At 53.7% G+C, this 141,763-nt stretch overlaps 2 protein-coding genes across 5 annotated transcripts; one reads left to right on the plus strand and one right to left on the minus strand.

The window, feature by feature from the left end:
• The first annotated feature begins 21,049 nt into the window (after positions 1 to 21,049).
• Positions 21,050 to 26,897, plus strand: PRF1 (perforin 1). 3 transcript variants are annotated; one of them, XM_060642519.3, is made up of 3 exons: positions 21,050 to 21,593; positions 23,112 to 23,687; positions 24,556 to 26,897. In XM_060642519.3, exons 1-3 carry the CDS (start codon positions 21,583 to 21,585, stop codon positions 25,682 to 25,684), a joined length of 1,716 nt encoding a protein of 571 aa, XP_060498502.1. In that variant the 5' UTR covers positions 21,050 to 21,582; the 3' UTR covers positions 25,685 to 26,897. The 3 variants fall into 3 exon arrangements, with proteins under 3 accessions (XP_060498502.1, XP_060498503.1, XP_078290458.1); XM_060642520.3 differs by lacking the exon at positions 21,050 to 21,593 and adding an exon at positions 21,643 to 21,793; XM_078434332.2 differs by lacking the exon at positions 21,050 to 21,593 and adding an exon at positions 21,822 to 22,122.
• An 18,700-nt stretch (positions 26,898 to 45,597) lies between these two features.
• On the minus strand, positions 45,598 to 118,511 carry PALD1 (phosphatase domain containing paladin 1). 2 transcript variants are annotated; one of them, XM_081790535.1, is made up of 20 exons: positions 118,407 to 118,511; positions 81,923 to 82,136; positions 79,224 to 79,326; positions 77,800 to 77,979; positions 76,468 to 76,632; positions 75,609 to 75,769; positions 75,302 to 75,377; positions 74,396 to 74,547; positions 73,944 to 74,043; positions 73,643 to 73,747; positions 71,273 to 71,368; positions 70,705 to 70,833; positions 70,088 to 70,204; positions 69,855 to 70,010; positions 69,362 to 69,544; positions 68,102 to 68,242; positions 67,793 to 67,864; positions 65,653 to 65,793; positions 47,977 to 48,132; positions 45,598 to 46,095 (listed from the first exon to the last, which is right to left on the minus strand). In XM_081790535.1, exons 2-20 carry the CDS (start codon positions 82,105 to 82,107, stop codon positions 45,943 to 45,945), a joined length of 2,571 nt encoding a protein of 856 aa, XP_081646661.1. In that variant the 5' UTR covers positions 82,108 to 82,136; positions 118,407 to 118,511; the 3' UTR covers positions 45,598 to 45,942. The 2 variants fall into 2 exon arrangements, with proteins under 2 accessions (XP_081646661.1, XP_081646660.1); XM_081790534.1 differs by lacking the exon at positions 118,407 to 118,511 and adding an exon at positions 117,997 to 118,303.
• Positions 118,512 to 141,763: the final 23,252 nt, after the last annotated feature.

The following is a 141,763-nucleotide window of genomic DNA, read 5'->3' on the forward strand; positions in this document are numbered from 1 at the left end:
CCTTGCGGTCACCATTAGTCACTCATCCGCCACAGGCACTTCTGTTCTTTTTATAACTCCAGGCAGTTGGGGCCCTACACCTGCCCCACATTTATGCTCCACAGGCTTCCGAGATCTGCTTTTTGGCAAGACCTCCAGGTCAATTAGCCGAGTCAGTGCTGAGAAGTTGGGAGGTTTGTGGGGTGGGAACCGGGTCAGAAATCCCTCCCGGACACCAAAGAGCTACTTAGGGCCAGTGGAGTTGAGCCTGGTCACGGAGACCAGGAAGACCAGGTCACGGAGAAAGCAAAATGCACAGAGAATTAAAGCACACGGTGAAGATCCAAATCCGGAATGAGCTATAAAAGGGCTGCAGATTGCACGTTACAAGCTGTGTGCTTTCCCGAGTCCCCTCCAGCTGGCCGGCCGGGAGGAAGCTTCCTCCCACTTGGCCGCGACTGACCTCCACCGAATGTTCCAAATAGGTCCACATACGTCTCCCGGCCCCGTGGCCCAGAGAGCAGGGCAGCTGGGAGATGAGCCCTCCCTGGAGGCAGCCACACCCAGTGACCTCACTGCTCCCTACTGAGCTGTGAGCACCAGGAGGAGGCGGAAGGCCCTGGGGAGTGGCTTCTAGAAGGAGCACCTCTATCCAAGGACAAATGGCCCAGAAAGCCAAACACAGGCCACAGCTTAGCTCTGGGGCCACATGGGTTTACAGTCACCTGAAGAAATGTCAGTAGCCGCTGCCCATCCTGTGTTTGGGTGTCAAGCTGCCCTGTAGGGGTCTGGGCTCGACTGGAAATGCCCAGAGTGGTCAGCTGTCAGCTTTGGGGACTCCTTGGCCGTGCCTCCTCCCGCCTGCCCTGAGCAATAGCCGAAGTGACATTCAGGCACCTTGTTTCCCTTCTACCTCCAGCCCCGTTGCCTCAGTAACAGGAAGGATGGTGAGGGACCGTTACTCCTCAACCCTCCACCACCACTTGGGCGGCAGCATCCCTGGGGTCTTCTATCCCCCATGGGGCCCTTGTTCTTCTCTCTTCCAGAAAGCCATGTCTCTGGAGCACCCACCCTCACAACGGCAACTATAAAGAGCTGTAAAGGTCTGAGATGTTACCCTCCTTGGAGGCTAATCCACTTTTCCAGAGGAAGATGCTAACTGCCTGGGTCAGAGACCAAGGACTTTGTTGTTCATGGCGCAGCGGGCAGCGTGAGCTTCCTGTTCCCTCACCCCCAAGTCCCGCGGGGCCAAGCCGGAGGCGGGCCCTGGTGGGTGCTGTGACCACAATGGGTTTGTGCCACAGCTGAGGAGCCTTGAGTCTAGGCAATGCCAGTCTTCTAAAGGGGCTGCTAGCAAACAGGCAAGAAGAAAGGCAAGATCATTATCTTCCGGGGCCATTTGTTATGCAAAAGTCCTCAAAAATATAGCCCAGAACCAAAGCTATTCAGGAGACAGACGGGGACCCATTGGAATCATCTCCCAGCAGATACTGTGGAGGTGACGTAAGCCTCTGAGCTGAGCAGAAAATGGGCATCTGTCTCCATAAGTGCAAGGGCAGTGGGGAGCTACGTCCTTTCTTACCTTTGGCCCGAGCCCTGCCTTGGACTAGATCATTGGGAAGCAGGGTCTGAGACAATCCAGGTGCAGGCTGGTGGGGGAGCCAGGTACCTGAGGCCCAAGAGAGGACAGGAGGCCGCAAAAGGGGCAGGCACTTCCAGAACCACATCAAACTGATAAGGGGGGTCCTGAGAGTCCAGCCTCTGACTTAGATGACCTGTTTGTGTCCACCCCCAAAGGACCCCCACCCTTGGGACTCCTTTCCCTGCTCGATGCACATTACTTCCCCGATCCCAGCCAAAGAGAAGTCGTCGGGAGAATCCAGATCTCATCCAGCTAGTAGGAACCTGAGGGCTCCACAAAGTTAGCCCAGAGGGTAGGGCCTTGGGCCCTGGAATAAGACTGGCCCAGGTTCATGCCCAGTGCTGATGCAGACCAACCGCCTTGGTGACCTGGTGTAAGTCACGTCACCTGTCAAGTGCCTCGCTTTCCTTCTATGCAAAAGAATAAAGGTACCTACTCACGAGGGCTCTTGTAGAGATTAATCCAACCATCCACGGGAAGTGCTAAGCTATCACCCAGTGGCAGCACCGTGAATGGTGACCACTGATGTCCCAGCGACTGCTCTGGTGGTGACGGACCGTGCAAGGTGACACTGCCAGAGAACATAAGCTCTGGTATTCCAACCCAGGTTGCCCGACCTCCTTCCCAGGACGCCCATTCCAACTGGATCTGCCCTCTCCACCCACCCCGCCCCCTTCTTTCCGCCACTTCTCTCCAACCTCGGCAGCCTGGCACCCTCCACCTTAGGCTGTAGCTACCTTGCCAAGGGGATTCCACACGCCGTCCGTGGTTTGTCCCTGTTGAATGCAGAATCCAGAAGGGCTTCAGGAAAGTAGGTGACGCTGGCTTGCCACTTACCAGCTCTGTGACGTGCGGAACGTTTCTTAACCCCCTTGAGCCTCAGTTTCCCCATCCATAAAATAGGAAAACCGCAGAGCTGGCTTATGGGACTGCGGTGAGGATTCCTAGATGCTTGGCAGAGTGCCTGGCACGTGGTGAGGACTCAACAGATGTCAGCTGTTACTCTGACTGCATTTAGCGTTATTATTCTGAATGAAGATTGTAAAAGACACACCCAGATCTGGGGGGTTTGGTAGGTTCTGTGCTCCAGAAGTAAGGAACTGAGAAGCCAGCAGATGAGCTTGTGGGGAGGCAGGAAAGCTCTCTGCACACCGTATAAACATGTGCGGGTGAGAGGGTGCTGGCCATCAGAAAGGCCTGGAAGCAAAGCAAGGACACAGTGCCGCAGAGGGGTAAGGACATGGCGGCCGCCAGCTGCGCTCAGCCCTCTGGGGTCCCCCAGCAGCACGAGAAAGGGGGTGAAGATGACCACAGCCATCTGTCGGAGGTCCCAAGGTCCCGTGGGTGCTGGGGCCACAGTGGGGCCAGAGCCAGGTGACTCTGCAGCGTCCAGAGGGCCTCGGACCTACTTCTCACGGATCGGACTAAGCACTGGCTGGGTGCATGGCTGGGGTAACCAGCTCATCCTGGTTTGCCCAGGCTTCTCCGATTTGGGCACGGACAGGCCCTGCCCTGGGCACACTGGAATGGTTGGTCCTGTACTTGTGACCCACTGGCTTCAGAATGGTGCCTATTCCCTTCCTGAGGGCCCCCGAGTGCCCTCAGCGGAGCCGTCCTCAGCCCCAGCCAAGCTCCACTGCTCCATCTTTCCCAAAGAAGTGGCCCCGGGATTTGACTGATAGCATCCACAATGATTGGCAGGTCAGGCTGGACGTGGCCCGGGGTCCAGGGGTCAACGTGACTGTAGCTGGGGCTTTAATCCCCCAAAGTCTACTATATGTACCTCCCCTCACTGTCAGCTCCCTTGCCCCAGTGAGCCCGTACCCTCTAGAGGCATGGACGATGGTTGGACAGGGGTGGGAGAGATGGGGAGGTCTGATCCGGGACGCTGGCCGCAGGTTTAGAAAGGGGGTGGGGGGCTATCTAAGAAGAAGTTGGGTGAATACGCTAGGCAGTTCCTAGCAGTTAATGGGGAAGAGGCTAGGAGGAGGAGGAGGGGCAAATAAGGATGATCCCACTGGTTCTTCCCGAAGCATCGCCTGAAATGGAGAAGGGAAGTTTGGAAGGGAAAGGGAAGAGCTGGTTTGGAACGAGGTGAGTTTGAAGTTTCTGGGACTCAACCAAGGGAGCCCACACCTGGCGTGCAGTGAGCACCCAGGCCTGGCGTTCCTGGGAGACAAAAGATCTGAGAATCGTCAGCCTCTGGGTACACAAGCTGGTGAGCTGACTGCGGGGGGCGAGCGCAGTCCAAAGAGAGGCTTGAGGGTGGAATTAAAGCAAGACTGACTCCTGGTAGCTGAAGGTCTTGTCCTCTGAGAGTTTTCTGATTCCTGGGCAATTCACTAACTGTCTTACTGGGACGGGATTGATTTTCAACCCCATTTATTTATCTGTTTGCTTTTACGTTTATTTATTTTTGAGAGAGAGAAAGTGCAAGCGAGAGGCAGAGAGAAAGGGAAACAAAGAATCCAAAGCAGGCTCTAAAGCACCGTCAGCGGGGAGCTCAAACTCGAAAACCGAATTGAACCTTCAGGTCCTGACCTGAGCTTAACCAACTGAGCCACCCAGGCACCCCCCTCAACCCCTTTTATATATAACTCTCCAGCCAACTGTGTGCCAGGGACTTAATTCCCATCCTTGAAACATATTCTTCCAGTGGGATTCTGGATCCTTCTGCAAAGGACAATTCTAGTGACTTCCCTTCCTCTCCAAGGTGGATGAATATGCAAATTTCATCTCCACCATGACCCTCCATAAACCCTGTGGTTTGGGGCTTTTTGCTCTTATCTTTTCACTTTGGGGATGAAAATTTTCAAATATATACGAAAGCAAAGAGGATAATAAACTTTCATGCACCCATAAACCAACTTTAATAATTGACTTGTAGCTAACCTCCTTCATTTATACATTCCCCACTCCCCTATACACACACACACTCCATCCGTACTGGATTATATTGAAGCAAATCATAAATAGTTCGGTATGTCTCGAAAATATAAGATCTCTTTACTTTTTTTAAGTGTATTTATTTTTTGAGAGAATGAGAGAGAGAGAGAGAGAGAGAGAGAGAATGAGCTGAGAAGGAGCAGAGAGAGAGGGAGAGAGAATTCCAAGCAGGCTCCGTGCTGTCAGCACAGAACCCAATGTGGGGCTTGAACTCACAGACCTGAGATCATAACCTGAGCCAAGATCAACAGTCAGATGCCTTACCGACTGAGCCACCCAGGCACCCCATAAGATCTCTTTAAAGAAAGTAAGCTTCTTTATTGAAGTGTAACATATATACTGAAAAGTGCTCAAGAAATACAAAAAAATATATACACCTAACTCATGTAGCTACTTCCCAGAACAAGAAATAAAGCATCATGAGCTCCCTAGAAGCCCCTCCATGTAGTCTCCCCATCCCTAATCCTTCACAAAATGACCACCATTTCGACCCTTGTCACCATAGATTAGTGTTCCCTATTTTGAACTTCATATACATGGGATCATACAGTTTATATTCTGTTGTGTCTGGTTTCCTTCACTCAATATTTTACATAATTGTTTCCTGTATTGGTTATGTGCTAATTTTTGTTGCTGTGTAGAATTTCACTGCATGCATACACGACCATTTATTCCCCCATCTTATTATAAATGGACATTTGAGTGGTTTCCATTTGGGCTGTTATAAATAGCACTGCTATGATCATTCTTATGCACAGTATCTGTTGGCCATAGCAATCATTTCTGGGGGTTCTACACCCAGGATCGGGATTGCCTGATCATAGGATACACATATGTTCATTTTTAAAAAGATACTGCTAAATAGGGGCACCTGGGTGGCTCAGTCGGTTAAGCCTCCGACTTCAGCTCAGGTCATGATCTCATGATTCGTGGGTTCGAGCCCCGCATCGGACTCTGTGCTAGCAGCTCAGAGTCTGGACCCTGCTTTGGATTCTGACTCCGTCTCTCTCTGTCCCTCCCCCACTCACTCTGTGTCTGTCCCTATCTCTCAAAAATAAATAAAATGTTAAAAAAAAATTTAAAGATACTACTAAATAGTTGTCTGAATGATTTGACCTTGGGTTGTCTGCATTTTTCTTACAGATTTGTGGGAGTTTATTTATATCCTGGATTTTAATCCTTTGTTGGACATTTCTATTAAAAATGATTTCTCCTGCTCTGTGGCTTAGTCTCCTCACTCTTCATATCTTTTCATGAACAAAAGTTCTTTATTTTCATAAAATCTAATTTATCCATTTTTCCTTTAGTAATCCCTTTTGAAATCCTACTTAATAAATCTTTACCTCACCAAGGTCTTAAAGATAATCTCGTCTGTTATCTTTTAGAAGCTTTATTAATTTTTTCATTTGGTTCTATATCCATCCAGAATTTTTCTCTACCCAAGGTATAGTAAGGTTCAACATGCATGTTTTTCCTATATGGATATCCACATTTCATATACTATTTATTGAAGAGAACATTCTTTCATTGCATTTCAGTGGCACATTTCTTGGGAATCTGGTAACCATATATGGGTGTCTGTTTCTGGACCCTATTCTGTCCATTGGTCTAGTTTTCCATATGCATGCCAACACCATACTGACTCAATTACTACAGCTTTACAATAAGACTTTATATTTGATGGTAAAAGTTCTCCATGCCGGCTTTGTTTTGCATCTATGTATTCTTGACCATCCTTGGCCTTTCGCATTTCCATATAAATTTTAATATTTTTGGGGGGCGCCTGGGTGGCTCAGTCAGTGAAGCATCCGACTTCGGCTCAGGTCATGATCTCACGGTCCGTGAGTTCGAGCCCCGCATCGGGCTCTGGGCTGACAGCTCAGAGCCCGGAGCCTGTTTCCGATTCTGTGTCTCCCTCTCTCTCTGACCCTCCCCCGTTCATGCTCTGTCTCTCTCTGTCTCAAAAATAAATAAACGTTAAAAAAATTATAAAAAAAAAAAGAACAAATTTTAATATTTTTTGAGGGGGGAGGGGCAGGGAGAGAGAGAATCTTAAGCAGATTCCACATCCAGTGAGGAGCCTGACCAGGACTCCATCTCACGACCGTGAGATCATGACCTGAGCAGAAATCAAGAGCTGGATGCCTAACCGACTGAGCCACCTACATGCCCCTCCGTATAATTTTTAGCATTGGCCTATACATTTTCATATTAAAACAGGCTTTTGTAGAATTGCATTATATCTATGGATCAAAGTGGGGAGCGATGACTTTTCTACAATCTTGACTCTTCCAATTCATAAACGTGGTATATTATTTATCTCCAATGCACTATTACATTATCGGTCTCAGTACTGTTTTGTAGGTTTTTGTATAGCAATCATTCTTTGTTAAAATTTTTTCTAGGGGGCGCCTGGGTGGCGCAGTCCGTTAAGCGTCCGACTTCAGCCAGGTCACGATCTCGCGGTCCGTGAGTTCGAGCCCCGCGTCAGGCTCTGGGCTGATGGCTCGGAGCCTGGAGCCTGTTTCCGATTCTGTGTCTCCCTCTCTCTCTGCCCCTCCCCCGTTCATGCTCTGTCTCTCTCTGTCCCAAAAATAAATAAAAAACGTTGAAAAAAAAATTTTTTTTTTTAAATTTTTTCTAGGAATTTGACGTATTATGATGTTATGATAAATTGAATCATTCTGTAAAGTCTATTTTATCATCTGAGGTGCCTGGGCGGCTCAGTCAGTTAAGCATCTGACTTCGGCTCAGGTCATGGTCTCACAGCTCGTGGGTTTGAGCCCCGCGTCCCTGTGTCGGGCTCTGTGCTGACAGCTCAGATCCTGAAGCCTGCTTCATATTCTGTGTCTCCCCCTCTCTCTGCCCCTCCCCTGCTCGCACTCTGTCTCTCTCTCCTTCAAAAATAAATAAACATTTAAAAAAATTTTTTATTTTATAATCACTGCTGATACATTGACTTGGGATCCAGGGACATTGCTAATTTATTGTTAATTCAATGGTTTATTATTAGATTCTTTTCATATGTCATCTTCAAAAAGTTGTATTTCTTTCTTTCCAATCATTATGTCTTTATTTCTCTTTCTTGCTTAATGTACCGACTACAACCTCCAATATAATGTTGAATAAACTTGGTGACAGGAAGTACACTTGTCTTGTTCTCATTTTCCAAGGAAAAGCTTTTACAATATCACCACTGAGTATGATGTTAGCTGTAGTTCTCATCTATTCTTAGAGTATTAAGAGTTTTTATCACGAATGGGTGTTAGAATTGTATCAAATCCTTTCCATGTATCTGAAAAGGGTCTAGCATCCAGAATATATAAACAACTTTTACAACTCAGCAATAAGAAAAATAACTTACTCTTAAAATGGGCAAAGTATTTGAATAGACATTTCTCCAAAGAAGATACACACAGTGACCAACAGATGCATGAAAAGATGTTCAACATTGTTAGTCCTTAGGAAAATGCAAATCAGAGGCACGATGAGATGCTCCTTCCTGTGCACTGGGATGGTATAATCCAAACGACAAATAACCACAAGTGTTAGCTAGGTCGCAGAGAAATTGGAATCCTCATACACTACCAGTGGGAACGTAACATAGTACCCAGTGCGGCTACTTCGGAAAACGGTTTGACGATTCTTCAAAAAAGGTGAACTTAGAGTTAACCTATGACCCAGCAATTCCACACCTATGCATTTATCCAAGAGAAATGGAAACATAGGTCCCGGCAAAAACTGGTACAGGAATGCTGATGGTGCCATTGTTCGTAACAATCAAAAAGTGGAAACAATCCATCAACAGATAATTAAATAAACAAAATGTGGCATAACCAGACAATGGAATAGAATATTTTTAGACACAAAGAATAAAGCGTTGTTAAATGCTACAACATGGACAAACTTTGAAAGCCTTATGCTGAAAGAATGCACCCGAACACACAAGACCTCATATACTTGTCATCTGATTCCCTTTACATGTCCAGAATAGGTAAAGCCATAGAGAGAGAAAGTAGATTGGGGACAGGCACATGGAGGGGAAGAGAAAATGGGGAGTGACTGCTAATGGATATGAGATTTCTTTTTGGGGTAATGAAAATGTTCTGACACTAGACGGTGGTGATGGTCGCACAATATTGTGCATGTACTAAACTTTACACTTTAAAAGAATGACTTCTATAGTATGTATCTCTTTTTTTTTTATTTTTATTTTTTTACATTTATTTATTTTTGAGAGACAGAGAGAGACAGCATGAGCAGGGGAGGGGCAGACAGAGAGGGAGACACAGAATCAGAAGCAGGCTCCAGGCTCTGAGCTGTCAGCACAGAGCCTGACCTGGGGCTCGAACTCACAAACTGTGAGATTATGACCTGAGCCAAAGTTGTACGCTTAACCGACTGAGCCACCCAGGCATCCTTATAATCCAAATCTTCTTAAAAATCTCTCAGGAAGGCATCACAATGGAGACAATGACCCTGAATAAATCAGTTGATTTCTATATAAAGACAATGTTTTATACAACAACAACAAAGGAAATTGTATTTCTTTAGCACATGGATGCAGTGTACTATACAGGTCAGTGGGGGCAAGCCTATCAATTGTGTTGTTCAAATCTTCTATATCACTACTGATTTTATTGTTGTCTACTTAGTTACAGAGAGAGGGAGGTTAAAGTTGTTCACCTGATTGTGTGTCTACTCTGTCCCACTGCTTGAGTTTTCTTCTTTAGGTTCTCTTTTACATGGATGTTGGATCTTCTCTGTCTTCCATACCTATCACTTTCTCTCATATCTTTTCTTTTTCACTCTCCAGTTTATTTATATTTCTTTTTAATTTCCTTCCTTTTCATCTATTTCTCTTATGGTATTATTTGTGTTATTTGTTCACTCTTGTATTCGTTCTATATTTTTTTTCATTTTTGAAATGGTTTTTCTTTGTAGAAAAAAAAAACCATTTTTTCTTAACTCTATGTAAGCTCTTTTCAAGTCTTCCTTTTGTCCAATCTTCTCATTTATACATTTTTATGATCCTGAGCTATGCTTTAGTTTCATAGTTTCAGTCATTTTAAAAAATTCTTTTAGCTCATTTTCAAATATTTAATTAAAATTTGCATCTGTATTGTGGGCAAGTCTTTCTAGAGAACTTCATGGTCTGATAGCCTGTTATGCTCATTAGTCTCTTTTCTTATAAGACACCTGAATGGAACTGGATTCCTTCTCTGCAATCTTATTCTATTGCCCATGTTTTTTTAATTTTTTTTTTAATGTTTATTCACCTTTTGAGAGACAGAGTGAGAGCAGGGGAGGGGCAGAGAGAAAGGGAGACACAGAATCCAAAGCAGTCTCCAGACTCCAAGCTGTCAGCACAGAGCCTGAGGCGGGGCTGGAACTTGTGAACCCCGAGATCATGACCTGAGCCGAAGTCAGTTGCTTAACCGACTGAGCCACCCAGGCACCCTTCGATTGCCCATGTTTGAGACAGGCTTCCCTGTACTCCTGAGTGGGATGAGTAGGTGAAGATTTCTTGGCCAAGATTCACGACTCTAGGGCTCCATCTTCTGTTGTACTGAAAAATGTTTTTGAAATTAGCTTCAGAGAAGTTTAAGAGCTGCTTCCTCTGTTACTCTCCCCCACTATGTGTGTGTGTGTGTGTGTGTGTGTGTGTGTGTGTGTGTGTGATGCGTGCATTCACAGAAGCCAGGATCCCCTACTTTATCTTTATGTGGATCTTCTCTCTACTTGGCTCCTCATTGTTCTGTTACTTACTTCTGGCCATTTCCCCTCAGTGTAGGGCTTTGTCCTAGTTTGGCTGCTGAGCTTCACCATTTCATGGGGAGATGTCACGTGCTCTTGGAAGGATTAATTTACATCATAATTACAAAGCATTTCCCAAGGTGTCTGGCAGATAGTATTACACATGGGATACTTATGATGCTTATTAATGCCTACCCCCTTTTACCATACATACTAGTCCTATCCGTAAACATAAGCTATTTCCTTGATGTGAGTCTCTCTTTCTTGCCTCCGTACCTCTGCGCCTGCTACTCCTTTCCCTGAAAAACCTCTGCACAGTCTCTGCCGCTCGCTGATCCTTTAAGAGCATCCTATTCTGGTTATATCAGTGGGTTAACTGGACCCAACCAACACCCTGGACCACCGCAGCTCCCCATTTTTAAGCCATACATCCCAAACCTCCTCTGAGATTTTACCCCAGTGGCATAACTTTTATTTAGATTTTTTTATTCTATGCCAAGCCCTTTACATATATTACCTCTTAATCTCCACAACAAAACTCTGATTAAAGGCCCAGTTGGGTAGATACAATTATTGGCCTTCTTTTACATAGATGGACACTGAGGTGGAAAGAGACTAGATACTTATCCCAAGGTTGATTGTTGGTTGTGATAAAGCAGGAATTTTGACCAGGCAGTCTGGTCGAGTTTGAACGTGGTGCTACATCTCTGGATTGTAGTCTCCATCAAGGATGGAGCCCTGGCTTGCATGCCTTTGTAACTCTCTCTGTGATCATCAGTTCTTAGCAGTACCCGGCACAGAGTAAGGGTTCAGCAAAGACTTCCTCGATGAACTACAATAGATGGGTGTGCATAAGACGTTGTGTGGGTTAAATGCACGGGGCTGTGGGATTTTAGGAAGAAACTTTTCTAGCTGAAAGGCAAATGGAAAAGTCTCAGACACTGCTCAATTCCTTCCAAAGAGTCATTAGTCAGACTCTTACTCAGAACTTCTTTTTTTTTTTTTTCCATTCAGGTTTGAGCTCAGTGAGATGTTTATGTTTTCACAAGCCCTTGGCCACTAATAACTCATCGCAAAACTCCCAGACATGGCCAGGCCCAGCCCTCAGAACATTCACAAAACCCACACCAATTTTCTAAAGCTCTATAATCTGAGGCCACCGCTCTCACAGAGAAATCCCAGACCTACTGTTCTTTAATAGAAATATCAGAAAATTGAAAGGTCACTGATGAGTTAGAAATCCAATTTTTCCAGACATTGGAATTTCACTTGGATGTGGATTTACTAGGCAGCTGTATGTGTGCTGGGCTCTTAAGAAAGCACTGGCCTTGAGCCAGAAAACCAGGGCTTGGTCCCTGCTCTGCCACTTGTTGGCTGAGTAATGTTGGGCAAGTACCTCTCCTTGCTGGTTCTCTGTTTTTTCACTAAAAAATTAATCACGGATAACAACGTTCTGCTTATGTCACACCATTGTCAGGCATAGATGAAATAATGTATGTGAAGTTCTTTGCTATAGGCTGTGCTATACAAAATCAAGAGGGTAAGCCAGGGGAGCCAGTTGGGAAGGGTGGGCAGCCATCTTTCAACAGGCATCATGGGACCATTGAAGCAGATGAGCGGGCCAAGAAGGCAGTCTGGTGAAGAGTGAAGAATAGAGCAGAGGAAGAAAAGGAGATGAGGACTATGTAGTCTAAAAGAGAAAGAACAGGGGCACCCGGGTGGCTCAGTCGGTTGAGCGTCCGACTTCAGCTCAGGTCATGATCTCATGGTCTGTGAGTTCAAGCCCCATGTCGGGCTCTGTGCCGACAGCTCGGAGCCTGGAACCTGTTACGGATTCTGTGTCTCCCTGTCTCTCTGACCCTCCCCCATTCATGCTCCGTCTCGTTCTGTCTCAAAAAAATAATAAACGTAAATAAATAAATAAATAAGAAAGAACAGACCGAGTGAGGAGGCTGCTGTCTTTCCAGTTTCCGTAAGTACCAGCCTTCTGGGAGATTTCTATAGTAGGCCATCCTTATAGCAGCCCTCATTATCTTCATCCATTTAAAAAAAGCAAGAGACTCGAGTTCTACTACTCATTTCCATGATAAGTACGTTAGCAATCTAGATTCCTGTCTTATTAATCAATAGACATTAATATGGTGGGATAAACAGCAAACCAAGGGTAATTACCAATGCCCTCTTAGTATGCGTCAATCTCATATAAAAATGTTGTCGGTACGTAGCCACCCAAAACCTGGTCACAGCCATCATCCACCATGGATTTAGACTTCTTTCTTAAAGCAGGAAAAAATTTCCCCTTCACCTAATGATGGGTGAGTTAACTGCGGTTGCTACACTTAACAGTCTTTTGAGTCTTTTGGAATGAAAGAGAATAGAATGGATTAGTCTAGCACATAGTAGGCAATCAACCAACATTTATTTCATTGAATGCTTGCTGAATGGAATATTTATTGAATCAATAATACAGAAGAGTTATTCCTAAAACCTACACGGCTGCAAAAACACCCAGAAAGGCTGAGTTGAATATCATGACATGTATCACAAAGCATGGATGAAACTGAAGATAAGTAAGAGAAAGCCCAAGGGGCCAAAAACCAAAGAAGTGACTAGAGAAAAGACCAGGCAGATCAACCGTGGATGCCCTGAGACATGTGCTGATCCAGGAAAAGCAGATCCCAAGTTACAATGACCACAGGCATCAAAGGCAATGATATCTTGGGGGGGAGGGGGGCGCGGAATGGAAGCTGAGATCATCCCACATAGAATTAAAATACATTCTCCGTGAGCTAATAATGTCAATGAAAGTGTACACTAGAAAAAGGATCTATTTGCTAGGAAAAGGAATCAAGAAAGACACTTGTTTTGAGCAAAAGGACAGAGTCTCTCCTAAAGCATGATAACCACAGACCTACCTTCCCTACACGTGTGGTTCAAATTTATACCACCGGTAGGGGGAAATATGCCAGGTCAACAAATAAACATAAATAGAAGGGTAGTACACTGACAGATGCCTCACAAAAGCAAGTGCAAGCCTGCTTCGAGACACTATTCTTCACCCAGGCAGGATTCCCACAGAGAAGTTGCAGCCAAGCATGATCACGGTCTAAAGTGCAGGTGAAATACCCGGGAATACAAGTCACCAAGAGGGGAGATTCCACTGACGTAACAAGATAAAAAATCGGATGCACCAAAGTCTTTGTGTATTGGCAAGCCTAGATGTAAAAGTTCAAACAAGTATGCTTGAATGCTTTAAAAGTTTTTCAAGAATAAAGGAGTGGCTGGGTGGCTCAGTCGGTTAAGTGTCCGACTTCGGCTGAGGTCACGATCTCGTGGTTTGTGGGTTCGAGTCCCGTGGCGGGCTCTGTGCTGACAACTCAGAGCCTGGAGCCTGTCTCCCTCTCTCTGTGTGTCTCCCTCTCTCGCTGCCCCTTTCCCATTTGTGCTCTGTCTCTCAAAAAATAAATAAACATTAAAAAGATTTACAAAATGTTTTTTAAATAAATTATAAAAGAAAGAAAACTTTTTAAAGAACATAATCACAGAATGTGGAACAGAATGAAAACATAATCACAAATTTGGAACAGAATGAAACAGAGATCTTATAAAGAAAAAGTAAATCACTGATGGGGCACCTGGGTGGCTCAGTCAGTTAAGCGGCCCACTTCGGTTCAGGTCACGATCTCGTGGTTTGTGAGTTCGAGCCCCGCGTCAGGCTCTGTGCTGACAGCTCAGAGCCTGGAGCCTGTCTCCCTCTCTCTGTGTGTCTCCCTCTCTCTCTGCCCCTCTCCTGCTCGTGTTCTGTTTCTCTCTCTCTCAAAAAAATAAATAAAACATTAAAAAAAATACATCACTGAAAGTAAAAATTAATGGAAGAAAAATCTGGAAGACCACACGTTCTGAAGGTAAGACTGAGAGAAAAGCCACTCGTGCATTGCTGATAGAGTGAATACTGGTGCCAACCCTATGGACAATGTTCGTGTGTGTGAACATATATATACACTTCCAGATAACAAAATGAAATACACATTATGTTCTCATCCAGCAAATGAATGGGTTATTCAATTGCAACATTGTTTGTAAGAGCAAAAGACTATAAATAACTCAGATGTCTGTCAATGGGAGGCTGGTCAAACAAATTATGTTTCATCTATATAATGAAATACTGTGCAACCATTTTAAAAGATAAAAGAATGAGGAGGGGCACCTGGCACTCGGTCAGAAGAGCATGCAACTCTTGATCGTGGGGTCGTGAGTTTGAGACCCACATTGGGTGAAGACATTGCTAAAAAAGAAATAAGCTTAAAAAAATAAAATTAAGGGTGCCTGGGTGGCTCAGTCGGTTGAGTGGCTCTTAGTTTTGGCTCAGATCATGATCCCAGGGTTCATGGGTTCAAGTCCCATGTCGGGCTCTGTGCTGACAGTGTGGCGCCTGCTTGGGATTCTCGGTCTCTCTGCCTCTCTCTCTGCCCCTCCCCCTGCTCTCTCTCTCTCTCTCCCTCTCTCCCAAAAATAAATATATGCTCAAAAATTTTTTTTAATTAAATTTAATTAAATTAAAAATAAATAAAAGAATGAGGAAGCTCTCTAATGCAAATAAGGAAAGATCTCCAAAGTATACGATTTTAAAACAACATAATGGCACAAAGCAAGATGTATAATATGCTTCCTTTGATGTGAGGAAGGAAGAAAATAAGACATTCATACTAGTATTTATTTATATTTGTGTTGGGAAGAAAACTCTGAGAAGACACCAAAGAAACCAAGAAAGAAATAGGAAGAGGAGAAAAGGTTGTAGCTGTGGAGGTAGGCTGGAATGGGGCAGCAGTGAGATTTTTCAACGACAGATGTGAAACCTCAGATTCAAGAAGAACAAATCCCAAACAGCTTCAATTAGAAAGAAATTCCTATTGAGATACAGACTTTGCGGTAAAATTTCAGAAAATCAAAAACAAAAATATCTTTGAACCAGTTCCTCCTCCGCCACACCCCCCCCCCCCCAAATAAATTCTCTGTACAGGAATAACAGTTACACAACAGCAACAATGAAAGCCAGGAGCAGCGAAGTGATGTCAAAGCGTTGAGAGGTGTCAACCGGCAGGGACTTCAAAGGGCCAACTTGCTAAAATTATGATTCATAACAAAGAGCAGAATAGAGATGTTTCAGGCACACGGAAACTGAGAGCATGGGCTGCCAGAGGCAGCCACCGAAGGCGCTTCTTGTGGGTTTACTTTAAGAAAAAGAAACTTATCTTCAAGGGAAATTCGGAGCTGAGCAAATAACAGGCAAAGAAATTGATCAGCGTGTGAGTAAATGTAAACAAATGTTGACTGTATCACGCAAGAGTACCCACGACTAAGCCGGTGCAGGAAAAGTAACACTGAGCAAAAATACCAGACAAAAATAACCCTGAGAAGGAGAAAAGGTGATTTTAGTAAATAGCATTCTTTTTTTTTGGGGGGGGGGGGGTTATTTCTGAAAGAGAGAGAGAAACAGAGTGCAAGCAGGGGAGGAGCAAAGAGAGAGGGGAGACACAGAATCTGAAGCAGGCTCCAGGCTCTGAGCTGTCAGCACACAGCCCGACTTGGCGCTCGAACTTATGAGCCATGAGATCACGACCAGAGCCAAAGTCAGATGCTTCGCTGCCTGAGCCACCCAGGTGCCCCTAGTTAACAACGTTCTAAGATCCTGAAATCCCTAGAAAGAAAAACAGGAAACTTAAGACCTTGCTAGGAATGCGTGTTAGCATTTTTTAGGGGCAACCACGAGAGAATCAGAAAGGCTCTAAGAGTAAACCACTAGAGAGAAAAGAATGTAACTTTTTAAAAGTTCAGTCAGCCTCAAAGAAGGCAGGAAAAGAGGGGAGAGAGCATGGAAAGGCAGGACAGCGAACAAACATAACGGTGATAGAAACAAACTCATGGAACAGTAATTATAAATGGACTTAATGCAGAATTACACTGCCAGTTACTCAGACTGGATGACATCACAAAAGCCAACTAATTATGTTTAACAGAGACCCAGCTAAAACACGAAAACAAAAGGAATTTAAGAGTAAGATAGAAGATATGCACGTGAGTACTAATCAAAAGAAGGTTGTCATACTTAAAAATTGTTAAGATGGTAAATTTCACGTTATGTGTATTTTACCAAAACTAAAACTAATTATACTAAAAAAAAAAAAAAAAAGTTGGGGTAGCTCTGTTAACATCAGACAAAACTGATATCCCAGGGAAAAGCATAATTTGGGATTTAAAAAGTTTAAAGGGTTTAATTCACCAGGAAGACAAAGCGATACTAAGCTTGTTTGATAAGATAGCCTCAAAACATGGAAAGCCAAAGTTGACAGAACTCTCGCTGCAGGGTGAAATCTACAGGTCTTTCTTGAACAATCTATCTGTCTTCACAATGGGATATTTTAACCTGATCCTCCCAGTAATTAATATATGAAGAGACCATAGATTTGAACATAGTACCCTGCGTCAAAAAATCAGCAAACAGGTATTTTTCTCAAGTATGCAGGAACATTTACGAAAAACGGTTATTAAACCACGGAGAAAATCTCAGCCAGCATCAAAGAATGGCTGTCATACAGACAGACATGTCCGGCTACAGTGCAACTGTATCAGAAATCACTACTCAAGTGATAGTACTTAAAACCCCATTTTCTTGGGGCTCCTGGGTGGTTCAGTCGGTCGAGCATCCGACTTTGGCTCAGGTCATGATCTCGCGGTCTGTGAGTTCGAGCCCCACATCAGGCTCTGTGCTGACAACTCAGAGCCCGGAGCCTGCTTCAGATTCTGTGTCTCCCTCTCTCTGCCCCTCCCCTGCTTATGCTTTCTCCCTCAAAAATAAATAAGCATTTAAAAAAAAAAACCATTTTCGTGAAAATGTAGAGAGCATACTTTTATTTTTTTATTTTTATTTTTTTATTTTTATTTATTTATTTTATTTATTTTTTTAATATATGAAATTTATTGTCAAATTGGTTTCCATACAACACCCAGTGCTCATCCCAAAAGGTGCCCTCCTCAATACCCATCACCCACCCTGCCCTCCCTCCCACCCCCCATCAACCCTCAGTTTGTTCTCAGTTTTTAACAGTCTCTTAGAGCATACTTTTAAATAACTTACAAGGTAAAGAAAAATCATAAGGAAATTTGGAAAATATTAAGAAAACAGGCAATAATGAAAATACTTCCCACCAAAACTATCAAGAGGCAGTATAAAAGATTTTGGGGGAAATGTAGTGCCTTAAGTATTTACATTAAAAAAGAAAAAGAAAAGAAAATTAAGCTAAGGATTCAATTGAAGAAGTTAGTAAAAGAATAATAGAAGGAGCCCAAAGAATACTGGGAAAAGGAGGGAAATGAAAAGGTAAGAATGAAACTGATCGAATGGGAAATAATGATACAATAGAGAGGATCAATGAAGCCAAGGGCAAGTTCTTTGAAAAAATTAATAAAAAATAGAAAAACTTTTAGCAAGACTCATCTAAAAACAGAGAGAGAGAAACAATGATTAAAAAAAAAATTGTGATCAAATAGGGGGCATGACTACTGATTCAGAAAGACATTTTTTCTAGGAGTGTGAGAGACAACTATAAATAATGTCATGGCCACAATGGTGAAATTTCAGACAGATGGGACATTTTCCTAGAAAAATGTAACTTGCCAAAACTGATATCAGAAAAAAAAAAAAAAAAAGCCAGAAAACTCAAACAGAGCTATAACTGCTGAAGATACGGACTCAGTATTAAAAATCTGCCCAAGTACAAAAATTGGGTGCCAATCTCTGGAGACTCTTCCACAGAATGGAAGCAGAGGAAAGACCCCTCCGGTCGTTTCGTGAGGCTGAGGGGAAAACCGACATAACCATAGCAACACATCAGGCTGGTGAGGAAGAAGAACCCAGGAAGAAGAGGAAACCGAGAATAATCACAGGAGGAAAAGAATGCCACTGGGACTGCATTTGGTATCTTTAAAACAGGCACGATAATTACAGTATAAACACTGGTGTTGTCGAAGGACCTCTCTGATTATGGTTCATATGCACAGAGCATGGAGTAGGTAGAGTTTATGTAAGTGGACACAGTCAGGGTCAGGAGCTTCCTCGTGCATTCTGTGTAGACTATCCATGGAGCTTTTCTGTCAAAGGTAAATATTTTGTAGCCCTAGGAAAATGTACCCCCAAATCATACCAACACGCAAAAGAATGAAGCTGGACACTTTTCCAAACACAAAAATAAATTCTAAGTGGATCATAGACCTAAATGTAAGAGTTAAAACTGTAAGACTCTTAGGAGACAGTATAGGAGTGTATCTCCATGACCTTGGGTTAGGCAAAGACTTCTTAGGTATGACATTGAAAATATAAGCAACAAAAGGACAAACAGAAATGTTGGACTTCGTTAAAGTTAGAAAGATTTGTGCTTCCAAGGACACTCTGAAGGGAGTGAATAGAAAATGTTTGCAAATCATATATCTGAAAAGGGTCTCAAATCCAAAATATATGAAGAACTATTAGAAATCAACAACAAAAAGACAAATAACCCAATTCAAATAATATACATATACACATATACATATATATGTATTATTCACATACAACTCAAGCATTTAAAGTGTACAGGTCAGGGGCCCCTGGGTGGCTCAGTCGGTTGAGCATCCGACTCTTGGTTTCGGCTTAGGTCGTGATCTCACGGTTTTGTGAGTTCAAGCCCCGCGTCGGGCTCTGAGCTGACAGCGTGAAGCCTGCTTGGGATTCTCTCTCTCTCCCTCTCTCTCTGCCCTTCCCTTACTTGCGCCGCCTCTGTCTCTCTCAAAATAAATAAATAAGCTGCCAAAAAGAATAAATGAAATGTACAACTCAGTGGTTTTGAGCTCAAAACCATTGGGGGGCTCAATCCCATGGGTCTGGGATCATGACCTGAGCTGAAATCAAGAGTTGGACGCTCAACCGACTGAGCCAGCCAGGTGCCCCATGAATTACATTTTTTAATATAAACCGTATAGATGGAGTCTGGCAATTGAACAAACTGTGCTCTTATTAAGACTTAGGCATCAGACGCAAAAGTGTGTTTAGTCCCTTTTTATTCTAAGCGTCGTCTGGAGAGAACAACTGCCGTCCGTCACAGAGGCCCAAACGGTCACGGTAGACCTCCACGACATCCTTGCTCTTTGATGGACCGACCCCACCAGGAACTCGTGGAGAGTAGCGACTTCACATGCCACTCGAGAGGTGCTAAATGCACATTGTGTCATCAAGAATCTAAGGATTCTTAGAAATCCCAGAGTCCTGGGGCGCCTGGGTGGCTCAGTCGGTTAAGCGTCCGACTTCAGCTCAGGTCACTATCTCGCGGTCCGTGAGTTCGAGCCCCGCGTCGGGCTCTGGGCTGATGGCTCGGAGCCTGCTTCCGATTCTGTGTCTCCCTCTCTCTCTGCCCCTCCCCCGTTCATGCTCTGTCTCTCTCTGTCTCAAAAATAAAATAAACGTTAAAAAAAAAAATTAAAAAAAAAAAAAAGAAATCCCAGAGTCCTCCCATTGATTTTGTAGATGAGCAAACTAACCTGGAAAGGGGTTAAAACTACCGGCAAGAGTCACGCGGCAAGTTTCCCGCGAAGCGGAGACTAGAATCTGTTCCCTCTACCTCACTGTCTCTTCCTACAGGACTAAACTCACAGCCTCAGCAGCCTGACCCCCTTTTTTTTTTTTAGTTATTTGCATGTTATTTTTATGTGAAGATGACAGCAGCAATAACATGGGGGCATTCAACAGATATGTTTTGAACCAGACTAGATTCGAAATACTTTTTCATTTCTTATGTTCCCGATGGATCGTGTCCCGATCCGTTCCTTAGAGGCTGACACATAATTTTATTCATGCGATAGTATCGGTATTATTCAACATGGAGGGCCTTTTCCCCCCGTGTTTAAATTTAATTTCGCTCTGAATATCTGATTTTGAGAAGGGTCAATCTGTTTTAATCATGATTCCCGTTACATTTATAAAAACGGCGTACATTTCTCTGAATACCACTCCAGAAATATTAATTCACAATAGCACTTACCGGATAACAGTCTCTGAAAAGTTCCAAAGATCGTAATATATGTCTTCATGCTGTCATGCAAACAACTACCTGGCTCCTGTTTATGCCCTTGTTCTGAAACAGGCGCCGAGAGAAGGGGGTCAGGAGGCCGCGATTTCTGGAGGGGGGCACGGAGGGGAGGAGATGGGGCCGAGTTCCGAGAAGGCAGCGTGAGCCGCTGTTCCCGTAAAAGCAAGGCATTCGGTGGGGGGGGGGGGGGGGGGGTACAACAAACTCAAGGGATGAACCCCACGGTGTCACACGTGGTCTGGGGCCTGCGGCTATCTGTTCCTGTCACGTACACGGTTGGAAGATGAACTCTTGAGAACAGTCCCCCACTTACCCAGCTGTCTTCACCTCAGACCAGTGTGATTTTGGCCCCCAGAAGTTGCCCTGTGAGTCACTCGACCCATGGAAACCTCACCCCACCCTGACTTCAGGTAGGACAAAGGATGAAGAAGACCTCAAGCCTCTGGCCCCACCCACATCTCCCTCCCCCTCGGCCCACCCCCCACCCTGTGGCTGCGACCTCAGGCCAAGGCTGGGGAGGGGCTGGGGACCCGTGTGGCCACCAGTTCGCCTCACAAAAGGGGGGAACAGGAAACCGTCTCCTGGAGTAGTGTTTGGGGTTCAGAGCCGGGGGCCGGGCTAGAACTCAGGTGTGGCTAGGAAGTGGGCCAGGGGGGTTATTTAGCGCCCCCTGTTTGGGGAGGAGGGAATGGTCACCCTTGCTCAGGGCCAGGCACGGTTCTAAGAACTTCACCCATAGTAACCCCCTGTTGTTCACAACCCGTAGGGTCTGCGTTCCAAGGATCTCCCTTTCTAGCTGAGGCACAGAGAGGCCAAAGTAGCTTGCCAGGCCACACAGCGAGAGCATAACTGAGCTGGCCCAGGCCCAGGCCGTGGGCTCCTAAGCCTCGGCGGCGAGCTCCTCCCCTGTACCGCCCCTTACGTGTCTTATGTGATGCCGTAGATCAGAAGCGGGGGAATGGGCCCTGCCGGCCTGCTCAGCAACCCAGAGCTGAAGCTCAAAGTCCTTGTGTTAGTGCCACACCAAGCCTCGCCTGTTTGCCCAGGCCCCCCACGGCCCGGGCAGCTCAACTTGTTGGATGAGACACTGGCCGTCGCGGCTTCATTTCCTGAGGGTTGTCAGAAAGGCCGGATGAGGAGATGAGCACAAGGTGGGTGCTGATGGGAGGGGAGAGCAGAGGGGACCCGTGACCACAGCTGGAGGGGCGGGGCAGGAAGCAGAAGTGATGTGAGCGGTGGCTTGGGTGATGAGCTGTGTGGTGAGCCTCCCCGGGGGCTGACACCACCATTTCAGGAGCCTCTCGTCGGGGAGACAGTGTCCGTGGGGGAGCGTCTCAACACAGGACTCCAGGTAGGGAGGAAGGCGGGTGGCAGGGAGGCTGGGAGCCCCCGGATGGGGATGGAGAGGCGCGGGAGTGAGGCCACTCTGTCTGGGGAGGAGCCTGATGGAGCAGGAAGTGCCGGGACCCACGAGACTGTGCTCTGTCACTGACTCGCCGAGCGTCCTCACGCCCACTCTGGGCCTCAGTTTCCTCATATAGGAAACGGAGAGGTTACAAGGCATCGTCCGTAAGGCCCCGTCCAATGCTGACGGGGAGAGCCGCTCAGAAAGCTGAAAAGAGGCTCCCTGGGAGAGAATACGAGGAGGACGGGGATGGAGATGGAGCTCCGTGGATTAAGGTTATGAACCGTACTGGCCTCCTAAGTGGGATGGCCCGACGGCCTTTGAAAGATTGCCCTTCTCCCATTTATCTCTCTGGGGCCGGAACCCCACCACCCCAGTGACTCCTGTGGGTGAGTCCCCATGTTTCAGAGGAGCTGGGGTCCCTGGCAGGTGCTGGAAGGGACAGGCCTCTGAGGCATCCAGTTTGGATAGGGGTAGGGCCTGGAGACCCCAGATTACAAACAGGTCCACGTGAGGCTCCCGAGCCACCTCAAAACAGGGAAGAAGCTTCTAGCTGACGGTTGTCCGATAGGAGGCAACACATAGGTAGCTCACATACAGTGCCTGAGTGCCACAGGGCAAGGCGATGCCAAAGGAGGTGTGGACGCCAGGAGATCTGGAGAGGGGACTTGCCGGGCCTCCCCACACGGGATGCGAGGGCACAGGCACATCCGAATTCAGGCTGCCGCTCTCCCATGAAGCTCGAGAGTGGACCGCAAAGGGAAGGTGGGGAGAATAAGGGCAGTGCGTTTTTTCTTATCCAATCCCATTAAGGGCCTCGTGGGAGAGAGACAGACAGACAGACAGAGAGTGGGAGAGGTGGGGCGGGAAAAACATGCTTGTTCTGGGGCCCACATGACACTTCTCCAGAATCCGGGCTTCTTTAGGGTCCCAGGTCCCTCCCCAAGTTTGCTATATCTACTCTCTGTCCCCTCCTCTGTGTGCAGAGCCCCGTCCCCACAAGCAGCATCTGTGGTCCTGGGGACAAAGCCATCAATCTGGATCCCCCGTTAGGCCTTAAATAATGAAATCCTAGCAAGGGGCTCCTCCCGGCTGTGTGACCTCAGGCGCGTCACTTCCCATCCTGGCCCCATCCGTACACGTGGGGGATGGGCCAGGTCTGCAAAGGTCATCGCGGCTCGGACACTCAGTCACTTCGGAGATAGCGCGTTCCCTCTCCATCCCATACGGCCTGACAGTTCACCCTCCGTACCTCTGCCCACAGCTTCCTGAGGCCCAGACGCCCCCGTCTCCGCAGCTCCATGGGTGCCTGTGTGCTCCTCCCGGGCCTCCTCCTCCTGCTGCTGCCCCCCCCCGCCCCAGCCCCCTGCCACACGGCCGCCCGTTCCGAGTGCCGCCGCAACCGTCCGTTTGTGCCCGGCTCAATGCTGGCTGGGGAGGGCGTGGACGTGACCAGCCTCAGGCGCTCGGGCTCCTTCCCGGTGGACACCGAGAGCTTCCTGCGGCCCGACGGCACCTGCACTCTCTGCCACAACGTCCTGAAGGGGGGCGCCCTTCAGCGCCTCCCTCTGGCACTGACTGACTGGCGCGCCCAGGGCTCAGGCTGCCAGCGCCAAGTGGTCAGGGCCAAGGCCAGTTCCACCGAGGGCGTGGCCAGGGAAGCAGCCAGCAACATCCGCAACGACTGGCGGGTGGGGCTGGACGTGTCTCCCAAACCCAGCGCCAACGTGCATGTGACCATGGCTGGCTCGCACTCCCACATGGCCAACTTCGCGGCCCAGAAGACCTTCCACGACCAGTACAGCTTCAGCACTGACTTGGTGGAATGTCGCTTCTACAGGTGAGAGCCGCGGGGGGTGGGGGCTGGGGGGTGGTGAGAAGGGGCTTGGGAAAAGGTGTGGGAAACTCAGAGTGGTCTGGGAGCCCTGGAATGGTGGCGGGGGGAACTCGGCAGGGGAACCTGCACACTGGCTGGTACGGTGCCCTCGGGCCTCCTCCCCGGTGACCCTGAACAGGAAGAGCCCCGGGAGAGAACAGGCGGAGAAGAAGCAAGCAAGGCCCTGCTAAGACACCCAACACGGTGCCATTCAGATCTACTGAGTCCCCTCTGTCCTGTGGGCAGGAGACCTGGCAGGAGACTCCCCACCGCCGGGCCTCATTCGCACGTTCAGCCACAATTCGTGGCTGTCATGTGTCGGGCTCTGTGCTGGGAATTCGGGCCACGGCACCAAACGACAGCGGTCACAACCCCAGCCCTCCGGGACGTAGGTCCCACACCCCAGAAATGCATGGTCTCCGTGGAGGCCCCGAGCCAACCACCCTCGTTCCTCTCACAGTGAGACAGAGCAGTCAGGCACCCAATGCAGGGGACAGATGGACAAAGGCCACAGGACTAGTTTCCAAAGCTAGAGGGTCATCATCGGTGCAGCATCGTCACTTTTATAACCAGAAAATAAAAAGGAAAGAAGAAAACCTTATTTTGGAAAGGACACGCAGAAATACCTGTACAGCATACCTAGGTTACCAAGGGACAACAGACAGGATGGGCTTCCCCGCCAGCTCACTGGTTCGGAGCTCGGGCTTGGAGCCAGGCCGCCTGGGTTCCAGCTCTCTTTCTACCAGTTCCACGTGACCTTGGGCAACCTTGAGGGATGGGCGAGGGAGAAACTAACCACCGCTGGCCATCTGATGTTTCTCTCTCCCTTTAGCTCTCACCTGGTACACTCTCCCCCACTCCACCCCAATTTCCAGAGGGTCGTCAGAGACCTGCCCCCCGACTTCAACACCTCCACCGAGGCCGACTACCTCCGGCTCATCTCCAACTACGGCACCCACTTCATCCGGTCCATGGAGCTGGGCGGCCGGATCTCGGCCCTCACCGCCCTGCGCACCTGTGAGCTGGCCCTGGACGGGCTCGGGGCCAAAGAGGTGGAGGACTGCCTGGCCGTCGAGGCCCAGGTCAGCATAAGTGGCCATGCCAGCTCTTCATCGGAATTCAAGGCCTGCGAGGAGAAGAAGAAGCACCACAAGATAACCACCTCCTTCCACCAGGCCTATCGGGAGCGCTTTTCCGAAATAGTTGGTGGCCACCACACCTCCGTAAGTGACCTGCTGTTTGGGGACCAGGCCGGGCCCGAGCAGTTCTCCGCCTGGGTGGCCTCGCTGCTGGACAGACCCAGCCTGGTGGACTACACCCTGGAGCCTCTGCATGTGCTCCTGGAGAGCCAGGACCCGCGGCGGGAGGCCCTGCGACAGGCCGTGAGCAAGTACGTGATGGACAGGGCCCGCTGGAAGGACTGTAGCAGGCCTTGCCCCCTGGGGCAGAAGAAGAGCCCCCACAACCCCTGCCAGTGTGTCTGCCACGGCTCAGCGGTCACCAACCAGGACTGCTGTCCCCGGCAGAGGGGCCTGGCCCACTTGGAGGTCATGAACTTCCAGGCGTCAGGCCTGTGGGGAGACTCTTTCACTAGGACGGACGCCTACCTGAAGGTCTTCTTTGGAGGCCAGGAGCTGAGAGTGAGCACAGTGTGGAACGATAACAACCCCAAGTGGATGACGCGGCTGGACTTCGGGGACGTGATCCTGTCCACGGGGGGGCCCCTGAGGGTGCAGGTCTGGGACCAAGACCACGGCTGGGACGATGACCTCCTCGGCACCTGTGACCAGAACCCACAGTCTGGCTTGCACGAGGTGAAGTGTGGCCTGTCCCACGGTCGCCTGAGATTCTCCTACCATGCCAAGTGCTTGCCTCACCTGAAGGGGGCCACCTGCCTGGAGTATGCCCCCCACGGTCTTCTGGGGGAGCTTCCCGGAAACCGGAGTGGGCCGGTGTGGTGAGAAGAGCCAGCCTTGAGAGGACACGTGGGCCTGGCCTGAAGGGGTTCTCACAGAGGGAGCCAGAACCGATGCTCATATACCCATTAGATGGAAAACTGAGGCTTACTTCCCCCCCAGCTTTCCTCCCCCCCAGTGAAGTGGCTGAATTCACAGGCCAGCCCTGAGACTGCTGTCCAAACTGCCTTAGCCTCCTGATTTTCTCGAGCCCTGGAAATGAGCCGGGGCCAGGCCACCGCTTAGGCCAAGAGCTGGCTAGGAGACTCTTCCTCCCAGGCTACGTGGTATCATTGCACGGCTTCCTTTCGCAGCCCTTGCTGGCGGCCGAGTCCTTCATCGAGTCGGGTCTGACCCTGCCCGCCCCAGCTGCTCTCCTTGGTCTGTCATCTTTACGCACCAAACTTTGCCCCTCCGGCAAATCAAGGGCCGTCTGGACCTGCCTTATGCGCGCACAGCCTGACAGAGGACTAAGAAACATGACGTGACTGACATTGACCACGACGGTGACGGTTGTGGCAGAGGGGAGGATGGGGCCCGAACGTGGCCCTGGAGACCAACTTCCACATCAGCAATCCGCTAGGACAGGCGGCTCGCCCTGGGGCAGGTTTCTACTTTGGTTGGAAATGGGGGGGGGAACCCCAAAGAGTTTGCTTCCCTCATAACTCTTAATTCAAGAAACAGCAGCACAAGCTCAGTGATCAGAGGCAACAGACACTCAGGTCCCGGCCAGGAGGCATCAGGAAATGGCGAGGACCAGGTTGAGCTGAACAGCAAATGCTTTATCTAGAGGGGGCCGGAGGCTATGTGCCCGCCAAGCATCCCTGTGCAGGAACATGAGTCCGGGGCTGGCAGGTCCTCCAGTTTCTGAAAGCAACCAGAAACCCCAACTTCACTTCTTTGATTGTTGGCAATGCATCTCCCTTTGTAAAAAGAAACCCAGGGGCGCCCGCGTGGCTCAGTCGGTGGAGCGTCCGACTTCGGCTCAGGTCATGATCTCGCGGTCCGTGAGTTCGGGCCCCGCGTCGGGCTCTGCGCCGACAGCTCGGAGCCTGGAGCCTGCTTCGGGTTCTGTGTCTCCCTCTCTCTCTGCTCCTCCCCCCGCTCATGCTCTGTCTCTCTCTCTCTGTCTGTCTCCTTCAAAAATAAAGAAGCAATAAAAATAAAAATAAACCTACAGGGCCAAACATGGCCCAAGCCAAAGAGAACGTGTGTGCGGGCCATGATTGACCCAGAGCCGTCGGTTTGAAAACTGTAATTTCAACAGAACCCATTTGAAAGGCGGAGGGCTTTCTCTCGCCTGTCGCACAGTTCGAGGGGAGAAGGCGGTGGTTCCAACAAGGTGGTGGCCGAGGCTTCCTGGCCTTGGCGTCCGGTAAGCCCCAGAGTCTCCGGTTGCACCGTCGAATGAAGTGATCTTTGTCTCGGGCGCCTGGGACACAGGCCTTATAGAACACGGGCCCTCGGGGGTGGGTGGCAAGATCCCTGCCTCCCAGAATTAGCAGGATTTGGCTGTGCGGGGCGGCCGTCAGAGGGGCTCAGATTTGCTGGCACGGCCTCCTGACTGTCTTTGAAACTCCCTACAAATGAAGCCCTTTGAGGTTTGGGTGGACCTGTACTCTCAAAAGCTCAGCAGTGATATCACTCTCACCCTGGATCCCCGAGTAGGGCAGGAGGGACTGGCTGGCTCTGAAAGCCTGGTGGAAGCCAACATTTTTACACCTTTCCGTTCACAGCCACACACACAAACAAGAGCACCAGAAAAACCTTGAAACGTCATGCTGGCTGCTGCACTAATTGAAAATAAACACGGGTGTGGGCCGTACCCCTTGGGGAGAGCCGGGGCAGGGCAGGCCCGGCCCAGGGGACAGCCCCAACCAAAGAGGGGAGACTTGTTTACGTGCCCACATGATCACTGACCTCCAGCAATCCCTTTGTTCCCTGGGCCTGGGTTTCCCCAAAAGGACACTCTTCATTTGACTCCCATCTTAGGATGCTTTGGCAGGGGGCCACGAGCCTTTCTAGAAGGTCGGTGCCACATAAAGGGTACTGAGCGGTTATCTTGCTAACCCTCCTGGTTTTGCACATAGGGAAGCTGAGACCCAGAGGGAGGGACGGAACCGTGGTTACGGAAGTTCCTGGCAGAGCCAGGGCTCTGGGTCCCAGGCACGCACAGCTTTGGAGAGACTGGTGAAAAGGTGTGGGATGACCAAGGACGAGGAACGGCCCGATGTTGTTGAGGGGCGGCTCTGGCACCCTCAGCCCTAATTCAAGACCCAGTATGACATTGTTCACCTCTATCCCCACGCAGACAATGGGAGACTGTCACACCTGAGGCCACTTGTTCGTTCCGGAGATTCTGTGCCGTGCCAGAAAGCTTCCATTTGTCCTTCTGAGGGTCTGTCCCCACGCTGTCACCCTGCTCTGGCCCGGGACGCCGATCTGTCTGCACCGTCTGTCAGTGGGCAGGAGATGCGGGCACGGAGAGTGCGTTTGCTCCCCTCCCCCGAGAGGTGGCCATGGGCTAGCCGGGTCACTACTCCTCCCCAGGAGGCCTCTGCCTGTCCCCCTCTTTCCGGGCTCCAGCAACCGCACCCTCTCTCATCCTTCAGACCCCCACCGGACTAATCCTGAGTTGTCACACTAGGCTTGTGCTTCTCCACAGCTCCCCACACCTTTGTAAACGGGCCCTTTATGAACAGACCTTCCGGAAATTATTATAATTTGAATTTGCCATCGGCTTCTGCTATGGTCTAAATGTTTGTGTCCCCTCAAAGTTCATATGCTGAAATCATAGTCCCTGAGGTGATTTGGGGGGGGGGGGGGCTTTGGGAGGGAACATGAGTGGAAATAGAGCCCCTACCAAAGAGGCCCCAAGATCCCAGGCCCTTCTACCTTCTGAGGGCACATGAGAACGTGCTGTCTACAAACAGAAAACGGGCCCAACCGAATCCACCAGCACCTTGAGCTGAGACTTCCAGACTCCGGAACCATGAGACGTAGATTTCTCCTGTTTGTAAGCCACCCGGTCTGTGGGATTTGATCGCAGAGAAGCGAGCCACTCCCACTCCCTGCGGCTGAAAATGCCTGACTCTTGCTTCCCCATCGTCCTCTGCAGCTAGGAAAGGACACATGACGGGACTTGTGGGATGCACCCGCCCCCCCGTGTGGGGTCCTGGCAGAAGCAGAAGTGAGCCTAGGATTTGCAACCAGGTGATTTATGTGACAGGCAATCTCAGGAAGCCTGGCCCGGGTAGGGGGGAGGGGAGGGGAGGGCGGCCCACATTCAGCAAGTGGCCAATGAACATACACCTCAGGGTCATCCCAGCTCGGGGTGGAGGGAGGTGGACATCAGGACACCACCTCCCATCGGTCATTGGTTAGAGCTAAATTCCTTTTCTACTAATTTCACCCAGACCCAGCATCTCTTTTTGGCCAATAAAAACCCTGGTTGATGACACGGCATCCTGTCTTCTCCCCTGGCTACTCCAACCACCCCCCCCATCCCCTTTCCCAGCCTCCCGCCCGCCCCATTCTGCTGGCCCAGCCTTAGAAGCACTGCTCAATTGTCCCCAGCACCTCCCTCCCCCTTCCCAAGGGCATGGAGCACCGAAGGGCTGGGACCGTCCACAGGCCCCATCATTTCACGGATGGTTATAGACAGGGTTACGGAGCACCGTCTGGAAATCGGGTCCCGTCCACCAGCCACGCACAGCGTCTGGCCTCTTCTGGCCTGTCTGATGGGGGAGACAGATGTGGACATGAAGGACGGTAGGGGGAGCAGGCTGGCATCCAGCTGGGGGGGGGGCTCAGCTGCATTGCTTTTCTCTCATGCCCCCTCTTAGGCCCCGGCGATCTCTCCTAAGACCTGAGGCTGGCGCTGAGCACGGCCCAGTTTTTGCTTGTTTTTTTGTGTTTTTTTTTTTAAATGATTCCTTTACAGCACTTCATCTCCCTGCAGACACCTGCGTGGTCCCTGAGGTGTGGCCCTGCTGCCCTGGAGGCTGAGTCAGGGTCTGGCGTGTGTGAGCCCACGGGGACCTGCTGGAGAACAGGCAGTGGGGAGGGGGGGGGAGGGGGGAGGGGGGGAGGGGAGGGTGGCGGGGAGGGCCCTGGGCGAGGTGCAGGGCCCTTGCAGTTCTGAGAGGCTGCACATCCTCTCCCCAGTGTTGATCCCGCCACGTCTGCCACCAAGACCGGGCATTTCCTCACGCTGACCTTTGTCCCCTGGTGCTCATCACCACAGCCTCTCCGGGACAGCAACATCTCCTGGATGTGTCTTCCTGCAGCCTCTTCACTGATCGCTGGGCTCCTATCCGCTCCTCGGGGCCAACCCCCCCCCCCCCCACCACAGCCGCCCTGGAGCGGGCACCCAGCCCACGTTCCCGTGGCCCACGGCTCTGCCGGAGGGCCTGTGTGGGGCCCACTGCACCTGCCCCCTGGAGAAGCCAGAGGTGCTCGGGGCCCGTGTCCAAGCACCACCCGTCCCAGAACAGCCTTCACCCAACAGCCGATGGGAAGCAGGTAGTGTATAAATGGTCCAGCTCCCTCGCGGCCGGTCGGGGGGACATGTTCTATGCCGACTCCCAGGGTTCCCCAGCAGGGTTAAGCTGCCATGGCCACAGCGGCGACTTGCCTCACCACCTACACTTTCTCGGCTGGCCTCCTTCCCGGTCTCAATTCCTCCTTCTCCTACTGGGTATTTTCTGGAATCGCCTCTCCATATAAACTACCTGCCTGGGAATCCCTGTCTCAAGGTGTGCCTCTGGAGAAACCAGCTGAGACACACATCTGATTACATCATCGCTTTGCTTAAAACTCTTCATGGGGGACCTGGGTGGCTCAGTCGGTTGAGCGTCCGTCCGGCTCTTGGGCTCGGCTCAGGTCATGATCTCACAGGTCTGTGAGTTCGAGCCCCACATCGGGCTTTGTGCTGATGGTGCAGAGCCTGCTTGGGATTCCGTCTCCCTCTCTCTCTGTCCCTCCCCTGCTCTCGCTCTCTCCCTCTCCCTCGAAAATAAATAAATAAACTTAAAAAAATCTAAAAAGAAAATATCTTTAAAACTCTTCACTCGCTCCTTGTGGGGCCCAGACTTGCTAACAAGTCCCACATGCTGACCTCGCTCTCAACTCTGCCCTCACCCTGTATCACTGAGCTTACTGCTTCCTCTGCTGGCCATGCTCTCTCTAGCCCTTCCTACATGCTGCCTCCTCTTTCTGGAACTCGTCTCTACCCTAGGTCCTTCTCAGCCTTCAGGGCTCAGTTTCAAAGGTAGTTTCTGGTACATCTGGAGGGCTCAGTTGGTTAAGCATACAACTTTGGCTCAGGTCAGGATCTCACGGTTCGTGAGTTTGAGCCCGCCATCGAGCTCCACAGTGACGGTGCAGCTCTGCCCCTTCCATGCTTTCTCTCTCAAAAATAAATTAACTAAAAAAAAAAAAAAAAAAAAGGTAGTTTCCTCCAGGAAGCCTTCCCTGGCTTCCAGGTCTAGGTCACGGCCCACTGTAAGGGCAAGGGCCATTTCTATCTTAGTCACCGTTGAATCAACCCGTCCGGCACCTGGCATAAGTTTGATGTCTGGAAAATACTGGATGGATGATCAGCGGCATAAGTGAACGAATAAGCAAATGAAACCCGCCAGTCTTCCGGCCTGTGCTTGAACTCTCCCAGAGGCAGGAGGCTCATCACCTCTAGAGGTAGCTGCTCTATACTGTGAGCCGTCACATGACACATGTATCACCTCCAGTCCTAGTAGCGGATCAGGGTTTCTGGGTGTCTAAAGCCTCTGTCCGCGGCTCGGTCGGGCAGAAGGACCAACCCCTAGGCTGCCTCCAGTGCCGGCAGTGGCTGCCCTCACCCTTCCCTCTGTGAGGCTGCCACGAGAGGACCACACGCCGCCCTGTGGCCCAGCCGCCCCCTCTCTGATAGTGACAACACAAACGAGAGCCTGGAAGTAAGTTGATGGGTAGTCCTTCCCTGTACGCACCCAGGCCTCTCACTTCTCAGCGGCCCCAGGCACACCTGAGCCGGCTCCGGCCGGGCAGTTCTTTCTCCGGGCACAGCTGGTGCCCACTCGGCCGAGGCAGGTTGTGACCCCAGAAGGGCAGGCCCGCCCCTTTAACCTGCTCATGGGATCCCTCTCCACGCCCCCCCTGCCACCCTGCTGCCTGATGAGGCCTTTTCCAGCCGAGGTTGCCACAGCCACACACAGGCAGGGGCCAGACTGGGCACCTGCCTGGCTTGGCACCATTCGGGATTGGGAGAGTGGGCCTGGTGAGCTGAGAGTCTCACGGGGTGGGTGGGATTAGCGTCACACACAAAGAGAGATCAACCCCCATTACGGACAGGACCCCCGAGAGCAGCCAAGCCAGGCCACAAAATGAAGTGATCTCAGCCACGTATTGACCCCAGGCTAGCCAGAAACCTCTCACATGAACCTTGAATTTGAGCCGAGCCTGAGCCCCAACCTCAATCCCTTCTCTGTAGTACACCGTGATCCTACAAACCGCCCCCCTCCAGATCCCGGGGCCCCCGGCTGTATAACAGGGGCCAGAACACTGATTTCTGCACCACTTTCCAGATTGGATGGAGGCGGGGGGGGGGGGGGCGCTGGCCCCGGCCCTTGGAGGGCATGGCCGGGTGGGCCCAACACCCCGAATGCCCCTGGGCACACCCCTTGAGCACCACCTTCCCCATGCTTGGAAGAAGCCCTGCCTGGCTTGCCTTCCTCTTTCCAGAGACCCAGCCGGCCAGCCCCAGAACGGCTGCTATTATTTTGCGGGCTGGACTGGAATCTGTTTACTGCGGGGCTCCCACTGCACATCTGGGCTCACAGTTAATCTGCACAACAGCTGGTTCCCAGCTTCCTCTTAAAAGGGCAGTGACGTCAGCTCGCTGGCAGGACACCGGCTTTGCCCCTGGGAAGCCCAAACTCCCCGTGGGACTCAACCATCCCGCAACGAGCCTGACCTCCCCTCTCCTCCCCGAGATCATCTTTGTCCCCCTTTCGTCCCGTCCACATTCGCAGGAATCAGCACCTCTAGGACTGGGGACCTTTGCCCAAGGTCCCGCCTCTCACTGGCAGAGAAGGTGACCCAGCAGGGGCATCGTGGCCATCCACGCCTATGCTTCTCCCACAGCAATGGGGGGGGGGGGGGGGGGGACTTCATGTGATTTTGTTTTGTAGAGCCATCTTCCAGGATGGGGTAACTGAGACCTCCCTGCCTTTCCTTGCCTCTTCACTTCCGTTCTTTTTCCCTCACCAACACCACAAGTGAAACGCTAATAAGTAACGTTCTTGAGCACTTACCGTGGGGTTTTAAGGAGCAGACACATATTAGTGAGTTAATCTGTCCAGCAACCCGTGAGGTGGACGCACGTATCCCCATTTTAGAAACGACGGATCCCAGAGAGCCCAGGGCCTTCCCCTCACCCTGTTCCGCACCTGCTCCACTGGCGCCATGGTCTGACTCCCGAAAGGTCGAGAGTGTGTTCGGAACAGTCTTAACAAGCATCTTCAGGCGTCAGAGGGGCCGAAGAGGACCCACTTTCGGGGGCTGCTCTCAGGGGACGCACCTCTGTATGCCACTCGCTTGTTTAAAATGTCATAAAATAGGGGCGCCTGGGTGGCTCAGTCGGTTCAGCGTCCGACTTCAGCTCAGGTCCCGATCTTGCGGTCCGTGGGTTCGAGCCCCGCGTCGGGCTCTGGGCTGATGGCTCAGAGCCTGGAGCCTGCTTCCGATTCTGTGTCTCCCTCTCTCTCTGCCCCTCCCCCGTTCATGCTCTGTCTCTCTCTGTCCCAAAAATAAATAAACATTAAAAAAAATTTTTAAAAAAGTCATAAAATATATATAGCATCATATTCATCACTTTTTCTTAATGTTTATTTTTGAGAAGAGAGAGCGTGAATGGGAGAGAGGCAGAAAGAGAGGGGGCACAGGGAATCCAAAGCAGCCTCCAGTGCTCAGAGCAGAGAGCCCGATGACAGGGCTCGAACCCATGAACCATGAAATCGTGACCTGAGCCAAAGCTGAACGCTCAACCAACTGAGCCACCCAGGCTCTCCATGATATCTGTCACTTTAGCCATTTGTAAGTGCACCGTTCAGTGGCGTTAACCCGCAACACCCGCGTTAACCTTACACCCGCAACGTCGTGTGAGCCTCCCCTCGACTTATGCTTGGACCTTTTTCATCATCTCCAACAGAAACTCTGTACCCATCAAACCATAACTCCCCCTCCTCCAGCCTCCTGTAACGCCTACCCTATCCCGTGTCTCCAATCTGCCTACTTTAGGAACCTCACATGAATGGGATCGTACTATGTCTGACTTCTGTGTCTGGCTTCTGTCGCTAAGCAGAATGTGCCCAGGACCCGTCCACCTTAGAGCGCGTGTCAGGACTTCATTCCTTTTATGGCCGGATAATATTCCATAGTACTATGCATCACGTTGTTCATCCAGTCTTCTGTCCCTGGGCACTTGGGTCGTTTCCACTATCGCGAATAACGCTGCTACGAATATGAATATCGGGGCACAAGTATCTGTTTTGAGTCCCTGCTTTCGCTACTTTTGATACGTGCGGAGGAGCAGAAATGCCGGGTCACGTGGTTGTTCCACGTGTAACTTTTTGACAACCCACCAGACTATTTCCACAGCCTGCCACTAGCCCCTCAGCTAGCCTCTGCCTTGACCTTGCTGTGTTCAAACCAGAACTCGAACACAGATCCAGCTCGGCTGGCCAGCCCAGGGGAGGCCATCCTTACATTCATGGCAGGGCCATGGCAACCCCAAGCATTCCCGGGTGCCAAGAGCCCAGCCCTGCCCGCCACTCCGCCTTCCCCCTGCAGAGCGCTGGGCCCCGCCTGGCAGGGGCAGGGGCACAAAGCTGAACGGGCGGGCACCTGTTCCTGGGCTGCGGGATTCTCTTGCCTAGCCTGCTAAGTCTGTCTTATCCCAACAGGCTCCAGAGCCCTATCACAGGCGGGGGGCATATCGCAGGTGCTCAATAAACACTGGTGAGTGAATGAATGAATGTTGATGTCTATTTCTGCCCCTAAAGGACTATGAGCCAGGGGCAGGCGAGGGAGCAAGGCTCCTGACAAAGCAGGCAAGGAATGCTGAGGCTGGGCTGTGGGGAGCTGTGAGTTCCTCTATCCTCACCTTCTGGGGCTCCCCCTGGAGACAGACAGCCCCCCACCAATGCCCCACGGAGGCATGGGGAGCCGATGTATTTGGAGAAAGGGACTTCCCGCCAGAGCCAGCCAAGGTGCCTCTGGCCTCAGGCATAGGTGCCTAAGAGGCACCAGCTCATAATAAACGTCAAGGTGGGGATGGCATTCCGGGGGGGGGGGGGGGGTTGCTTTTGCCTTTATCTGCCATTTCTTAGGTGCCTGCTATGGGACAGGCCCTGTGCAAATATGTATTGTTTCATTTCACTTTCCCAAGAGCCCCACTTCACAGATGAGGAGACTGAGGCTAAGGAAGGTGTTATGACTTGTCCAGTGTTCCTCGTTGTCCAGTGCCGGGAAAGGTGGGATTCGAACCAGGGACTGTGCTGCCAATGGTCCAGAGTACACGTCCTGCTCCTGCCCCCAGCACCCCCGCCCAGTCTGTCTTCCCTCGGCATCGACCCCTCGGCTACAGCAGACCCAAAGTCGTGCCCACCGCCCTGAATTTCTCCTTTCCTTCCAGCCAGAGCAGAGGGCTCATCGGGGGTTCCCCTCTCCCTCCGGCTCCTCACTCCCTCTGCCCTGGTCCACCTGGCAATGCTAGGTTCTCAGCCTACCCTGGCCGCCCCCTCTGCTCTCCTTGGCATTTGGGAATGATTCCCACAGGCTGCGTATGGCTCTCCGGGGGCTAGAACGAGGGGCATACGTGGTTCCCCTCCCTGGGGCACTCACCGAGCCATACCCTCAGCTCCCTTGGCCGTCCTCTGGAGCAGAAGAGGGTAAGGAAGGCTGGATTGGGAATTCTAGGGAGACTGAAGGAAAAGCAGGGAGCGTGCATGGGCCGAGCCTCTCTCTGAGTGGGGGCATCGTCCTGGGCATGTTGACCCCACTCTCTTCCTTCCCATAGGCTGTCCCTCCCCCTCCCAGGAGACTCCCTGCCTCGCTGGAGGCAGCTCAAGGGAGGGGACCCCGGGGGGACAGGACTCCAGCCTGGCAAGAGCCCCCCCCCCCTTCCCACCCCTGACAGAGCAAGCTGGGCAGAGGAGAAGCAGAAAAGCCTGTGTTTAACTGGAGCCGGCAATCTAAACATCAACATCTGTTCGTGATTTCAAAAACAAAACAAAAATACGGTCTGCAGAACCAGTTCCCAGGGCAGATGAGATGGCAGGGAATTCCATCACTTTGTTAAGAACCCAAACTGCTTTCAAGTCCTTTGGAAACCATTTAAACTGTACAGATGTGCTTATGAAGCAAACTGTGCAAATTAGCTTATAAACTATGAGCGAGTCCTGTGACTCTTGCCTGGTACGCAAAGCAGGTGCTGCAGGGGCCCCAGCCAGGTCATACAGTAGCTTATTCTCAACTATCATTGTAGCAGATCTGAAAATAATATTAGGGATTTCCTTGCGAAGGCTCAGTGATATAGACATTCCGGTCGTTTCTTCCCTAATTATGTCTCCCTCGACTGTTTCTAAAAAGTATTTGTTTATTGTCTTTGTCGTATCAACAAAACTGGGCAAAAGGGCCCTTCTTCGTACCATGGGGGTTGAACAGCATTGCCGAAGCCCTCCCAGAACAGACGCGTGGGTGGGCTGCTCCGTCGTTACTTGTTAAGTGACCTTGAGCGACCAGCTTCTCCTCCAAGTGCCCGGGTACCCGGACACGCTAGCAGCTAAATCAGGGTTTCAGATCACATGCGTGCTTCCGTGGGACCTAATGCGGGAGCACCTGCAGACACACTGGGTGCAGCAGCATCGCAAAGGGGTCCCGCTCATGCGCCGATGCCTGTCCTGCCTCCGATTGTGCAGACAGTTGGGGAATCCTGCCAAGATTCCCCCAGCTCGGAGAGGGCATCAAGGGTCAGGGGAGCATTATCTCCATTTAGAGAACGGGAAACTGAGGTTGGAACAGTTGAAGCAATTTGTCAGGCACGTATCAGCTGCCCAACAGTACCTGTTGGCTCAGGAATCACTCCTGGAGACATAAGGACCCAGGTCTACCGCTCACTGCTCTCAGGAGACCCGCTCCTGGTGGGGGAGCCAACTTTCCTTCTCAGCGAACCTTCCCTGGAAAAATCTCTGTATGAAGCCAGGTCCTCCTGCCTGTCCTCAGCCAAGGAGAGAAGGGGCCTGGGGAGGGGGCGGAGAGAACACCAGCCAGTGCACTGACGCTGACCTGATGGCATCCAAGGCGGGAGGGACGAGGGCCTGTCTGGAATGCAGTAGGCAACCAGGAGGGAGTGGGGTCCTCGTGCATGGCCCCCACATACGCGCTCTCATGGCCTCCACGGCCCCCTTCCCCCACCAAGGTGTCCCTTCCAAAGGGGTTGGGGACAGCAAGTTGTTCCAGCCGCTCAGGGCCTCTCCCAAACCCCTTGAGGGAAAATTGAGCCCAACGGACAAGCATGTGCCCTCCCTTTGTGAAACTCATAAACACACCCGTGTTCATCCCCACCTGGAAAGCCCAGGAAACACCACCCGGGAACCCCAGGAAACACCACCCGGGAACCCCACAGGGCGCATGCCCCGCCAGCTCCAGCAGGTGCCTTTCGGGAGAACTGTCTGCAGCTTCCAGGACACAGGCTGTAAGCAGCTGCCTCTCTGTGCAGAAGGTGCAGAGGGAGCTTTCCAAAGGCAGAGCCACACTGCCACTTTCCGTCAAGGACAAAAGAGCACAACAAGGGACCAGGAGGATGGTGTGTTACAGCCCCTTTATCTACTTCAAGGCCTGTCACTACCCCCCTCCCAAGAATTCGTCCTTGATTTGGTTGGGGGGGGGGGTGGTTAAAATGTCCTTTTATGATATGGGAGTGTTGTGATAGTGGTTAGTTCCTTTTTAATGGGCTTACTTTGCAGAATTTTACATCCTCATATTCTTTTGAGAATTCTATATGCCTCCGAGGTAAGAAAAAAAGTTGGGGAACCACTGGAGAGAACACAAAATGGAGCCCCCTCCCACTTTTTGGGTTTCACCGTTTTTGTGGTTGAGAGCCTGATGTCACCTCTGGATCCTCTCCCAAGAAAACGGTATAAACACACTTTTACACACAGCTTCAAGCCTCTGAAGCCCTGGAACTCTCCGTGAAGAAAGCAGGAAGGCTCCTTAAGCGAGGGTCTGGATAGGCACCCACAGACTCAGGGAGGTTCTTAGGAAAGGCAGTTTCTTTGGGTCTCCAGGCTCTGGGTTAGTGATTGGCATCAATCTATAGAAATTTTTTTTTTAAACGTTTATTTATTTTTGAGACAGAGAGAGACAGAGCATGAACGGGGGAGGGGCAGAGAGAGAGGGAGACACAGAATCGGAAGCAGGCTCCAGGCTCTGAGCCATCAGCCCAGAGCCCGAAGCGGGGCTTGAACTCACAGACCGCGAGATCGTGACCTGAGCTGAAGTCGGACGCTTAACTGACTGAGCCACCCAGGCGCCCCGATTGGCATCAATCTAAATGCTCTGGTGGATCTAGAAAGGAAGGGGAAAGAAAGAGCACCGGGCAGGGAGTCGGTGTGCTGGCTCTGCCCTTGACCCCCTGCGTCACCTTGGCCGAGGGATTGCCCTTCAAGTCTCAGATCTCCCAACTGCTCAGTGAAGAGGTCAGCTGAGGGGAAGTGCAAGGTCCCTCAGGGACCATATTCCAGAAGTGAAGGAGTTTCTAGTAGGGAGTTCCAATAGCAAGAAAATATTACTTCCTTGGGCTGTCCTGGAGCTACCAGAGGGGTGAAGTCCACGCGGGGCTTGGAAGAAAGCTGTGCTGGTTATTTTCTGTTCCTCTCTCCCCCCCGGCTCCCCATCTCTGGAGGCTGACCCCACAGACCATGTGGCTGGGACCTTTGCCAGTCAAAGGGATGCACTGACAGGTGAGCAGATGGGAGAAGAGAGAAGTTGGGCCTTTACCCCACCCCCACCGGCCCTGTGCTCAGTGGAGTTGCTCTAGCCGTGGTTGCTCCCCCCCCCCACCAACTCAGCTCCTGTTGGATGGTCCCCAGGGCCCCCTGAGGATGTCTGTAGCAGGTTCGGGTGTTGCTGCGCTGCCCCTCGCCCCACTCAGGTCCAGGGCCGGTCACCACGTGCCCCCGCGTAGTTCCTGGGTGCCTCCCCACTCCTAGCTGGCCCCCTTAACCCTGCCCACATCCCTGTGTATGGTCCCTGCATTCAATCCTCATCACAATCCAAGCTAAGGCCGCCATTCATTCTCCGCCCGGGCCCTAAATGCCACAGCGTCAGGCACGTGGTATATACTATTTGCAATTAAATATTAAAATTAAAGATACGCCCCGATTTCCCTTTATCCAAAGTCCTTAAATATCATAAAAAGTGTATCTCCTGGAAAATTCTATGCCAGTGCTAGGGTAAGAAGAGGTCAGAAATTGCTCTGCATCCCTGAAAGACAGAAGGCCGATGGGATGGGAAGGGATGGGATGGGATGGGATGGGATGGGATGGGCAGGGGAGATGGCAGCCGGAACCTGGGCAAGATACAAGGTGCCTAAATCTGACTGCACCATAACGTACAGCTTCCCTGTGACAAAGTACCCTCTAAAATGGCTACAAGCCCCGGGGAGCCTGGGTGGCTCAGTGGGTTGAGCATCCGACTCTTGATTTTGGCTCAGGTCACGATCCCAGGGTGGTGGGATCGAGCCCCACGTCGGGCTGTGTGCTGAGTGTGGAGCCTGCTTAAGATACTCTCTCTCTCCCCCCTGCCCCTCTCCCCCACTCACGTTCTCTCTCTCTCTCTCTCTCAAATAAAAAATACTACAAATAAAAGAGGTAGAAAGCTACATTTTTAAAAATTTCAAAAATGAAATAATTGCAAGCCCAGACCGACTGGGTAAAAGGACTGGTTGTACATCTATCTACCTATCTATCCAGGAGTTAAACAGATTATATTAAACATTTATGCATATTTTTTCATATTAATTTAAGAAAGACAACCTAGTATAAAAATAAACACATAAGAGAATAAACCCAAAGGGCCGATAAACATGTGAAAAGATGTTCCGTCTCAATAGTAATTGAAAAAGTCGTTTTAAGATAAAAAATAAGACTGTTTTTTTTTCCTTATCCAATCGGCAAAAGTTAAAAAAGGTCGGTGACCTCAAATGTCAGAGTGGAAAGGGGGAAGCGGGTGCCGTCATGAACCGTTGGGTGTTTAATTCAGCCCAGAAGATGGCCTCATTTAGTTCAAAGACAGAGTGACAGTTACTTTGAGATAGCATAGACATGCTGTCACCTAGGCCTTGTGCATGGGTGATGTGAGCAGAGGGTAGGAAGAGGAAAGAATAAGCTAAGGGGGGTACGAGATGACACTTAAAAGGCCCATGTCTCAGAAAATCTGTCACCATGACTCACAGGAAATAAGCCTTCTTGTGGGTGTTGAGGGGAACCTCTTGAAAGTACGTGGGGGTTTGAACAGCATAAAGTCCGAGAACCACAAGACGTTAAGGGAGGGCTTTCAAAGAAATCATTCTGTCCCCCTCAACCCTTCCACCACCCAACCGAAGAGAGCTAGGGCACCCTTCCAGAAGGATTCCAATCACTGACAATGTCAAAGGGGATGCCAGTACCAAAGAGGATTCTGGTATTGCTGGCTCCAACACCCACCTGTGAAATAAGCAAGGGCCTGGAATCAGATGCCCTCTGGCCTCCGTATCCCGATCCATAAAATGCGGGTCATAACACCACCTTGTGGTATTGTTGGAGCGCTGAATGGGATGATGACCGTCAACAAAGCCAACTACAATGCCTGACAAAGTAAGTACTCTCATACATAACAGAATAAGATAAGCAAAGGTTATTGATCTGAGAACGGACTGGCTGCAGTGCAGACGGAGGCCACAGCAGAATGGAGAGGACGTTCCCTCTAAGGGAACGTGTGTGTCTGATGATATTTGAAAGCTAGAAATAATGCAGCATATATGGGAAATGAAGGGTCACCATCTTTACAAACCAGGAAGAAAAAGACCAACACCGCAAAGGAAAAGTCAGCGAAAGACACGGACCATTCGGAAAAGAGAACGTAAGTGTCCAATATCCATGAGCTACAGTTCAAGCGTACTATCAATTTAAAAGGAATAGAAAATTAAACCAGTATGAGATGCTGTATTTTGAGCTACCAAACTGGCGAGAACTTTTAAAAAATGCAACGGGAAGTGCTGACGAGAGCAGGAACAGTAGGCTCGTCACCTGCTCCTTGGGAATGCAGGTAGGACATTTCCAGGGGGCACACTGGAGGGGGCGTATCCAAAAACTTTGAAATGGGCAGCCCTCTTATTTAGAAAATAACCAGAAGTTTGCCCCGCCCTATGCAGATTTAGGGGTACCAACTTCTTTCTCCTGCACCCCTCTACCCTCAAAGACTGAGCCATGATTTCCCGGCCCCCGTCAACAGGACCCGTGGCTCCTCACGTGAGACGGGAGAGCAGTACAAGAGACAGACAACGGAGTCCGGCTGGAAATGGAACAGATGAAGTTGGAGACAGGCAGTCATTTCTCCAGAGCCAAGAGAAAGCTGACCGTCACCAGAAAGAGGGGACAAAGCAGTTGCTCTCGCGGAGGGGGGAGCGCCAAGACAAAAGTGAGGGTGCGTCATCAGGTCCTCAGAGTGACAGACGCCAAGAAGGGATGAGATGTAGGAGAGATTTATTGGGGAACTCCCCTGTGAAGGATAAAGGGGGAGGGGAAGAAGGCAGGGAGGGCCTTCGGATGGGCCCACGATGCGGGTCTGACAGTTGTGAAAGGAGAGCGGGAAGGAAGGGCCCCACACGGCCGTGTGGCCTGAGGTGCTCTTGGGCCGAGCATCGGGAAGGAAGAGCCCTGGGAAGGCTGCCAGTTGGAGAAGCACCACAATGGGCAGAAGGTGCCCAGCTCTAGAGGCCCCTGGAGCTTCCTGACACAACCCTGCTTGGTCCCGGGCCACCCAAAGGCAGGGAAACTTTCTGGAAGCCGGGTGGTCTGCCCTAATCCAAGTGAGCAAACGTACAGAAACGCTGGCCACTAGCTCAGCCAGGGATCCCCCACGGCTGGCCTCGTCCAGGACACCCCCACGTCAGCCCTTCCCAAGGCCTCTCCCTGGCCTGCACCCACCACCCCTCCCACCAGGCTGCCCCACACCCACTCTGGTCATTTAGAAGTCAGCATGGCTTTCCCAGAGAACAGCTGCATGGGACACCGAGGAGTGCCTTTGTCCCCTCATCCCGGCTCCTCTAGGAGGGAAGGAGACCCGGACGGAGAGCTGGAGGCTGCCACCGGCCCCTGACTCCCTGGCATTACCTGCCTCCTGGCTCCAGCGTCCCTGACTTTTAAGGAGCCTCCTGTGTCCACATCACTTCTTTGGTGGCATCTCAGCCGGGCTCTTTTGTTCCGGGTCTCGCACCCTACATTAACTTTGATCTTACCCTCCAAATAAGCATTTTAATCCCATTCACAGTTGAGGAAATGGAGACTCAGAGACACAAGGTGATCCACAATCCAACTGCCAGGGTATGGATGCCCAAACCGCTCCTGCCGCCTGAGCAGAGAAAGGGGTGTGTCGCATGGTATTCGGGGGCCAAAGAGGCGGGGAATGCCACAGCCAGGGACAGTGCAGCCAGGAGAAAGGCCCAACCAGCATGGGCCGCTCTAGGGACACGGGTGTCTTCTAGAGCCAGAGGGTGGGAGAGGGAGTGGGGGCTGGGGGAACAAAGATACTGCTCGAATTTTCACAACTAGCAGCTGATCATGCTTTATCTAGGTGAGTAAAAAATGAACCGCCTTGGGGCGCCTGGGTGGCTCAGTCGGTTAAGCATCAGACTCTCGACCTCAGCTCAGGTCATCACCTCACGGTTTGTGAGATCGAGCCCCACGTCGGGCTCTGTGCTGACAACACAAAGCCTGCTTGGGATTCACTCTCTTCCTGTCTCTCTGCCCCTCCCTCGCTCGTGCTCTTTCCTTCTCTCTCAAAAATACACATTGAAAAGAAAAAAAGGCAAACGGCCTTTTGTGAGGTAAAACCATCATAAAGATACGACAGTGCTGATTCTGCAGAAGCAGCTGGGGGTCCCCTACTGGACACGGCAGGGAAGACCTGTCAGCAACTTCTGGGCGGGCACTCCATTTTTCCAGTTCATCCTAAACTGGTTCTTGGGATGAGGAGGGAAACCAAAGGCCCTCTGGGGGCCCCTCTTGCACAGAATATGGCCCATTCCTAGTGTCTGGTCAAGGCCGGGAGGGTAAACAGGGTCAGGAGGAGCTCAGATCACTGGTGCCGTGGGGTCCTGGGATGAGGCGACTTGACTCCAGGCATAGTATGCCCCCAGGCTCCACGACCTCGGTTGTTTCCTCATTCTAGAAGCTCTGTCAGAAGAGAGCGGTGGAAGTCCGGGCCCCAGGCTGGACTCTGACCTTGTACTCCACCTCACAGCTCCTGTCTACCAGCACCCCGTGCCACACCCGTTCTCGCCATACCCAGTGCACATGACTCGTTCACTCTCTTCCCTGAAATGCCACAGGCTCCGGAAGGCGGGCTGTCCCTGTCTACACACACCAACTCGTACCTGTCGAATCACCGCCCACAGCCCACTTTCAGGTATCTCCAAATTACACACCCACCCTTACGTATGGAAGCCCGCGTGTGCTCATCGGCCCCCACAGGTACACCCCCAAGCCGGGGAGGGTCCCACCTAAGGCCGTCTGGTCTGGGCACAGGGACAAACCGGTGTGGCAGGCCCCCGGAAGCCTTTGGGAAAGAACACAGTGCAAGGGTGCGGGAGCCAGGCCCTCAGGGGGCAGTGGGAGGACAGGGTACCCGGGGAGACACTCCTGTGAACACCATCCACTCCTGCGTATCCCCCCACCCAGACCCTCGTACCCCAGGCAAAGAAGCGCCCCTCCCACACCAGGCGCGTGCGCGCGCGCGCACACACACACACACACACACACACACACACACACACTGGTGTGCATGTCTCCACACTCGCGTTCAGAAGCCACATGGGGCATCCTTGGACTCTGCTGTGCGGGGAGGTAACCCCAGGAGGCCTTCCCTCCCAGACTGGGAAGATCACCTACTCCAGCACATGGGGCTCTGGGTTCCATCCTGACCACCCCCCAGCTGACCTCAGAACTAGAACCCAGAGGTCTTTCATTCCCCTAACCCTGGGAGAGCGTGGGGAGAAAGCCTGGGGTCTGCTCTCTGCCTCACTCTCCTCACTGCCTCTTCACACGTTAATCAATGCAATTGTGTCTGAGCATTTGGGGGCCTGAAGGGGCCAAGGAAAGCCTGCGGGGGTGAGAGGAGGGAGTAGAGGCTGAGGTCCACCCTCCATCATAACCCTTGAGATTCCATTTTGCTCCGTGTCTCTGAACACAACAGTCCTTCACATCTGAGTATGAATTAGCCTATTATGCTGCTGGACAGCCCTGGGCATCCTGAGTGAGACGGTAACGCATGAAGGACGTGAAGGAAGGAGAGGGATGTCAGGAAAAACTTACCTTCTCCAAGAATTGGGAGCACTAAGGGCTGGTGCTTTCAACTCACCTTGCCCACCCACCGCAGCTGTTACCACGTCTGTAACATCTGCCCCACACTACAGACATCAGCAGGCGGGGCACATTTCACATTTAGCCATTTTTTTAATGCTCAAAAGCTCTGTACAAAAAAAAAAAAAAAAAAAAAAAAAGTCACAAATGAGTCCTCACAACACCCCTGTGAGGTAGGTAGGCAAGTATTATTCTCCCATTTTACAAACGGGGAAACTGAGGCAGAGAGGCGCAGTGACCGGCCAGTGGTCCCAGCACAGCTGAAAGTCAGGGTCAACCGTGAAAACACAAAGGATCCCTCTCGGTTCAGCCCGAGCTCTGACCCCTCCTCTAGACCTTGTCTGCAAAGAAATCCAAACTCTCCAATATATGCAAAAATCAACAAACCCGACAGATCTGAAAAGGGAGGGAATGGACATACAGTAGTTTCGCAGATCTCAGCCAAGACGGCCCAGTTCCTTCCAATGCTAGGGAGATGGGAACAGAGACACATCCGCCTGTTTTTCCACAGAAGCGCACGCACCCGACCAGGGAGGGCCGCGTAGGCAGCCTTCAGGCCGGCCGGCCCCTGGGCTTCAGTGGAGAGCGGTCCCCAGAGGAAGAGCCAGACTCAACTCCACAGGGCCGCGCCCTCCCGCCCCTCCCAAGCGGCCTTCCCACTGTCGGGACAGGGCTGCTCCCGAGGCCTCCTGCTCACCGGCCCCTTCTGTTCCCTCTGGAGGGAAGCTCGGGGGGGTCCTCAGCTCGGATGGCCTGCAACCCAGGTGAGCCCTCACACCCTCCTTAGCCCTCTTCACCATTCCCTCAGGGTCACCCAGCAGTCCTCGGGGCTCCTCCTGCAGCAGATGGGGACTGGAGCCATCTAGGCCGCCAGGGCAGGGAAGAAGTACAGAAGGACCCACTGCTGGGAGCTTGGCTTCCTCAGCCCTTCCCGCCCTGGCGCCCGGGAAACGGAGCAGGCCTCTTCCCGGGGCCGCATCCACCTTCTAGAAGCTCTTTCCTCCCGAGAGGACCCCTCCCTTCCAGCTCCTTGGAGACCCTCACAGTCCTGCCATCCCCAGGAGAGGGACAAGGGGAAGGAAGGAGAAGGGGCACGAGAGGCCAGGGAACTGGGTGAGGCTGCCATTGAAGTGACCAGTCCACCAGAGCCCTGTCCGCTCCCCGGGGAGCCGGGGGCCCCAGGGCAGTGCTCAGGCAGCAAAAGGGGAGAAGCCGAGCAGGAGGGCAGCAAGAGAAAGCAAGAGAAGGAACCGGACTCTGCGCCTGAGGCTGTCAGGACCGCTCGGAAGCGGGAGAGGAAAGCGCATGCGTGCAAGTGGAGCGTGGCTTCGTTTGGTGGCTACTTGGGGACTGAGCTCCTTGGAAGCCATCTTCGGTCTGCAAGGCACACGCCGGGCCCGTGCGCCTGTGGTTTACAAGTATACCTGTGCACTAACTGTCCTATCAAAACCTCTTCTTAAAAAAGGGTCCCAACCCCACTCCAGTCTCTGCGGGAAGCTGGGGAATGGGTTCCTCAGGACGGCTCCCAGTGAGGAGCACCTGGAGCGCCCCTGTGGGAGGGGGCACACAGGGGCGGGGGAGCACCTCCTACAGGAAGTCTCCAGCAGCGGCGGGCTCAAGGCCGTGGCTCCGCTCCTGCCACCGGCAGCGCAGCCCGGAGAAGGGCTGGTCCTGCACGCTCTCCAGCTCGGGGAAGCCCAGCTGATTGAGGATCTCATAGACTCCGGCCTTTGATGCCACCTGGGGAAGACAGCAGAGATGGGGGCGGAGTTCCCAGGGAGACGGGTCACCCTGCCCGCCCCCCCCCCCCCCCACATCACCACACCTTCCTCCCTGCACTCGGCTCAGCGACCCGAGCAAGTTTGTGTTTTGACCGCCAATGGCCGCTCTGAGTTTCAGTTCCCTTATAACGGGGACAACAGGCTCCACCTCCCAGGACCATGATGGAAGGCTACAGAGCACAGAGCACCCAGCAGATAAGAAGGAAATGGACAGCCGCACAGGAAGCCAAGTGCCCCTGTGCCTGTGCCGCCCTGATGTTCCCACTGAGATGCTCGGGGGCACAGAAGGCAGCGGGGAGACAGGAGCCAGCGACAGCCCTGTGGCTGTGTGTTCGGGCTGTGAACCAGGCAGCTCCACCGCAGGCCTCAGTGCAGGAGGGCGGGCTGGGGGCTCCCTGCCAGCAGCCCAGGGCCCGGCACTAGACTCAACCCACTCATCAACCAGCCCCCTTCTCTCTCCACCATCCTTGGAGATGGGGAGGATTCAGGCTCCACTCAGACCAACGGTCCCCAGGCAACCCTCCCCCCGCCACCCTCCACTCATCCCCACGATGGAGGGACTGAGGGCCCCAGAGGCTGGAGCCCACACTCTGGACTGGACCAGTTCTCTCCTTCCTTGATACGCCCCCAACATGAGCCACCTAGGTTCAGCTGGGGAGGGGATCAAGTTCCTGCCCAGCCCCTGGTTCCCCCAATTTCTACTCTCCAAGCAGAGCCCAAGCAGAGGTGTCTGAAGTCCCCCACTACCTCCATCCATCCCACCCAGGGGTCCAAAGAGGAAGCCGAGCCCAGTCCTGCTCAGGAGGATGGCCCTGACGTGGACTTGGTGTGATCCACCCCCCATCAGGGCTCCTGACTCAACACGCATCTGCCCAAGGACCGCCCTGAAGGCTTGCCTTCAGCCCAACACCCAGCACCCAGCAGCCACTGCCATGGTCCCTCTGCCTCTGTTCCCACAGCTCTGACCTCACCCGCGCTCCTACCTAAGCCCCCGTGCCCTTCCTATGCCCACTCTGGCGGGGTCACCAGCTCCCACTCTCCGCCCCGCCTGCCCCAGGGGAGCTAACTCCAGCCTCGAGTCCGGATTAGAACCGTCAGGACAGGCCGGCAAGGTCAGGAGAGACCGGCGTCCGGGCGGAGGGGTAATTACAGGCTGCTCTGCCCAGCGGGGGGAGGAGGCCTCTCTCCTGACCTAGAGGTGCCAAGGCAGCAGCTCTGCCCCCAAAACCAGCCAAGCCGGAGGAAGAACTAGAAGAACCGGGAGGCCAAGAAGAGAGAGGGACGGCGGAGACGGAACGAGAGGGCAGTGTGTCAGGCCAGACACGGTGGGCTTTGCAGCGAACCGACTGGCCCTAGTGCTGACCGTGAACGCGGTACTTACTCTGTGCTCAGTATCCTCCTCCGTACAATGGGAGAGTAAGAGTGGCCACGTAAGGCAGCCCCGCTTACCCAGGGCCCAGAAGGTGGCACCGGGTATGTCTCACGGACTCCCCCCACCCACAACATCCCGAGGTGGCACAGACAATAACAAGATGCATCTTACTGCTGAGGACTGCTGGTTAGAGGGCTCAGCTTGTCCGAGGTCACAGCTGGAAGGTGGCAGGGGCCACGCCACCATCTTGCCCCTCGCAGGGCACAGGTGAGGGGCGAACGCAACAATGGGCATGGAGCACCGGGGAATGTCAGCCTCGGGGACGCACCGAGGGCCCCCACACGCCTGCTCGCCCTCCTCCTCCTCCTCCTCCTCTGGCACTCACTCATCCAGCTTTTCCCGACTGCCCGCCGAGTACGGGTGCCTGAGGGGTGGCCTCAGCCCCACGCCCACCCCCCCGTGTCTCACCTCCCGCATCCAGGCGCTGAAGGGCCTCTGCCAGGAGTCGGCCTTCTCCAGGTGGAGGTAGGCGTTGAGGAGCACCAGGTAAACGTAGCGCTCCAGGTACTGTAGGCTCCGAAGCTGCAGCCTCCGGGCCTCCGGCTCCGATTTGGCCGCTTTGGCCTGGAAGACGGCACGGGGTGGGAGTCAGACACACCACACGCTCACACCCCGGCTGCCCTCGGCACCAGCACCAGGACAGGAGGAAGGGATTCAGACAGCAAGGCCAAGGGCACGGCCCCGGTTACAGGAGAGGCCAACAGATGGCAAGGCTAAGCCGTCAGGGCTCCGACTGCGGATGCAGCACGGCCTCACCCACCCCCCCACACCTCCACACCCCCGTGGCCCAGGCTCCATGGCCTCCAGCTGCTCACGGGCAGGTGAGTGTATCGCTGTCTGGGAGGGGGACCCCCCTCTTGGCCTCTGACCCCAACCGGTCCCTCGCTGACTTCCTCGCCCATTCCTCAAGTGGCTCAGGATCAGGGGCAGAAGGGAGTCAATATAGCCCTCGGCCCTGGCCCGACCCTCCGGCAAGGCTGGGACAGATCCCAGAAAGGCCACCAGGGCCGGGGATCAACAAGAGATCCGGTGGCTGAGGGAAGAAAGAGCTGTGTGTGCACTGGGTGGAGGGACATCAGTCTGTTTAACGAGCCACCTTGGGCAGCTTCTAGGAGAACAGCACCAGGTGACATGCTGGGGAGAGAAAGGACAGCCACATGGTTAAAGATAGGCTTCCCAGAGAGCGTGGGATTTGGCTGGGCTGTGTGGGTGGAGAGAGCGAGCAGCCTGTGGGGCGGTGCAGAGGTGAGGCCGGTGCCCGGCAGGTGGGGACTGGAAGGGGCTGGCCTGGCTGGAACGAGGGTGTGAGGGGACAGGAAGGGGAGCTGGACTGGCAGCCAAGTGTGGAAGCCTACCCTCTACTCCAGCCCAGTTCCCACCCTGGCATGCAGATGCCTGGGGCCCCAGCCCAGACCGATCAGATGGGAGCCTGCGGGCCTACACATCAGGGTTCCAAGAAGCTCCCCGGGTGATTCTCTGTGGCCAGGGTATAGCACCATGGCTTTAGCATGGGGGGAGCCGCTGAAGGTTTGGGGGTAGGAGTGACCTATTAACAGAAGACTCACAGGAGGCTAATGCTTAGGAGGAAGGGGACTTAAATGGGGTCCTCTTGAGGCTTTCTTGGCATGGACATCGGTGGGCACCCCAAGACATACAGAGTCAGCTCCCCCGCTGGACAGTGTCCCTGCCACCAAGTCTGAGTTGTTCCTCTGACCTGCCACAGACACGCAGCCCAGCCTGGAGGCTGAGCCCCGGAGAGGGAACACGACATCTCATCTCACCCCCGCCCCTTCTCACCCCACACCCTCCAGGGCCCAGAGCAGCTCTCTGTGCTCCAGGAAGAAGATGTAGTTCAGAGGCTGTTCCCTCGGGTGCCGGAAACATCTGCGGGAGGGGGCACAGCCAGTCCAGGGCCTCCGGGAACCAGGAAGGGCGGCCTCCCAACAGCCGGGCCATGGCTGAAAGCCTTCTCGCGGGGACACAGCTCAGCCCAGTGTGTCTCCTCCGGGCCGCCGCAGGAAGGCCCCAGACATGACATGACCTACAGCCCCAAGAACCAGGAGCTGGAGGGGGACCGTTTGCAGGGCCTGAGCTCCCCTAGCCCCCATTTCTGCCTCAGGTAACAGCCTTCCCGGGATGGAGCCAGTGGTTACGGAAACTTGCACAGCCAGCCCACCCACACCATCCAGAGGGAGCTCTGGGTCCCCAGGGATGGGGCAGGAGTGGAGGGTGGGCAGTGGATGGGGCCCCAGAGCAGGGAGGGCCCACGACCACTGCTCTGACTCCCTGGGAGACATGATGGGGCTCTGGTCCCAGTTCTGCCATTTCACCTGTCAGCCCCCATGATTCTGGAGGTGGGATAGCTCCAGCACATAAGGTGCCCCTGTAAACCATGAAGAGCCAAGGTCATCTGTGGAGCAGGAGAGAGCGCTACAACAGGAAGAGGAAGCGTGCGTAGGCCCTGCCTGCAGTGACACTCACAGTCTGGGTGGGGGGCAGAGGACACCTGCAGAGTACCCAGAGCAACCGGGTCAGGGGACCAAGGCAGGGCAGGGGGCTGGACCAGGACGGGCACCAAAAATGTGCCCGGGTGGCTCAGTCGGTTAGGGTCCAACTTTAGCTCAGGTCATTATCTCAGTTTATAAGTTTGAGCCTCGCATCAGGCTCACTGCTGACATCTCAGAGTCTGGAGCCTGCTTCAGATCGTCTGTCCCACTCTCTCTCTCCACCCCTCCCCCACTCACTCTGTCCCTCTCAAAATAAATAAATACACTTAAAAAAAAAAAGGTGGTGATATTAGAGGTGGGTTAGGAAAAAGCAGGGCAGGAAGGTGCCCTGAGAGGGGGAGGAAAGGGGTCAGAGAGTGAGGTGTGTCCAAGGGAGACTGACAGGGGAGGGGGCAACAGGGGAGGCTGGGGCCCAGAATAGGGTGTGGAAGCCACTCCAGGCCCTGACCCTATGGACAAAGGGGCCACTGAAGGCTTCTGGCGGATGTGAGGGTGGAAATGGCCCCATGGCTGCTGCAGGAAGATGAATGGAGCAGAGAAAGACAGGTGCCTTGTTTTAAGGACCAACCAACCAGGGGCTCAAAAAAGTGCAGTTTTGCTTAGCAATTAGGAAGCGGAGGGGCCCCTGGACGGCTCAGTCGGTTAAGCGTCCGTCTTCAGCTCAGGTCTGATCTCACCGTTCATGAGTTCGAGCCCCACGTCGGGCTCTGTGCTGACAGCTCGGAGCCTGGAGCCTGCTTCGGATCCTGTGTCTCCCTCTCTCTCTGCCCCTCCCCCACCCGTGCTCTGTGTCTCTCTTTCAAAAATAAACATTAAAAAAAAAAAAAGAAATTAGGAAGTGGACAAAAAATTAAAAGAAGTTTCTACCTAGATACAAAGTATGGCCAATACACCACCATCTGCCGACCCCTAAGTGGTTACTCCGGGCACTCATCACCCCATCCCTTCCCAGTCTCCATCCCTGGAGCCTACTCGACATTTTCTTAGAAAGGAGAGGAAGTCACCTCCAGATCCACCAGGCAAGAACCATTTTAAACTACTTTCAGCTAGAGAGCTCTAACGACACATCCTACAGGCATGAGAAGCCCTCAGCTCTGGGTTGGCCCACGGGTTGGCCCGGGGCACAGCCACACAAGCCCTATCCTCTCCAAGCCCCCCGCTCCCATGGGGACAGAGGCCTGCTGCTCCCAGAGACACCAGAGGGGGCTGAGTCTGAGGAATATTCAGGGTGGAGAGGTTGAGTGTCCTTCTGAGCCCTACTGGTAAGTAGGGTAGAATTATCTCTAAATTCGGACCACAAGTAAAGGTGACACTGACACCCCGCCCCCCCCCCAAGAGGTGCCATGGGCTATTCCTGCATGATCGCAGGCTATGATTTGGGACAATGACCCATCTTCCCACCAAGGCCCTGGTTTCCTTAAAATCACCCCATGTTGGCACCGTCTGGGGAGGAGGATAGGCCAGCCACCTCCTGTCGATAAAAATAGTGGCGCCATTTTTAAATGGCCCGGCCGGCCAGGCTGTCATTAGCTGTGGTGGAGCTGGACAAGGCTTCCTCATCCACTGGGCCTGAGCCCTAAAATAGAAGAGGCCTTGGAAAGGTGGCCGGGGTGCTGGGCATTTCAGCTCTCTCCAGCCTGAGGTCGGCCAGCCTCAGCGTGGGCCCAGCGTGGCAGGCAGTGGTTCTCCTGAAGCTCTGCTCTTTGCTGGGCCACATGGAAGAGGCCCACGGAGGCCGGGCTGATGTGCCTCCCCAGGTGTGTCTGGGGCCAACTGCACACCACATGCCAGGCTGAGCACATCACACCCAGAACTCACTGTTAGATCCTAACTTGCCCTCCTAGCAACCCCGTGAAGGAAGAGGGACGTCCCATTTTGCAGATGAGGCCGGGCCAGGCTAAGTAACTGCCCGACGCCAGAGTTCCCGTCTGGGACAGGAATTGCAAACGCCCAGCTCAGCTCTCTGACCACCCTGGGCCCTTTCGCCACAGTCGAGCTCAACCACACCCTGTCTCACTCTTGCCTCTCTACCTTTACCCCCCGGCCTTGCTCCTGCCTGGAAAGCCCTTCTCCTCCACCAGGCCTGGCCCTGCTCCACTCGTCCCTTCAGGCCCTGGCCGAGCCCTGGCTCTCCTGAAGCCTGCTCTGAGTGCTCCAGCCCCTTCTCGGCCTCCTCTGCTCCCCAAGGAATGATCGGTCTGGAAGACAAGCCTGGGGGCAGGCACCGGACTCTAAGCAGGCTCCCACCTTCCCTCCTCCCCACCACCCTGAATGTCAGTGTCAGGGCTCAGACTAGGCGCGAAGCAGGCACGGGGTTGGTGGGTGAGCACACTTCCAGTGCCATCTGGAATCGGGATTCCAGGCAGGACACTGGGGACCCCACATGTGCACCTCCACCCTCGGGAATCCGGACTCTGCCATGCTACCCCTGCTTGTGGGCTCCAGGGGGATATCGGTCTGGCTTCTCAAACTCACAGAGCATGTCCCAGGCGAACCTCCTGAGGTCTCCCCAAATCTGCCCGCCCGTGTGTCTACCCGTCTTAACGCTCATCCTTCCTGCTGCTCAGCCCAAAGCCTGGCATTTCTCCCTACCTTCGCCCTTTCTCGGCCCTACATCCAGCTAGTCAGGGCATCTCATTGACTCCACTTCAAACACTCCCAGATGAAGCTCACCTCTTACCACCTCAAGTCAAGCACCTGTCTGGCCTCCCTGGCCACCCTCCCTCCCACTTCTGAGACCTATTCTCAACACAGTGCCAGAGTGATCCCGCTAGAATCTTAAGTCGGCTCCTCTGCTCAACCCACTGCACAGGCCCCCACTGGCACTCAGTGGAGAAACCAACGTCTGTGTGATCGTCCCTGTGATCCCAGACCAGGCCCCATCCAGCCTTCCCCCTGCCCACGTAGCCGCTGACCTCCTCTCCTGCCCCTCCCTGCTCCTCCTCCTTGCCCCTCAAACACACCAGGAAGCCCCCACCTCAGGGCCTTTGCACTTGCCATATCCCTCTGTCTGGATGTCAACATGGCTCTCCCATTTACCCCCTCCGATCTTTGTGCAAATGCCACCTTTCTCATCAAGCCCTTTCCTAACCCAGATCGGATGTTAAAACTGCAACCCCCTACGCCCACAGACATATCGCTACCCGACACAATGTGACTTTGACTCATATGCTGTTCCTCACGTGTCTCCCTCAGAGAGCGTGTGTCCCCCGAGGGTAGGAGCGTCCCCGTTCTGAGGTATGCCCAGGACTAGCACAGTGCCTGGCACTTGGAAGGTATGCGGTAAACGTCTGCCAAGTCAGTGACTAACGGGTCTATCTTCCATTTTTATTAAGCCCTAAATCACAGACTGCCTGGGGTTACCTAGATCAACCCCTCTGCTTTCCGGAAGGGGAGATCAAGGTCAAAGAGGTGAACTGACATGCCAGGGTCACCTGGAGAGCTGGGCACAGCATAGGCTGCCGGGCAAACGAAGCCCAAAAAGAGAAACAAGGGGAACAAGTGGGGCCAGGCTCAGGGCCTGAGTCAATCCGGACCAGACAACACCCCTGTTACTGGAGTATCCCTGCTGCCGTTTCCCCGACCCACTCAGTTGGAACGAGCATGGCCCCGTGGCCTCTGCTGTCCAGGTGAAGCAGGGTTCTAGGCTGGGCAGGGAACAGACAGCCCTCAAAGTTGGTTCGTCTCCGCAGGGCAAGGTCCCAAAGCTCTGACCCCATCATTCTCAAAGTTCGACACACCGCCCACTCCTTGTCGGACATTGGCCCTCAAGCAATCGGTGCCAGCTGCTTCCAGGGGCTTTCTACGAGTCCCTGCAAACTGTCCTCAGGCCTGTCCTGGGGCGTCAAGCACGCAGAAGCTTTCTGTAACTCCCGAGAAGGGAGAGAACGGCCCTCGGCCCATAGACAAGGAACCGGTTTTCCAAAGAACACCTCCTGTTCGGTACTTTCAGAGCAGGAAGGGACTAAACCTGGCACCGTGGGCTTCTCTGTGTGTCATTCATTCACCAAAGGTTGTTCACCCCTAGCCGGGCTCTGCACTTCAGTGCCAAGCATGGTCCCCGCCCTCAGGAGCCCACTGTCCTGCACATAACCTAGTGGGCTGGCCAGGTGTCCCAGCCCCACTGCCCACCACCCCCGGCACACCCGCTCCCACCTCACCTAATACCCCGGCTGGTGCTCACCACCACCCTTCAAGGCAGGTAGGGGAAGCAATAGTGACCCCAGGTGACAGATGGCACAGGAGAGGCCCAGGCAGGCCAAAGCAATGTGGCAAAGGTCGTGCAGGGAGCTGCTGGCAGAGCCCAGGCTAGAACTCAGGGCTTCCGACCCACACCCAGGGCTCCTCAGGTCGCTAGAGAAGACTGCCCTCTCCTGGCAGACCAGCAGTGTGGACAAAGAACGAGAAGGCATAAGGAAGGCAGGGCCGAGTTTTCCTGTTTCATCGTACAAGGACTTACTCAACCTCCCGCCCATCTATCTGCTCACTAGACTGGCGTCTCCAGAGCCCGAGGTGGGCCAGGCAGGGCCTGCGGTCAGAGTTTCAGAGCCGAGACCCTGCACGGCAGAAAAGAGACAAGCAGCAGAAAGAGGCGGCCCCAGTGACAACCACGACCCTACCAACGACAGCCGTGCGCACGGAGGCAGCGTCTCGTGCACGCGGAGTGGGCGCGGCCGAGGCGTGCACCCCTCCCAAACCACTGAGAGTTCCAAGCCTCGGGTGCGCACTTAGAAACAAGCCTGGCACACGGCTCCGGCTCCGTGGATGCCTGCTGCTGCATAAACCAGGAAACGCCCCTGCAGGGTGCAAATTTTTCCAGCTCAGCCACACGGCGAGGAGGAAGGGAAAGCGAGAGAGGTCTCAGCTACTGAGAACGCGTGCCCTACACACGTGCACGCATGTGCACACGCACGCGGCACACACACACACACACCCTCTCCCCGTTCTGGCAGCCGCTGGATGACCCACTGGCTCAATTTTGGGCTGAGTGTGAAAGAGCCTTAGGAGGCAACCCTTTCCCTCCATCGTATTTTACGTGACAGCACACGGCATTCCAGGGTGGCTCCGATCGCATGGCCCTGGCCCCGGAGACACATTACCTACTGGAACGAGGTCTCCAGGGAACAGCTTTGGCCAAGCCAGAGTCTTGGAGAGACTGAGAGAGACCCCACCTGGGGCTCAGAGCCAAAACTGTCTCACTCTATATTTTTCGTAAGATAATAACCTTCGACTTTGGGGACACTGAGCTCAATCTCTGACCTCGTGGCAACTCTGCACCAACCCGGGCCGGTGCATGCAGTAGGGCCTGGGGACGTCCTTGCCGACCCCTCCTTCTTCCACCACAATAAAACTGCCTCCTGGGTCATGGTCATCCAGAAGGAAAGGAACACAGGCAGAGGAGTTGGGAGATAGGTTCTGGTCCTGCCTCAAGCTGGTCACAGTGTCATTAGGCCTCAGTGCCTTCCTCGGTAAAATGGGCCTCGTAAATCCCACTGTCATCTCCTTACCAGCGGCTCTGAGGACCAAAGGAGACAAAAAAGTAAGTTCTGAGAAAACTCGAAAAGCACTGCTCAAAGTTAAAGCACTACAGTCTTTATAAAATAAATCTCAACTTGAGACCAAAGGACATTTTCTTTCTCTTTGTGGGGCTTTTATCTCAGCTTTTCTTCAAACTCTTTCTGAAGGGACAGAAGGGAGACACATTAGACTGTGTTAAATACAGAACACTAAGAATTAACGTCACCAGCCAAGGCTAAGGAAAAGGCCCCCTGGCATTAATGATTCTAGCAGGACTTCCTCCAGGAGCCCTGACCTTGGTTTCTGTCACAAATATTTTCCCTTTCCAGGCCCAGCAGGAAACAACTAATTCACCAGATGCTGTCACCACTGTGGGCTGGTGGCCATCTTGGATTCTCTCAGCCTGGGGCCCAGCCTTCTCACCTCTATCGAAACCTCAAGGAGTGGCTTAGTTCAAAGAGTTTTCTCTTTTTTTCCTTTCGACGTGGTTTTCTAAATGCCCTGAGCATTCTGGCCCCCTCACACGCGTAGGACTGATCAGGCCCTGACCCACTGTCACTGACGCTCTAGAGAATGGGGGGAGGCATCACTGAGCTGCAACCCACAGAGGCCAGGCAGCCCGAGTCGGGCCCAGGCAGAGAGGGCGGCCCAGACTGTTAGTACACCAGGGAAGGCCTGTCTCCATGGAAAATGTGTATGCAGCTTTGGTCCCACCCCCCCACCCCACTCCTATACCTGTGACCCGAGGCTGGGATATGCTCCTACCCTCCGGCCTTCTGAGGCTGGGAATACAAGGGCAAGTTTCTAGTTGTTCTTTTCCCCCACAGCAGGGCTTGAGGTGGGAGGGAGGTGTGACTGCCTCCAACTTGGGAAGCCGTGTGGCACCCGGAGTGGACGTGACCTGAGAGTCGGTCTGGGGCCTCTCTCTCCTCCTGCCACCCACCAGCTGTGGGTTCTTGGGCAAGCCCAGTGCCTCCCTTCCTCAGATACAAAATAGAGGCACTGTTACGGTCTGCCCTTCATCAGGCACAGGTACAGAGTAAGGACTGAGCCAGGAGCACCCCCGCTGCTGGGGGCGCCTCCCACGCAGGTTCCCAGTGGGGACACATGGGGGCTGGGTCCCCTGGCCTCCAGCACTGGCCTCTAACAACTCCCAGCCTCCCCCCAGGAGCCCCTCCATCTTTCTTCTCCCGGCCCACCCAGGTCACCTAGACCCTCATCACCGACTGCGGGTCTATCCGACTCTGGAGGGACCTTAGGGCTCACCAACCCCAACAGCCTTCCCCTTGGCTTTAGAGAAGCTCCTCCCAAACCTCCTTTGAACAGGAGCAAATCAAGTGAAAACCCAAGCTCAGGGCCTGCCTTCCTGCCTCCCCTGCACCCCGGCCAAGTATCTTTCCATAAGTACTGCAGTTAATTCATGGAGAGGGAACGAGAGAGCCAGCATATCCCTATTTTGCAAACCCTCAATGAAGTAAAGAGCGCAGGGGACGAGCAGCTGCAGCTGCCAGGTCACAGAAGAGACCACAGGGCCTTCTGAGCCCACGTGGCGGCACACAGCACCCCTGTGACTCTGCTGGCCGAAACCAAGCCAAATCTGATCGAGCCTCTGGCTCTACCCGGGGACAGGGAGCACAGGAGCTGCAACATGACATGGCCCAGCTAAACCTGGGGGTGCAACGAGCAGGGTCCAGACTGGGGGATGCCCGGTGAGCAAGCCCGTTACCTCAGCAGACACACTTCAGGGGAAGAAGAGCGGGCAGAGCGGTTCTAGATTCCACGGGCCACATCGGCCACATGTGAGCTGTGGCACTTGTATGGATCCTGATCCAAGGCCAACAGACTCTGTGGGACCAGGTGAGAACATCTAAACGCTCACCAGGTATTAGATCGTAAGAAACTACTGTCATTTTAAGTATGATAATGACCTTTTTTTAAAAGACCCCACCCCACTGGGGCGCCTGGGTGGCTCAGTCAGTTGAGCGGCTGACTTCGGCTCAGGTCATGATCTCACAGTTCGTGAGTTCGAGCCCCGCGTCAGGCTCTGCGCTGACAGCTTGGAGCCTGAAGCCTGCTTCGGATTCTGTGTCTCCCTCTCTGTTCCTCCCCTGCTCACACTCTGTCTCTCTCTCTCTCTCAAAAATAAATAAAGATTAAAAAAAATAGAAAAAAAATCAAAGATCCCTCCCCCCCTTAAGGTACCTGCTGAAATACTGGCAGAGGAAGTAACAGGAGGTCTGGGACTTGTTTCAAAATAATCTGGGGGGGTGGGGCAGGGAGAGGGCTGGGGGGGGAAACCTTAGGTGAACTAAGACTAGCCCTGATTGGTAATTCCTGAAGCTGGGAGGTGGGCACTCAAGGGTTCATGAAATCACTCTCCCAGTTTTGAAATTTTCTGTTTGAAATTCTCCAAAATAATTAAAAGAAAAATAAGGTCTGACCTTCCAACTCTGTCACCAATCTTACTTACTTCTAAGCATCAGCCTACAGAAATTATCTGCACCGATTAAAGAGCAACACGCACTACAACATTCAATGTGGCATCACCCACCCAGAGCACAACGGGGGGCGATGTGACAGTCTACCTCTACGGGGATGGCAGGTGACACTGGGTGCTTCCACTCTACAGACTCTGTGAACATGAAATATGATGATGATGTAAGACTCTTCAGCAAACAAGATAAAGTGTCCATGAGCTGAAACTATGGTCTAACATTGTCTTTATAATAACAAGCTACAAACAGCCCTCCTGCCTGCTGTGTTTATTTTAAAAAAATTTTTTTAATGTTTTTATTTATTTTTGAGAGAGAGACAGAGCATGAGCAGGGGAGGGGCAGAGACAGGGGGAGACAGAATCTGAAGCGGGCTCCAGGCTCTGAGCTGTCAGCACAGAGCCTGACGCGGGGCTCGAACTCACGGAGTGTGAGATCATGACCTGCGCTGAAGTCGGACATTCAACCGACTGAGCCACCCAGGCGCCCCAGTGCCTGCTGTGTTTAAATAAGCAGCCAGGTACTTGGGGCGCCTGGGTGGCTGAGCGCCTGGGTGGCTCAGTCGGTTAAGTGTCTGACTTCGGCTCAGGTCATGATCTCACGGTTCGTGGCCCTTGTCTGGCTGTGTGCTGACGGATCAGAGCCTGGAACCCGCTTCGGATTCTGTGTCTCCCTCTCTCTCTACCCCTCCCCCGCTCATTCTCTCTCTCTCTCTCTCTCTCTCTCTCTCTCTCTCTCAAAACTAAATAAACACTAAAAATAAATTTAAATAAACAGCCAGGTACCAAGGGTGAGATGCACCTGCCCATTTCTAGAGGAGTCAGTCCACGGGAGGGAAAGGGTAGAGGAAGCAGCTGCCTTTCTGGAGCCTCAAGTAGTGAGGCCTGCAGCCCACCAGGGACAACAGGGACCGAGACCCTCAGGTGAAGGGTGACGTGGTCAGGGGAGGGGCTTGGGGCTAGGAGTGAGAATCTTTGTGTCTTATCCCCGCTCTGCTACCAACTCACAGGGGACCCTAGACAACCCACTCTCTAGCTCATCTGCAAACAGAGGAGACAGACGCTCTGTAAGTCCTTTAGCACTACAATCTGAGGGTCTCTATGGGGACTTGGAAGCTCCAGGAACATCACAGGATGCTCCGGCCCTGCAGGGGTCCTCAGAGCCCCCCCATTAGCTGAACGCTTCCTGTGCCCAGCCAAGCCCTGCCAGGAAGCAGTACTGACGCAGCCTGGCAGGTGGGGACGCAGGCGGTCAGAGAGGCTGTCGGAACCCAGGCCCCTCCCATTCCCACATCCACATTCCTTCTGCCAGTCAGCCCAGAACAATCTAACCCACTTCCTTAATGAACTCCATTCCAGAGTCCACATGCGCACACACGCGCACACACGCATGCACTGAGCGGGCCAGAGGCCCCTTCTAATCTGGAGGCAGGAGCAGCTCAGGCCAGCCTGACCTCAGGCAGGACGCGTGCTCTGGGTCCGGCCAGGTCAAGCGCAGGGTGACCTTGAAGGAGGTGTTCTGCCTTTCTGACTAAAGGACATAGAGGCCCGGTTGCCAAAAGCTGTGATTCCCAAATCGGGGTCCATAACGGGTTTCATGAGTCCACAGGAATTTAGAAATGCAAACCTGCTCAAGGAATGTTCTCCACTCTGAGATAAAGTCCATTCTACTTTTCTGGTACTAAAACATCCTTTCTTTTATGAAATGCCAACCACATTTGATGGTTAGTTAGGTTTTTAAACTTTTTGTTTCTTTCTTTCCTTCCTTCCTTTTCTTGAAAATGGATACGTTTCACAAGGTTATACTCTGGCAACCTTAGAAAGGTCCTTCCCTTTTTTTTTTTTTTTTTTAAATTTTTTTTTTTTTCAACGTTTTTTATTTATTTTTGGGACAGAGAGAGACAGAGCATGAACGGGGGAGGGGCAGAGAGAGAGGGAGACACAGAATCGGAAACAGGCTCCAGGCTCCGAGCCATCAGCCCAGAGCCTGACGCGGGGCTCGAACTCACGGACCGCGAGATCGTGACCTGGCTGAAGTCGGACGCTTAACCGACTGCGCCACCCAGGCGCCCCGGTCCTTCCCTTTTTAAAACTGGCCTGTGAAATCCCCACCACTGGGATTAAGGTTGCTTTTAGCTCTTCCTGCAGTTCTGGGACCTCTAAGGTTAGTGTCCTTATAAAAAAAAGGTACCAGAAGGCCCATGCCTTTCTCTCTCCCTCCCTGCTATCTGTCCACATACAGGCACCAGGGAAAGGCCATAAGGGGACACGATGAGAAGGCGGCCATATGCATGCAGGATGAGAGCACTCACTAGAAACCAAATCGGTCAGAACCTTCATCCTGGGCTTTCCAGCATTCACATCGTGAGAAAATAAGTTTCTGTTGCTTAGGCCATGTGGTCTGTGGTATTTTGTTGTGGCCGCCCGAGCTGACTAATGCTCTTATGATGGCCTCTCTCTGGTCTAAGCGTCAATCTCCTCTGCAAAAGTGAGACAGTGACATTCCATGAGGCCAGCAGCACCCTAATGCCAAACCAAACAAAGACATCAAAGGAAAAAGAAAACTACGAACCAGTATCTCTTACAAATCTGACGCAAAAATCTTCAACAAACCAAATCTAGCAACATAAAAAGATACACATCATGACCAAGTCGGATTTATCCCAGGAATGCAAGGCTGGTTTAACATCCAAAATCCAATTAAAGTAATATACCATGTCAATAGAATAAAGAGCAAAAACCATATAATCATCTCAACAGACATGGAAAAGGCATCTGATAATATTAAAACGCCTCCTCATGAAAAAAAAAAAAAAAACCCTGATAAACTGAGAATGGAAGGGAACTTTCTCAAGATGACAAGAATATCTACGAAAAGGTCATAGCTAACATCATACTTATGTGAAAGGCTGCAAGCTTGCCCCCTAAGACCAAGAACAGGACAGGGATGTCTGCTCTAGCTACTTTTATTTAACATTCTACTGGAGGACCTACCAGGGCAATTGAGCAAGAAAATTAAATAAAAGCCATCCAAATTACAAAGGAAGATGTAGGGGTGCCTGGGTGGCTCAGTCGGTTGAGCGTCCCACTCTTGATGTCAGCTCAGGTCACGATCTCATTGTTCGTGGGTTCAAACCCCAAGTCGGGCTCCAGGCTGACAGCACAGAGCCTACTTGGGATTCTCTTTCTCCCTCGCTCTCTGCCCCTCCCCTATGCTCATGTTCTCTCTCTCTCTCTCTCTCTCTCTCTCTCTCTCTTAAAATAAACTTTATTTTTTACTATTATTATTTTTTTACATTTATTTATTTTTGAGAGAGAGAGAGAGCATGAGCAGGAGAGGGGCAGAGAAAGAAGGAGACACAGAATCCAAAGCAGGCTTCAGGCTCTGAGCTGTCAGCACAAAGCCTGATGGGGGGCTCGAGCCCACAAACTGTGAGATCATGACCTGAGCCGAAATCAGACACTCAACCGACTAAGCCACCCAAGTGCCCCAATAAATAAACTTTAAAACAAGAAAGGAAGTAAAACTATCTCTATTTGTAGATGGCATGATCTTATAAATAGAAAATTCTAAGAATTCACTAAAAAAGTATTAAAACTAATGAATTAGGTTAGCAAGGTTGTAAGATCAATCAATATACGAATATCAGGGCGCCTGGGTGGCTCAGTCGGTTAGGCATCTGACTCTTGATTTTGGTTCAGGTAATGATCTCAGGGCTTGTGGGATCGAGCCCCATGTTGGGCTCTGTGCTGACAGCATGGAGCCTACTTGGGATTCTCTCTCCCCCTGTCCATCCCCCACTCGTACTCTCTGTCTCTCAAAATAAATAAACATTTAAAAAATAATACTAAAAAATATATATGCAAATATCAACTGTATTTCTATATAATAACAATGAACAAACTAAAAATGAAATTGAGAAATCAATTCTACAATAGAACAAAAGCAATAAACTACTTATGAATAAAACTTAACATAAGAAGTATAAAACTTACAGTCTGGAAACTATAACACATCACGTAAAAAAGTAAAGAAGACCTAAATAAATGGAAAGACATCCCATGTTCATGAAGCAAAAGAGTATTGTTAAGATGGCAATACTTCCCAAAGTCACCTACATGTTCAACGCAATCCCCATCAAAATCTCAGCTGTAATCCTAAAATTCGAAATGCAAAGGACCAAGAATAGCCAAAAAAAAAAAAAAAAAAAATCTGAAAAAGAAATTCAGAGTTGGAGAACCCATTTCCTAATTTCAAAATTCACTGCAATACTATGGTAATTAAGACAGGGTTGTGCTGGCACAGAACAGACAAATGGATCAATGGAATAGGACTGAAAGTTCAGAAATAAGCCCCCACATTTTCAAAAGTCAGTGGATTTCTTTAGGGGTGTCAAAGCCATTCAGTGGGGAAAGGATTGTCTTTTCTTTTTTTTTTTTTTTTTTTTTTTTTTTTTTATTTATTTTTGGGACAGAGAGAGACAGAGCATGAACGGGGGAGGGGCAGAGAGAGAAGGAGACACAGAATCGGAAAGAGGCTCCAGGCTCCGAGCCATCAGCCCAGAGCCTGACGCGGGGCTCGAACTCACGGACCGCGAGATCGTGACCTGGCTGAAGTCGGACGCTTAACCGACTGCGCCACCCAGGCGCCCCAAGGATTGTCTTTTCAACACACGTACGAGGACAACTGGATTATCTACATGCAAAAGAATGAAACTGGACCCCTATCTCATGCCATATATAAAAATCAACTCAGGAGGGATCAAAGACTAAATGTAAGAGTTATAACTATACAACTCTTAGAAGAAACTATTTGCCTCTTAGAAGCAAATCCTCATGATTAGACATGACACCAAAAGCACATAGCAACAACGGAAGAATAGATGAGTCAAAATGTAAAATTTCCATGCATCAAAGGACACCATCAAGAAAGTGAAGACAGACTAAAGAATTTTAATCGCAGCCACGGGAGAAAAATTTTGCAAATCATATACCTGATAAGAGACTGGTATCTGGGGGCGCCTGGGTGGCTCAGTCGGTTAAGCGTCCGACTTCAGCTCAGGTCACGATCTCGCGGTCCGTGAGTTCGAGCCCCGCGTCAGGCTCTGGGCTGATGGCTCAGAGCCTGGAGCCTGCTTCCAATTCTGTGTCTCCCTCTCACTCTGCCCCTCCCCCGTTCATGCTCTGTCTCTCTCTGTCCCAAAAATAAATAAACGTTAAAAAAAAAATTAAAAAAAAAAGAGACTGGTATCTGTAATAAATAAAGACCTCCTGCAAGTCAACAATAAAGACAAAAAAAAAAAGTTTAAATGGGCAAAGGATCTGAGGAGACAGTTCTCTAAGGAAGACAGATAAATGGGGGCGCCTGGGTGGCTCACTCAGTTAAGCATCTGACTTCAGCTCAGGTCATGATCTCACGGCTCGTGGGTTCGAGCCCCGCACCCGGCTCCCTGCTGTCAGTGCCAAGCCCGCTTCAGACCCTTCGGCTCCCTCTCTCTCTGCCCTCCCCGCCACTCATGCTCTGTCTCTCAATCTCTCTCTAAAATAAACATTAAACAATTTTTTTTAAAAAAATGAAGAGAGACAAATGGATAATACGTTCATGAAAAGATGCTCAACGTTATTAGTCATAAAGGAAATGTAAACCAAAACCATCATGAAATACCACTTCACACCAGAAGGCAGGCTACAAATGAAAACGATAATCACCACCACCACCACAATTAGCCAGATGTGGAGAAACGCCTCACCGCCTCCCCGCCCTCCTGACCAGGAGAATTAGCGTCATCTGAGAGTTTGCCAGACATCCAGACCTACGAAATAGGAAACTCAGCACGGGAGCTCAGCGGCATGCGTTTTAAACAGGCCCTCCCGGTAATCCTGAAACTCACTAAAGTTGGGGACTTCTGCCTAGACTATGTGGTTCTCAACCTTGACTACGCATTGCAAGCATCTAGGGAACTTACAAAAAAGGACCCACTCCCTGGCCCCCCAAGCACACCTACTAAATCAGGCTCTCTAGGGATGCAACTCAGGCATGGGAAGGTTTTAAAGCTCCCATGTGAAACTATGTGCAGCAGGGATGAAAAAGACGAGATGAAGACCTGCTCTTCAGGCCCTTTGAGTTTGGCCCAGGCCCAGCTCACTATGGCCACCTGGTGGCCATACTGGGGAATGACTCTATATCTTCCTTCTGCTCCGACCCACCGCTTCTCACTACGACTAACCCCACCACCAGGAAGCCCTGCATGGGATTCAGGGATCCTCATCCTCCCCCAGGGGAGGTCAGCAGCATCCTGGCCTCTGGAATGGGGGCGGGTGAGCCTGGTTACCAAACGGTAATGTCAAGTCCTATGACTGGGCCAGGAGGGCTGTATATGACAGAGCCCTGCAGACAACTAATTGAAAGGCACATTTTTTTCTAAATAGGCTGAAATCCTGGATTTTTCATAAAATTTGTACTTTCATGGAGACTTTTTATTTTTTTGAGAGAGAGAGAGAGCGTGCACACACATGCATGCACAAAGGAGGGGCAAGAGAGGGGATGAGGGAGAAAGGGAGGGAGGGAGAGAGAGGGAGAGGGAGAGGGAGAGGGAGAGGGAGAGGGAGAGGGAGAGAGAGAGAGAGAGAGAGAGAGAGAGAATCCTTAAGCAGGCTCCATGTCCAGTGGGGAGCCCCACTGGGGGCTTGATCTCATGACTGTGAGATCATGACCGGACCCAAAATCAAAAGTCAGACACTTAACTGAACTGACCTGCCCAGGCACCCCAACCTTTTAATTTTTTTTTTTTAAATTTTCAACGTTTATTCATTTTTGAGAGGCAGAGAGAGACAAAGCATGAGTGAGGGAGGGGCAGAGAGAGAGGGAGACACAGAATCCAAAGCAGACACCAGGCTCTGAGCCGTCAGCACAGAGACCGATGCGGGGCTGGAACTCACGAATCGTAAGATCGTGACCTGAGGCAAAGTCAGACGCTCAACCGACTGAGCCACCCAGGAGCCCCAACCCTTTAATTCTTATAACTTAAAGAGTTATTCAAACAGAATTTTTAACTGAGCAGGTCAATCTGGGGCCAGCCCCGGGCAGCACAGACATACACGGGTCCTGGGTGGGCAGCCGGGCAGCATCAGCTGCTAAAACACTGAACGGCTTCACTGCAGGTGGTTACATGGCCACCTGCCAAGACCTTGGAGTGGCCCCATCTACCAACCTGACTCTTGCCCGAGACCCTTGGTGCCCCTCATAACCCAGGAACGGAAGGGTTAACACCCAGTACCACAGGGGTCTAGGACAGGGTGTTTGCTCTGACCGGCCACACCGTGACTGGTCCCAGGGCTGCAGCAGCGGTTACTCTGAATATCGCTGGTGCTGGACATCAAGCACTCCAAAGTCAAGCCAGGATGAGTTGGGGCAGGGTGTGTTTCCATTTCACAGATCACTTGCAGAAGGCGAAGAAGTAACTAAGAACTGAGGGGGGTCCCCCAGGATCCCTAGCCACCTCACACCCAGTCAAACACAACCCGGGCCGTGCACATGGGGAAGGACACCTGGGTCCGGGCGAGGCTCACCTGGCGGTAGGTGCAGATGATGATTTCCCGCAGGTGGTAGTGCATGGGCGTCATGGTCTCACTGACTGTGTCCAGGGCTGCATCTACCTCCTTCTTCACCTGGTGCCCAGCGGGCAGCAGCTGCACCACCTTCATCACCACCTGGGGCCAGAGGAGCACCGAGAAAACCAAGGAGGGTAGGTGGGGCCCCCAGCCCCAGGCTCACCCCACACTAAGGGCCACCTCAAGGCCCATTTCCAAGAAACAGTGCTGGGAAAACTGGATATTCACATGCAAGTTTAACTCAAAACGGATCAAAGAGCTAAACAAAGAGCTAAAACCATGAGACTCTTAGAAGAAAATACAGACGAAAGCTTCATGATGTTGCATTGGGCAATGATTTGTTAGATATGACATCAGAAGCAAAAGCAACAAAAGCAAGGACACTATCAACGGTGTCAAAGGGCAACCAACAGAAGCAAAGGAAATATTTACAAATCACGTATCGGATAAGGGATTGATATCCAGAATATGTTTAAAAATTCCCATAATGCAACAACAAAACAAACCAAATCAAAAATGGGCAAAGCACCTGAACAGGCACTTCTCCATAGAAGACACGCAGGTGGCCCATAAGCACATGGAAAGATGCTCAGCATCCCTCATCATTAGGGAAACACAACTCAAAACCACAGTGAGATGCCACCTCACACCCACTAGGATGGCTGCTATCAGAACAAAAAACAACAGGTGTTGGGGAAACGAAAACCCTGGTGCTTTGCTGGTGGAAGTGTAACATGGTGCCACTGCCATGGAACACAGTACGGAAGTTGTTCAAAAATTAAGCGGGCTGCCATATGATCCAGCAATTCTACTTCTAAAAGTGCAAGCAGATATTTGAATGGGTATTTGTACTCCCCTGTTTAGAGCAGCATCATTCACAACAGCCACAAGGTGAAAATAACCTGTGTCGACCGACAGATAAATTGATAAACAGAATGTGGTCTGTATATACAACAGAATGCTACCCAGTCTTAAAAAAGAGTGAAATTCTAATAGACACTCAACACGACGGAACCTCAAGAACGCCATGCTGTGCTAAGTGAAATAAACCAAACACAAAAGGAGAAATTCTCTATGATCCTACTTATCTGAGGTACCTAGAACAGTCAAATCCATAGAGACAGAAAGTAGAACAGTGGTCACCAGGGGCTGAGGGGAGGGAGGAATGGGGAGTTACTGTTTTGTGAGGACGGTCAGTTTTCAATGAAGAAAGAGTCCTGGAGGCGGATGATGGTAATGGTTGCACAACAATGCAAAGGTACTCGATGGTTGCACGACAATGCAAATGTACGCTTTAAGGCTGGTTAAAATGGTAAATTACATCGTACGTATATTTTACCACAATTAAAAAAACACAAAAATCTAAGAATCAGCAAATCAGCGAGGGGAAGGAAAAGAGGAGTTTCCGGAGAGGGAACAGCATATGCAAAGGCCAAGAAGCTGAGGGAGCTTGACAAGTTTGAGGCCAGGGTGACAGGGCAGCAGGGACAGCAAGGCAAGAGCAATGTGAGGAGGCCAGCCAACCAGGCGGGAGCCGACCACAGCACCAACGCCAGAGAGCCCCATGCCAGCTCTGAGCTCCACGTTCCCCGTCTGTAGGGCAGGGACACAGCCGCCTACTTGCAGGGTGTCTGAATTGATGACACGTGGCAAGCGTACAATACAGGGCTGACTAAATTAGAAATGTTAGTGGCTATGGATTCAGTGCCCTGGACTGAAACGGGGGTGGGGCAGGACAGGCCCTGACCCCGAATCAAGGTCACCAGCCACAGCTGGGTCCCAAGTGCCTGTCAGGCAGCGTCGGTGTCACCCAGACGAGATGGTGGCCAGGGGCCTCCCCCAGGGCGGAGCAGCCCAGCGGCAGGGCCAGGCTAGACCGACCCCGCTCTTCTCCAATCGCCATTGGCCAGGGCCCAGAGCCAAGGGGACCTGTGCTTTGGTTTGCTCACTGTGAAATGGGAGCAGGGGAGCACGAAGATGATGAGGTGGAAGAAGGTGACGTCATGAAGAGGAGCTCTGAGGATCCCCTGACTGCCAGTGAGACGTGCCCTCTCCCCTCGCCCAGGTGTCCCCCGGGGGCCCCTTGGGGCATGCTCACCTCAAACTCGCCCTTGGTGAACTTGGCATCGGGCACACTCACAAGCTCCTCCTCGCCCACCTCGGGGAAGCCCTGAGGGAGGACAGCTGCTAGTATAGGGAGCACCTATGTCCAGGCCACACCCTCCCGCTGCGGGGAGCCCCTTGCCGGGGGCGCTGCCAGCCCCATGTGCCCTCTACCCAAGACTGATGGGAGAGGCTCCAGGACCGCGCCAGGCCCCGTCTCTGCCCCCCACACCCTCCTGCCGCAGCCAGCGTCCCCGGACCGAGCCCCACCCTGCCCCATCCACACGTGACAGGCCACACATACTTGGATGTGCCAGAAGGCGAGCACAGCCACCACCATGGCGGTCGTGGTCCGGCCCTGGCCGCTGAGGCAGCTGAACACGAAGCCGGTGCCTGCGTCCTTGGCGAGGGCAGCCCGCAGGGCCTCGAGCAGTCGGTCGAAATCCTGGGTGGGGAGACCAGGGGCTAAGTCGGCAAGTGCTCGAGGCCACAGGCTCCCAACCATGGCCCACCCCCCCCAAATGGCAAATGCCAGCAGCTGTCCTGGGATACCCCATGCCAGGTTCTGGGTCAGGCTCACAACCTGTGTGCTCACCACTCAACTCACCACGTGCACGTAAATGGCCACACCCCTGTGTACCGTCACCCCTACCCCAGGCGCCAGGACCAGACATACGAGCAGACACACACAGACACACTGCCAGGACACAAAACGTGTATGCCACTCCCATGAGCTGTGTTCCCAGGCCCTGGCCCTGTTGCCTCCCTGGGAAGGGCCCAACCCGCGACCCCCGGGTCTGACCCCGAGGGGCAGGGGTCTGACCTCAGCAGAGCACTGCAGCACATGTCCACCAGGCGGCGACAAACTACGGGCCACCAGACCCACAGGGGCAGGGAATCCGAGCCCCAGCCATCACCTACTACAGGGTACACATCAGAAGTCCCCACACACCCCCGGCACAGAACACACTCCGCACGGACACATCACCAAACACCCAACACATCGCACAGCGACCCACATGCCGGAAGTGGCGGGCACACCCCCCCCCAGATGCATCCCCCGTACCTTAAAGACACAAACCACACAGACACCTGCAAAGACACAACCCTACAGAGACCACGCCCACACAGCCCTGGTCATACACCAGCACTCCGCAGCTCCCTCTTCCACAAACCCCGTACCCACACGACAACACACGGTTCCCCAAAGGCACGTTCTCCACGCATCCCCCGGTAAAGACCAGAAGAACGTCGCAGATTCCACACAAACACACCCACCACACACATACACACACTCCACAGTGACACCCACACCCGCTCCAAACACGCCTCCCCAACAGACGCACATTCGCCACAAACACCTGCAACACATAATAAGCACACACGCACATACAAGCACATGCAGACGCGAAGCTGTGAATAAACCACCTGGGCCAAATCTGAAGGCTGAACGAGCTCCCAGGCCCCCAGGAGAGCTGTGCCCACAGCCGAGGCCCGGGCCGGAGGGGAGGCGGGAGAGGGCCTCCTCTGCCCCACAGAGGCCCGGCCTGCGCAGCCCCCTCACCTCCTCGCAGGGGGCGCAGAAGTCTGGCACGGGGATGCGGTGGTAAGTGAGGCCGGGGTAGGCCCCACGGTGCTGGGCGAAGACCTCCCGTGTGGTGAGGCACGTCTGGAACCTGCGGGTCGGTGGCCCCCCCGTGCCTGGGAGAGCTGTACTCAGGTGGGCCTTCAGCTGGATCTCCAGGTGCTAGGGGAGGGTGGGACAGAGGGTCAGGCCACTGAGGCAGCCTCCAGGCCACCCCGGAAGGCCAAAGCCTGCCATGGCCAGGACCAGTCCCGGCTTTGGGGAGCAGCCCTGCCCTGAGCCTCAGGGGTGAGAGCCAGACCCAGAGGCGGGGAGACATGGCCGAAATGGGAGTCCTAAATCAGCCCCTCCCTGAGTCTGCTCCTCCTGGGGCCTCAGTTTCTCCATCTTACAAGAGGAGCACGGAACCTTCTGAAGACCCTGCCGGGGGAGGGTCCGAGGTAGGGCTGTGCAGAAGGCAGGACGGCCTCACCTCAAGCTGGTCAGGGGCCATGGGGGGCCCAGGCCACCGCAGGCTGTGGGTGTGCCCGTCACACTCCAACACGGCCTCCTCCCTCAGGTTGACCCACACGACATGCTTCAGCTTCCGCTTGGCATCGGTCAGGTAGGCCAGGATACTCCCCAGGGCCTGGGGGGACAGGAGGGCCGTCAGTGAAAGGGCTCCACCCTCTCCCCCGAGCCCCCTGGGGCCCCTGGGATGCTCACCTTGGCGCTGGGCTGGGCTGTGCCATAGATAGGCATGCGGGGCACCCGCCGGAAGTTGGCCACGTCCATCTCTCTGACGGTGCTGAGTGCGTCTGGGGAGATGAGGTCGTCCGCCCCCTGTGGGGAGAGCAGCAAGCCTGTGACCGCAGCAGCTGCCTTGAGACTCAGGGCCTGGCCCAAGGCGGGCAGAGGCGGGCCGGGAGCAGCACTTTACGGTTTACAAAGCACTTTTGCACACTTGGAACTTCGTCACCACCCTGGCAAGGAGCAGAGCGATACTGCCCACCCTCCAGATGAGGAAGGTGAGGCTCAAAGATGAGAGGCCGGTGGCAAAGACATCAGAACCAGGTTTCCTGACTCCCTGTCCCGAGCACCTGGGTTTGCGGAGGAGGAGAGGGTACCACAGCAATGGCCAAAGCGGCAGATGCTTCTTGGGGCCTGAGATCAACCCACGTCGCCCATAGGAGGACTCTGCCACCCCAAAGGCCATCACCCCTTTGCCTCCTGTGAAGGGGACCAATGTGTAACCAACCCAACCCCTCAGGAATGGAGGGCGCACTGGCCCCGTGGCCAGCCCACACCCATTTCTACGTCCCCAGACAGCCGGCCACACTCACCAGAGAGCCCTTAGTGAGGAGGTCCCCAGGGACGACAGGCCCCGCTGAGCTCAGGGTCACAGGCAGGCGGTACAGCTCAGGATGGGCACAGAGCCAGCGGCTGAAACTGAGGGCAAAGGCCAGCGGGTACTGCAGCCCAAGGCGGAGAGAGATGGGAGTTCAGGGGCACGAGGCCACCCCAAACTCTCCCAGCCTGCCCTGTGGTGGGGGAGCCCTCAAGAGACATCCATCATGGTCCAGGGCAGGGGAGAGAGGCTGGAGAGAGACGACCAGGAGGTCCAAAGCAAGATCCTTCCAGGCTCTGATACCCTGCCTAAGGGTACAGAGACGAACCCAGGGCAGAGAGAGGTGGGCCCGCTCTTTGCCTGACCTGCTCTAGGACCACCACTCGATCTGGTCTCTCCTTGCCTCCCCACACCCACCTTCCTCTGCGACCAGCGCACACGTCCCCATGCTCCTCCCCCGCTCCATCAGGGTCCTTGGCGACCCCATGCCAGTCACCGTGGTGGAGAGGCCTGGAGGGACCCCAGGAGAAGGGGTTGTGGGTCCACTCATTCCCCAGCCCCACCTGCTCATGGAGATAGTAGTTAAACAGGATCAGGTAGAAGTATCGCTCCAGGCTCTGCAGCGCCCTCTGCCGGACACCATGCTGGCTGCTGCTTCCCTGAGAGGAGGTGATGGGGAAGAAGGGCCGGTGGTAAAGAGGGGGCTCCTGGGGCTACCCCGTTCCCATCCCCAGAAGGGCAGACGCTAAGCCTCTGAAATCCCCAGGACACAATCTCCCCTCCCTTTATGACACAGCTCTGCCAGGCTGGAAGTTCTTCCAAGCGTCTAACCCTATCCCACTTGCTGGGATTCATCTGTGGCCCCGGGAAAGCCACTGGTGACTCCACCAGGACTACAGCTATCGGAGCAGGGAGCCTCCCCCACAGGTTCTGCGCCCAGAAATAGGCTGGGATCCACTCCCCTTTGCACCAAGGCCACCCCCCCTGCAGGGGCCGTGCACGATCGTGTTGAAGAAACAAGTAGATAAAAACACCCTTCTGTAACCCAGAGGCCCTCCCTTAACAACTGTGACCTTCCCCACAAGAAAACAGAAAGACCCTCACAACAGTGCTCCAAGGGGGCCATTATCATTATCCTTACTTGACAGAGGTTCTGAGAAATGAAGTGACTTGCTCAGTCACACAGCTGTTGGCAGGGAGAGCTGGGTCCCCAAACAAATGTCCTAAGCCCAGCCCAGCATGCTCTGGGTAGGGAGCTGTCAGAGAGAATCCCAGGTCCCTCTCTTCACCCTCCAATCTCAGGGTTCTCCTGCTGGGTCAGTACCACCTTCTGGAGGGCAAGCGAGATTCATAGAGGCCCGAAAGGTCATGCCCTTGGATTACATTTAATCCCATCTTTGGGAATCTAGGCCAGAGGTCGGCAAACTTCTATTTCTATAAAAGGCCAGTAAATATTCTAGGGTCTCTCTTCCAGCTGTGCCACAGATGGTCCTGAAATGAACGGGCAAGACCATGTTCCAATAAAACGTATTTAACAGGGGCGCCTGGCTGGCTCAGTCGGTTGGTCGTCTGACTCTTGATTTCGGCTGAGGTCATGCTCCCAGGGTTGTGGGATCGAGCCCCATGTTCGGCTCCACACTGAGCGTGGAGCCTGCTTGAGAGTCTCTCTTTCCCTCTACCCCTCCCCTGCTTGTGCTCCCTCATGCTCTCTCGAAAAAAATACACAACAAAATAAAACTTATCTACAAAATCAAGCTGGCAGGTTGCATTTGGCCTATGGGTCTTCATTTGCCAACCTGTGATCTAGACTAAGGGAGAAAAACCTAAATACAGAAGAGCTTCATTTTCATGAAGTTATCTTGATGCAAAAGAATTTGCACTGATGAGCAACTCAACTGTCTCACAGGAGGGGCCGATTAGTAAACCATGGCAGGTGACATGCCAGGGACATCTGCTCTGTGCCAGGCTCCCTGCTAAGTGCTTCATGGCTCTTACTTTGGTGGGTCCTCACAACAATCCTACGGGGTGGCTATGATTACTGGCCCCATTTTACGAGTGGGGAAACTGAGGCACAGAGCAGTTAAGCAGGTTGCCCACGCCCACACACCTGTAGGTGGCACGGCCGGGACCAGAACCCAGGTGGTCAGGCCACAGCCCGTGCCCTTGCTCCCCCCCACCAGGCCAACAATGGTTGAGCCACCCAGTGGGCTTAAGTGACACAGCCAGCAAAGATCTCGAGGACAATGAGCAGGGATGCATGAGAGAGTGAAGTGATAGGCCATGAGCAGGACGCAAACCGTCCCCCGGGCCCCCACACAAGATCATCACAAAGCACATGGAAGGAAGCCAGCCCCAAAGCCGCACAGGGATGATGGGTGCCTCTTTTCCTTCTCTCATTTCTCAATTTTCTGTACTATACTATTGCTTTTAAGAGATACGTTTTTTTAAGTGTTAAGGAACAGTCTCTGCAGGCCTTAGATTCCTTCCACGCGCTGTGCGCAAACACTGTCACGACAACCCCCTCTCCCCAGAGCGTAGGGACAGGGCCACAGAGACAGCCCAGGGCCCATCGCTCTTCCAGAAGCAGCGCCCTGGACCAAACCCTGGCCTCCCCAAAAACACAGCAAGGGACCGATTTGCAGGGGGAGCCATGAGCAGTCTGGGAAGTCTCTGGGCCCAAGAGGCCCCAGGCACCCCCGCCAGCAGCCGCTTCCTCCATCCTGTTTATTCTGCAGCGAGGAGACCTGGCCAGGGAAAGTAAACTTCCACTCTTCCTTGTCCGTCCTTCCTGCAGGCCCAGCTCCTCTATCAACACCTCTCCTCTCCGGGAGAAGAAGCAACCAGGAAAAGTCCGTCGGCAAGAAACCAGTCAATAGTCCTACCAAAATGAGGCTGCAGGACTCAGGCAAAAGCAGACCCTCTCTGTGCCTCACCTGGGCTGGGCCGGCCGGCCGGACACTTTCCAGCTTCCTCTGGTTTTCCAAGATGGCCTCCTTCAGGTTATGCATCTCTGCACAGGCGGTGATGGCTCTGTCCACCTGGCGCCCCGACCCGGGCAGAGAGGAGGGGAGGGCAGCAGGGAGGGAGCGGGGCGGGGGAGATGGCGGAGACAGACGGGAAGAAAAAGGGAAAGAAGGTTTGCCTAGAAGGGGGAGGTGTCAGGGGAGGAAGAGAGCCCAGCAGGGGAGCAGTGAAGGCCCCTCCACCGGCCCGGCCGCCAGCCCCCTCACTCACCTCGTCCACCATCTTCCTGCCCTGAGGCACCATGTGGAGAAAGCTCTGGATCACCTGGAGCTGCTCCATGGGCAGTGGCTTGGTCTGCAGGGGGACAGCCCTGACAAGGAAGGGGTCAGTAGCACGGTCAGTGCTCCCAAAGGCTTCGACTCCTGTCCTCCTCTTGACACGCTTCCATTCACGTGGCCGCTGAGGGGCACCGGGCTACAGGCTCCAAGTCTTCCTCCCCATTCAGGTTGAAGGAAGCAAGGGGCATTTTCCCTACTGGGGAAACTGAGGCCCAGAGAGGTCAAGCGACTTTTTTCACGTGACTCAGCAAGTCTGCGGCAACCCAGGAAACGAACCCCACACGCCCCATCTCCAGCTCTGGCCCCGGGTTCCTGACGTGTCCCCAGCATTCTGGCAGCCCGCCCCCTCCTCCACTCATCCCTGCAGCCCCTTGGGACACTCACTCCGGCCTCGAGGCAGCCCGGCTGTGGTGAAACAGGATGAGGGTACCCAGGGTCATTCCCAGGTTGGTCCTGCCCACGCCTGTCTGGCAGCTGAAGAGGAGAGCAGGGGGAGGCCCGTGGGCATCTCGGAGCGGCAGCAGGCTGGGGGTCTCCTGGGAAAGACCATGACCGTCAGCAACAGGGGGACCTGAAAACCCCTTCTGCTGGGGCCCAAGTCAGGGGAGGGGGTCGTGACATCAGCCCACCCCTGCCCCACAGTCTTGGGCAAGGGGGGCCCAGAGAGGCAGGTGGCTCAGCCTCTTTTACTAAACTTCAAAGTCCGATCTGTTCCCACCTGCCCCCGGGGAGCGCGGCCCTGCCTCCTTCCCTGGCCCCGGGGGAGCCCCACGAACTGGTCCTGGAAGTGAGACCGCCCAGGGGGCCAGACCTGTATCTAACAACCCCCCACCCCACGAGATACAAATTAAATAAGGTGGCCTCCCGAAAGGGCTGGAGAAGAAACACCACCAGTACTCAGGGAACACCAGCTCAGGAGCCTACAGATAAGAATTTTTTAGCTCCAGTAACTTGATGTCTAGAGAGGTCAGGTGATTCGTCCAAGCTCACACAGCAAGTTAGCAGCTGAGCCTGCCCAGAGCCCCATCCCTCAGACCATCAATGCTTGGCTGGCCTTAGAGAATATACACTCCCACACATACCCCACACAGAGATACACACACACACACACACACACACACACACACACTCGACCTCCTACACAACACAGAAGGGAGCCTTCCTCTGAGGAAACCCAGAGGCCACACTCGCCCTGAGCATCTCCATGGAGACAGGGCCTAGACACAGACCTGCTCTCCAGGGACCTGTCCCTACTCCGTGCTCCCATCACCCCCTCCTGCGCTGACTTACCCGAAGGACGCTCACAAAGGCATCAAACTGGGCTTCCAGGGGGGCCCCTTGCTCTGGCAGGGGCAGGCGGTGGTACCTGCCAGGTGAGGGGGAGAAACCCATCAGGCAGGCTACCCACCCTGGGCATCCCCCCGCCCCCCACATTCTTGTGGGAGAGAGAGGTGTAGGGAATTCCGCCCAACCTGCAGACGGTGAAACTGAGGCCACAGCTGGAGAGCACGGCCAGAGAACACCCATGCCCAGCACACCGGCCTCCCGTGTGGCCCCAAGTCAGCTGGTGACCCCAGGCGGGACCGGCCCTCAGTACCTGTAGGTGGGCTGCAGGAAGAGAGGCCGCTTGAACACCTCCTCGGTCACGTGCACATCGTCCTCACCCCGGATGGCCACAGCATGGGGCTCCCCCAGCAGATCCTCAATATTGTGGTACACGTGGTACGTGTTCTCACTCAGCTGGGCAAAGTCATGGATCTAGATGGAGGAGTGGGGGCCAGAGGGCCATGACTGACCTCCAGGCCCCTCCCGGCCTTCCTGGCCGAGCCGTAGAGTGAGGAGACCGCATGGAGGCCCCGGATCGGCTGCTCCTCCCCCGGCGGGAACTAGCTGGCCACAGGTGCTCTGTGCTCTGGGAGTCCTGACGGGATGGGGGTGGCCAGTGGCCTGAGGGCGGCCACTCCACGAAGGTGACGCAGCCCCCACCGGGGCCAGGGAGGAAGTGCCCTTCCCAGTGGGCCGCAGGAATCAGCTAAGCCATCACACCGAAGGACAGGGGGCACGCAGTCAGCTGGGCGCTAGAGGACACAAGGCCTCACAGGGCGACAGGGGACAACCAGGTTCCGGCCCATCTGGGGCACCGTGACCGCAGAGAGGAGACACTCACCCGGGCCTCACAGCTCACAGAGGGCTGAACCTCAGCGTTGGCACTCCTCGGCTAAATGAGGGTGCTGAGTGTGGAGGAGGTGTGCGGGGCGGGAAAGGGGCCCAGGCAAACAGAGCCGGGAACAGCCAGCCCTTCCTCTGGCTTCCCGTGAGCTGGCCCTGCAGACAGCTGCTCGCCCAAGCAACGGAGAAAGTGGGGGACAGCAAAGCTGGGCTGGGGGCCAGCGTCGCAGCTCAGCTGCCTGCGGCCTACCGGCGGGGAGGGCCTCCTCCGAGCCACTGACCCTCACCTCCTTCCGGATGGCCAGCTCCAGGCTCTCTGCCTGGATGCCAGGTCCAAGGCCCTGCAGGTTCTCACGAAGATTCTGCTTGTCTCGAGGTGTGTAGGGCACGAAGTCCTCACCAGCACGAAGGAACAGCACGGGCTCCTCCCGCACGCAGAAGATGACGCACTCCTGCCAGGAGCCGAAGGAGGAAGGAAGCCGTCGCCACTACCCGGCACGGACACCCGACCCGCTGCCTTACCCCTGTGCCTTTGTGCAGGCTGTGCCCCCCTCCTCAAGCGCCTGTCACCCCACCCTCTCCCTGCGACATGAATCCCACCCCCCCCCCCCCCCCGCCCCAAGCAAAGCTCAGTCCAAAGGCCACCTGCTCCCGACGCCTCTCCCTCTCCTCGGGGCCAACAGCCCTTTGTCCGAAGCCATGGTGTTAATTCCTGCTTCATGCTAGCATTATCAGTGCGTATGTCTCCCTTCATGGCTACAGGTTCCTTACAAGCGAACGGTATCCTGGTCATTTCCACTTCCCCCCAGCTCCTGGCGCAAAGCCCTGGATAAGCCAAGGGCTCGGTACACACCAGGCGAAAAAAATGGATGTCTCCCCGTCCCCCGTGCAGTCATTCACTGAACACCTGACAGGCGGAGGGAGGTAAGCGGCCAGACCCTTCCCCGTGGGCCTTGCCATTGAGCTGGGAAGACGCGAGCTGCACGGGGCTCACACCCCACCCCACTCTGGCTCACTCAAGGACTCTCCAGCTATCCCAGGTCAAATCAGACTCGGGCTGCCCACGCTGAGCCTGAAATCACAGCGGACCCGCAGCCTCTGTCCTGCAGACACTCAAAACCCCACCTCGGCATCAGGCAGGAAAGAGGAATCATTAAAAGCTGCCATTTCGAGTCCAGATGTCTAGTTCGGGTCTTGGGGACACCACTCATAAGCTGTGTCATTTATCCTCTCTGGGCCTCGGTTTTCTCCTCCGTGAAATGGGAGCAACCACCCCACCTTCATAGGGCTGACGTGTGTGTGACTCTTGTTATGACCTGGACCCTATTGTCACCCTGTCACCCTCTCACTTCTCCAAGGTTCTCAAAGTGGGGTGTGTAAGGGCCTTCTGACCTCAGGGCTCCCGTGTCCACACATTACAGGGCAATAAATATTCACCCAGAATTTCCCAACCATGCTGCTCACGGTGATCATCATGGCATTCAAGGCCTGGCAGAGCCTGGTCTGGGTCACCAGCCACCATCATGTGGCCGGGCCCCTCCAGAACCTCTGAAGTTGCAAAGGAGTCCCTTTGCCAGACTTGGGGGGCTAGACCCTGCCTGGGAAGCAGTCATACTTACCTTGTGTCCATCCTCCTGGAGTTTCTGGAGGACCCGCCTGAATCCGGAGAGGGTGGGTTGCCCCATGCCGAACACGGTGAGCCCACCCCGCACCTGCCGGAAGTTGGGGGCCCCACAGCTCTGCACGGTGCCCAGAACATCCATCTTCTCAACAACATCCCGCACCAGGAAGTAGCGACCCTGGCAGGGGGAGAGACACGAGGGGTCACTCAGATGGCTCAGGGACATCTTCTACAGCCCTGTCCCAGGCCCCAGAGGATGAAGAGCAGAGAGATGGGGCAGGGGACATGGTCTTCAAGTTGTCTGCAGACTTCCGGAAAAGACAAACAAAATATGTGACCATCTGTGATCCCAGGAAGGGTCTCATCTAGCATGGGAAAGGGAAAGACAGCTCCTCCTGATGGAGAATCAGAGAAGGCTTCATGTAGGAGGCAGCATCGAAGCCAGGCCTTGAGGAAAGCAAGCAGGGAGAGGCACTCTTGCGGCAGGAAACGGAGTCTGACTCTAGGGTGGGGCCCGAAGCTCTCCAGGAGGAAGGCCTATGTCTCCCTCAGCCAGTGGAAGGGCATGGAGAAGGGGCCCAAGCAGGGAGTCACAGCTGGGGCCCCAGGAATCAGCGAGAGGAAGACTAAACTAGCTCCTTCCTAAGGTCCTGAAGTTCTGAGGCTGCCCAGGTCTCTCCCCTCCCCAGCTGGAGTGAATGGATGCAATGACTGCTGAGTAGAAGGTGGGGAGGGCAAGAGAAGCCAGGACGGTTCGTTCCTGGGCACAAATGAACTCTGGCATCACCTGTCCAGGCCCCTGCCTTCAGTATGACCCACAGGACATTGCCTGACCGATCAGAAACGGAACCAGTTCTTCCAAATGCCAGAAAATCCCAGCTACTCTTTCAACAAATATAGCTTAATCGGCATGATTACTCATTCACTATTTATTGAGCACCTACATTGCTAGAACCAAGTACCGTTCTGGGGCTGGGGGCTACAGCAGTAAACCAGAAAAATGAAAAGTCGTCTGTCCTTGGGGACCTCGCTTTCTAGGGGATATTTGAGGGGGAAAAATAGCTAAGCAATAGAAGTTCTGGAGCTTCGAGAACGGGATGGAGATCCCCAGGCCGAGGGGAGCAGTCTGAGGCCCGGTACCGATTCTTCCGGCTGCTCCGAGGGAGGGGTGCGGGCAGGCGAGGGCCAGGCAGGGACCTGGCAGAAGAGAAGAGCAGTGACCCCAGACACCAGAGGGTGAGAGGAAGTGGGTGAGGACTCCGGAGGGTGGGGTAAGGACATGAAGCAGAGAAGGGGCCGGGGTCGGTGGGAGGTGGGGGGGTGGGGTGGGGGGAAAGGAGGAGTGAGGGAACCTGTGAGGAAGGAGGACAGGATGGGGGTGGGGAAGGCCGCCGGGGGAGGGAAGGGCAGGGCTGACCTCACCTGCACCAGGTAGTGCTCAGGGGTGGCCTCTGAGAGCCGGCCCAGCGTGTAATGGGCCTTGAGTAGCTCGTCATGGATCTGGAACTCCTCCCTGCAGTTGTACCTGCCAGGGCAGAATGGAGCCCAAGTCAGAAAACCTTCACGATCAGGGTACCCTCCACCCTCACCAGACCCCTCAACAAGGCCACCCCTGTAGCCCAGGCAGCTACAAGTTTGTGGCAGAGGCGGCCTGGTGTCGCCTGTACAGAAGCCTGGAACTGTGATTGGCCATCTGGCCGAGGACTACATTTCCCAGCGTCCCTTGCAGCTAGGCTGGTCATGTGATTTAGTTTTGGCCAATGGGATATGAGAAGTGCTGGGGGCAACTTCTGGGTCACTCCCTTAAAGGGAAGGTGGGTGCCTCTACGTTCTCTCCTCCCAGCTAGCGTCCAGAAGAGATGGTGAGAAGCAGATACTGATGGTGGCGGGGCACCGAGAGAGGAGAAGCCTAGCTGATCACAAAGTGGCCATTCCAGCCTGGCGCACCTCCCGGACTCTGGTGCAGAGAGAAAGGCCTTGTTTAAGGTCTCCAATTCGAGGGTTACTTGGGGCCCCCACCGTCTCTGAGAACAAGCCCGCAGCGCGGTGAGGTGGCTCAGGACTCTGGCTTTGGGGTTCCGTGACCCGGGCACGAACCCAACTCCACCGCTCGGCCATTTCTTGGCTTTGGAGTTCCTCACTCTCTCTCTGTGGCTCCGTTTCCAGTAATTCTCACCTCCTAGGGCTGCTGTGAGAATTCAGTGCACTGCTGTGTGGGAAGTGCTCAGCCAAGGGCCTTGGGCACAGTAAGCGCCTATTGATACAATAATTCTTACTAGTAGCCCCGCTACCTCCGCACAGGGCCATTTCAAACAAAACCCAGGGGTACAAAACCAGATTTCTGCAGATGCTAAGCCAGGGCGGGTCTGTGCCCTCAAGACACAACACGCTTCCGTGCTGATTATGACAGTGAGACGGCCTCCCGGCACTCGGGCCCCGGCGTCTGCTCTCTACGAAGGAACTGCACCTAGGAAAGGCAGGGCGGAGGAATGATTGGGGCAGGGGAGCACTCGACGAGAAGTCAAGAGACCGGGGATCCTGCTCCCAGCTCTGCCTCGTCTCACCGCGTGCTGGGCAAATCCTCTACCCCCAGAAGCTCGGTTTGGGGTATTTAGATCCAGTTTTCACATCTGATCGGAAACGTGTTAGATCAGGAGCCGGCAAACCTTCTGTATCGAGAACTGGGTAGTAAATAATTTTGGCTTGTGAGCCACACAGTGTCCGTTGCAACAACTCAGCTCTGCTCCTGAAGCGTTAAGCATCCACAGATAGTAAATAAATGAATAGGAATGGCAGTGTTCCAATAAAACTTTATTCACAAAAACGGATGCTAGGTGCGATTTGGCCCCCAGGACACAGTTCACCAGCCCCTGTACTGGATGATCTCTAAGGTCCCTTGCACCCAAACACACTACAACCCGAGGGATGCTGTGCTCACACTGGCTCCAGGAGGCATGCATAGTCCCACTGTGGCAGATTTGTACAGCAGGCCCGTGACCTTCCTGAGCTATACCACTTGGTTAAATATTTTGTACGTCAAAACCCACATAATCTGATAAGAAAAATGAGACCCAGAGAGGGAACATGCTTTGCCCCAGGGCACAGAGCAAGGCCCAGGATGTGTGTCTCCTATACCGCCCCTCAGGGGCCAAACCTAGATGTGTCACCTCTGATAGAATACACGTCGAGTCTCTTGTATGTAACATCTCTTCTTTTCCCCTGATCATGAGCACAGCAATGGATTATGACAATCTTCCTGTCAGGCCCCAAAGCCAGCAGGCCGGATTTATCATTCCCACCCCTCGGGTTTCCTTACACAGAAAGTCCCATCTGCTGGGTCTCTGCCCAGCTTCTGTGTGTGGAACACAATTCACTCTCAGCTCATCATGTCCTACTTCCTGCATCCTGGAGGGGCCCAGAGGCAGAGTCCATGTAAGATAAGGCTTCCTGACTCACCAGGAGACAGACCCAATGCCTCTTCTGCCCCCGGGCCTCTGGTTCACAGCACCCCCTCCTTCAGTGACCCCACAGGGCAGGCAGGGTTGCAGAGCCCCCTTCTTGGCCCTCTTCCTCTGGATGCATGCAGTGTATCCAGAGGTCTCAAAATGTAGTGCCGGAACAAACCCTCAGCCTCTTCCGGGACTGTGCCTGAAGGACCTAATTAAGAGAGTTGACCAACAGCTCCCAGCCTTTCAAGCCATAGCCCTTTAACCACCCGGTATTAACCTCAGTTTTGAACCGTAATTACGAGCTGCGGAAAAATAAAAGCCTAAATTCTATGCGTCTAAGTACATAAACTCCCTTTGAAAATGTTCAGCCACAAATTATTTTCAAAAGGGTGTCCCCCCTTTTGAAAGGGTGTCCCCACCCCACCCCCACAGCCATTCCTCCCTCGCCATGCTTCTAAGCCTGTGGACAGGAGAAGTAACACGAGCTAAGAGACACTCGACAGAGACCCGCCCAGCCACTCGCTTGCCGTGTGACTCCAGACCGACTGCGCAACCTCTGGGTCTCAGTGTCTTCATCTGTGAGGGCAGTTTGTAGACTAGGTGTTACATGCCACCACCCCTCCAGGCATGTCTTCTGGGGACACGGCCACTCTCCCCCGCCCCGCCACTCACGTGATCACGACGGGGGCCACTTTGTTGGGGATGATGGACTTGGCTTTACTGTTGTGCAAGCCTGTGGTCTGGAAGGAGTGGACACTGGGTGAGTGCTGACCGTCCATCGGGCCACCGCCCTGGAGGCCCTCGAGGGGGGCACCCGCCGAAACCGTCTGCTGGGCTGTGCTGGCCGTTGTACCCATAGTCTGCTGGCAGCCTCAGGCCCCAACACCTGTGGGATGAGAGGGCACGTGGTGGAGGAAGGGGTGGGGAAATCCACAGCAGGAGGGGACCTGGCCCACCTGTACCTCCCCTGCGTAGACGCCAAGTCTGAGGCCCAGCGAGGGCCAGCTCTCCCTGTAGCTGGAGACGGAGGGCAGGTGTGCTGCCTTCCACGCGTTTGCCGAGTGCCTACTATGTGCCTGGCCCTCTGCTGCTGCTTTGGGAGGGTGACGGACATAAAAAGATAAACACACGGCCCCTGACCCCTTATAGTTACACTCCTCTGGTAAAAACATGACTGTTAGGAAGGGGATAACCCTCCACACCAGGTCAGGACCTAGGGCTCTGAGTGACTGGGCCAGGCCCTCCAGACACGGGTAAGTGGGAAGACTGGTGGGGGGGGGGGGGGAGGGAGGTGGGGGCAGCAGGTACAGAGGGAAGTCAGGCTTGGATTTGAAGGGTGTGGATGGGAACAGGGTGCAGGAGGACACTCTAGGCATGAATATCACAGAATGAGGCTGGGGACATCCGGACAACATGAGCTTTCAGCAGATCAAGGGTTTAGTGAGAGCACCAGGCCCTTGAACTTGACATCACGGTCATCAATACCACCATCAACGGCCAAGGCTTCGGCCCTGCATGAGGCAGGCTGGACACCTGCTAGATGCAGTGATTCCCCTGGTGGGGCTCTCTCCCAGAGAAATACTGAAGGACGTATGCAAAAACCAGGCTTCGAAGATGGGTCGCTCCCAGAAGTGTTGGTTACGATGGCAAAAGACACAGGAAACAACCTCCAGCCAACAACAGGGGCTTTGTTGGGTAAAGTACGGGACATCTCTAAGGCGGAAGGCTAAATGGCCACTAAAAACATCATCATGATGGCTTTGGAAAGACATCTAGGAAACAGGGCTGCAAGGCAAGGACCGGCTGCCATCCCATTTTAATTCATGAAAGCGTATCAGCAGAAGAATCTGGGAGATACCCATCAAGATGTTATTTGGAGTTATCACCAAGTGATGCAATTATGGCTAATTTGTGTCTTCTTTTGTTTTTTTCTCCTCCAAACACTGGGTAATAAAGTTAAGGCCCATTTAACACAAGTGAGAGAATGGCTGGGGAAGCGGCTGGGGACCAGTGAGGGGCTGCTAGAGGGCGTGAGAGGGCCTGGCCCCGGTCGGAGAGCCACAGTGCTGCTGGACAGGCAAGGGGCCGGGAATTCTACGTGGCCCGAAGGGAAGGCGTGGGAGACAGGCTCGCAGAGCTCCGAGGGTCCAGCAGCCCTTGGCCCTGGTGGACCTGATGGTCTAGGATCAGGACAGGAGGGTGCAACCCCCCCCGCCCGCCGTCTCAAAACCGGGAGTAGCACCTCAGGAAGGGGATGGCGGAGTCAGGGGTCAGCGGGTCAGTCTGGAGGCTGAACTCACTGTGCCTTCTCTCCCCCCGGCCCTGGGGGAGTACTCAGGCTGCCCCTCCCCAGAGCCACCTAGACAGAATGACTAGACTCATCCACCCCTCCTCCAACCCTCCCAAACCACCACCTGTCACTGTCCCTGTCCCTCTCCTGTCGGGAAAGGGTTGCTTCTCTCCCTCCGGCCCAGCCTTGTCATCCTTGAAAACTCCCAGCAGCCATGTGACAGCCTTGTTAACACGCACACCTTGTGTTCATGAGAGTCCCATCATACAGGGTCCAATTTTTCCCTCCCTCCCTGTCTCTGTCTCCTTCCCTGCCCCCCCCTTCCCCCTCCCCGCTGTCAAAAATGGAGGGGATGAGCCTCTGTTCCTAAACAGAAACACAGGCTGCTCAGATTGCACGAGTGGGCCCCAGAGCCAGAAACTTCTCTCCACTTCACCTGCTGTGGCAGGCCCCCAACACAGCTCACCCAAGTTCCCCAGACCCCGCCGGGCAGTCCGGGCCAAGGAGGCACAGATAGGAACAGCCTCCTCCAACAACAACATGGGCAGCTGTCCCAAACGAGGGCACGGGCGACAGGACACGGGAAGGGCCTACAGGAGGCCGCAGCTGATCACAGCTGCCCGGCCACGGCCAGGCCCGGCTCCCTTCGTGCTGAGCTGTGGCTGACCCCCCCCACCCCTCCTACCCTGCGCCACTCCCACGGCTCCAGCCCCAGCCACCCCTGTTTTTCACGGGCTCCACGGACAACGCCAGGCCCCAGCTGGGGCCCTAGAAGACATATGTGCACAGCTGTAGGGTCCGAGGTGGAGGAAGGACAATATCCTTTGAAAGTTGACCTGCTTCCAAACAGTCTAGAGGAGGGTGAAGCCCCGGGATCCCCAGGCTTCCCGCTCTACGCTCTCCCCCTGAAACCTCCCCACCCTGCCTGGAGTGCGGCTTGTTAGCTAGCACAGGGGCCTCATCCTACTGGCCACGTGCTGAGGGGCCCCGGGCAACTTCCCCACGTCCCCATCTGTAAAATGACAGTGAGGGACAGGATGGCCCCAAAGGCTCTTCCAGATTCACGTGGATCTGGCTCCCAAGACCGGCAATCCCGGTGGTCCCATCCCTACTGTGGCGGTGAGCACAGGGGGAGGGTGAGTTGCTGGGGTCCCGGGTGCTCAAACCTCTGCTTGGGGGGAGAATGGGGAAGGTGGGGTGGGTGAGGGAGACTGAAAGAAGTGGTCCATGAGCCTGGATGGTTTCTTAAGAATTCCACTAGCCCAGCACTTCCTTCGATCGACATGAAGGCCGTCCCCACCGTGCTGCAGAGCCCAGGACACGGGAGCCAAAGAGCTCACAGACAGGTTGCATCACACGGCCACCCAGGTGTCCCCAAATTTTATTTTTTAAAGACACATCAGTGGGGCACCTGAGTGGCTCAGTCGGTTAACCGTCCGACTCTTGGTTTCAGCTCAGGTCATGATCCCAGGGTCGTGGGATCAAGCCCTGTGTCAGGTTCCACGCTCAGAGATTCTCTCTCTCCCTCTGCCTTTGCCCCTCTGGTGCTTTCTCACTCTCTCTCTAAAAAAGTAAATAAATAAAATTTAATCTAGGGGCGCCTGGGTGGCTCAGTCGGTTAAGCGTCCGACTTCAGCTCAGGTCACGATCTCGCGGTCTGCGAGTTCGAGCCCTGCGTCAGGCTCTGGGCTGATGGCTCAGAGCCTGGAGCTTGCTTCCGATTCTGTGTGTCCCTCTCTCTCTGCCCCTCCCCCGTTCATGCTGTGTCTCTCTCTGTCTCAAAAATAAATAAACGTTAAAAAAATTAAAAAAAAAAATTTAATCTTAATGTACCTACTAGGTGATCTAGTTAATACAATAACAACCAGCAACCTGTATTATTACATCACTAATTTGTTTTTTTGTATTTTGATAGCTCTCTGAATGCAACTTACTTCCCTCTGTCATCCCATATATTTTGTGCACTTGAAAACAGTCTGAAAAGGGGGTCCGTGAGTTTTTGCCAGATTGCTAGGGATTCTTGGAGAAAGAAAGAAAGAAAGAAAGAAAGAAAGAAAGAAAGAAAGAAAGAGGGAGGGAGGGAGGGAGGGAGGGAGGGAGGGAGGGAGGAAGGAAGGAAGGAAGGAAGGAAGGAAGGAAGGAAGAGGGAGGAAGGGGAAGAAAGGAAGAAAACCCTAATTTGAGGGAAGAGTATTTCCCACCAAACCCAGGAACTCTTTCACCTTCTCCTTTACTCCTGTTTGTTAACATATCGAAGCATCGACGAAGAACCAACCACCCAACAACCCTGTAAGGTCCAGCCTCACTGTCCATTTTCAAAGGAGGATGGCTGACCCTTGGTGAGCGGTGGCGTTGGGAAGGGCTCCTCATTGCTTTGCCTCCCTGCCTCTTCACAGCTCACCCTGAGAGCAAGAGCTTGCCCACACTGTCCCCTCCCTCCCTCCTGGATCTGTACGACCCCCACTCATCCACTCCATGCTCTGCCAGAGCACCCCAGACACAGCCTACCCAGAGAGGTGGAGGGATGCATGGTTTCCCACGGAGGGAGTGAGGACTCTGGGACCCACTGCTCCCACAGAAGCCCTCAGCCGCCAGCTAAAGAAGCCACGGAAACATCTGGACTACAGCTATCACGGCGTTTGAGAAAGTCCCCCACACAGACATGCACCCTCCGGCCTCCACACCCAGTCATTCTCGAGAAAAAAGAAACAATGTCCGGAACCCTTGGCAGAGAGGTGACCTTGTTTCCCCAGGAAAAATTCAACTTTAGGAGCTGGAATATGAGCTCTGGCTCGTCAACTACCCGCCTGATGCTACAGCATAAGTGCCCAGCCTGCGGAGTGATGAGCTTCTCGTCAATGGTGGTATTCAAGCCAAGGGGGTGCTGCAGATGACCACTCTGGATCCTGGAGTAGGGAGGACAGGCGAGAGGTTCAAGAGCGGATTCCCAAGGCCACAGCCTGAAACACCCTGTGAGTCCAAGTCTGTTTCTTTTCATCCAGTTTTTGGTAGAACTGGATCGCCACTATTCTGGTCTCAGTTTCCCCATCTCTGATCCAAAGCTCACAAGCCCCCCCTTTTTTGCCCCATCCTGGTGCAGCAGCCGTGACCTTCAGGCTTGGCAAACCCCGCGGGCTTTTCCAAAGCACAGTTTGGCTCTTGGGACCGAAGCGGAAAGCTGCATGTGAGCTATGGACCCCAGCCACCACCTGGCCCCGTCCTTTCTCCTGCCCTCCCTGCCCACCGGGATGGACCTCAGACCCCCTTGCAAAATCTCAAGTCCCGCTTTAGGAAAAGATGTGACTACAGCAGCCAACACAAATGACTGTCACCACGGGCCCCTAAAAGCAGATTCAGAGCCGGCTACACCCCTGGAGGTCAACAAGTCCAACCCTCTCTGTCTACTCACGAGGAAATAGAGACCCAGAGCGGGAAAGTGATGTCCTCCAACTCACAAGGACAGAATTAAAACCCAGAGCTCCTGCCTCCCCACTCCAGGGCTCCCTGACTGGGCCACACTGACTCTAGACTGAGGCAAAGGGGAAGACCGCTGTGAGCATAGGGAGATAACATTGAGTAGATAGTGTACAAACGTGTAATTATGCTAGTCAAATCAGGGTGTGTGGTCAGGAGTGTGTGATGCCTGTGCCTGCCTTGGTGGGGGGGGGGGGCAGATCTAAACAGACCCCTGAGGTAGCCTCTAGTAACCATGACTGTAGAGAGGAGGCCCCAAGACGGCCAAGGGGTCAATCTCCTGGAGCAAAGCACTTGACATAGAATATCTCATTTAACCCTGAGTCCCCTCCCAAAAAAGAAGGGCTAACTCTTACAACTTGGTACCAAATTCACAAGAAATCCAATTAAAAACGGGCAAAAGATGGGGCACCTGATTAGCTCGGTCGGTGGAGCATGTGTCTCTTGATCTCCGGATTGTACATTCAAACCCCACGTTGGCTGTAGAGATTACTTAAAAATAAAACATTTTTTTTAAGTAGGCTCCATGCCCAATGTGGGGCTTGAACTCACAACCCTGAGATCAAGAGTCACATGCTCTACTGAGTGAGCCAGTTGGGCACCCAGAAAAATAAAATCTTAAAAAAAAAAAAATTGGCAGGGCGCCTGGGTGGCTCAGTCGGTTAAGTGTCCGACTTCGGCTCAGGTCATGATCTCGCGGTCCGTGAGTTCGAGCCCCGCGTCGGGCTCTGTTGCTGACAGCTTAGAGCCTGGAGCCTGCTTCGGATTCTGTGTCTCCCTCTCTCTCTCTTTCTCTCTCTCTCAAGAATAAATAAAAACATTAAAGAATTTTTTTTTTAAAAATTGGCAACAGATTTGAAGGTACATACGGATGCCAAATAAGGCTAGAAATATACACCCGGCATCATTCATCATCGGGGAAATACATTAGAATGACAAACACAAAGGGGCGCCTGGGTGGCTCAGTCAGTTAAGCGTCCGACTTCGGCTCAGGTCATGATCTCGCGGTCCGTGAGTTCGAGCCCCGCGTCGGGCTCTGTGCTGACAGCACAGAGCCTGGAGCCTATTTCAGATTCTGTGTCTCCCTCTCTCTCTGACCCTCCCCCATCTTTCTCTGTCTCAAAAATAAATAAAAACGTTAAAAAAAATTTTTTTTTAATTAAGTCCATCTATTTCTTTCCACATTCTTTTTTTTTTTTTTTTTCCAGTAGGCTCCATGTCCAGCGCTGAGCCCAACGTGGAGCTTGAACTCACGACCTAAGATCATGACCTGAGCTGAAACCAAGAGTCGGCCACTTCACCGACTGAGCCACCCAAGGGGCCCCTGCTTCTTTTCACATTCTTAACGTAACTCTTGAGAATGATGCAGGTGGCCCATGTTACGTTTCTACTGGACCGTGCTGCTGGGTCTCAGTGCTCTGCGGGCCGGAGGGCACCCCTCTGCCAGCTCGGGGTCGTCAGAGTCGAGCCCCGCACTGCTGCAGGTAAAAATAATTCTACTACAGGCACGAGGACGCCTGGGAAGCCAGTGTCAGCGTTCCCACTTACAGAGAGAAAAGTGGAGGCTCACGGAAGCTGTAAGTGACTCTCCAATGGCCTGGCACCCCGCTGGGGACACAGTGGCTCTGACTCTGTGAAGCACGGGCCCAAAACTGGCTGGTTCCCATCTCCACCACTCCTTAGCACCTCTCCGGGCGTGGCTTCACTTCTCTGCGTGTCAGTTTCCCCTGTTATTAACAGGGGACAGGAGGACCCTTCCTGTGCCTCCCCAGTTGGGTTGTAGGAGGATGAAATTGGCAAGTATGCAGAAAGCAACACCCAGCCAGCCAGACATGCAGCGGGGGCTCCCCCCGGGGCCCATCCTCAAGGCACTTCTCTCTCCCCCTTCTCCACGTCCCTTCCCTGCCACCGCTGGACCTGAACCTCCCTGACGGGGCCTCACCCAGACACAGCCTATAAAAGGAAGGGTCTGGAGGAATACGTGGGCTCAGCAATCCTCCAGCAGGGCTGGGGTGTCCTCCCTGGTAACGCACAGTTAGCTCAGTCATAGCTCCCCATTTCCCTCCGTCTGGTGGGCCGCTTATGGAGGCGTCCTCCGGCTGTAATCAAGAATCAGGACAGCCCTGCTCTGTGGCCTCAGGCAAGTCCTCTGCCCACTCTGGAACTCTCCCCATAGAAGAATGGTTTGGCCCTCCTCCAGCTTCCTCCAACCTCTGCCGTCACCAGGTCCAGGCCGCCAGCTCCTCAGCGGGCCAAGCAGAGCAGCCCCCAGCCGGTGTCCCCTTCCCTGTGCCCCCACAATCCATTTTCCATGCAGCAGCCAGAAGGATCAGGGCACCTGGGGGGGCTCAGTTGGTTCAGCGCCCAACTCTTGATTTCGGCTCAGGCCATGATCTCATGGTTTGTGAGAGCGAGCCCCGCATCAGGCTCTGTGCTGACAGCATGAAGCCTGCTTGGGATTCTCTCTCCGCCCCTCCCTGGCTCATGCGCACTCGCGTGCTCTCTCTCTCTCTCTCAAAAATAAATAAACATTAAAAAAAAAAAACAAAAACCCTAAATCAGGTCATGTTTTCTCCTCCGGGCACACTGCAACATCCAGACCCATCCCCTGGTGAGGAGGCCCCACCCTCTGACCTCACTCACCCTGTGTTCTCACCTCCGTGCTCCAGCCACTGGCCCCAGCCCCCTCCTTCTTCCACCGCCCCAGGCCCACTCCTCCTCATGAAGGCTGCACACCTACCACCCCTCTGTTTGGAACATTCTTCAGCTTGTTCACATGGCTGCCCCTTCCTGAGGTCTTGGCTCAGATGTCCCTCCTCAGGGAGGCCTCTCCGAGCCCCTGGTGATGCTGTCTGCCCACACCAGCCCGCACAACCTCTGTCCATCCACGAGCCCCTTTTATTTCCTAACTGCCTCATTGACAGGGTTATGGGTGTCACCTCAGCCTCCCTCGGCGAGCAGGGTCAGTGCCTGACTCACCCACATCGTGGCCCCAGCACCAGGACGGCGCCTGGGGCCCGACAGATGCTCAGGAAGTATTTATGAGATGAACCTATGACCAGCCTAAGGCACCTGCAGCTTCCAGGCCTCACAGGGCAGTGGGCACCCGGCACCAAGAAGCAGGTCACAGTCCTCCACAAGAGGGTGTAGAGAGAAGCCGCTCCCACCCAATCCTCCTCTCACCTGGACGGCCCTCCTCACCCCCACCCCCCACATTCCACACAACCCTAGATGTTAAAGCCCAGCTCCTCCAGGAAGCCCCCCCTGACTACACACCCACCTCCGCCTCTCAACACCCAGAGCCCACTATGAGCATCACGAGACGGAACACTCCATTCCCCTCCACTGCATGCTGTTCCCGGCAGGGGCCATCCCGTGTCCTTCCTGGCTCCGTCAGCTGCCTGGCCCAAGGGAGGAGCTGCACACAGGATCACAGAACATGTCAGCTCTATTTTATTCCCCGCCCTGCCTGGCCCGCCGTTGATGGGGACAAGGGTGGCACTCAGCAACAAGAGGGCACAGATGACAGGAAGGGTGTTTACTTAGACATCATGGTGCATATTCCTGAGTGGGGGCACTCAGTGAGGTATTCATTTTCCTCTTGTTTATCCCTCAGTTCTCAATTTCCTACAATGAGCATGATTACTTTGGGAATTTTTTTTTTTTTAAGTATAGTTATTTGTAATAGTTTCAAAGTTGGACAAAGGTCACAGCTCCTCACCTAGGACGTCCCCTTTCCCCCCACCATGCTCCTCGGCTGTGTCTTTGTCCCCCACCCCACCCCACTGCCCTCTGCCTATTACCATCTATGTTCCCGTGAAAATTACTCCACCTTGTACAGCCTGGTGGGATTTTTCGTGTCTCTGTGGTTTTTCTATCTTCGCTAATGTCAACAACCTCAAAAGAAGCAACACAGGGGGTTGTTGACCCCCGCTTTATTTTTTTAAGTCTATTTATTTATTTTGAGAGAGAGAGAGAGAGAGAGAGAGAGAGCAGGGGAGGGACAAAGAGAGAGGGAGAGAGAGAATCCCAAGCAGGCTCCACGCTGTCAGCACAGAGCCCGACACAGGCTTGAGCTCATGAACCGTTGAGATCGTGACCTGAGCTCAAATCAAAAGTCAGATGCTTAACTGACTGAGCCACCCAGGCGTCCCCACTTTACAGAAAAGGCAGCTAAGCAGGGCCACCAACAGGAATTTCCCGAGGCTCCACTGCTTAGTAGAGGCAGAGTCGCCTGGCTTCTGCTGCAAGGCCCAGCCCCTCAATTCACGTCTCCGAGGGCCGCCCAAACCTATCCCTCCACAGCCTCCTTCCCTCAGCCTCCTCTTGAAAACTAGGAGAACAAAACATAAAATAAAGCCACCAGTGGTCCGGGATCACAGGAGACCTTTATCTGCTCAACTGTGTGCTTTTGAACTGCTTTTATTTTTTTCTAAACGGAAAACAAGATCTAAAAGTTAAAAGCAGAGAGTGGAGGAATGTTCAGCGGGTGGACTGCCCCCGTGGGGTGGGCCCTGAGTTCTGGGCTTCCGCCTGCAAACAGCAGGGAGCCTCTGAGGGCCCAAGTTCTGGAAGGGAGAGGTCACCTCTGTCACACCCGGAGACGGCACGCTGGGGTGGGCTTGGAGCCGGGAGTGGACAGCGTGGGCAGAGGGACTGGGCAGCCAGCTGAGAAGCTGTGGCAAGTGGGGGCCAGCAAGGGCCACAGGTCCCACTGCAGATGGGGTGCCAAAGCTGGGAGAGGCCGCAGGTGGGGCGGGGGGGGGGGTGGGGGTGGGGAGGAAGCCCTGCCCTCTGTGAGGGGGAGAAGCTGTCGGCGCCTGACAGGTGGAAGGCAGAGGAGGGGCTCCTGCCTGCCCTGCAGCCAGCAAAGACCTTCGCACTTGTCACCACATGCTCCAGCATGGCCCCTGAGGCTTCTGAAATGTGGGACCCTCAGGAAGGAAAAGGGTCCTTTCCGGCACCCCTACTTGCCTGCCTCCAGGCCTGGGGAGCCCCCCCACTTCTGAAGCTCCCCATGGGGGTCAGCTCTGCCTGACAGAAAGCTCTGCCTCTGTGGGGGCTCAGACTGGGGAGGGGAGGAAAGGCTATAAGGAACATTCTGGGGGCCAGAATGGGGAAAATCTGAATATGGATAGTATGTTGAATAAAGAAGTTAATCATACTGTGGATACTGTGTTCCTAGGAGACCCAGGCAGAAGCGTCTAGAGGGGAAGCACCTTGATGTCTGTCACTCTTGGATGGTTGAGAGAGAGAGAGAGAGGACGAGAATGCACACGAGCAAATGTAGCAAATGTCAGCAATGTGCCAGCACAGGGTGTCATGGCAGGAAGGCAGTCCTGGGGCCCTCCTGTCCTCGAGGGGGTAGAAGAGGGCTCCCTGGGGCAACGTCCTGTCCCCCTGTGTCACAGCACCTGAAGCCCTTCTGTATTTTCCCCAGGTCTGTGAGTCCCCTGGCCTCCGGGCCACCTCCAGTGAGGGAGTCTGTCCTCTGGCTCAGGCCCCAGCAGCCCAGACACAGGCCACACTTCCTGGGCAGACCCTGACCCCCTCAGGAGAGCCTGGCCCACCTCCCTTGCTCTGACCACTGCCACCAGGCTACCTCCTAACCTCTAGAGGCCTTCTCTTCTCCCTCTTGCTGGCCCTGGGGCATGTGGCTTTCTGGTCCCAAGACAGGACGGACTCCCCCCTGGGAAAATCTCCCTGGAAGAGACCATCAGTCCCTGAAGTGCCGGACCAGCTTCTCAGCCTGTGAACGTCCTCAAGTTTGACCAAAATGCTCACAATGCCTCCACTCCCTCCCTCCCCACCGTGTGTATGAAACAAACCAGACGAAGGGCAGGGGCACACTCCCTGCCTCCCCTGCAGCTACCCGTGACTAGTCCTAGCTAATGGAACATAAGGGGCAGTGTCCCATGGCAAGTTCCAGAACCTTGCCTCTGAGCCCCCTTCCCCCCCTTCCTCCATCCCACTGTCTGGAACACAGATGTGATGACTGATGTTTCGCAGCCATCTTGGAACCACGAGCACGTGAAGCCGCCGCCTCGGAATGGCGGAGGTCAAGGTCCCCCAAGGAATCCATGGAGTGGAACCACCACCCCAGGCGTGGGCCGCAAAGCTCTGGGTTTGGACAGGACTTAGAAATAAACTTCCATCTTGTGTAAACTACGGTTATTTGGCTTTTCCTATTACTCGCAGCCAAATCTAATCCTAACTAATGCACTCCATTATTTTTAGGTTTGACCCTCAATGACCACGTGCCACATGGCAACAAGACAGAACTTACTTCTTTCCCCTTTTGCAGGAGAACGTCAAGTTTCCCTGCTGGTAAGAGTCAGGCAGAGCGACGCCGGGAGCCTGTGAGCCCAACCCATGCTGGGGTATGGGGGTTCAAGGGATATAGAAGATACCAGCTCTGGCCACCGAGGCCCACGGGGCAGCTGAGGAGACAATTAGGGCACCGCTGATGGCTACACGGTGTGGTGCAGCAACCTTCCCCGAGTCAGCTGCAGAGATTTAGAAAGTTCTAAGCAACTAACTGTTTGTTCCACGCTCTACACAGACGCTTGGCCTCCACTGCTCCAAAAAGGCAGAGAGAGAATGCAAGTGTCTCCCACGTGGAGTCTCTCTGTGTCCCTCTCGGGGCCTTACTGAGGAGCAGATCTCCCGGAAAATAAGAAGGTATTATCTGGATGGGAGGGCCCCTGCCTGTTGGATTTTTCATGGGGAGCAAGAGGAGGGGAATGTAAAAATTCCCAGGGAAGGCCCAGTCAGCTCTGGGAGGGCAGTCATTCTGTTCCTGAGAGTCTGAAGCTCCGTCCACGTCCAGGTTCCATGCACCTGGGACTGTTGGGGGGGGAGGACCCTGCGGAGAACAGGGTTAAGAGTGCCCGGACATGCTCTCCTGCTCAGCTCCAAGAAGTTGGGCATCTGAGCATATCAGGGTCAGCAGAAACCTAGAGTTTCCTGAGACCCCACCCACACAGGGTCTTGCTGACGCTCTCCTCGCTGCTTCCAGGGACTGGGCCCCAAAGGGCCAGTGGGAACTGAGGCTGGAACCCCACTTCTGACCTCCAGGAATGCCACAGGGGCCTGAAGCATCTCTTCAAGGAGCCGTGAAGATCCGGGACCCAGTTCTGGGGTCTGTCCCCATCCTTCTACCTCTGCAGCTTCCGGTCTACTACACTCCCTTGCTTGGCATTCAGGACCCCTCTTCTCACCCTCACCGCCCCTATTACCCTGCACATCCCCAGAGTTCCAGGCAACCCCCAGTCCCAGATGGCCTACGGTACAGAGCAGAAAAGGCACGGGTGGATGTCCCTCTCCAGCTTGGGCTTTCCGACAGGTCTCAAGTCCAGTACAACCCAGTACTGAACTCAAGTTCAGTTTTGGCAGCTGAACCCTTTGTATAAAACCGATCCTTTGTGAAAGTCCGACGTGCAATACAGCCCAGTGTGCAGTACAGCCAGGAGCTGAGCCCCTGGGCTGGCTGCCAGCCCAGGAAGAGAGATGGACACCCTCCCGCCTCCAGACCCCAGCACGGGGCCTCTCCTCGTCAGCGACCGCTCCAGAGCGGCTGGCCGGAGACGCTCAAAGCCCTTTCCTGCTCGGACCTCCCAGGGCACATCCAGCCCTTCCCTGCCCCCTTACATCTGTCCTCCCTGGTCCCACAACCAGAGACATCACCCCCCCCCCGCCCTCACCCCTTCACTCCCTCCGTCAACGTCCAGTGGAAATGCCCCCTCTTTCTCCAAGCCTGCCAGCGTGCAGCCTGCACCCCAGCAAGCTTAGCCTCGAGCTCCCTGGCCTGGGGTTTGGTAAGGACACGCTTCACCTCCCCACTCTGGACCCATGCTCCTCCAGGGCCGCCACAGGGCTAAACCCACAATAGTTGTGGGTCCCAAATATCATTCCCCTAAATAAATTCCACATTCACAGTCCCGTTTCAGCTTCAGAATAATCCTACGAGAAAAGCAGAAACACAGGCAATTGTGCCATTTAGCAGACGGGAAAACTGAGGCTCAGAGAGTTTACTGCATGACATAAGAACAGAACCAGGCCTCTGGTTCCACAGCCCGGGCTCTTTCTCATGCAACACCCAGCCACCCTCTCCCATTTCTCCCGACGCGACCCTCGCTTTCCCACTAGATGAAGGAAACTTAAGCCACGGACCTGGTAGAAGGCAGAGAACATGCTGGACCCAGAAAAGAGAACCGCTTCCAGGGCCACAGCCTGTCATACACCCCAGGCGGCCAGATGCCCTGGATGGGTAACAATGGAGCTAAAAATAGGGCAGGAGGCTGAGTGGCCAGCTGTAGGAAACATCTGCCTTTGCTGCAGAACAAACATGAAGGAAGTCACCCTGCTGCAGGGGTCCCCGAGGGTGGGGCAGGGGAGGGCTGGGGGCGGGGGAGGGGAGGATAAAACTTTCAGGTCTGTACCCAGGGCAGGGGCTCCCACCAGCGCCTACCTGCCCTGGGCCTTGTCCCGCCCAACACACACACACACACACACACACACACACACACACACACACACACACACATGATACACAGTTTAAATCCACCTTGTTCACGAACATGCATCTCAGAGTCAGATGTACCTTTGAGATCCCAGTCTGTTCCTCTCATTTTATAGAAGAGAAAACTGAGGTCCAGAGTAGACCAGACAACTGCCCACAGTCACAGGGACAGTCGACAGCAGGGCCGGGACCAGGCGTCTCCTTACGCCTCTCTTCTGCTCCTCCCTGCCCATCTGCTTCACGGAGCATGTCCACCCAGGGCCAGGAAAGACCCTGCCGAGGAAGAGCTCTCCGGCGCCCCAGAAGGGAACACGCCAAGCAGAGGAGACAGGTCAGCATGAAAGACGTCAGTTTAGACCCAAGGAGGAACCACGTAGCAATTCATGACTCCCCCCAAGCACACCCAGCCTCCCCTTCGGCCTACGGCTCCCGAACTCCCACCCTTGTTCTCTAAACTCGAGCCAAAGTGAAATTCTTTCAATCCCTGGAGCAGACATCTCAACGGGCCTTTGCAAATAATTAGCAATAATGACAAGAATAACGCAGAGGTGCCTCTTACAGCCCAGGGGGTTGGGGTGGGGTGTTCTAGAGTCTATGCAGGGCAGAAACTGTGGCCTTTGAAAATTCTTAAAATGACCCATCCAGGACAAGGCTGCCCCATCTCTCAATTGGTCCAACCCAGTCAGCTTTCCTCCAGTGACCGCACAGATGTCAGTTTCCTTGCTGAGCCGCAAATGCAGTTTGCCGGTCACACACCGGCCTCGCGTTCATGCACTCCACGTCTTCCTGCCCCACTTGCTCTCTCTGCCTCGCGGACTCCCATCCCTGAACCAGGAGGCCTCCTTCACCTTCCCCAGACCACATCCCAGCATGGCTGTTGCCACCCTGAAGCCCCCCAGGCCAGGGCTGGGGCTGGCCTCTGATGGCATCTCAGGGCTTGGCACAACGTAGCCACCCGAATGAACAAAACCGGACAGATTTTTCAGGAACAACACCAACCAACCAAAAGATCGGTTCTGTGGGTGTCCACGCTGTGTGCATAAATGAGACGGTACGGGTGGGTTTAGCCCAGGGCCCAGAACGCAACAGGCACTCTGTAAATGCAGCCACGTTTCGACTGCTGCAAGAAAGTGGGGGCTGGGAGGAGGTTCATGAGGAAGGGCCATGATGGCCAGAGGCTGTGGAGGCCCCTTCAGGCCAGGAAGCGGGGAGGACGACGCTGAGGGCCCCCTGTCTGAGAAACATACCCCACCCTTGCAGGAGAATCGCCTGGCTGAGACCCCCAGGTCTCTCCCGTTGACTCACACTCCCCCCGCCTCCCAGAGGGACAAGAAAAGCGGGGTCCCTAAGAAGTCCCCTGGGCTCTTCACTCACTCCTGAGGACCAAACACACTAGCAGCTTGACCAGGATCTGAAATCACAAACGACGAAATTCTAACCCCAAATGGCTTAACATCTCCACCACCACCCCCCGAGGTGCGGCCTCAGGTCTGTTAGCGGGGAGAGGATGACGGTGGCAGCGGGCAGATGTCCCGGAGCCCCGGACGGGCCCAAGCACTGCGCTGAGGCCGTTCGCCTACCATCTGGTCCACAGCTCTGACGGCACGCCCTGCAGGACCGGGGGCCCTAACACCTTCCAGGAGTCCACAAGGTCAACGCTATTCTCGGGACAGCTCCGAGATATCACTGCTGTCTCACTGTAGTGACAGAGGCAAAGCCACGGCAGCAGGTAAAACTCAGCAAGGGGCAGCGCACTGGCCCTGAACTAGGCTGCCCGAGTCACTCACAGTGACAGAACAAGCCAGTGTCATCTAAGGAGGTCCTGGATGAAGCAGAAGAGCTCATTTCACTGAAGTTCAGCCTTGCGTACGTGTCTTTTCGCTATTCTGTGTGATGACGGTGTGTACCTGGGCTGTGTGGGGGTACAACAGGTGTCTGGGGGGACGGCACTTGTGAGCCCACCAGAGCTGTCTGCCAAACTAGCCTCTTTGTGCACAGAAAACCAGCCGACAGACAGAAAGACGCCAGTTATTCAGAATTGGGTATCTGGCGGACAGTTTCTCAAAAATGAACCAGGCAAGCCTGTCCTTTCGAGGAAGGCAACCGATGGCATTTGTTGCCAATGATCAAGTTTGAGCTTAAAGGGAAACATCAGAGTTTTGGAAAACTTGCATCAGCCACCGTGAGTCTGACAGCCTCTCAAAACACAAAGAGTTTGCGATGATATGGGGGACGATGTTGACGTATGTAATTTCTGAAAATTGCGGAAACGTCTAAATTTGGAAGATGGGTATAACCCAGGGAACCAATATTTTCCCAATGACCCCTATGTGATGTTACAAAATCACACCTGTGTCAAAGATCCACTCAGAGGGGTGCCTGGGTGGCTCAGTCAGTTGAGTGTCCGACTTCGGCTCAGGTCATGATCTCACGGTTCGTGAGTTCGAGCCCCGCGTCGGGCTCTGTGCTGACGGCTCAGAGCCCGGAGCCTGCTTCGGATTCTGTGTCTCCCCCTCCCTCTGCCCCTCTCCCGCTCATGCTCTGTCTCTCTCTATCAAAAATAAATAAACATTAAAAAAATTTAATAAAAAATAAAAAATGAAAAAGATCCACTCAGAGTGCAAGATAGTCCCATGGCTTTTAATGCAATGAAATACGAAAAATTCCTTAATATGTTTGCAGATCCTGCATTTCAACCGACCTGTAAGAAACCATCACATGCTGAATTGTTACATAGTGTCAAAAGAAAATACCCAGAGGCTAATAAAATGCTCCTTCCTTTTCCAACCACCTATCTGTGTGAAGCTGGATTTTCTTCACATACTTCAATCGAAGCAACGTATCACAACAGTTGAACGCAGGAGCAGATATGAGAATCCAAGTGTCACCCAATCACATTAAAGTGATTTGCGGGAGCACCTGGTTGAGCTCGCAACTCTTGATCTCAGGGTCATGAGTTTGAGCCCCACGATGGGTCTACAGATTACTTATAAAAATCTTTTAAAAATGGTCAGCTTTTAACCAACACAGGAAAACCACAAAGCTGAAAGGCAAAAGGCAAACCGGGTAAAGATATTTTTGACATATTTCTATTATTTATCATATTCAATGTAGCTTTTTTCAAACAGGAAAACAAGTACATCTCGAGGGCATAACAGAAAAAAAACCCAAAACCCAGAAAACCCCAACAACCCAACAGAAGAGAGATACAAAAATGGACGATAAACGTGAGGGGAAAAATGTTCAACCTAACTTGTAATTTGAACTCTGGAAACCATGAAATGCCACATATTGCCTATCATGGTATCACAGGCACAACAGCAGGAAAACACCCAAGGCCAGCATGGGGGCCTGGGGTCCACTCTCTCCCAAGCACCTGGCAGGATGCAAGCTAGCACTGCCCCCTAGTGGCCAATCTGGCAACAATTCTAAAACACCTTCAGAACATCCGGCAAATCTCCTATCAACTGATTCAAAGGAAATAATCAGAGATATGGCCACAGAACTGTCCGACATAGCTTTGCTTACATTAGTCAAAGACAAAACATCTTTCACATCAACAGTGGTCAAAGTCCAATGTATCGTGGACGTCATCATGCAGTCATTAAAATGGAAAGAGTGTCTGAGGAACGTCACTTAAAAGAATGCGGAGTGAAAAAAAGCCAACATAAACACATACTATATGATTCCGTTCCCCTAAAACTCAGACAAGATGTCTCATCTGCGGCAGGAAGGAGGGGATGGTGATGAGACGCAGGGGTCCGGGTGCTGGAAAAATTCCGTTCCTTGACCTGGGGGAGGCTCTCCTCATTTTGTAGAATCACCAAGCTGTGTACTTGGGATGTGTGTACTTTTCTGTGCATGTTCAACGATTCAACTCCAATTTAAACGTTTCAAATGCAAGAGTAACAGTTTACTCACTCACATAGGAAAGTATCTATTGTATATTTAGTTAGGGAAAAAAGATACAGTGTAAAGGGTACACACACATACACACACACATGAAAACTTCTGCAAGGATAAATCTCCAAACATGAATGGTGAACCATAGTTATCACTGGACATTGGACTCATGGATGGGTCTCCTAATCTTCCTGCCTATGTTTATTTTCTCTGATTTTTCTAGAATGAACATATACTATTGATAGAAAAAAGAAGAGCCCCGGACCCCACAGAAAAAGGTCACAGGAGTGAGGGTTCTCCTGAGTTGCTACTGCTGGGACGCTCAACACCTTCCCATGGAAATCATTTGGATGTCGGAGTCAGAAAGACCTGCGAGGACCCTAGCACTGTCCCCCACCAGAAGCCTGGGCCGCCTCCTGAGCCTGTTTCCCTGTGGCGGAGAAAGGGTTAAATGAGGTCATGGATGTCCTGGCCTGACCCAGTGAGTGCTCTGAGCTCATCTGACACACAGCCCCTCCCCCCAGGTTCCACAGAGGAAGAACTGGAGGCCCAGGAGCCTGAGGGACAGCCCTGGGGGATGCCCACAGAGCCCCCCCCCCAAGGAAATGCCCCCCAGAGTACAGTGCAGGCTGGACATTGGACTTGACCTCAGGTAGCCTCCTTTGAAACCCACACTCATCACTCCCATGAAACCTCTACGTGGAAGGCTATGGCAGGAAAGGTGGACGGCTGATCCAGACAGGAAGTGACCTCGCCGGATGAATGACAGGCCAACATTCCATCGGGAGCCCCACCTGCTGGTGACCTTCGGGGTCATGGGAGCCAGGAGTGGGTGGGCACATGGAGGCCAAGGAGGAAACAGGATTTATGCAGAAGGCCAGGCACATGGCAGACCCCCAGGCAGGGAAGTGACTTCATTTCACCCTCTGTTGCCCTTGCTTCCGTCCCTGACATGGCAAGGAGTTAACCCTAAGAGGGCCGTTCCTCACTGGGCTCTAGCCAAGTCCACACAGGCCGGAATGAGAAAATCCTGGCTTTCTCCTCTCCCCCACTCCTTTTATCCCCAGTCCACAGATACGGAAACTGAGGCTCAGAGAGATTGACAACAGGACAGGGACTCTAGGACCTCTCCCACTACACTGAGCTGCACAGAGGAGGGAGATGTTAATTCAGGGTCAGGAACTCACGGGAGCCTTCCTGGAAGAGGAGACCACCGAGCTGGACCTTAAAGGATGAGCAACATTTGACAGACAAGAAAGGCATTCTGCACAGAGGAAAGAGCATGGAGGAAGAAATGCCTGGCACTGTGCAGTCTCCTAGAAGTATCAAGGTACTTGTGAGGCCAGAATACAGGATGGGGTGGGGTTGGGGTGAGCCTCAATTGACCCGGGGGCTGTGCCAGAGAGTCAGGATGTTGCTCTGTGGGGTGAGACGTGCTGCCCAGACCGGGGCAACAGTAGAGCTGCATGATGATGCCCTGCGTCAACCTAAGAGGGCTGCCTGGAAGAGGCAACACACGGGAAGCCACCTCAGCAAGGGCTAGATATGACTCCGGGACCACTGGGGCCCAAAGCCCCGCAGGCCTCACCCCACCGCCCCGCATCCCCAACTACACCGGGTTTCTCTGTACAGGAGAAGGGAAAGAAATTCGCAATACCAATGGTACCGTGTGCCTCGCTGTGCACGTGACGCCAGACCATAGCACGGCAGGGCGCAGAGGACATGGACCGTGTTTCGGCCTCAGCCCCGCCACCGCCAGCGGTGTGATCTCGACAGAAACGCTCAACCTCTCTGTGCTCCAACATCCGTCAGATGAAGACAAGACCCAGGCCTACTCTGAGGGCCGTGAGGATTAACAGAGAGAGTGCTCGTTGGTACACACCCGCCTCCACACACACAGCCAGCCAGCGCCCAACAAATACCCACCGCCGTGCTATCCCTCCAGACTCTCCCGCGGGCCACGTATCACCGCCATTCCGCCCCACGCCCGGGCCGGTGGTCTGGCCTAGATCACACGGCAAAGGAACAGCGGAGCCAGGATTCAAACTCGGGCCCGCCTGGCCCTAACGCCCAGGCTCATCCCAGCTCACCAGGCAAAACAAAACTTGAAACCCTAAGACCTGAAACCCGCCTGCTTGGCTCTCCAGGCCTCTGGGCGGCTCCTGGTCGGGGGAAGAACTCGGCCACTTTAAGCCTCTGGCGACCGAGGGCAGGGCAGGGAGAAAACACCAGGGCACAGCAGGGGAAGAAAAATATTTTTAAGTTTCTCCCTCTTCCTGTTTATCTATCCTCTGGATCCAGAAGCTCCTGGTGGCTGGCTGTTCGTACAGGGAAAGTCCTGCCAACAGCGACATCCTGCCGTCAGCCGCCCTGGACCCGGCGGCCCCTGCCAGCCTTGTGCCGGGGGGCACTGAGGATCACATCCCCGCAGACCCCTGCCTCGCCCAGGGTGGCTGCTTCACAGAGGCGCTTTTAACAGAAGCTGGGGCCCAGGCACGAGGACCCGGCCAGGGAGGAGGGGCCGCTGCCACTGCTTCCTGAGCACCAGCTGGCACCGATCAGCTCCACACTCAGCTGTGGAGAGGTGACAAGAAGCATTCAAGGAAATGACTCTGAGCCTGACCTGGGCACTGCCCTGGGGGCGGGAATGCGGAGCATGGGCTGTGCCGGCAGGCCAACCCGGCCTCCAATCCTGGCTGGCCTAAGACCTGCTGTGTGACCTTGGCCAACTTACTCAACTTCTCTGAGCCTAATCCCCTTATCTGTAAACCGAGGATAATACTGTGGTGGGGATTACATGAGATAACATGGGGGAAGGACCAGCCCCTAGTAAGTGTGAATAAATATTATTTTTTTAAATTTATTCATTTATCCTGAGAGACAGGGAGCAGGGAGGGACAGAGAGAGGGGGAGAGACAGAATCTCAAGCAGGCTCAACGCTGTCGGCACAGACTCCCATGTGGGGCTTGATCCCATGAACCGTGACAGCATGACCTGAGCCGAAACCAAGAGTCGGACGCTCAATCAGCGGAGCCACCCAGGTGCCCCGAATAAATATTAATTGTCCCCACTCCCACCATCAAGCTGACACCTTCCCTCAACCCTGAGGATCTAAGGTACCTTTAAAATAAGCTCAAAAGAACAATTATAGCCTCAAAAAAAAACAATGAAATTCTGACACGTGCTACAACATGGATGAACCTTGAAAATACTATGCTAAATGTTCCAATAAGCCAGAAAAAAGGGGCAAATACTGCATGAAGCAGAAGGATGGCTGCCAGGGGTCAGGGGAGGGGAGGTGGTGGGGAGTCAGTGTTTCACAGGCTCCAAGTCTGGTTTCAGAAAAGGAAACAGTTCTGGACACAGTGGAGGTGGCTGCACGACAGTGTGAACGTACGTAACACTACCGACCTGTACAATCGAAAATGGTTAAAAGTGGGGGCGCCTGGGAGGCTCAGGAGGCTGAGCGTCTGACTCTTGATTTCGGCTCAGGTCATGATCCCAGGGTCGTGGGATCAAGCCCTGCATCAGGCTCTCTGCTGAGCATGAACCTGCTTGAAATTCTGTCTCCCTGCCTCTCTCCTGTGCACACTCTCTCTCAAAAAGAAAAAAAAAAAAAAGGTTAAAAGGGCACGCTTTATGGTATATATACATATATTTTTTTATCTTAATTTTAAAAAGGGCTCATTCAAAAAACTGCTTTTGTGGATGCCCATGTTAATTTTTGTGCCTGCCCTTGGATAGTTCAGTGTCAAGAGGTGGGACGGGCACGGAAAGAGCTAAGGGCACCACCTCCCGGGGAACTCATGCCATCAGAGACCCAGGTGGTGGGTGCTGAGGAAAGAGGTACACGCATTCCTCCTGGGCCCAAGTCAGGGGTGCACCGATCAGCCCAAACCACTCCGCCAGGCCCCTCCCAGTACGAGATGGGGTCTGCACGAGGCAGGAGCACGGTGAGTGTGAGATGCAGGGCCACACTCACACCTCGTGTGTGCATGTGTGCACATGCACTCACACGTGCACACACTCCCAGGCCAAAAATGCCAGAGTAGCCCAAACATGCCAATCCCAGCCTGTGCCCAGCCAGCTGGCCAGCCTCAGTCACCAGCATCCAATAAACAAGAATAGCTCCGCATCGGTCCCAGCACCCACCACCAAGGAAGGCAAACTGTGGCCCGCCCACCATCTCTAGGGCCAGGGATGGGGGGGGGGGGGAGGTGCATGAGCAAGAACTCTGTGGGTTTGCCCAGTGTAAGGAGACCTGGAAATACGACCCTCCAGAGGCCCACCCCCCACACAGGCGCCTACCGGACAACCCTACCCACAGGGCTGGGTTGAGAAGCAGGTGCACCCTGGGGGCGGGAGGTGGGTAAGAACAGGGGTGAGAGGGCCTGGGTCACTGTGTCACCTTGGGCAAGTCCCTTCCCCCTTCCAGATCTTCTGTCTCCTTCGCTTCCTTCTTGGTAAAATGAGCCTTCTATCCCAGCACCCAGCAAGCACCCCTGGGAATACATACATCTTAGAGAAGTAAGTGTGTGTGTGTGTGTGTGTGTGTGTGTGTGTCCACCAAGAGACAGGCAGGGGTGTTCAGCAGCCTTTTTCACAGTCACAAAAAGCCGGACACAAGCCTGAAGTCCAACTCTCGGGGAAAAATCGGCACGTGATGGTACGCCTATACGGGGGAATACTACACAGCAATGAAAAGGGACAACCTGCCAAGGCCTGCAGCATCGCAGATGAAGCTCACAGAGTTCACGAGCCAGAAGAATCCAGATAACAACAGTTCATATTCGAAGGTTTCATTTACACAAAATGCAAGAGCAAGCAAGACTAACCCTCGGGAGGGCACTCCAAAGCACGGACGCTTGAGAGTGTGGGGACAGGCCGCTGACCAGGAAGAGGCCCCGGGGAACCTTACAGGGTGCTGAAAATGTTCCACATCTTGGTCTGGATAGGGGGTCACCCAGGTGATACACCTGTAACAATCCATCAAACTATGCTCTGACTTCCTGTCTGTAAATTAGATCTTGATTTACAGAATGAAATACAAACAGCTAATAACTCACACTCTGCCTTCCTCTGAAGACTGCAGCGAGGCTATACGGAGAGTCTGTGTGTGGAAAGGGTTGGGTGGTGGGGAAGAATGTGGCCTGGGAGGCCGAAGGGCCAGGGTTCAAATCCTGATGTTCCCTCTGATTGGGTACATTTTTTTTTTTCCTTCTCTGATTTCTTTTCCTGTTGTTGACCAGGCTTTTTTATTCCATAAGTATGTGTACTTTCTGTCCAAGACAAATGGATTTATAAAGAAAAAGTTTACGCCCTTCCAGACTCCTCTAAGCCCACCTCGTAAACTACAAGGTTTCTTCCCCCTTAAGCAGACAACACAAACGCCCCTCCAGTTCATACACAGAACCCCAACCCTGTCTGTCTAATGCTGGCACGCCATTTCATTGTAGCACCATTCCTTCAGCTAATAGCCACTAAGTATCCCCCGTGTCAACCAACCAGCACGGTCCTGCCCCTTCGTGGAACAGGCATCCATTCCAACAAGAGAGAGAAAAGAGAGGGAGACAGAGATGGAGGGAGACAACAAAGAAATACAATCACGACATACCATGTACATTGTGATGCGGGACTGGGAAGCTCAGACAGGCAACGAGCAAGGTGGGGAAAAGATGTATTTTAGGTGCCATAGTCACAGAAGGTCTGTGCTGATACCTGAGGACGGGGAAGGTTGGGGCTACGTGAGAAAGCATGCCAGGCAAAGGGAACAGCAGGGGCAAATGCCCCAAGGGAGGGAAGAACCCAGAACTGAAAGGAGACAACGTGGTCTCCAGCTCACTGGCCACAAAATCCCGGTGCACAGACTCACATCCTGATAGTTTGCGTCTTTAGAACAGGCTACCCAAATTCACACTGCTTACATAAAAATGTGCGTGTAAAAGCTGTAGTAGATTCTACCGTCTTCCAAAAGGCGGCAGCCTTTTGCCCAGCAACCAGCATTGCTTAAAAGGGCCAGTGTTGGGGCGCCTGGGTGGCTTGGTCGGTTAAGCGTCCAACTTCGGCTCAGGTCATGATCTCACGGTCCGTGAGTTTGAGCCCCGCGTCGGGCTCTGTGCTGACAGCTCGGAGCCTGGAGCCTGCTTCGGATTCTGTGTCTCCCTCTCTCTCTGCCCCTGCCCTGTTCATGCTCTGTCTCTCTCTGTCTCAAAAATAAATAAACATTAAAAAAATTTTTTTAAAAAAGGGGCCAGTGTCCCCACATCTTCACTGGTTTAAGAAGTTATCGATCTCTGTCCCTTCTGCCCATACGAAATGGCTCCGCCTCCTTGTCTGGACAGTGGGGTCAATGACAGTTCCTTCTTCTCAAGACACTGTGAGATTCAAATCGAAATAAAGTCATCTAATCTGCGAAGCTCAGCGCCTAGCGCTGAGTGAGCCTCCATAAATGGGGACTGATGTTGCCATCATTTCTGCACAAATGCCAGGAGATACACCTGTCAGTTCCATAATTACCATACTAACAAGGTGAACTTCCTAAGAGCAGCTTTAAAGGCTCAAACCCACACGGTTTAGCATGGCTTTCCTTGGAAACAGGGATACAGGGAGAAGGAGGTAGAAACCATGGCTCAGCAAAAGAGCACTGAACTGGATGGGAGTCAAGAGACTAGGTTCACGTCAACCTGAGACTCAGTTCCCCCATCTATAAAATGGGCTAATTCGTGCCCTCTTCAGGCAGACATCCTCCAAATGTTTCTGGGGCATCTCCTAGGAGGGAGAATTTGTTCTAGGAGCTGACAATACAGAACAAAAATCCTGCCTTACACATGCTAGCTGGAGGCACAAAAACATGGTATATAAATTAGTAAAATATATAGTGTATGGAGAGGTGACAGTGATAAGAAAGAAAAGGGTTATGGGGGTGACGCATGAAATTTTGGACGGGGTATCTAAGGGAGGCTTCGCATTTGAGTAAAGATCTGAAGGAAGTAGGATGGGAAGCTATGTGGCTCTCTGGAGGAAAAGCATCCCAGGTGGAGGTGACAGCCTGTGCAAAGGCCCTGAGGTGGGGGTGTTCCCAGTGGGTTGGAGGAGCCATGAGGCAGTTTGGGTGGTGCAGAGTGAGCGAGGGGGTGGGTATTAGATGGGGATGTCCTGGAGGCCACACTAAGGACACTGGCTCTCCCTGTGAGCAAATGGGGAGCCACCAGAGCCCCTGGGCAGAGAAATGCCTTGCTCTGACTTTCACATCCTAACAAGGTCACCCTGGCTGCTGCGTTAGAAGAATCTGTCGGGGAATGAGGGGGGAACAAAGGTGGAAGAAAACGGACCTGTGTGGAGTCTGCCAGGGCCCCTGGAGGCTCGGCCAGCGGCGTGGGGAAGGTGAGGGAAAAGGTTCACCCTGGATCCGCTGTGAGAGGGAGGCCGACAGGGCCTGCGGAGGCGTGGGAGAAACAGAGGAATGGATGACTCAGGTGTTTCGCCTAAAGAACGAGATGAGACAGACTGGGGGAGGCAAGCGTGCAGTGAGGACCCAGCAGACAAGAGAGCCACGGTCTCGCGCCCCCCGCAGCAGCCTCAGAAGAAAGCAGCAGGCCCTGGAGACCTGCCAAGAAAGACGAGCTGGTCCTGAGGCCCGTGGGGAAAGCGATACGAGAGGCAGAGAGGGAAAAAGTGGATCCAGAGGGGAAGTCAGCACGGCACGTCTCCAGGCTTCCCCTGCCCACAGAGCCTGGGCCACGGCCAAGGCCGGCTGCTCACAGGCCCACTTCACAGATGGGGAAACCGAGGGAACAGAGTTCTGCTGTGAATACCTGTCGATGAGAAGCCAGAAAGACACGGAATGAGCTAAGGTGGAGGGCAGGCGGCCAGCTGGCCCACTGGGTTCCTACCGCTCTCACCTACCACCCCAAACAGGGACCATGGAGCTGGGACCCGACGTCCCCACCACGCAGGAAGTCTGCAGGACCCCACGAGGCCACGCAGGACCGTGGGCTTTCCAGCGCTGACAACGTGACTCAATCCAGACTCCACGGATGTCTGCTCTGGGATCTGTGAGCTCGGTCTCTTTTTTTATTGGGATTTAATTCACACGCCATAAAAGTCACCCTTTTAAAGTACAAATTGGGTGGCATCTGGTACCTTCACAATGTTGTACAACCATCACCACTATCTAATTGCTGACTATCAAACCCAAAAAGTTAAACATAGAATTAATTACCGTATGACCCAGAAATGCCATTCCTAGGAATATACCCAAGAGAACTAAAAACAGGCATCCGAACAAATACTTGTAGACCCATGTTCACAGCAGCACCATTCACAGCAGGCAAAAGGTGGAAACACCCCAAATGTCCATGAACTGATACACGGATTAAGACATGTGGAAATGTGGTATATCCATACAATGGTTTTATTATTCAGCAAAAAGGGGCGCCTGGGTGGCTCGATCGGTGAAGCGTCCGACATCGGCTCAGGTCAGGATCTAGCAGTTTGTGAGTTTGAGCCCCGCATGGAGCTCTGTGCTGATGGCTCAGAGCCTGAAGCCTGCTTCCAATTCTGTGTCTCCCTCTCTGCCCCTCCCCAACTTGTGCACATGCTCACTGGCTCTGTCTCTCTCTCTCTCTCTCAAAAATAAACACAAAGAGGGGCGCCTGGGTGGCTCAGTCGGGTGAGCGTCCGACTTCGCTCAGGTCATGATCTCGCGGTCCGTGGGTTCGAGCCCCGCGTCGGGCCCTGTGCTGACGGCTCGGAGCCTGGAGCCTGTTTCAGATTCTGTGTCTCTCTCTCTCTGCCCCTCCCCTGTTCATGCTCTGTCTCTCTCTGTCTCAAAAATCAATAAACGTTAAAAAAAAAAAATTAAAAAAAAAAATAAACACAAAGAAAAAATGTTTGCAAGATGGTTAATTTTGTGTAATGTGAATTTCACCTCAATTTTTTTTTAAAAAGTAATGAGAGCATGCCCTGGGTCATCTGAGCGACCTTGTAAGCAAGCACTGCCATGCCATTTGGGGCTGAAGTCTGCTGAAGTTTGTTTACAACCGAGTTCCTTTCCTGTGAAGGCCAAATGACATCATTGCACATGGTACAAACAAAGGTGATGGTTCAAACAGAGGAGGGGGTGGGGTGGAGAACTGAGCCACCCCACACATAGCCCATGGCAGCCTGGATGTGCCCAGAGGCCCAGCCTCTTAGGAGTCGGGACCATGTTCATGTTAACAGCATCTGTGTGAACTGAGCAAAACCCACCTGTTAGTGCCAAACGCCTGATCCCCACAAGAAGTGGGTTTAAGGGCTACTATATGCAGATTCCAGGAACACCACTATTCTACCCTTCTCTTCAAACAAGCTCCACAGATGCAGAGCTTCCATGCCCTCCCAAGACCAACAGATACAAAACGATACACTACTGAAACAGACACTTGGGGATTACTCACTGGCAGTCTGGGGTCTAATGTGAGTGATCAGAATTACGCAGCCAACCTCATTAATGCCACTTTGTACAGCAAGTTCAGGCGACAGAAGCAAGGGAAAACAGAAGAGTCCCGGCTCTCTACTGTCAACACAACACTGGCAACGCAGGTGCAGCTTACGTCCTTCCAATAAATTAACACTGTTCCCTCGCAATGGGTTGGCTTTCTGGTTTTATTGGTGTTTCATGTTTGTTTCACTGTCATACAGAAACTAAGTAAGCCTGAGTCATTTCTATCTAGTTTTATATCTGGACACATTTTAGTTATGTTCTAATAAGAACATTTAAATCAACATGTGAGGCTTTTCTTTTCCTTTAAAAGGGAGTCCACAAAAACACACACACTGTATGATTCCATATGAAATGTCCAGAGTAAGCAACTCTATAGACACAGAAAGTAGACTAGTGGGCTGGGGATAGGCAGTGACGACTAATAGGTACAGAGTATCTTTTTAGGGTTGGTGAAATGTTATAATTAGACGGTGGTGACAGAGGCAGGACTCTGTGAATACACTAAAAGCTACTGAATCATATGTTTTATTTATTTTTTAAACGTTTGTTTATTTTTGAGAGAGAGATTGTGTGCACCCATGTGGGGGAGGGGCAGAGAGAGAGGGAGACACAGAATCCGAAGCAGGCTCCACGCTCTGAGCTGTCAGCACAGAGCCTGACGTGGGGCTCGAACCCATGAACCCTGAGATCATGACCTGAGCCAAAGTTGGACACTCAACCGACTGAGCCACCCAGGTATGTTGGTTGCATCGTATGTTTTAAATTGGTGAAATTGTATGGCAACTGAATTATATCCCAAAAAGCTATTTTAAAAAGGGGGAAGGGTCCACGTGTTACCCAGGTTTGAGCAGCATGAAGCTGAAAAAATCACAGGGGAAATCAGCAAACCCACCTGTTGTTAGTTTCAAGGCTCACTCCCCTCTCCCTCCCCCTAGACCATCCCCAAGGGCTCAGAGAAGGAGGCTGAGATGAAATCCTAAATCACAAGACAAGCCCGTATCAGAACACAACTCAAGATTCCTATGTCACGGGACTCACTTCATACAACAGTACTGAGACACTATGTTGAATTATTCAACTAGGAAAAACTTGAAAACAACGAAAACAACCGATGTTTGTAAGTATGCACAGAGTGTGGCCCATTCATACGAGGATGGCAACGGTCAAGGAAAGAAGCAAGACAATACAGATGCAGAGCCTCCGTGACCCAATTGGCTGGGGTCAGGTAGAGCCAGGAGCATGCAAATCTGAGCACAGGAGGCCCCTCTTCCTCAGGAGGCCACAGACTCCCTACCTTCCACCCACCTTCCACCCCCACACCCAAGGCAGGGTTCCTGTTGCCTCAATAAGGTGCATCTTCACTGCAACAAGAAGGGAGGCCTCCAGGGTCCATCTTTGATCGCCCAACAAATCATTCTCTCCTTGGGCCTAATCCTTCCAGCGACGTGTCAGGAGACAGGAAGAGGAAGCCCCCACGGCTGGGAGGCGGTGGTGACGGAAGCAGGAACGCACGTCCACCCAGATGCCCAGCTACCAACTCACCCACCCCCAGGACAGTCTGATCTCTTGTGTTCCAACGCCTCCCTCCTCCAGAAACCCGCTCTGAATGGACCACCTTCAGGAAGCCCTCACTCTATCTCCCCAAAGCCCGGCTGAGCCCCAGCTCGGAGCCAGGGGCAGAGGGACACCAACTTGCATGGCCCAGGCTCCCGTCTCTGGGCCCTGGGCTCCCAGGGGGTGTGCAAGGAGCTCCCACGGCAGTGCTGGGACCCTCCCAAGACCAACAGCTGAGTGAAAAAGCAGGCCCCAGGGCCGCAGCCTCAGGGCGAGTTACATCCCCAAATCAAAACTACACAAATTCACCCAGAGGCACAGAAGAAACACCCGGGATATTCAGCAAACCCCAGATGGCATTACCTCTTCCTGGTGAAGAGAGGAGGTGGGGCACGGGGGCCTTCCGGGCGGTGAAGTGATGCCAGACTTGACCGAGGGGGTGGCCGTACGTCCCTGGCAGTTACCAACACTCATGCAGCTGTGCATTTATAGAGTGCACGAATCTCATGTAACACATACCGCATCACACTCGTAAAACATCAGGTAGAGGTGGGAAAGGAGAGCAGCTGCTCAGTGGGTCCGGGTTTCCCTTTGTGGTGATGGGTACGTTCTGGAACTTGACAGAGGCAGTGGTTGAACAACACTGTGAATGTACGGGCCACTGAACTGGACACTTGAAAATGATTAATTTTGGGGCGCCTGGGGGGCTCAGTCGGTTGGGCGACCAACTTCGGCTCAGGTCATGATCTCGCGGTCCGTGGGTTCGAGCCCCGCGTCGGGCTCTGTGCTGACAGCTCGGAGCCTGGAGCCTGCTTCAGATTCTGTGTCTCCCTCTCTCTCTGACCTTCCCCCATTCATGCTCTGTCTCTCTCTGTCTCTAAAATGAATAAACGTTAAAAAAAAAATTAAAAAAAAAAAAGAAAATGATTAATTTTAGGGGTGCCTGGGTGGCTCAGTCGGTTGAGTGTCCGACTTCGGCTCGGGTCATGATCTCACGGTCCGTGAGTTCAAGCCCCGCATCGGGCTCTGTGCTAACAGCTCAGAGCCTGGAGCTTGTTTCAGTTTCTGTGTCTCCCTCTCTCTCTGACCTTCCCCCATTCATGCTCTGTCTCTCTCTGTCTCTAAAATGAATAAACATTAAAAAAAAAAAAAAAGAAAATGATTAATTTTAGGGGTGCCCGGGTGGCTCAGTCGGTTGAGTGTCTGACTTCAGCTCGGGTCATGATCTCGCGGTCCGTGAGTTCGAGCCCCGCGTCGGGCTCTGTGCTGACAGCTCGGAGCCTGGAGCCTGCTTCGGATTCTGTGTCTCCCTCTCTCTCTCTGCCCCTTCCCTGTGCTCGTTCGATCGCTCTCTATCTCTCAAAAATAAATAAACATTTAAAAATTAGGAAAAACATGGCTAATTTTATGTCTAGTGAATGTCACCTCAATTTAAAAAAAAACTTTTTTAAAGGTAGGGAGGGAAAAAATTACTACACCCATTTTGCAGATGAGAAACTGGGCTCAAACGCAGCGGTGAAATGCCAGTCTAGGGTTTATCCACCTATGCCTCAGGCCTGGTTCGGGGCCCAGTAGAGGAGAGATCTGCTCAGATCTGCTCACCTCCCTCAAGGGGCCCGATCTCCAGGGAGGGCCCTTCTCTCTGGGGCATCTGAAAACCAGAACTTCCCAACAGGCCCTGGAGTGAGCCAACAGAGCAGCACCTGGGAACTCCTGAGACCCCCAAAGTCCGTGAGCTGGGCTGCCAATGGGGCAGGGAGTGAGCACCCCCTGAGAAGATGATCATACTAAGGCTGAAAAGCTGCTGGGCCAGGATGTGGGTGCGAAGAGGTCCCATCAGTTCCAGGCTGGATGAGGTCATCCTGGCTGGGTCCTGGGGCTCTGATGGAGGGCTGCCCCAGGGAATTAAGAGGTCAGCACCAGCTTCAGGGACTCCAGGAGGAAGGAGTGTAACTCCAGGGTGGCAGTCAAAGAGGACATGTCCAACGGCCACCTGGGACCAGCAGAAGAGGGTTAACTTATTCATGGGGTCTACAGTTCCCGGAAAAGGAAAAGGAAAAGGAAAAGAAAAGAGGAGGGGAAACTCCCCTCTGTGCTTTCTAAACATCCAACAATCTTCAAAACATCCAAGCGTCCCTGTCTTACACTCTGGGGAAGTTCTGGACAGAAGCCACACAGCCTGCAGGCAGGCAGGCCCTGGGGCTTGGCAGGCTGCAGAGGCTGGCAAGGCCAAGGTCATCTGAGGGCACCCACCTCTCTCCTGCATGAGGCCAACACCATCCCTTGGCAGTGGGGCCGTTCCTCATGGGCGAGGGCGGGAGGCACCGCAATGGACCCACGGCCCTCCCAACACCACACCCTCCCTCCTGGAATTTCCAAAAGCCCTAGTTCCCTGGGAGTCCTTGGGGTCAGCATGAGACACCCAGTTCCCAGATGTTCCCTACTGCCTGCCTTGGGCATGTAGGTAGCCCCAGATGCCCTGTGTCTTTCTCATCAGAGAACCCCAGCCAAGAAGGGGAACCCCTCGGAGCTAACACCAGTTCACACGTCGGTTATAGGAAATATACAAAACACCTCCCAAGGTCCCAGAATTCCACTATTAGACAGACATTCGCTCCGCAGGAAAAGCTAAGGAGTCTTCAAAGGCTTTCAGTTCATTCCCAAGAAGGGAGACCTATTAACCTATGGGTATCTTAACTAAAAGCAAAAATAAGCATGTTCCTGAAGCAGGAGCCGTCTGGAGCCCCAGCTCAAAACCGAGCGCCCCCAGGGAGGGCTGGCAGGCATTTGTAAGAGGCAGCAGGGCCTCTGGAGACTGAGGGGAGAGCAGACGTGATTCGTAAAAGGAAAGTGAGAGGCCTCCAGCTTGTGTCCTAACAGGGAAACCAGGGCTGCCTCAGAGCCCAGAGTGGGAGGGACAGAAGGTCCCAGCATGTAAGGACTCTCTTGACGGGCCAGGATGCGAAGTGTGGGTCCCCTCCCCATGTGCACGGATCTGTCCACGTTCCTAAACACACCAAGCGGTCACACCTCTGCACGGGCTGCTCTTTCTGCTTGAAGCCTTCCCTCACCCTTGCAAACTCTTGGCCATCCTTCAAAGCCCACCTGAAGCACTGCCCCACCCCCTAGCAGGCCACTCCCTCCGGCTGCCTCCAGCTCCCACCACAGATGGCACAGACCTGGGAAGGTGCCAGTCGGGTATTATACAACGTATGAATGTGCCTCTCTCACCCAGAAGGGACAGGGTCTCACTCACCTTTGGTCCCCTGCACCTCGCACTGAACCCAGGGCCAGGAACCCCAATCTAGAGGCACCCTGTTGCCTTCCGACCATCAGGCACTGCGCAAACACCCTGGCCTCACACATCTCTCCTTCTGCTGAGAAAGTAGGAATCAGGGTAATGACAGCGGCACCTGATGTTTACTGAGCAGTTACTATGAGCCACAGGCCACCCCAAGGGCTCTCCATGAAAGATCTTCCTCTCATCTTTGCGACATCCCTATAAGGGAGTTCCTATCATTAACCCTGCCACACAAGGAATCAAGCACAGAGAAGGTAAGTGAGCTGCCCGCGGGCACACAGCTAGTGAGAACAGGACCCGAAATTCCAAACCGGTGTTCTCCATCACTACAGATCCACTGGCGGGCAGGAAGATGCTCCGGGAGCAGTTGCTAGGACAGGCTCTGGGTGGAAGAGGAACTCAGAGACTCTAATGGCCAGTGCTTCCCAGGCCTTCTCTTTCCCCGGGTCCCAGCCAAAGACCCAGGGACAGTAGCAGAACCTCTTCCCAGTCTGAGCCTGCTGCTCCCGGCCCCATCCGGGTGCCAAGCACCAGTTATAAGAAACATCCAAGGCCCTACAGCTTGGCCCATACTGGGGAGGCACACGGCTGCCTGCTGGGAGGCAGAGCCGTGATTTGGGGCTATTCTTAGCAAACCACTGGCTCCCCTCCCAGAGGCCTGGCAGGCGGCAGACCCAAGCTTCCATACGCCCTGCCTGCTATTTCCTGACCCTGCATGTGGAGATCCCACAGGGCTAAGGAGTGGCTGGTGGGCAAGGGGTGAGGACAAAGCCCTCCAGCTTTCAGATGAGAGGTGTCTGCCTGCCCAGCCTTCCCAGGCATGTGGCCTGCTGAAGCAGCTCTATGGTGGGGGGGTGGGGGGGGTGGTCCTGGCCGCAGGGGAAGGCTCGCGATCAAAGCTCCGCTGACAGGCACTCGCTCTGTGCCATACCCTGGGCTACACGCCTTCTACTGATTTTCTCCCATTTAACCTTTAAAATGCTCTCAAGGGCTAGGGGTTACTGGCCCCATTTTAAAGATGAGGAGTTTCATGCTAAAGGCAAGTTAATTCAGACATTAAGTAACTCGCGCAGGGTCATGCAGTAAGTTACGTGTCACTTAACGTAAGTTACGTGTCAAGCTACGTCTAGACTCTGAGCAGGCTCCCGATCTCCAGGTTGGGCAGGGCGGAAGCGACCACAGCCAGAGGTGGCGGGCCCCCCTCCCTGTCTGTCCAGGCCCAGGGTTTAGAGGAGGGGCAGTCCACACAGGGCAATGGTCTCACCAAGGACCCCACTGCGTGTCTACTCTTTCTCTCCCCTAAGAATGATCCTTCCCTGGCTGGCTCAGTCGGTAGTCTGAGACTTTTCTTTTAAGTTTATTTATGTGTTTTGAGAGAGAGGGAGCGCCCTAGCGGGAAAGGGGCAGAGAGAGAGAGAGAGAGGGAAAGAATTCTAAGCAGGTCTCATGTGAAATCATGACCTGAGCTGAAATCAAGAGTCAGACGCTTAGCCAAATAAGCCACCCAGGCACCACGAACCTGAGACTCTTGATCTCTGGGTCATGAGTTCGAACCCATGTTGGGTGTAGAGGTTACTAAAAAAAGAAAATAAATGAATTAAAAAAAAAAAAAAAAAAAAGAATGGTCCCTTCCCTGCCAGAGACCCTCAGACTTGGGCTCAGAAGTAGAGTCCCCAGTCAGGTTCCTCCTCTACCCAGGCCACACAGCCTCACTTGAGGAAACTTCTGGAAACCACAGGAAGATGAAACTCAAAGGTTCGAGGAGGCCCTGCTGGTGCTTACAGCACGTACCCAGCCCTGTAACTTAGGGAGAGGGGAGGTCAAAGGACTCTCGGAGTAAAACAGAGAATACCAAGCTCTCTGGGGGCTCCAAACCCCAGTGGGGGTCTAGAGACAAAACCACACCACAGATCACCTGCACCCCCACCACCCCTGCACCCCAGAGTCACGGGGATAACCGAACAGTGCACACCTCGACTGCATCTTGAGACCCGCCTGGGTCCATGTCCTGGCCTTGCCGTCAGGTGACTCAGCAGGTATATGTGTCCATATCCCCCGGGAGCCCACAGCCAGCTCCACATCTGCCCAGGTACTCGAGTCACTTCCACGTGACTCCATGTCTCGTGTCCATGCATGTGAGCTCACATCCACGCCCGCCATCCATGTGCCTGCCCATTATACATCTGCCTTTTGTATGGGGAGGTTCGAGCCCCCGTGAAGGTGTAATCCGCCCATACGGTCTCGGTGGCCCGTGTGTGGTCCATGTTCACGTGTCCACATTGCTGCCCCTGCACCCGTCTATACCCCTGGGTTGCTTGCCCACTTCCGTTGCCTTCCCGGGTCTTCACGCATGTCCTCATCCAGTTGCTCTCTGTCTCTGCCCACGCAGCTGTAAACCCAAGCACGCGCACATCTCTGCCCACGCCAGTATCCCCCACCTGTGCCCGGGTGACTCTGTGTGTGCCAACTGTTTGCAGGCGGGTGGGTGTATTCGCACAAGTGCTCACAATGCCAGCCACGGCTGTGGGGGGGGAGCTCAGCAACGCCCTCTCCCAGAACGGTGCCCAAGGCCATGGGCACAAGCACAATGCCACCTCCACCAATTGTTCCAGAAAGCAGAAAGCTACCAGAGATGACGGGGGAGGGGGGCAGAGCCCCAGACACAGCAGAACCTCAGAGTGAGGTCAGGGCTGCCCCGGTACCACCCACATCAAGCCAGTCCTGCCCTACCCACCCACCTCCATCACCCCAACTTCAGTACTTGATGGCCAGCAAGGGGACTCACTGGAAACTCGGGCTCAGGGCCTCTAGCCTTCCAACTGCATCCCCAGCCCCCAGCAATAGAGGCTCTTCAGAAATGAAGTGAGGACTTCCCCCTGCTGGCCTCGGAACCTCCTACAAGGTTGGACCTAGACCTCAAACCTCACAAGCCCCAAAGAACCTGGGGGAGTCCCATGCTCAGCCTGACCCCAAAAACCAAATGGGTTTCTTCAGAAATCTACCAGCAGGGAAAGACCGTCCGAGAGTGGGGCTGGGGGCGCATACAAGCAAGAGAATCTCCTGAAACCCCCCCCCCCCCCCCGCTGCTCCCTGTCCACAGAAGTGGTGAGAGGTCCTCACTATGAGCAGAGTAACAAGGAGGGATGGGTATGGTGCTGGAACATTTTAAACAGATTTGAACACATGCATAGGACTGCATGAGAACTGGATTCCAGCTCCTCCCCCAATGATCGCAGCCTGTGTCACTCATTTAGCCATTAATCATGGGTAGCCTCTTGGCTTTCAACTATTATTATTAGTCCGGGACTGGTATTGAAAGCCTATAACAGCAAACTTTTCTGTATGTTTGTCTTGTATTCCCCATACGGCTGAGCCACCTGAGGACAGCACCCTCCCATCCTCCCATCCTCCCCAGCAGAGCCCGGGGCGTGGCATTTAAGAGGTGCTCAGACACTGGGTCTAGCTGCTCTGCACCGAAGCCAAAGAGTTGGTCCCTAGACCTTTGGTTGCGAGAGGAAAGAATCCCAGAAGCTTCTTGAAGCCAGGAAGCTTGCTTCCGTCTCTGACTCCCCAAGAGATAAGAACACATTCCAGCCATCCTGGCTACTTTAGAGTCAGGTGCAGTAGGTCTCCCACACCCCACTTTGCTTTCCTACAAGTCACGGACTCTTCAGGAAAAATCTCTGAAGATGAAAAGGGGATCTCCCGGGAGACCCAGGCCTAGAGAGGGAGAGGGCCAAAGGGGCTCAGAAGCAAAGCCCATTGTGACCTCTTAACTCTAACCAGTTCCATGGGCCCCAAGCCCCTTAAAGATGAGCCCAGGGACCCCATGAGTAGATCATGAGGCGGCTTCCCTCCTCCCGACTGCACAGTGAGCCTGGCTCAGACGCCGCGTCCCAGGCCTAGCCCCAAAGAGTGGAGGCGCTGCCAGCCCACGTTTAGCCTGGTGCGAGGGAAACCGTGGGGGAGGAGATAGCCCAGCGCCCGGCAAACGACTCAGTAACCTCCTACTCTTTACTGAGGTCCCGCTTCTCTCCCAGGCATTAATTCCGTGCGGGTTTGGACGGGAGCCCAGAACCTCTCCCCTCCGGGGAGCCCAGGAGGCATGCGCCCCGGGGGATGGGGAGTGGGTGGTCTGAGCAGCCCCCGGGCCGGGGTTGCCCAGGGGACTCCAGATCTGCCCTCCCCTCGCCAGCCCCGGGTGCGGACGCGTCGGTACCTGCCAACACGCGGCTCCGGGGGGCATCCGCGCTCCTGCGGCTGGCGCGCTGCGCCCGGACTGCGGGCGCCGAGTCAGGCAGCGGCGGGGCGCGCCCGGCGCGGGCTCCGGCTCGCTCCTCCCAACTTCCCCAGCCCATCCGTGGGCAGAGGCGGCTCCGGAGGCGGGCAGGCCGGGCGCAAGAGGCGAGGCCAGGAGAACTGCAGCCCGCGCTAGCCTGCGGTGGGAGATGCGCGCCCCGGAGCCAGCGCGCAGCTCGGTGCCCCGCGCGCCCCGCGCCCCCCACGCCGAGGGGCGGACCCGGCCAGGCCGCCAATCAACGCGCCTGCCGCCCCCCCACCACCAGCCAGCCTGAGCCCCCGCCCCAGCCTCCGAGGAGGCGGGGGGCTCGGATTTAAAGACACACTCACCCAAGCCGCGTCCGGATTGGCATCCGCAGCTCCCGGGCGGAGAGGGAACGGCTGGCCCCACCTTCTCCGGCCCCGCTTCCTCCCTCTGCCCGCCCACCCTCTGCTAGGAGGAAAAGTTTGGGGCGGGGGAGAATGCCTGTGAAGCCAGTTCCTCTTCCCTTGTCATTAGTTCGGCTCCTTCTGGAAGATCCCCAAAGCCTCCATCCAGCCTCTCTGGCTGAAAGAAGCAAAAGCTTTCGACGCCACACCCCCTCCCAAACTCCAGCTCCCCGGGAGATCTGCAGGCCGGGGTTTCCCTCGCCCCTCTCTGCTTTTTAAAGCCAGGCTGTGCCTCGGTGAGACCCAGATGAGTATCAGGGAGCCTGAATAAATGCCCCACAGTGCTGTGCAACCTGAGCTAGACGATTGACCTCTCTGGGCCTCAGCCCCCGCAGTGTCAACGGGCGTAAAGAGCAGACTGTCCTCTCAGTCGTGGGTTTTTTCCCAAGCCCTGGACGCCCCCTCAGTTCCCAGAGGCTTAAAGGGAAGAGTAGAGCAGAAACTTTGGAAGGGGAGGGGTCCCTCTGCCCTTATTCCAGGCCTGTCGGCAGTGACACGCACAAGCCCCGCCCCTTAGGTGCCCCCGCTCCCATCCCGATGCCCCAGCAGCCCACGTGGGCCGGTGGCTCGCACGCCCCCGCTGGTCCCCACGTGCGTTCAGTCTCCCGCCGCTGCTTCCTCTCCGGGAGACTAGCTTTGTTGTGGTTAGTGGGTCACTTCCTCCCTCTCTCCACACGGGAAATCCTTCTTCCTCACCTGTCACTACCTGCCTCGCCCCCACTCAGGGCTGGAGCCGGAGTCGGTGGAGCCAGGTCTCCCCCGGAGGAAGGCAGCGCTGTCTTCACCCCTTTCCAAAATCAGGCCAGAGGGCGCTGGGCTGAACAGAGAGCACCCCAGTTCGCCCTGGGAATAAATGAAGACGAAAGAAATGGTTGTCGTTTGTGGTTCTATTACCAGGTCTCCAGCACCTTTCAAATGCTTCATTCACCTGGATGATTTTTATGAGCTAAGTACTGTTATTACCCCTATTTTAGTGGATGAGGAAACTGAGGCCCAGGGAAGATTTGCCCTCGGCTCCAGGCCTGCCTTTTCCCCAACAGAGATGTGTGAGAAGGGCAGAGAAAGTCCAGGCGTGGCCAGAGATGCACATCTGACGGCCGTCACAGTCCAGCAAAGCTAGGCTCAAACTGGGAAACATGACATAAACTCTCTGATCCCCAACTTCCTCATCCATAAGCTGGCCTGCTCTCCTTCAAGGAGGTGCTGAGAAGCCAGGGTGCTGGGGCACCTAACTCACCCACCCCCTGCCAGATTCCCCACTGATGCCCCTGCTGCCATCCTGAGGATGCTGCCTTCCTGGATGACGCCCCCTTGAGGCCAGGACTAAGTAAGGGTCCAGCACTAGCATGAGCGCACACAGAAACATGCACACATACACACAGGCGCACAAATACACACACGTGCATACACACTGCTCTTCCTCCCTGGCTGTCCAACAGGTGCTGGGGGCTGTAGTGGTCTCGACTGAGCTCTTGGGAGACAAAATTCTGGCTCTGACCCGTCCTTTGGTCCCCAGCGCAGTGCCGGACTCATTCATTTGTATTCACCATGCCCACAGTAGGTGTTCTAGTGGAATCAAGCAGAAAAGCCCAGGGCAGAGGTGTCCCCAGGAGAGCCAGCAATCAAAGCCCTTCTAGCCGCAATAGACAGCCTCGAGCCTCAGCTGGTAGACCCCAGAAGTAAAGGGTCGGGGGCTCGAAGGTGTTTCAGGGACAGGCCACAGACTGTATCCAGGCCACAGCGCCCAGACTCGCCAGCTCACTCCCAGCTCCTGGGGCTCTGCCAAGTCCCTGATGATCATAGGGCTGGCGGTGGGGGGAGGGGGGGGGACAACCACAAGAAAGCCTTTAGGACCAGATTTGCCCCATCCTAAGCCTGGGAGGGAGAGAGGGCTGAATACTGAGGGAGGAGGAAAGGACACAGAGCAGCCCTAGGTATGCCCAAGAGAAGGTGTTCTGTTCTCTCCCCAGCCCCAGGCAGAAGGGAAAAATCCCTTGTGCCAACTCTTTTGGCCCAAACTTCTCCAGAAGCTTCCTGAGAGGTCTGGAAGCTCAGAGCAAAAGCCCAAAAGTCCCAGAGAAAGGATCGGTGGACCCAGAACAGGACCTCAGAAACTAGAGGGCTCTGGACTTATGCCCACTCTGCCGGCACCCCCACCAGCCCTGCCACCACCCCACGTCACACACACACACACACACACACACACGCACCCAAGACATCACTTCATCGACTAAAGAATGGCAGGGCCCAGTAGGTGGCCCTGTACAAATGTATGCACTCGTGCGTGCATACGTACACACTTGTGTTGCTCACGTGTGAGCTCACGTTTGCAGAGACGTGAAGAAGCGTTTGCACAAGTGTCCAACACGAGTGAGCATGGGTCCACATGCCAATATGTGTAGCACACACACAAACCAACCTACCACAGCCCAAAGCTACAAAGAACAGCCAAGAACCCCACTACTCACACTTCCAGAACCGCCCGTGGCCTCCCCCTCTGCCCAAGCGAGCGAGGTGTCGCTGCTCTTGGAAGAGAACTCCCACGTTCAGTCCCTGCACAGAAACATAAGCTGTGGACGCCCCGGGTCCCCCGTGGGAACACTCAGGCCAAGAGTTATTTCCTGACAGGCACAAATGACTCGCCGGAAGGTAGGGGAGCTGAGTTCAAACCAGCAGAGATGAGACTTGACGAAAGACAAGAAACAGACCCTCCTGCTCTCCTCTGCTCCTCACTCCCTGCCAAGCCCACTGCAGGCCACGGGACGCCGGGCCCGGGGAATAGACAGAGTCAGGGCAGGGAGCCGACCTTGCCTTGCTCCCCGTGGCACTGTTACGGTCGTGATCTGGGATTCACACGGGCCCACCAGCATCACTGGGCGTCTTGGAGCTTGTGGTCCTTCCCCCTGAGCCAGGCGGTCTCTGAGCCTCCAGCACCACGCATCTGCTGCTGAGACCCAGCACAGACCCCTTCCCACTGCCTGGCTGCCTGGGGTCCTGCTGTGGCTGCCTGGCCTTCCAGACCCACTGCCCCCTCTCCAGGACCCAGCACCCACCCCTCATCCGTTCAAGCCCCTTCTGAGCACGACCCAGGGCTTACGGACATGGGCTTGGGGCAGAGCACGCTTGCCCTGGGTCTAGCCTCGGCAGCTTTACCACCTAAAAGTTCCCACGTTTTTGGAGTCGCATTTTCCTCATTTGTAAAATGATAGGAGTGGTTCCTGCTTCCCAGGAACGTCTGGAGGATTGAAGGGGTGTCTGGCATTCAGCCAGAGCTCACTGATGTCAACTATTGCCATTGTTACCATTATTGTCACCTGTACTCGTGCTCTGACCCAGCCCTGAACCTGCCAGGGCAAAGGGCTTCTTCAAGACTGAGTTCTGCCTCCTCTAGGCAGCCTTCCCTGCTGACAGGATCTCTGTCTGCTCAGGACTCTTTGCCCCTCACCTCTGTGCAGGGCCCTGGACCTGAGCACCCCTACCTGGCACAGAATATATGTTCAATAGCTGGCATTGTAGTTATCAGCAAGGTCATCCATTTTATTGCTTGTACCCTCTTTTGGGTTTAGGTTCAACGATGACATCTCTCCTGACTGAAATTCATACACTGGGTTCTGACTTTTTTGACTGATAGTCAAAGAAATAAATATGTTTTGCGCTGGGACCACCAGCTCTACAGAGACTTGAAAATGTGTGTGTTTCACCAAAACCTGCATAGCCTCCTGTGTGTGGTGCATTCTGACACTTTCTCATGCATTCTGTCCTGTTTTTGTTCTTGCTGATTGCAGTACACAAAACTGATTTTACCTGTGACCTACAGTTTGAAAGTTCTGCCCCTGAGGGCAGGGGGACCTCCCCTCCCTCCCCCGGTGCCACTCAGTGCCTAACTGAAGACTGCCCAGGACATATGAGAGGAGGGTGGTTCTGTTTCCAGAACATTCCTCAAGGACAACAGAGAGAGATCTCCATCAGAAGAAAAGAGAAAAGGGAGAAGAAATCCTGGCTCATTCATTCAACAAATATTCCATTCATTCAGTCAGTCAGTCAGTCAGTCAGTCAACAAACATTTACAGAGCCCCTTCTGGATGCCAAGCCCCGTTCTAGGCCACGAGCAGTGAATGAGACAGATGAGATCTTGCCTTCGGGGGGCTGACATTTTAGTAAGGTGGGGGTGAAGGGTGCAATAAGCAAGTAAACAAAACCGGGAGCAAGATCATTTCAGAGGGATTCATGCTATGGAGAAAATAATACAAGAGAATGTTATCAAAGACTGTACGGGTAGGGCTACTTTAGAAATGACGGGGGCCTCTGAAAGCCTCTAGTACCTTATCTGTAAAAGGGTGACGAGGACACTTACCTGAGCAGGTGGTTATTGGACGTAAGCAGGGTGAGAAAGTCAAAGTATACAGCACCACCTTGTCACAGAGTGGCCTTTCTCACCATCGTTGTGAGATGGAAAACTACGGCCTGATTTGAAGGCGGGCCGCAAGAAGTCCCCCAAAGCATCGCACTGGGGTTCAGAGGAGGTTGAGGAGTCAACGCCAGCTACGGCACAAGCCCAGGACTCACTTGACCCGTCCCTCTGCACAGCCTGCCTGCCTTGTCCCTCTCCATTCTGCCCCCACCTCCCTACTCACCACAGCCCAGTTGGAGCTGTGCTTTCTCTAAAAGCTAGGGCACTGAAGAGTTAACTTCTTTCTAGGGGGATGGCCCAGACCACATAGGGCCAGATGCCCCAGGCTCCCACGCCCAGCAGCCTTCACCACCCGACCCTGTGCTTCACAGGGCTCTCAGCTGATGAGACCACGCCGGCCCAAGAACATAGGGGCTGGATCCCAGCAAGACAGCGAGGGGCTGCAGATCTGAAACCCAGCCCCAGGCAGATGCTGAAGAGCCCAGATCTGTCCAACGGGGGCAGAGAAAGCTGGGTGGGGGGAGGTCCCTGTGCTCCGGTCCCTGCAGTGGTGTCAGGGTGATGGCGAGGACCCTGTCTCAAGGAGAGCTGTCCCCTGTCTCAGAGCTCAGGCATCCAAGCTCCATATGACAATGTTCTCTAAGTACTTACAATATGACTGACCCTGGGTTCAGGGCACAGAGATAAGCAAGATCCTACCCCACCCTAGGTGCTCAGAGACCGAGGGTGAGGCAGACAGGTACTTTGATCGTTTCAGAGTGAGGTGTTTCCTGCAACGGGGAGGTGGGACCAGGATGCTGGGGGAGCGGGGATGGGGGGGGCTCAGCATGACCTCCCAGCTCAGCTCAGGATGAAAGCGGGGGCCCCGCAAGGGCCCTGCCAACTCTGGCAGTGTGAGGTGATTTGCCCCGGCCTCGGCATCAGACAAACCCAAATTTGAATTCAATTTCTGCCACTTGTTAGCTGTGCGACCTCAGGCAAGTCTCTGAGCACCTCTGAGCCTCTGTTTCTACATGTATAAAATGGGGACAGTCACATCTACCTTGACGGGGTTTTTAGAGCTCTCAAAACTTAGCTGAGAGGAAGCCCAATACATAACAGTCGTTGTGGCTACTGTTATCATCAGAAGTTTCCCTCTGAGACCTCGTCTGTCTGCCTTCACTTCCTCCCTCCTCTGCCTTCCCTAGTCGGCACCTGCATAGTGCCTCCCCAGAACACACAGAGAATCGCCTGCCCCCACTGCTATCAGAAAGGAGCTCCAAGTGGCCTTCTGCTGGGTCTCACTGAAGAATCCCAGGCCCTGCACACTGGGAATAATGAGGCAGGAGGTAGGGGGAGGCTGAGAGGGGGTCTGCCAAACCCTGCAGCAGGGAGATCATGCATTCCTGAATAAACAGGCTGTCACCCCTTCCCTCCCTCCCTCTCTCTCCTTTAAATAACCCAGATCTGTTGCCCAGTTGTCTCCAAGCAACACCACTCAGGCTCCCAAGGATGCCTCAGTCTGACAGAACCATTTATGAAGATGCTGCAGGGGAGGTGGGGGCAGGGCGGGGGTTGAGAGGTGGGGGCAGGGCGGGGGTTGAGAGGCCCGACACGGCATCTTCCCGAAGCCTTCATGTGGCAAGCGCCTGGGCAGACCCCTCACCAGAGCAGTGGGCAGCACTTGCTTACCAGACACGTTCCAGGAGGGGCTGAAGCCCCCAGACTTACAGGGAAGGTCCTTGGGACACACAGGAGCCAGCCAAATAAATGCCTTGGAAAGATCACTAGCCGAGACTCAGCCTCCGGGGTTCCAGTCTCAGTGTCAACACTCACCGGCTGTGTCATCCCAGCCCCGTCACTCACCCTCTCCGAGCCCCAAAGAACCGTCGGGCTAAAAGACAGCTTCCGTGGCGGGTCAGGAGAGGGGCACTGTCACACTGTCGGACAATATGTACAAACTCTGCCACAGCAACTCCATTTCCGGGAAATTCACCCACATTTGTACACACGCGCCAACTGACAACTGTGCAAGGGTATTCACACTTGGCAGTGGTGAAAGATTGGGAACAACCAAAAAGCCTGTGGACAGAGAGAGGATCGGCTAGATAAACTACGGAGCATCCGGAAGCGGAAAATACCACGCAGCTGTTTTAAAACACAAGGCAGAGGTATGCGGGCCGATGGGAAAGGATCTCGAAAGCTGGGAGCCAAGTCCAGACGTGGACGTGGACACGGACGGTCAGGGCAGTGTTGTCTGTGACGGTGCAGGGCCCGTCTCGAGAGGAATGGATAAGCCACGGGGATTCCAACCACGGAATCCTGCACAACAGTTCCACCCAACAATCCACGTGGACACGCAGAAATGCGGAGCGAGTGTGAAAATGCAGCGTTCCGGGGCAAACTCATCAGCAGAGCTCAATGGGCCGCAAAATACCCTCGATGGAAAGTAACAACGCTTCTACACAGAGAAATACCGTAGCCTCTCTAAGCGAGGATACGTACATTACACGAAAACATTTATCAAACACTCTACCACGGGTGCCTATGAGGAAAAGGATGACACAAAGGGAAAATAAAACAAAGAGAACCACACAAGAGAAAAGCTGCCTACGTCGATCATGATGAGGTGCTGAGGGTTCAGGAAAATTATTTACTCAACTCTGCGGCTGAGTTAAGGAGGAAGGAGGGGAGGCAAGAGGGAGGGAGCCAGGAGAAGAAACTGTAGGACAGAATGTCTAATATTCTAGAACTTAGGAGCTGCAAAAAGGGTATGAATGTGTGTGTGTGTGTGTGTGTGTGTGTGTGTGTGTGTGCTATTTTAAAATAATTTTTTAAATGACCTCATAGATTTGTATACACATGCTCAGTCTCTGACAGGCTATGGTAGATTCCAGGGAGAGAGCTTAGCCCTCGCAGGGGAATTGGGGCCTCAGAATGGGAAGCCCACTCACCTTCCACTCATTAGCCTTTGGTACAGCGGATGTTTTCAGCCCATGCACCTATGACATGTTCTTTTTTTTTTTTTTTTAAATGTTTATTTATTTTTGAGAGAGAGAGACAGTGTGAGCCGGGGAGGGCAGAGAGACAGGGAGACACAGAATCTGAAGCAGGCTCCAGGCTCCGAGCGGTCAGCGCAGAGCCTGACGCGGGGTCCGAACCCACGAACCGTGAGATCGTGACCTGAGCTGAAGTCAGACGCTTCACCGACTGAGCCACCTAGGCGCCCCGTCTATGACATAGACTAATAGTTAAATCATCTTTAATTTTTATTTTGAACATTTTCTATACAAACAAAGATGGAGACTAGTATACTCGATTTTATGTACCCATCATTCAGATAGACAACTATCAGGATTTTGCTTCCTCTACTGTTGGTCTCTTTTTTTCTTTTGGTGTTCTTGTTGGCAGATCTTAAAGCAACCCCTCCATATCACACGGTTTCCTCCCTACCCGCGTCAGAATACAATGGATGTAATAAATGCGGTTTAAAGAAACAAAGGCTGAGAGGTGAAGCAGTGCACCCTGCCGGATGCGGAAGGACTCCCTGTATGAAATCCCCAAAGGCAGTGGTCCCTGCCTCTGCTTGACTGCTCCCAGAGACCAGGAACTCACTACCTGCCCCAGTCTCCTTCTGCGTCCGTAATGGCCTAGAACTTGGCCTCTCAGAAGGGACAGACACCACCCCACTGTCCCCTTGCTGTCTTGGAGGCACCCGGCAGTGGGCATGGGCAGCTCAAAGCCACAGGGAAACAGGCCAGCTCCTTAGAGGCTGTTCCTCTCCAAAACAAACTCAGAAGCATAAAAGCACACCGTGTATATTCACAGAAACTGGAGGCCACTGCAGCTCAGCTGGCTTGGAAGGCCCGGACAGGCACCCCTCCACCATCACCACCACTGCCCCCCAGGGCCCAGGCCACGTGACACAGGCATTCACTGCCCTGGCAGTCAGGGGTAAATCTTGGGCCAGGACTGGACAGTTGTTCCCCAGCCTGCCTGTGTGCGCGTTGGAATCGCCAGCAAGAAAGATTCAACCTCAGACCCCTAGGCTCCCCTCCAGTCCTCCAAAGCCAGGATTTCCAGGGCTGGCAACTGGGAAAGCCCCCTGGCTGGTTTTAAGGCCGCAGTCGAGTCTGGTGTTTGGGAACCGCTGGGCCAATAAACTCCGAGGCGCTCTTCCAGCTCCAATAGTCCCTTCCAACTCTTAGCCGCCTGCCCTTGAACGAAGATTTTGGCCTTCCCCCACCCATTAGCACGGATGCAACATTCCCACCTGCAGCTGACAGGGCAGCAGGTGATGGCAACTCCCCTTACAAGTGTGCCGGCCGAGGCTCAGAGGAGCACATACGGCCCCCCAAATCCACGGTGCTTTCTGGAACTAGAGGCAGCAGATTCAGAGACGGCCTCTTGCCCCCTCCTCCGCACGGTCTTCCCTCCCACCGGGAAGGATAGACACTAACCGTTCACCCTGTGCCACTGTTCGTGTGCATTAACTCGCTTCGCCTCGGCAGCACGTATATTAACTCACTGAAAGCTTGCCTCCGTCCCAGGAGGCAGGAGTAGCCTCCTTTGGCAGATGAGGAAACTGAGGCTCGGGGAGGTGAACTACGCTGGCCAGGGCACACTGCTGGGAAAGGGGCGGAGTGGGCTTCTCACCGGGCAGCCTGGCTTCAAAGCTCGCCTTTCCCCACCACAACACTTGGCGGCCCCCGCGACCCAGCAACCGAGTGAGACATCTGATGTCCCCCGTGGCCTGCTACCAGAAGAGAATGTGCCATTTTATACTGTGCGTCAGAAATGACCCACCGGAAAGCAGACAGCAAGGCCAGGTCAGCCATGCAAGAGCTCACCGGGGGGGAAAGCGTGGGAAAGACTGGGGCAGGAGTAAGAGGGAGCGTGTTCAGAGTGCAGGGCAGGCCTGCCATCTATGAAAGGAGGCGCAGGAAGGAGGGCGGGGAGGAAGAGCCCAAGACCCGTCACAGGCCCCGAGCGCATCGCGCACCGCGCATCGCGGCCAGGCCGAGGGACGGCCGGAGCAAAGACTGCCCAGGAAAGCGGTCCTGCATCTGGCAAACGTGGCCCACGCTGGTGCCTCAGCTGGGCTCAGCCACCGGCCGGGAGCGGCCCAGGGAGACGGTGGCCTCCGTGTGAATGTGGCTGTGGATCCTGAAGGTGTGGCGGCCGGGGGCAGTCAGCTTACTGCGTCCTGCAGCGAGTTCTCTAGAAGGGAGCTCCGAGCGGCACACCTCAAGGCTGGCGCCCGTGGCCTGACCCACCGGCCACGGCCTGCCTGTCCCCTCCACCCCTGGGCAGGGACCTCCCCGAGGGCAGGGGCGCGAGCTCTGTTCATCTCTGCGTCCCAGCCCGAGGCATGGCCTAGACTAGGAGCTTCATAATCGGCGTATAAGCCTGCGATCAGCAGAGCGGCGCTTCCACTGTGATCCTGACAGAGGAAACAAGAAAGAAAATCAAGTCTGGATGTACTTACTATAGGCCAAGCTTGGAGCCAAGGCCTGTAAAATGCCTTTGGGGTTACAAAGGGCTTTCTCGAGTTTCTCATGTTGGTTGCGCTCAACCCACCTGAGGGGTAGGTGCCACTCCCACCTCCCGAAGCATAGAGGCTCAGGTGGTGATGACTCTCATCCGAGGTGGCTCTCCTGACGCCAGACTCTGCCGTGCTCCCGGGCAGGGGCTCCTCCTGGGACAAAGACAGGGAAATCCACGCTTGAGACCTAAAGAAAGGAAGCTTCCTTAAAAATCTTGCCGGGTGCCCCTCACCCTGGCAAGCCCCTCTAACCAAGCAGAAAACCAAGGGGCGGGCTTGATGGGGGCCATGACCAGACAGGTTGGGTGTTCAGGCTCCTGACCAGGCTTGCGGAGACCCGAGCCCCTAACCTAGCTCCTGCCTCACCACGTCCACACTGGGCAAGTCCAGGGACCTCTCTGGCCTCATCTGTAAAGTGGAGTAAATAATTCTTGTCTTATACGTAAACACAAAGCCCTCTGCTCACACCGGGTCTGTGCTGGGTAGGTGGACAGACTGTGCATTTGGTGGCAGGGGACAAAGTCCAGGTAACTCTGAACGCTGTCAGAATGAGCCCCCTGGTTCCCCTTCCATGGAACATCAGGGCTGGAGGACCGCTGGTGAGGATGTCACCAAACGCCTCACCTCACCTCAGAATGCTCCCCAGGACATCCGGGCCCTTCACTGGGTGCATTCTACACGCTCAGCACTGTGTTAGACTTCGTACCCACAACCCCGTTACTCACTTTTGAAAAGGATATCCCATTACTATCCTTATTTTCGGAAGAAACAGAGGCACAGAGACACTGAAGAACTCACGCAATGGCCCCCAGCCCCCTCTGACTCCAGAGTTCTGTGCCCAGCCAGCAAACTGCTCCCTGGCTGCAATCCTCCCTGGGACAGGGGGCTTGCTCCCTAGGGAGCCTTCCCTGCAGAACTGTGACAGGTACAGGACGTCCTTCTTCTTTCTCCTAACGTGAAGCTGACGCTTACTTCCCAGCCACTCCCCTCGGTCCTCACTGGTCCTGCTCCCCCGCACCTTGGGACCACCAGATTCACAAATGGGATCACATTTCATTAAGTACCTCTTTCTTTCAAATATTTGAGAAATACCCATCTCATGCCTCCCAGCCCCAGATGTCTTCGGCTTAACACCCCTGGGGCTTTCAAAAGCCGGTGGGAACCTCCAGAACCAGGAGAGACCTTAAGTGTTATTGTACCTCCAGAGGCCCCGGGAGGCTCCTTTCTAAGCGGGGGCAAGAAGAGAATGAAGCTGTTCTTTCTCTCGCCACTCAGCAGGCTTCCTACCCCCCAGGAAGCTGGTCTCCTGGCTCTGACTTCACACCTGGCTGACATTTGACATTTAGAGACCTGTAGACAAGTCTCCTTCTGGGCCCACCGGCCACCTCCTGGCCTGAGGGGGTGCACTGCTGACCTGCCATTGGCAGGAGACAATGCAACTGTTAAAATGTCCTCCGTTCTGTAGGGGCAGAGAGGGAGCAGCCAGGATGAGGCAGGAAGGAAATAAAGAGCCCAGCACAGGGGGTCAGGAAAGCCCCAGCAGGGTCTTGGAGGTGGGCATGTTGAGTGTCCCACTCGGGGGCCCGGGTTTCCCCACAAACCCCTTGTCCCATGCTGTCATTTCCTCTCGGCTTCCCCCAAGTTACTCGGGGACGACCACCCCCCACCGCCCCTCTGAAAACCACTATCCCGAAAGCCTCTGCAAGTTAGTGTTTAATGGGTAGAGAATTCCACCTGAGGATAATGAGAAAGTTCTGGAGATGGATGGTGGTGACGGTTGTGCGATGCGAATAACCTTACTGCCTCTATACTGTATATTTAAAAGTGGTTAGTTAAAATGATCAATTTTACATTATGTATATTTTACCACAACTTAAAAAAAAGACAACCCAGGAGCCTGGGTGGCTCAGACGGCTAAGCGTCTGACTTCGGCTCAGGTCATGATCTCGCAGTTCGTGGGTTCGAGCCCCGCATCAGGCTCTCTGTACTGACAGCTCGGAGCCTGGAGCCTGGAGCCTGGAGCCTGCTTCGGATTCTGTGTCTCCCTCTCTCTCTCTCTGCCCCTGCCCCACTCATGTTCTGTCTCTTTCTGTCTCTTTCTCTCTCTCAAAAAACAAAATAATAAAATAAAATAAATAAAAATTAAAAAAGACAACCCACAGAATGAAGAAAATAATCACAAATCACACACACCCCACTCCCACACACAAAAAGCCTCCCCAAGCTCTGAGCAGGAAGACCAGTGTGTGGGAGGCAAAGACCCTAAAATCCCAAAGCCCCTTCTCCCCTTCCTCCTCCCTGGTAGCAGTCCCGGAGCACGGGGCACCTGTCAGGCCAATGAAGGCTAGGAGACCCAGCCTCTACCAAGAAGGTCCTGGGAACAACTCAAATATCCATCAAGAGGAGAGTGGATAAACACATCGTGGTGTCATCTCGGAATGGAAAGCTCCCCAGCAACTAAAATGAATGAACTAGCCATACATGCAATACCCTGGATGAATCCCGGATGCCCCATGAGGGAGAGAAGCCAGGTAGAGGTGAGAACATAGCAGATTTCCTCCACTGAACTGAAGTCCTAGGACAGGCAAAACTAGCCTGTGATGGTCAAGGTCAGGGAGTAGTCACCTTTGGGTGAGGGGTGACACTGACCGGGACAGGACCTGAGGGAGCTTTCTGGGGGCACTGGGCATGTTCTATGTGTTGATCTAGGTCGCAGTTACAGGGACGTACACATCCGTGAAAACCCGTCAGCTTGGGACTGTAAGATCTGTTGTACTGAGTTCTTTTGTTCACCCCCTTGAGTTCCAGCCTAACTTGTTTTAGTTCCTCAAACGGGCCAACGCAGATCCCCCTCAAGGTCTTTGCACTTGCTGGTCCCTCTTTCTAGAATGCTCTTCCTCCAGAACTTCCTTCCTTCTGTTTAGGCCTTGGGTCAAACATGGCCTCCTTGAGGCCTCCACCTGGAGCCTCCACTCATTCCCTCCCTGCTGCCGTGCACCCTGGGATAGTTCCCAGCACGGCACCCATCACCATCGGATGCTTCCCTTTCTCGGTTTGCTTGTTTGTGTATGTTTCCCCCACCCTACTAGGATGTCGGCTCCCTGAGAGCAGAAACATGCCCATCTGGATTCATATCTTAACTCCACCCACAGCAATGGCTGGCAGACAGCAGTCGTCAATAAATATTTGTGGCACGAACAGGCCATCTCTGGAGCAGGTCAGATTACGTCCTGCAACTTTACTCTCTTCAAGGTGCTGAGAGGGAATTCATTTTTTGTTTTTTCAGTCATCCTACAAACCTGTAAGACAGGCCTCTATGTGCCGGGCACAACCTGAACTCTCGAGGGGCTCACCATGGAGAGAGAAAGGAGGCCCGTGCCAGACATTTCTAATAGAGTGTGAGGGATGGGCAAAAGGGGCCCACGCCCAGGGCCGGGGAAACACCCAGAGTGAGCGGCTGGCTCAGCCTCCCAGTTCCCAGGGCAGGGAAACGTGATGGGCTCTGGGTGTGGCCATGGCTGCCCAAGCCAGCTGAATGAATGTCTGGGTGGCAGGAAGGCCTGTGCTCTGGCAAGAAGCCAGCCCCTTCTAAAAAGCCAGAGAGCTCAACCAAGGCCAGCCAGTGTGCCCCTGCAGGCCCACCACCCGCTGCCATGGCAACCTGTCCTGTCAAGCCAGTGGCACTGAGAGCAGGGGGCACAGTGCCAGGAAGGTGACAGGGCATCTGCTGGGCTCCCCTGTCCTGGCAAGGGAGGCACCTTGGCCTGTCTGAACTGTGGCTGGAAGAGCTGAGTGCTGTTCCTGCATTTTTTCCTGTGTGTGTGTATGTGTGTGTGTGGGGGGGGGGGGTTGGGTAGGTGGGTGTGGGTGTATGCCGTGCCCAAGCGTCAGGCTCTGTGCTGACAGCTCGGAGCCTGGAGCCTGCTTCACATTCTGTGTCTCCCTCTCTCTCTGCCCCTCCCCTGCTGACGCTCTGTCTCTCTCTGTCTCTCAAAAATAAATAAATGTAAAAAAAAAAAAATTTAAAAAAAAAATAATAAAAGCTGTCATTCACCGAGCATTGATTCCACGCCGGGTACCATTCTAAATACTTTCTACGCATTTCCTCGTTCTGGTCTCACAATGACCCTCTGTGGCAAGTGCAAGTCTCACTTTTGCAGAAAAGGAGGCACAGATTGGTTAATGAGCTTGCCCCAAATCTCACAGCTAGTAAGCAACAGAGCCAGGATTAGAACCCAGGCAATTGGGCTCCAAAGCCTTAACGTTAACCATCGGGAAGAGAGCCTCTCCACAAGACCGAGTCACCTCCTTTTCCCACTTGTCATTGGTTTACCGAGCTCTGCATGGTCACCAAGGCAAAAAAAAATGAGTTAGATCTGGTCTCTGGCTTAAGTTGCCACCAGCCCCCTGCAGGAGATGTGGGTAAAAATAACCACGATGCAGAGCCACAAGTGTCCATGAAGGACAGAGGGCAGGCTGGCTCCCACACCTGCCTTTTACATCTCCCCCTGGGGGGCCCTGGGCCCCGAGGGAGCATCCTGGAATGCAGGGCTGATGATGTTCTGTCCTGGGAGGCCACCTGCTGGACAGACGGCGGAGGTACAGCCTCAGCAGCCAGCCTCTCCTCCCCTCCCTCACAACGGGTGTTTCCTGGGTGCCCACTGTGAACTCAACATCATGCTAAGTGTACAGATGCAGAACAACACAGACAGTAAATCCACCAGGCCTGGTGGACTTACAGTCTGGGGGAGGAGGCAGACATAAACCAATAGCCCCCCGAGTCAAGATGTAGCCTCAGCGGCTCTGAAGGAAAAATACAGGGGGATCTGAGGGAGTGTCGGGGGGAGTCATCTTTGGACAGGGTGGTGGGGAGAGGCCTCTCTATGGAGGTCATTTCTTTAAGTTTATTTATTTTGAGAGAGAGAGAGAGCACACGCGCCGGGGAGGGGCAGAGAGAAAGAGAGAAAGAGGATCCCAAGCAGGCTCTGCACTGACAGCAGAGTCCTACTGACGCGGGGCTCGAACTCACAAACCGTGAGATCATGACCTAGAACCAATTTGGCTACACCGTGCCCCACGGCCCAGGCTTGGCAGGTTCCGCGGTGGGTGGGGGTGATGGGGGGAGGCACTCTTGGGGGTGAGGGAGTGACCGGGAGGCAGGGATTGTGGGGAGGCAGCACCCATCAACGAGTTGGCTGTGAGGAGAAGAAGCATCTGGAAGGGGGTGGGGGGCAGCTGTGAAGATGGGGTGTCAGGGCGCTGATGGGATGAGGGGCCGACGTTGGCAGGGCTGCGGGACCCAGCGGCTTTCCAGAACCTCTTTCTCCTGCTCCACCCCGTTTCACCCTGGTTTCCGCAGCCACCCCTGTCATGCCCGGCCCTCCCTCTGATGAGGAAAACACGAGGGTTCTGCCCAAGCTGGCTCCTTCCACAGCGGGCAAAGGGGGCGGGGGAGGGGGGAGGCAGTGGCAGGATGTTTGGAGTCACGGGAAGCCCAGAATCATGGCGAGGTCATGTAAGCCCCTTGACCGGGTCTGGGTGCCCTTCCCTCCTTGTCAGGCTCCCCATCTCCATTAGTCCCTGACCCCCACGCACCCTGGGCAGCGTGACGGTGGCCAGCGGACCGAGGAGGTACCCAAGAGAGATCATTTGTTGCAGGGGCCTGAGCCTCATACTGTTGGGGGAGGGAGGCTTTAAGAGAAAGAATACAAAAGCACAAATACAAAAGAGGGTAGGGGGAGCCTCAGAAGCGTCTGAAACTTACACTTCACTGGCCTCAGGGTAACTCCATAACCTCAAGCAAGGGGCCTGACCTCTCAGGGCCCATCCTGTGGAGCTGTGAGCACCAGCGGAGACAACCCCGCGTTGTCGCTGGGTCAGCCTCCGGTGCGCTGGGGCACGGTGCGGCACCTGCTATTGTCGCCTGGGCTCCCCTGTGGCTGGAGGGCAGTGGGGAGGGCCCCTGCTCTCCCTGAGCCCAGGGGTGGCAGCAGCTTCTGGGGTAGGAAGCACTGAAGAGGACAAAAGGGGGGTGGGGGGGTGTGTGACCCACCCTGACTGTCCTGCCCCCACTCCAGAGCCAGCCTGGCACCAAGTGGGGGCTCTGCACATGGCCCTGAACTAGGACTTCATCCTGCCGGTCCCGTTTCACAGAGCAGGTACATGCCACGCCTCCAGGCCAGCAGCAGGAGAATTAGGCTACTGGACAGAGGCCCAGGGTGGGGATGGGGCGGTGGGAGGGGCACACATCCAGCTGCCCCCACAGCCCTGACCCCCCTGCTGCCCAAGCGGGGGCTCACCTCGGATTGCCCCCGTTTGGTGGGGCTCCCGGGACCCGCAGGGCCGGGGAGATGCCCCAGGGGGGCACCGAGTTCTGGGCGGAACCCACAGGGCAGCCACGGCTTCCAGCGGGCTCAGGTTGGGACTTGGGGAGGGAGCGTTCCCCGCCAGAATGGCCCCGGGGGGACACTCACCGCTGCCTCTGGCCTCCTGTCCCCTGGCACGCTGCAGCAGCTGGGCCTGCTGGCAGAGTCACTGGGGTGGTCCTTGGCATGCTCCCCCCCTCCGCCGCCCCGGGAGCGGGTCCCGCAGGGCGCCCGCGCTCATCACTCCCTGGCCTTCGCCGTGACATCTGGGCGTGTCAGCTGTACCCACACAGTGCCAGACGTGCAAGGCCGACCTCCCCCTCACATCCCTTTAAGACCCTCTCCACAAACACAGAAGTGAACCAGAGGCAGGCACTCAGGCTAACGGGCACAGGTTTGACTCCTCCAAAGCGGGGGCTCCTTTCCTTTGCCTGGGCCACCTCCCTATGACAACAACCAACCAACCTTCGTGCGGAAAGCAAGCTCTCTGACAAGGAAAGTGCCCTTTGTGGCCTCATTTATTAGCACCCGTTGTACACAGGGCACTGGGCACAGGGTCAAAGGAGACTTCTGTCCCCTGGCAGCTCATAGGCTAAGAGGAGGTGTGTAACAGGGGGCATGATGTAAGGGCCCTGGAACCAGGCCAAATGCAGAAACAGGCTCCATGAGGCCATGTGCCCTGGCCAAGGCCACATGTTGGTCTGGGTTGAGCTGAGAGATCTTAGGTGTCCCAACTCCCTTCCCCTCCCCGCAAACTACCACAAGTGTAATTGGTACTAATTTAAACCAAAACCTTCTCCCCGTGCAGGCCCCCTGAGGGTCGTGAGTTTCTTGGAGGGATGCCGCCCAGGGCAGGGCCCTGTAGGTTTTACTTACCAGTCCCTTCAGCCCTGCTAGGGCAGCTCAGCACCTGAGGCAGGTACAGGCAGAAACAGGGTCCTGGGATCTTAAATCTTCCCAGTAGGGAAAGAACATGGTTCTGAGGGTGCAGTCCACAGGGAGGACGGACAAGGGGAGCCAAGGGATGGGGTGGGGATGTGAGGGGTCTTATAGATTTATAACATCTCAAATCGTGGGGACGATTACCCAGTCCCTGTCCCCCAAAGATGCGAATGTGGTAAGTGGGCAGCCAGGCACAGTGCCACCTCCTGTGTCTGTCGCCCTCGCACCGGAGTGAAGGAAAGACCGGAAGAGCACCCTGGGGTCTTAGCTCTTTGTCCTCTTCCAAATGATAGGATAGAGAATGAGGGTTAGCATCAAAACGGACCTGGGCTCCAATACCAGCTCAGCTGCTTAGTACCGACTTGAACTCGGGCAAGTGTTTAAGCCATCCAAGCCTCAGTTTTTCCATCAGTAAAATGGGAATAATTACACTTACAGAATACAATGTGAGGCATGTGTCCAAAACACTCAGCACTATGCCTGGCACAAAATTGGTAAACAATTGCTTTCCAGCATGTTTTTCCGTCTATGGAATGGACACACATTTGGTATAGCCCCCACCTCACCCCTAATTCCCAGGTGTCTAGAGTGTTAGTAGCCACAGAATGAAAGATGCTGAGGGTGGGTGGTGGGTGAGAATGTTTTCGAGTTCCTTCCATTGAATTATCTGCTCCGTGAAGACTCTTCCTGCCCCATTGGGTCTCTGGTTAATCATATTAGCTCTCCTGGGCTCTCCTGGGCAAGCCAGGTATGTGCATCTCCCCTCAACTTGCCTTTGAAGTCTGGGGCCCTTTGATGTGAGTGGGGGAGGCACCAGCCTGGGATTTGGCCAGCCTTGTGGTCAGCAGCTAACGGGGCACAGGGCTTGGTGGAGTTTGGAAATACAAGTCCCCCCACCCTGCCTGAGTTACCCCAAGCGCAGGCTTTGACGTCAGACTTCCCGGGACCGGGATCCCAGCACTGCTTTTAACGACAACGCACCCAGCCCCTCTGAGCCTCAGACCCCTCAATTGTAGAGAAAACCGACAGCAGCGCCACGCTTGTGGGTTTGTGGAAAGACAGAAGAGAGAGAAAGAAAAAAAAAAAAAAAGACAATGAAATAAATGGTGCTGTTTTCCATCTCACTTATTAAGACTCGCCAAGTGAGTCTATAGAGCTGGCGGGCTTTGATGTTCCAAAAGTCTTAGTGCCCTTTGAAGCTTTAGCGGAAGTATAGTCTGTTACATACACTTCTATTCCAGAACCATAAATGCTACAACTTTACAAAGAACATTGCAGCTTAATTTTCTTTTACATGTAGTTAGTCTTACGGATTTTGAATAATAATGTTCATATTTCGAAGGTTTCTTATGTTTGCATCCATCGTCACAACCGTATTTTCCTTTTTTTTAAATATTTTCTGAAGTAATCCCTACACCCGACGTGGAGCTCGAACTTACAACCCGGAGCTCGAGAGTCACATGCTCTGGTGACTGAACCAGCCAGCTGCCCCCGTTGTTACAACTGTAGTAAGGTATGATTGATACACAACAGCTGCGAATATTTGAAGTGTGCATTTCGGTAAGCTTTGACATACTACACAATCATCCCTACAATCAAGACACTGAATGTATTTATCACGCCCGCACGTTCCCTTGTGCCCCTTTGTAATTTGTCCGTCTCTCCTCTCCTCCTAGACAACCCCTGAGCCACATTCTGCACCGCTTCTCTGCAATCACTAGTTTGCATTTCCTAAAATGGGACAGAAATGGGGCGCCTGGGTGGCTCAGTCCGTTAATCGTCCGACTTCGGCTCAGGTCATGATCTCGCGGTCCGTGGGTTCGAGCCCCACGTCCGGCTCTGTGCTGACAGCTCAGAGCCTGGAGCCTGTTTCGGATTCTGTGTCTCCCTCTCTCTGACCCTCCCCCGTTCATGCTCTGTCTCTCTCTGTCTCAAAAATAAATAAACGTTAAAAAAATGTTTTTTTAATGGGACAGAAATGGAATCAAACAGTATACACTATCTTTTGTCTGGCTTCTTTAAGTCAGCATCATTATTTTGAGAGCCATCCTCATTGCCTGTTTCAAGTTAATTGTCAAGTAGCATTCCGATGTACAGATACGCTACAATCTGTTTATCCAGTCACCCACCGATGGACATTTGGGTTGTTTTCAATTTCAAGTAATGAAATTTTCATGTTGTGTTTTTTGGGAGATAGCAAATGTTGACTGAAACGACCAAATTAAATTTAAAATGCCTTATTAAAAATCCACGAAACCAAATAAGTACAAGAGGAATTTAAAGAATTACACTTATCAAAGGATGGTTTTTGTAAGTTTCTATCATTTATACTTTTGACGTGGTTAACATTTCAAAGAGCACTACAAGTGCACCCTGACTCTTGGGGCTCCCTTTATCTTTACTAAGCGCTCCAGGGGATTACTGCGATCAGTTTAGGGAGACCCCAAGTCCTAGTGCACATAGATCTCTCAGCATAGCCCATGCCTGGCACCCGGGGGGGAACTCCCTAAGCACTCCTTATTCCCACAGTATGTGCTCCCTTGACTGCTTGCCCTTAGTTCTGATTCTTTTCCTTGCCCTACACACACACACACACACACACACACACACACACACACACTCGCACAGGCTCTCCAGCCCCAGACTAGGTTGTGTCATCCAACTCCAGCCCAATTTCAGCACCAGTGAGTCTCAGTGGGAGGACATAGGGAGGTGGGAGGCGGGAGGCAGGAGGCAGGGGTGGCTGGCTGGGCTGTGGGAATCTCTGAGAAGCTTCCCAGTGGGAGGAGAGGGATCCTCCTGGTGGTCTCTTTGTTTGTTTCCCAGGGCGGGCTGAGCCTTCACCTCCTGACCCTGTGGGAAGCACAAGTGGAGTCTGGGCTCTACCCAGGAGGGGTTGGGAAGGAGAGCCGGGGCTGGAGGGAGCATGAGACCCCGAGTCAGACAGGCCTGGCCCCTACCAGCTGTACTACGTCAGGCTGGTCCCCCTCTACAAGGGTGATGCCAGCCTTGCTCAGATCACGCAGCTCGTGAAAGGATCCGGAGCCAGAATGGAAGTGAGAGGGTGGCATACAGGACTCCCTAACGTGAATCGTGGCCCTAAGGAGCCAGGAGCACTAAGGAGGCATTCTGTTGCTGATGTAAAACATCAGCATGCTAAGAGAGGGATACTGAGCATTTATTGAACATCTACTATGATCCCCCCCCCCCCACCACCACGTGCTGAGGACAGTGAGATGGACGAACTTGGAACCAGAGGAAGCTGGTGACCTGTGGGGCTTACCTGTGGCCACCGGATCAAGCAGCGTCTCCCCATCCTTGCTATCTTACCTCTGTGCCCCCCAGTCCAGGGACCGGCTTCAATGTATTCACTCAATAAATATGTACTGAGCACTTCCATGTGTCAGAACTGTGCCAAGCCCGGGGGGTTCAGTGGTGAACTGAACAGACAGTGGATCTGGCTTAACGCCCAGAGTGGGAGGGAACAGACAAAAATGAACAGCACCGAACAAATCAATTTCTGAGCACGGAAGAAAGGAACATGGTGATATCACAGAGTGCAGGAGGTCAGCTGAGATGGGGTAAGCCCGGAGAGGCCTCTCTGTGCAAGGGGGCTAGGAAATGACTGTGTTGGGTGTGGTCGTGTCCAGTATCACTTCCAGGATCAGAATAACTTAGGGTCCAGCATAGCTTTACCACTTGCTAGGCGTTCGGTCCTGAGCAAGCTCCATGCCAGTTTCTTCACCTGTGAAATGGGAGTAAATATCCAGTCTGTTTCACAGGGATAGGAACGGTAAATTAGATAATGCAAGCACATTATGGTAAGCACGTAATAAATAATAGATTATTTCTAGCTTATCCAGCCTGGGCCGGGTACCCACAGTCTGTGGCTTAGTCCCTGTGGAGAAAACTCCCGAGTCCGTGTTTCCTAACTGATTCCAGAGTGTCTTTTTCTCATCCAACCTACAGCAGGGGTCTCAAACTCATATGTCCTGGGGGCCGGGCAGATGGGTGTAGTACGTTAAGGAGAGCTGGGGACTGTGGCGTGTAGAGAACGGACCCTGCCTAAAGAAAGCAGCTACTATTCAGCTTTAGGGAACACTTGCCACATTGAAATGAGGGTCAAGACTTTTCCAGTTCTCAAATGATGAAATAAAACTATTTTATTCAGGGGCACCTGGCTGGCTTGGTCGGTAGAGCATGGGACTCTTGATCTCAGGGGTGTGAGTTTGAGCCCCACGTTGGGTGTACAGATTACTTTAAAAAGAGGCAAAACTATTTTATTCAAAATCGAAAGCATTTTTTTGTGTTGGCGATTTAAATAAAAACGTTGCAAAACATTGTTGGGAGTAGACAAAAGAGTGCTATAAGCCAAGGCTGGCCACAGGCATGGTTTGTAACGTCCACTTAGCGCCAAACCCTTTGCTAAGGAGGAAGAATGCAAAGTGAGCCAGGCAGCAGGCTCCCTGGTGGAAAACTCCTAAGGGCTCGAGGACCTCAACCTTCAACAGAGAATGGCTCCGATCAGAGCCTGCAGGGGGCGAGAGACCACGTAAGAAGGCCCTTGTGGAAGAGGAATCGGTTAAGCTGGACACTGGGATAAACAGGAGTGTCTTGTGTGAATGAAGAAGGGGCAAAATTACTCTGGACTGAGGAAGAATGGCTTTGTACTTTGGGGGAAGGGTCGGTACTTCCATGGGGCTGGAGTGCATTTGGGGAACAAGGGCATTGTGGGGGTGGGGAGGGCGGGGTCTCTATCTCCAGATCACAGAGAGCCACAGTGGAAGCCAAGAGCCTGTGTTTAGAGCCACCATTTCCACTATTGGATTCATTCATCTATGCCGCAAATCACAGCAAGCAAAGTTCAGCCATGAACCAGGGGCTAGCGCCTCAGGGGAAGTGAGTCAGGAGCCATCCCTGCTTCTTGGGAATTCACAGTCCAGTGGCAGCCACTGAAGAGAATCTGGGCAACCGATCTATCAGTGTCATACTTAGAAGTGTCCTCTGCTCAACTGCTGGGGAGTTGGTGAGAGGTCTACAGAGGAAGGGACTTTCGAAAAAAAATTTTTTTAATTGTTTACTATTTATTTTGGAGAGAGAGACAAAGCGTGAGAGACAAAGAGAGAGAGGAAACAGAATCCAAAGCAGGCTCCAGGCTCTGAGCTGTCAGCACAGAGCCCGACGCGGGGCTTGAACCCAAGAACTGTGAGATCATGACCTAAGCCAAGGTCAGATGCTTAACCGACTGAGCCACCCAGACACCCCGAGGAAGGGAGTTTTAAGAGGTGTGTTGGTAATTAAGCAGTTCACCAGGGGGATACCATGGAAACACGCATGCAGAAAAAGGGGCACGTGAAATGCAGAGGTGTGCTGGGAAAGTAAGATAGCCAATGTCACACTGGCACATAGAAAATGCTCATTAAGGGGCGCTTGGGTGGCTCAGTCGGTTAAGCGTCCGACTTCGGCTCAGGTCATGACCTCACGGTCCGTGAGTTCGAGCCCCGTGTCGGGCTCTGTGCTGACAGCTCAGAGCCTGGAGCCTGCTTCCGATTCTGTGTCTCCCTCTCTCTGACCCTCCCCCATTCATGCTCTGTCTCTCTCTGTCTCAAAAATAAATAAACATTAAAAAAAAATGCTCATTAAATATGTGCAGCACTGAAATGCCTTCTTGCCTAGCCCCCCGAGAAAATCTAGCTTTTGCAGTTAACCTGCTGTAGACTCACTGGAAGAAAAGCAGGTTTGTTCAACGAATGAATCCACAAACTGCCAGATGCGACTCTGCCTCCTGGCAGCCTGACCTCACGGCCCCAGCACTTAACCATGCCACATATGTTACTCATGTAGAGGAAGGGTGTGGAACAGCCTGATGGAAAGCATTCAAGAACCGCGAGGGACTTTGCTCTCCCTCCTCCAGGCAGCTGGAACGACCCTGAGAGGTTATCTCCCAGGTCAGGTAATCCGTCGGCCAGTCCGTCTGGGGCAGGGGAAGCGAGAAGGTGTCACTCCCCGCCTGGGA

Source organism: Panthera onca, chromosome D2 (genome assembly GCF_046562875.1).
Source record: "Panthera onca isolate mPanOnc1 chromosome D2, mPanOnc1 haplotype 2, whole genome shotgun sequence".
NCBI classification, from domain to species: Eukaryota; Metazoa; Chordata; class Mammalia; order Carnivora; family Felidae; genus Panthera; species Panthera onca.

Coding starts and splice junctions, on each gene's coding strand:
- PRF1 (XM_078434332.2), top strand. CDS start 22,097: ATGGAGATGGAGCTCCGTGGATTAAG. Junction 22,123..23,111: donor ATGGAGCTCCGTGGATTAAG/GTTATGAACCGT, acceptor CTCTGCCCACAG/CTTCCTGAGGCCCAGACGCC. Junction 23,688..24,555: donor GTGGAATGTCGCTTCTACAG/GTGAGAGCCGCG, acceptor CTCTCCCTTTAG/CTCTCACCTGGTACACTCTC.
- PALD1 (XM_081790535.1), bottom strand. CDS start 82,107: ATGGGTACAACGGCCAGCACAGCCCAGCAGACGGTTTCGGCGGGTGCC. Junction 71,369..73,642: donor GGCCGGCCGGCCCAGCCCAG/GTGAGGCACAGA, acceptor ACCTCCTCTCAG/GGAAGCAGCAGCCAGCATGG. Junction 69,545..69,854: donor TGGCCCCTGACCAGCTTGAG/GTGAGGCCGTCC, acceptor ACCCTCCCCTAG/CACCTGGAGATCCAGCTGAA.